At 42.0% G+C, this 142,370-nt stretch overlaps 9 protein-coding genes and 1 pseudogene across 19 annotated transcripts in view; 4 read left to right on the forward strand and 6 right to left on the reverse strand.

The window, feature by feature from the left end:
- Positions 1 to 4,859: 4,859 nt before the first annotated feature.
- On the reverse strand, positions 4,860 to 18,888 carry LOC139423048 (brain mitochondrial carrier protein 1-like). 3 transcript variants are annotated; one of them, XM_071174649.1, is made up of 9 exons: positions 18,732 to 18,888; positions 18,062 to 18,160; positions 12,914 to 13,052; positions 11,229 to 11,323; positions 9,421 to 9,506; positions 9,140 to 9,235; positions 8,763 to 8,887; positions 7,981 to 8,194; positions 4,860 to 6,552 (listed from the first exon to the last, which is right to left on the reverse strand). In XM_071174649.1, exons 2-9 carry the CDS (start codon positions 18,123 to 18,125, stop codon positions 6,511 to 6,513), a joined length of 861 nt encoding a protein of 286 aa, XP_071030750.1. In that variant the 5' UTR covers positions 18,126 to 18,160; positions 18,732 to 18,888; the 3' UTR covers positions 4,860 to 6,510. The 3 variants fall into 3 exon arrangements, with proteins under 3 accessions (XP_071030750.1, XP_071030751.1, XP_071030749.1); XM_071174650.1 differs by having other exon boundaries at positions 18,062 to 18,157; positions 18,732 to 18,845; XM_071174648.1 differs by lacking the exon at positions 18,732 to 18,888 and having other exon boundaries at positions 18,062 to 18,347.
- An 8,453-nt stretch (positions 18,889 to 27,341) lies between these two features.
- LOC139423049 (glucose-dependent insulinotropic receptor-like) lies at positions 27,342 to 28,196 on the forward strand (annotated as a pseudogene).
- A 4,443-nt stretch (positions 28,197 to 32,639) lies between these two features.
- Positions 32,640 to 35,448, forward strand: LOC139423050 (RNA-binding motif protein, X-linked 2-like). Of its 2 annotated transcripts, XM_071174652.1 has the most exons (6): positions 32,640 to 32,857; positions 33,259 to 33,374; positions 33,613 to 33,664; positions 33,878 to 34,007; positions 34,187 to 34,373; positions 34,610 to 35,448. In XM_071174652.1, exons 1-6 carry the CDS (start codon positions 32,853 to 32,855, stop codon positions 35,266 to 35,268), a joined length of 1,149 nt encoding a protein of 382 aa, XP_071030753.1. In that variant the 5' UTR covers positions 32,640 to 32,852; the 3' UTR covers positions 35,269 to 35,448. The 2 variants fall into 2 exon arrangements, with proteins under 2 accessions (XP_071030753.1, XP_071030754.1); XM_071174653.1 differs by lacking the exon at positions 33,613 to 33,664.
- Positions 35,377 to 65,288, reverse strand: LOC139423051 (E3 ubiquitin-protein ligase Siah2). Of its 2 annotated transcripts, XM_071174654.1 has the most exons (3): positions 64,742 to 65,288; positions 43,435 to 44,015; positions 35,377 to 43,135 (listed from the first exon to the last, which is right to left on the reverse strand). In XM_071174654.1, the coding sequence occupies exons 1-2, from the start codon at positions 65,147 to 65,149 to the stop codon at positions 43,464 to 43,466; spliced, it is 960 nt and encodes a 319-aa protein (XP_071030755.1). In that variant the 5' UTR covers positions 65,150 to 65,288; the 3' UTR covers positions 35,377 to 43,135; positions 43,435 to 43,463. The 2 variants fall into 2 exon arrangements, with proteins under 2 accessions (XP_071030755.1, XP_071030756.1); XM_071174655.1 differs by having other exon boundaries at positions 40,616 to 44,015; positions 64,742 to 65,243.
- Positions 65,289 to 66,165: 877 nt separating this feature from the next.
- On the reverse strand, positions 66,166 to 77,408 carry LOC139423052 (transcription initiation factor TFIID subunit 9-like). The gene is made up of 7 exons (XM_071174656.1): positions 77,304 to 77,408; positions 76,428 to 76,509; positions 75,470 to 75,606; positions 75,235 to 75,369; positions 75,056 to 75,137; positions 74,749 to 74,859; positions 66,166 to 66,525 (listed from the first exon to the last, which is right to left on the reverse strand). Exons 1-7 carry the CDS (start codon positions 77,364 to 77,366, stop codon positions 66,371 to 66,373), a joined length of 765 nt encoding a protein of 254 aa, XP_071030757.1. The 5' UTR covers positions 77,367 to 77,408; the 3' UTR covers positions 66,166 to 66,370.
- Positions 77,409 to 95,561: 18,153 nt separating this feature from the next.
- On the forward strand, positions 95,562 to 108,457 carry LOC139423053 (arrestin red cell). Of its 3 annotated transcripts, none has more exons than XR_011635790.1 (15): positions 95,562 to 95,776; positions 100,029 to 100,059; positions 100,166 to 100,226; positions 100,445 to 100,489; positions 100,578 to 100,774; positions 101,539 to 101,598; positions 101,784 to 101,851; positions 102,011 to 102,231; positions 102,358 to 102,430; positions 102,658 to 102,795; positions 103,134 to 103,217; positions 105,710 to 105,924; positions 106,238 to 106,314; positions 106,816 to 106,870; positions 106,995 to 108,457. XR_011635790.1 is itself a non-coding variant. In XM_071174657.1 (15 exons), the coding sequence occupies exons 1-15, from the start codon at positions 95,754 to 95,756 to the stop codon at positions 107,083 to 107,085; spliced, it is 1,248 nt and encodes a 415-aa protein (XP_071030758.1). In that variant the 5' UTR covers positions 95,565 to 95,753; the 3' UTR covers positions 107,086 to 108,457. The 3 variants fall into 3 exon arrangements, 2 of the variants coding, with proteins under 2 accessions (XP_071030758.1, XP_071030759.1); XM_071174657.1 differs by lacking the exon at positions 105,710 to 105,924 and adding an exon at positions 103,653 to 103,676 and having other exon boundaries at positions 95,565 to 95,776; XM_071174658.1 differs by lacking the exon at positions 105,710 to 105,924 and having other exon boundaries at positions 95,565 to 95,776.
- Positions 108,404 to 113,144, reverse strand: LOC139423055 (uncharacterized). 5 transcript variants are annotated; one of them, XR_011635791.1, is made up of 8 exons: positions 112,932 to 113,070; positions 112,444 to 112,544; positions 112,298 to 112,361; positions 112,113 to 112,194; positions 111,757 to 111,830; positions 111,318 to 111,569; positions 110,929 to 111,136; positions 108,404 to 109,209 (listed from the first exon to the last, which is right to left on the reverse strand). XR_011635791.1 is itself a non-coding variant. In XM_071174659.1 (8 exons), the coding sequence occupies exons 1-8, from the start codon at positions 113,048 to 113,050 to the stop codon at positions 109,008 to 109,010; spliced, it is 879 nt and encodes a 292-aa protein (XP_071030760.1). In that variant the 5' UTR covers positions 113,051 to 113,144; the 3' UTR covers positions 108,782 to 109,007. The 5 variants fall into 5 exon arrangements, 4 of the variants coding, with proteins under 4 accessions (XP_071030760.1, XP_071030763.1, XP_071030761.1 ...); XM_071174659.1 differs by having other exon boundaries at positions 108,782 to 109,072; positions 111,015 to 111,136; positions 112,932 to 113,144; XM_071174660.1 differs by having other exon boundaries at positions 108,891 to 109,126; positions 111,015 to 111,136; positions 112,932 to 113,144.
- A 19,237-nt stretch (positions 113,145 to 132,381) lies between these two features.
- Positions 132,382 to 136,418, reverse strand: LOC139423058 (ribonuclease, RNase K b). Its single transcript, XM_071174666.1, has 3 exons — positions 136,199 to 136,418; positions 133,646 to 133,728; positions 132,382 to 133,490 (listed from the first exon to the last, which is right to left on the reverse strand). Exons 1-3 carry the CDS (start codon positions 136,274 to 136,276, stop codon positions 133,346 to 133,348), a joined length of 306 nt encoding a protein of 101 aa, XP_071030767.1. The 5' UTR covers positions 136,277 to 136,418; the 3' UTR covers positions 132,382 to 133,345.
- On the forward strand, positions 136,258 to 139,551 carry LOC139423057 (chromatin complexes subunit BAP18-like). The gene is made up of 6 exons (XM_071174665.1): positions 136,258 to 136,708; positions 137,088 to 137,182; positions 137,264 to 137,365; positions 137,636 to 137,856; positions 138,509 to 138,610; positions 138,744 to 139,551. Exons 1-6 carry the CDS (start codon positions 136,688 to 136,690, stop codon positions 138,806 to 138,808), a joined length of 606 nt encoding a protein of 201 aa, XP_071030766.1. The 5' UTR covers positions 136,258 to 136,687; the 3' UTR covers positions 138,809 to 139,551.
- Positions 139,552 to 139,766: 215 nt separating this feature from the next.
- Positions 139,767 to 142,370, reverse strand: part of LOC139423056 (P2R1A-PPP2R2A-interacting phosphatase regulator 1-like) — a 4,847-nt gene continuing 2,243 nt past the window's right edge. Inside the window, exon 9 of the mRNA XM_071174664.1 lies at positions 139,767 to 142,370. This exon is cut by the window's right edge and continues 47 nt beyond it. Within this exon, the coding sequence (XP_071030765.1) occupies positions 142,294 to 142,370 (77 nt within the window). The 3' untranslated portion in view covers positions 139,767 to 142,293.

Consider the following 142,370-nt stretch of genomic DNA (forward strand, 5'->3'; position numbering starts at 1 on the left):
TACAATTGTAATCTGTAGGATTGTTCCAGGTGTTGACCTGTAGGCTACTACAGCCTGCGGAGGTGCGTTCGATTTTTGGAAATCCTGCTTATATATATATATATATATATATATATATATAATGCATAGTCTATTTTGACCTGTGGTACAGTGAGACAATTATTCTGAGGACATTCTAAAATCAGGTAATTTCCTTCTTACTTGGTTATTCAACTGTCCACCCTTGTGTTCGGTGCTTAAAAATAATGATAAACTGGGTGGTTCGAGCCCTGAATACCGATTGGCTGACAACCACGCTGTTTATTATCTATGCATAGTCACTTCACCCCTACCTACATGTACAAATTACCTCAACTAACCTGTACCCCCTGTATAGCCTCGTTATTATGTTATTGTATTACTTTTTATGATTTTAATTGGTAAATCATTTCTTAACTCTTCTTGAACTGCACTGCTGGTTAAGGGCTTGTAAGTATAAGCATTTCACGGTAAGGTTTACACTTTTTGTATTCGGCACATGTGACAAATAAAGTTTGATTTGATATCAGACCATATAACACGGGTATGACAAAACATGTATTTCTACTGCACTAATTACGTTAGTAACCAGTTTATAATAGGAATAAGGCGCCTCGGGGGTTTGTGATAAATGGCCAATATACCACGGCTAAGGACTGTGTCCAGTCACTCTGTCGTACATAAGAACAGCTCTTAGCCGTGGTATGTTGACCATATACCACACCCCCTCGGGCCTTATTGCTTAAATAGATCACTGATCACTGAAAACCATCAGTGGATATATTTTATTTCGGAAGTATACATACTTGTTATTTATACAACGCAAAATCCAATCTGTAACTGAAAATAGTTTACACATATATAATCAACCATACAATCAATTGACTAAACAAGCAAAACGATTATAAATATGATTGCAAATACAGTTTTATCGACAGACATTTTACCAAAGTGCACATTGACCAGGTAATATGACAGGCTAAAAGATTTGACAGAGACCAAACAGTGTCCCAGCCAGCTGAGTCATACAGCAGTAGAGAATACAACGAATACCACGAAAACAGAAATAAATACAATTTACTGTCATCAAAATATACAATGCCTTCAGAAAGCATTCATACCACTTGACTTCTTCCATATTTTGTTGTGTTACAGCCGGAATTGAAAATGGATTCAAATGTAGATTTTGTGTCACTGGCCTCCACACAATACCACATAATATCAAAGGGATTTATGCTTGACATTTTTTTGTATTAATTAAAAATTAAAAGCTGAAATGTCTTGAGTCAATAAGTATTCAACCCCTTTGTTATGGCAAGCCTAAATAAGTTCAGGAGAAATGTGCTTAACAAGTCACATAATAAGTCACATGGACTCACTGTGTGCAATAATTGTGTTTAACATGATTTTTGAATGACTGCCTCATCTCTGTACCCCACATATACAACACAGATTAAACCAGAAAGACCAGGGAGGTCCAATGCCTCGCAAAAGGTGGCACCTATTGGGTAAAAAAAATAATAATCTGACATTGAATATCCCTTTGAGCACTTTGGATGGTGTATCAATACACCCAGTGATTACAAAGATGCATGTATCCTTCCTAACTCAGTTGCCGGAGAGGAAGGAAACCGCTCAGGTATTTCTCTATGAGGTGATAGGAGAAAACTGAGGATGGATAAACAACATTGGAGTTACTTCACAAAACTAACTTAAATGACAGAGTGAAAAGAAAGACACCTGTACAGAATAAAAAATATTCCAAAACATGCATCCTGTTTGCAATAAGGCACGAATGTACAACATTTAAAAATGTGGCAAAGAAATGTACTTTATGTCCTGAATACAAAGCATTATGTTTGGGACAAATCCAATGCAACGTCACTGAGTACCCCTCTTCATATATGGGAAAACATGAGGTCATATTTTCAAGCATGGTGGTCATGTTAGGGGTATGCTTGTCATAAGGAAGGGTGTTTTTGGGGGGGATAAAAGGAACGGAATGGAACTAAGCACAGGCAAAATTCTAGAGGAAAACCTGGTTCAGTCTGCTTTCCAACAGACACCAATTCACCTTTCAGCAGGACAATAACCTAAAATACAAGGCCAAGTATACACTGGAGTTGCTTACCAAGACGACATTGAATGTTCCTGAGTGGTCTAGTTAGTTTTGTCTCAATTGGCTTGAAAATCTATGGCAAGACTTGAAAATGGCTGTCTTACAATGATCAATCAACTTGACAGAGCTTGAAGAATAGTTTGAATAATAATGTGCAAATATTTTACAATCCAGGTGTGCAAAGTTCTTAGAGACTTACCCAGAAAGATTTACAGCTGTAAATCACTGCCAAAGGTGATTCTAACATGTATTGACTCAGGGGTGTGAATACTTAGCCTTGATGACAGCTCTGCACACACTAAAGGTGGCTACTATGAATAATCTCAAATATATTTTTATTTGTTTAATACTTTTTTTTCTCCTACATGATTCCATGTGTTATTTCATAGTTTTGATGTCTTCACTATTATTCTACAGTGTAGAAAATAGTAAAAAATAAAGAAAAACCCTGGAATAAGTAGGTGTGTCCAAACTCTTGACTGGCACTGTATGTACATGAGATATTTTTGTATTTCATTTTTCAATACAGTTGCAAAAATGTCTAAAAATGTGTTTTCACTGTCATTCTGGGGCATTGGGTGGAGATGGGTGAGAAAATCCATTTTGAATTCAGGCTGTAACAACAATATGTGGAATAAGTCAAAGGGTATGAATACTTTCTGAAGGAACTGAAAAACAATACACTAAGGAGTCAAATGGTCAATTCTGAAATTCCAATACAATGATTGAATCCATTTTCAATTAGGGTTTTTTCTATTCTTAAATTGGAAATTCAAATCACTCCCTGAAGTGAATGAACTGAAAATGTACTGATCACCCAAGTAATAATCAATTTGTGGTTACCAGAATGCAGCTGGAGCCAACTATATGGGTTGTATAAATGCAATAATTGTCCAATAATCATTATAAAAGAACAGCAATTAGAGACAAATAACTACATAACATACTCTGCATTTTTGAGTAAAGGGGAAACAAGTTCAAGACTTCAAAAAAGTGTTCTTTGTTAAGTTCATATGGGAAAACATGAGGTTATTTAAAAAATAGATAAAGCTTTGGAAAGAAATTCGATCCAATAAAAATATAAGTTATTCAATCATATTTTTCAATAAATCTGACTAAATATATTAGCCAATATAATAGTCTCTTCCACACAAACAATGGATGTGTTTAAAAGGAAAGAAACCCACACAATATTCTCTGTGGGAAAAAAAGTATTACATCATCATGGTAAAGACACATCATCATGGTAAAGCTGAAAAAGCTGAAAGGACGGCTGATTAAAACATGACTGCTGAAACAACAACTGAATGCTTATAATTGTCCTATTTTATACATGTACAAGTTTGTATTCATATGCATTTGTGATTGTTTTTTTCATCTCCCAACTCCCCCTCAGACACCCTTGGAGAGTGGAGTCACGGTCAGGGTCTGCCATTATCAACGGCGATCATGGAGCAATTAGGGCTAAGTTCCTTGCTCAAGGGCACAGACACATTTTTCAACTTGTTGGCTCAGGGCTTTGAACTAGCAACCTTTCAGTCACTGACCGAACACTAACCGCTAGGCCATCTGCCGCCCGTAAGCATGAACTGTAAAAATCAAACCTAAAGAAAACAGGATGTTGGTTTCAATTAATTACACAGTACATAACACCCACATCTCTCACACCTAACATCCATATACATGATCTGGAAATGCTACAACAAAACGTGTCATTCTAATAAAAACACAACTCAACATGACCATGGGACATGAGGCAGAGGCACAGAAAGAGGCATCATAGAAATTAGAAACATTATTATGAAAGTAAAGTGTAAGGCTGGAGTAAGTATATAACAGTGCAGTTCAGACCTATTCAGGGACAGAGCTTTACAACAACGGTGCAGTACAGTACATGCACACTTTGGCACTGCGGCCCCCATATCCTAGTACTCCAGGCCATTTCTATTCAGGGCTTTACGCAAACCTCAAAATAGAAACAAAAAGCAAGTACTCTGAAGTAGCTTTATGTACAAGCTAGACATGCCTGTCACAATATGGTGTATCCACCTTCACATGTGTGTCTCTCTGTACATAATGTACTTTTATGGGAATCACCATGACAACCAAGCAGGTCCAAGAAATGTCCTAATTGCTTCCACTGCAATGCCTGTTCTGGACAAGAAAAAACAGAACTCTGTTTCACACAGAGGTCAGGGGACTTGGAGAGGGCAAAGGAAAATAACAATCTAAAACCTTTCAATAGTTCTACTACCTTCTGACAAAAAGTGACATGTTTTTTACAGTAGAATTTGTGCGTGCGCCAACAACTTATCAGGTATTCAGGTATACATGCACAGAAAGCAGTCACTCTTCGGGGAACAACTGGTGGCTTTGGCTCAACAACAGACCGCATTCAAGTAATGACAAAAGAGTCCCCAATCCCATCTTATTGGCCATACAGATACAGTCTCAGCTTTGTCCTGAGTTCCTCTAACAGACTAAACAGAATCTATTGTAACCTTTTATTAAAAAGGTAAGTCATTGAGAATAAATGATTTGACAATAAAAACCCAGTTAACCCATCGTGCATCCTCTGCTAGCTAGTGTTGCCCAAAACAGTGAATAGATTATTCAAATGTCAGATCAGAATGGCAAAACTACAATTCTAAACATTTAAAGAGATTGAACCAGATCTTTACATTTGTAACATATTGTACGAATTGGAATACGTAACATATCATACGAATTGTAGGAAGATTTATTTGTTTTAAATTTCAGGACGGAACATGTACAAAATAGTTGACTTACACAACTGTGCACAATTTTCAGAACCAGTTTTGGCTCGTGAGCACTACTTTCTGGCTGAAATTACACAAAACCTTTGTCTTTTACCTGCATGTCCCATGCAGAGCAGAGATGCGGTTAAAAACTAGGTCAGACACAATCAGAGGCCCATTCCACATCTCTCTAAATAAGCTCAAGTAGATCTCCAGTTCCCATTCCACCCAGGATAGTCCTCCTCCTCACTAAGAAGGTAGCAAGCTGGCAGGCAACGTACCTAGCTAATACCTATTGGCCCAAACAGGCTTCCGTCCTCAGCTACAACCTAATGTTTAGCTGCCAGGAGAGGCCTCAAGGGTGGTTGAGGGGTATGAAGAAGTGTTTTAAAAAACATAATACAACTAATAACTTTAAATGTTTGTTTTTTTATACTATCAATATTATTAAAAGTTCAAATAAAACTAAAATAACACTTAGATGAGCATGCACAGACATATAGATTGTGTGACAGAGGGAGGGATTGTGAATGTAACAAGGACGAAGGGCTGAAGCGTCAAACTCATTCCATGCAGGGCCTAGTGTTTTCAAACTCAACTCTAGACCTCAAAGCCAGTTCCACTGCATTTTTCATAGTTCCCCTCTAATCAGGGACTGATTTAGACCTGAGATACCAGGTGTGTGCAATTAATTATCAGGTAGAACAGAAAACCAGCAGGCTCGTAAGTAAGAGTTGAATAACTCTGGCCTAGTGGTTTTTGTTTTTCCTTTCAAATAAGACCTAGACAACCAGGTGTGAGGAGTTCTTTACTAATTAGTGACCTTAATTCATCAATCAAGTACAAGGGAGAAGTGAAAACCTGGACACTCGGCCCTCCGTGGAATGAGTTTGACACGTGGGCTGGGGTGTTGTGGGGTTTCCCGCTCTCCAACACACTATAGACCAGTAATGGGCAACTCCAGTCCTCGGGGGCCTGATTGTTGTCACACTTAAGCCCAAGCTAACACACTGGACTCCAATAATCAACTAATCATGATCTTCAGTTTAAGGCCAGGCACCACACCGCCAACTTGTTTTTCTCAGCTTCAGAAGCATCCGCTTTTGAATTGTGTGTAGTTATCCTTAGATACATTCTCCAGACTTGCCCAGGGGGAATTGTTGATGTAACTTTTTTAAATTCTAGATAACATTTTTTTTTTATGTTTTACTATAGTCTTTAGTATTTTAAAGATACAAAGTTTATCCAGAATCTGCTCTGGACAAGTCCGGTCCTGGAGTGTCTTAATCTGAAACAAACGTCTAGGCAGAATTCATCCAGCATCTATAAAAAATGAATTTGTATGATATGCAAATATGTATACTTATTACCTCATTTGCATATCTTAATATTTCAAACATTTATACAAAAAACTTTGTCTACATTCAACTAGGAAAAGTTGATTGTTATATGATTAAGATTTATTTTTTAAATCCCCAATAGGGTATGGTGCCTGGCCTTAATCAGTTGTTTTTTCTAGGGATGGGGAAGAAGTGGGACAACACTCCGGCCTCCGAGGACTGGAGTTGCCCATCCCTGCATCTAATCCGACGGAGTGTCCACTTCCTGTTCCAACTACAAGTTGAGTTTCTTCAGCTGCTCGAACGTGATGAAGAACTAAATAGCTCTGGTTAAGGACAACAGATGACGGCAGCCTTGAAGTGTACATATAGTCTTGACATTATCTCTGCCCACACATAAATAATCATAATACATTTAATACTTAACTGAATAAAATTAACATTTGGTATTATTCAATATCACTGTAAATATACTGAACAAAAATGTGTTTATCACATTATTCATGAGCTGAAATTAAAGATCCCAGAAATTGTCAATTTGCACAAAAAGCTTCTCTCCCAAACTTTGTGCAGAAATGTGTTTACATCCCAGTTTGTGCGCATTTCTCCTTTGCCAAGATAATCCAGCCACCTGACAGGTGTGTCATATCAAGAAGCTGATTAAACAGCATGATCATTACACAGGTGCACGTTGTGCTGGGGATAAAAGGCCACTGTAAAATGTGCAGTTGTGTCACAACAATGCCACAGATGTCTCAAGTTGAAAGAGCGTGTAGTTGGCATGCTGACTGCAGGAATGTCCACCAGAGATGTCGCCAGATATTCATTTATCTACCATAAGCCACATTCCAGCATAATTTTAGAGAATTTGGCAGTACGTCCAACTGGCCTCACAACGGCAGACGTGTAACCATGCAAGCCCAGGACCTCCCACATCCGGCTTCTTCTCCTGCAGGATCATCTGAGCCCAGCCACCCAGACAGCTGATGAAACTGAGGAGTATTCTGTCTGTAATAAAGCCCTTTTGTGGGATAAAAATTATTCTGATTGGCTGGGCCTGGCTCCCCACTGGGCCGGCCTGTGCCCACCATGGCTGCGCCCCTGCCCAGTCGTGATATCATAGATTAGGGCCTAATGAATTTCTTCAATTGACCGATTTCCTTATATGAACTGTAACTCAGTAAAACCGTTCATTGTTGCATGTGTTAATATTTTAGTTCAGTATATAACAATGTTCTATCCTTGCATATTGTTCTTCAGTGCATGTATTTGGCGCCTTCTAATGCTAGGAATGGAGCTCTACAATGTCTATAATTAAACAACAAGACACAAGGGGGTGTGGTATATGGCCAATATACCACGGCTAAGGGCTGATCTTATGCGCGATGCGTCGCGGAGTGCCTGGACACAGCCCTTAGCCGTGGTATATTGGCCATATACCACAAACCCCCGAGGTGCCTTATCGCTATTATAAACTGGTTACCAATGTAATTAGAGCAGTAAAAATAAAATGTTTTGTCATACCCGTGGTATACCGTCTGATATACCACGACTGTCAGCCAATTAGAATTCAGGGCTCGAACCAGTTTAAAATACTCAATATGACCTGAAGTAAAACTGAACTGACATAACAGAAATCGATATGTAAATGCAGGGAGTGAGTAAGAGGTGTTCGGATGGTTCAGTGATTTGGATCATAGTGCTGGCAACACAGTGGGTTTGATTTCACTGATGGAAAGGATACAATGATGTTCCATGGCCCCAGACGCAGCCAGTTGGGCCAGAAGCCCTTGTAGAGGGCAAAGAATCCCTCGTTCTTCCATGTCTGCATTACTCCGTCCAGCGTGCCTTTATACATGGGGTTCCCTGACAGCACTCGCTGGTTCATCATACGTGTCCGCACTACGTCCACTGGGTTGGAGGCTAGCGCCCCCGCCAGGCCACACATAAAACTGGAACTGCAGGAAGAGACAGAAGTGGGAGAAGCCAGAGGTTCAGGTGTAATATGCTCACTCACTAATGTGTAATATGCTCACTCACAAATGTGTAATATGCTCACTCACAAATGTGTAATATGCTCACTCACTAATGTGTAATATGCTCACTCACTAATGTGTAATATGCTCACTCACTAATGTGTAATATGCTCACTCACTAATGTGTAATATGCTCACTCACTAATGTGTAATATGCTCACTCACTAATGTGTAATATGCTCACTCACTAATGTGTAATATGCTCACTCACTAATGTGTAATATGCTCACTCACTAATGTGTAATATGCTCACTCACTAATGTGTAATATGCACACTCACTAATGTGAAATATGCTCACTCACTAATGTTTAATATGCTCACTCACTAATGTGTAATATGCTCACTCACTAATGTGTAAAATGCTCACTCACTAATGTGTAAAATGCACACTCAATATAAAACCTTTTTAAAGAGAGCATGTCGGTACATATGGAAAAATAAATAGTATTTTTTATAGATGCATTATCCAATATTGATGTCTAAACTCACATAAAGTGTGTGAGTATGGTGTCTCCCATGGTGCCAGACTTGATGAGGTGCTTCTTAGTGATGTCATAGACAGGAAGCTCCACTCCCACTACGATGGCTGCCCGCTGAGCTGTAGGGATGACGCCCTGAGGATGACAACAATGTAAATAATCTGAGTGTAGCAGTCACTCAACGGTCTTCAGATGGCCTAAAAAAAACAGCTCTCTCACTGGTCACCACCTTACACAACAACAAAGACCACAAAAACGAAATCCTAACAACAGTATGCCTATATAATTCACCTACTACTGCTGTCCCAACCACACATTACATGGGGGTAGTTTAGGACAGATCAGAGCCACTGTTTGATAGGTTGTGACAGAGAGAGGACCACTCACCCTCCACAGGCCACGGGTTCCCTCTGTCTGGTAGATGCTAATGAAGTTGGACATCATACTGCCTTGTAACAGACTGCCCTGTGCCTGCATACGGATCTGAACACAGAACATCAGGGCTTGCGTTCAGCAGGCCAGAACGGTGTGGAACGTTCAGACAGAAATCTATTATAGAACAAACATGCCTCGGACACAAAAAGGAATCACATCAGTTCTATTCATGACATTTCTATCTGCAATGTCCAGTATCTAGACATCTTCTTTAAAAAGCGTTTTTTTTTTACCTTGACGACATCAGTGGGGTTGGCCAGAGAGGAGGACAAGACTCCAGACACCACTCCACAGAACACATTGATCACCATGGTCTCATCTGTCAGGGCAAACAGGACAGCCCGTTACTCCTCCACATAGCACGCACACGCACACACACACACACACACACACACACACACACACACACACACACACACACACACACACACACACACACACACACACACACACACACACACACACACACACAAATAGAGAGAAATGCTAGAAAGACAGAAGTATGTTCCACGTAATAACAAGAGGCTATAATTCTGAGCAAGAAGATTTGCAAATGATCTATTATTTCAAGGTGAACATAAAATCTAAAAGATCAACGCAAACATGCAGTAATTCAACTCCAGACAGAGAATCATGAGAATTAGAAAGCCTACATGTACATAAAGAAAAACAGAGAGCCATTATCCTATTCATTATCACAAGTAAAAAATGACTACCAACTACATCTATCTGCAATTTGGATTTGTCACCATTTCACAACATACCACTACTGTATTATTGATACACTACCGTAATGGGACAGAGTGAGACTGCACCCTGTCTCTCTTACAGTACGAGGTTTGAAATGGAATGGGGCCCTTCATTTATTTACTAGAAGTTATGACAGTTGGGGTTAGGACAAGAGATTATTAGTCACCGGCAAACAAAACAAATCTACAGTGGAAGGAGGTGTGACACAGGCGCAGGAAAAAAATAATGGATCAAGTTAAGAACAATAGTTACAGTGAAACCTTGATCAATGTGACCAATAGTTAGTGTGGTCCTGGCACCGTTCACTATGGCAGGAGAACGGGCACTGGATTCCCTGCCCAACCACCACCACACCAGGCAAACCACAGCCTGTATCAAAATAAGCATTCAAAACACAGTGGCACATCCTGGCAGAGTGAGGCATGCAGAGTGAAGAAGCACAACAGCAGAGAGGTCTTCTGTTTACAACACACACATTTCACAAATGAAACCCAGTCACCACTCCCTACTAACCCCAATCCTTATTAAATCCCTATACTGACTAGGTGAACCCCTGTCAGACTTCGTTTGGTCTGTTTCTCTAATGCAGGGGTTCAAATAATATTGTCATTGTTTGTACAGTAAATACAAATAGTCTCTCAGTGGAAAGTGATTCCTGTGATATGGGGATACATGCTGACGCTGGTTAATGTAATGCAAACCTATTGATAGACAGCGGAGGAGATTTGTTCCCTCTTGTCATGGAGACTCCCAGTCGTCTGTTTAGAATGGGCATTAGTGACAGCAGTTAAGCGTTCTCCATCTGTGTCAATGCAGGTTGTCTAGACAGGTATTTCCCCAGACGTTATTTTTGCTGATGAGGGTATGAGATAGCACCCTGTCAACACTATTGGAAGGCCTAGAAACAAAACACTGATCTTCAGAAAAATCAGCGCAATGGTCTATTTCAAAATTACAGGCTTTGTTTAAATCCCTGTTGTTTCTTTGTGTGTGCAAATTAACAGTATATGGTGAAGTAAAATCAAGTGCTGACTGCTGTCCCCTCTACTGCTGTCCCCTCTACCCTTTCAGGTTGGCTAGCTCCCCCCCCCCCCCCCCCCCCCCCCCCCCCCCCACACACATGGCTGTAAAGTGGTGACTGTCCTGTCCTGGTATGAGTATTTGGAATGTCAGTCCCTAACATGAATTTGGCTGGGAGTTCAGTATTAGATCAAAAGCTATATGGGTGGAGCAAACAAAGAGAATATGATGTGAGATAGAAAGCAGCGGGGACAGAGTCATTGAAACCCACCTTCCGGATGGGTCACAAATAACCTCTTCAGTGTGTTGTATGTCCCAATCTTGATGGTCCCGTAGGAGGCTTGCCTCAGGAGAGCTGGGGAGATGCTGCATGGAAAAAGAGAAAGACAGAAGTAATATCAGGGAATGTCACTTCTATGAACAAGTGAAGAGGCACTCTGCCTCATTTTCACATTACCTTTCCATCAGGACTGTCAAGACTTTGGAAGGAATTTGTATTCTGCCCGTGGAGCTCAGTTCCTTAAATCAACTCTTGTTTAGGTTGCACACTATTGACAATTGTTGTCATCACACTAGTTCTAGACTCCCTGAGAGCAGAATGACCTAACAGGTACTGGATTTCAAAAGCAGTTCCCTGATAAAAACCACAGCCAAGAAGAGCACTTCGCCCCTAGGTTGTGCTAAAGATACTGCCCACTTTCAAAGGTCACCCTCTTACAAACGAGACCAGATTCCATGTCAGTAGCTCAGAGGTCAAATGTTGATATTATCCTTGAGAATGAGAGAAGGTTCTAGTAGAGTTTATTTTGATTAATAGATAGTGGTTTACATGATAATGATCCAACTGTGTTCTAAGAAGAAAAATATTGTGTTTGATTCCATGTTCTAAAATGGTAGAACTGAGAGAGTCTTGGACACTGTGTATACTTACAAATTAAACATTTACTGACAAGTTCACCCACATAGACCTTTGTCAACTTTTTAAAAACAAAAATGTTGAATTTGCAAGTACAATGCAAAGGGGTCACTTGTACCGTTGTTCAGTTGTTCAGTTGTTGCTTCTCCAATGCACCTTTGAGCTAAGATGTTGTTTTCTATTGTGTTAGTCCCTGACCTAAGCCTCTTCTAAGAACTCAGACCTGGACATTGTGTCCTGGATGTTGACATACTCAGGCCAGGAGCTTAAGCTGACCTGACAGTTTATTGCCTCCCTACAGTAGTCCTGTAATGTGTGAATACCATGTATGGATCACATATTTTGTTTAGTTTGTAAAAACGTTTGCCAATTCACTGAAGGGAACAATGCACTGAGACATTTGCAAAAATCTCTCTAGTCACCAGCCTTGACATGATCAATTCTGATAAACTGCAGAAGATTACTACAATTCTGCATACAGTACCAAGTAGGGCCTAGGACTACATTTAGACTGACTGCCACAAATCCAGCATGAGGTTGCATTACACTGTGCATGAACATTAACATATGGTTATGTATGGCATAGCATTTAACATGATCATCTACAACAAAAGTATATTGTAAACATGGCATGACAGCCCGTTATGTCCTCCTCCTAGCCATGATAGCAGGCATCTGGAATACAATAACCACTTAGAATTTTTGCTATGCAGTGTTCATGGTGTTTTCATATTCATACGCACCAGGCAGTCATCTGATCTAAGTTGTGGCCATTACACACAAAATAAATCTTGTATGTGTACCAGTATTGCTTCCGTCCCTCTCCTCGCACCAATTTGGGCTTGAACCAGGGACCCTCAGCACACATCGACAACAGTCACCCTTGAAGAATCATTACATATCGTTTGCAAGGGCAACAACTACTTCAAGGTTTTATAGCGAGTGATGTCACTGATTGAAACACTACTAGCGTGCATCGCTAACTAGCTAGCCATTTCACAAGTGTTTTCTATAGTGTAAACCATATTATTTTTGCTCACCCAGAGTACAGTGCCTTGATGCCTTCCTCCTTGCCGATCTTGAACAGGGCGTGGAACATGCCCCGGTAGCGCACCTCCATGTACTGGGACTGGCCCTGCACCTGCAGCCGCGTCTTAGTCAGGTCTATGGGGAATGTACCTAGGGGGAGAACAGACAACATCATGACAACATTATTTCGTTTAGAGATTACAGGTAATATATCAATGAAGAAAGTTCAGATGACACACAGTGACCCCTCAGTAACTAATGCCACGTTCACATTCTAGTCGGAATTAGAAAACGTGCGACTTGCTGATTCTTTAAAACACGTGTATAATTACAACCAGTTAGCAAGTTGGAAATTTCTGAATTTCCTAGTTCCGACTAGCACGGGAATGCAGCATTAGGTCAGCTAATAATATGCTATGCAAGTTTTCCAGGAAGTAGCCTTGCTTTTTTTTAAAATATACTTTTGTACGCTTTTTGAATGGTATTCAATGGCCAAAAATCACAAATACAATATACAGTGCATTCAGACCACTTGACTTTTTCCACATTTTATAACATTTCAACCTCATTCTAAAATTATATTTTCCCCCCTCAACCTACACACAATACCCAATAATAACAAAGTAAAAACTAGTTTTTAGAAATGTTTGCAAAAAAAAGAGGAAATATTACATTTACGTAAGTATTCAGACCCTTTACTCAGTACTTTGTTGAAGCAACGTTGGTAGTGATTACAGCATCAAGTATTCTTGGGTATGACACTACAAGCTTGGCACACCTGTATTTGGGGAGTTTCTCACATTAATCTCTGCAGATCCTCTCAAGCTCTGTCAGGTTGGATGGGGAGCGTCGCTGCACAGCTATTTTCAGGTCTCTCTCCAGAGATGTTCAATCGGGCTCAAGTCTGGGCTCTGGCTGGGCCATTCAAGAACATTCAGAAACTTGTATCAAAGCCACTCCTGTGTTGACTTGGCTGTGTGCTTAGGGTCGTTGTCCTGTTGGAAGGTGAACCTCCCCCCAGTCTGTGCTGTTAAGCTCTCTGGAGCAGGTTTTCATCAAGGATCTCTCTGTACATCTTTGCCTCAATCCTGACTAGTCTACCAGTCCCTGCCTCTGAAAAACATCCCCACAGCATGATGCTGCCACCACGCTTCACCATAGGGATGATGCCTGGTTTCCTCCAGACCAAAGAGTTCAATCTCGGTTTCATCAGACCAGAGAATCTTGTTTCTTAAGGTCAAAGTCATTTAGGTGCCTTTTGGCAAACTCCAAACTGTCTGGCCATGCGTCTTTTACTGAGGAGTGGCATCCGTCTGGCCACTCTACCATAAATGCCTGATTAGTGGAGTGCTGCAGAGATGGTTTGTCCTTCTTGAAAGTTCTCCCATCTCCGCAGAGGAACACTGGAGCTCTGTCAGAGTGACCATCGGGTTCTTGGTCACCTCCCTGACCAAGGTTGCTCAGTTTGGCGGGGCGGCCAGCTCTAGGAAGAGTCTTGGTGGTTCCAAACGTCTTACATTTAAGAATGATGGAGGCCACTGTGTTCTTGGGGACCTTCAATGCTGCAGACATTTTTTGGTACCCTTCCCCAGATCTGTGCCTCAACACAATCCTGCCACGGAGCTCTATGGACAATTCCTTGACCTCATGGCTTGGTTTTTGCTCTGACATGCACTGTCAACTGTGGGACCTTATATAGACAGACATATAGACAGGTGTGCATTTCCAAATGAATTGAATTTACCACAGGATGACTCCAATTAAGTTGTAGAAACATCTCATGGATGTTCAATGGAATGGAAACAGGATGCACCTGGTCTCAATTTCAAGTCTCATAGGAAAGGGTCTGAATACTTATGTAAATAAGGTATATCTGTTTTCTATTTTTAATTCATTTGCAAACATTTCTAAAAACCTGTTTTCGCTTTGTCATTATGGGGTATTGTGTGTAGATTGAGATGTTTTTTTATTTAAATACATTTTAGAATAAGGTTGTAATGTATTAAAATAAAAAGGGAAGGTGTCTGAATACTTTCCGAATGCACTGGAGGCACACTACCTGTCAAAAGTCTGGCCATACCTACTAATTCACGGGTTTCTCTTTATTTTTTACTATTCTCTACATTGTAGAATAATAGCGAAGATATCAAAACTATGGAATAACTATGGAATAATCATGTAGTAACCAAAAGGTTTTAAACAAAGATTATTCAAAGTAGCCACCCTATGCCTTGATGACAGCTTTGCACACTCTTGGCATTCTCTCAACCAGCATCATGATGTAGTCACCTGGAATGCATTTCAATTAACAGGTGTGCCTTGTTAAAAGTTAATTTGTGGAATTTCTTTCCTTCTTAATGCGTTTGAGCCAATCAGTTGTGTTGTGACAAGGTAGGGGTGGTGTACAGAAGATAGTCCTATTTGGTAAAAGAACAAGTCCATATTATGGCAAGAACAGCTCAAATAAGCAAAGAGAAACGACAGTCCATCATTAATTTAAGACATGAAGGTCAGTCAAGGCGGAAAATTTGCAGTTGCAAAGACCATCAAGCACTATGATGAAACTGGCTCTCATGAGGACAGTTACAGGAAAGGAAGACCCAGAGTTACCTCTGCTGCAGAGAATAAGTTCATTAGAGTTACCAGCCTCAGAAATTGCAGCCCAAATAAATGTTTCACAGAGTTCAAGTAACAGACACATCTCAACATCAACTGTTCAGAGGAGACTGCGTGAATCAGGCCTTCATGGTCAAATTGCTGCAATGAAACCACTACTAAAGGACACCAACAAGAAGAAGAGACTTGGGCCTCCCGGGTGGCGCAGTGGTTAAGGGCCAGCTGTGCCATCAGAGTCCCTGGGTTCGCGCCAAGGCTCTGTCGTAACCGGCCGCGACCGGGAGGTCCGTGGGGCGACGCACAATTGGCCTAGCGTCGTCCGGGTTAGGGAGGGCTTGGTCGGTAGGGGTGTCCTTGTCTCATCGCGCACCAGCGACTCCTGTGGCGGGCCGGGCACAGTGCGCGCTAACCAGGTACACAGTGTTTCCTCCGACGCATTGGTGCGGCTGGCTTCCGGGTTGGATGCACGCTGTGTTAAGAAGCAGTGCGGCTTGGTTGGGTTGTGTATCGGAGGACGCATGACTTTCAACCTTCGTCCCTCCCGAGCCCGTACGGGAGTTGTAGCGATGAGACAAGATAGTAGCTACTACAACAATTGGATACCACGAAATTGGGGAGAAAAAAGGGGTAAAAAAAAAATAAAAAGAAGAAAAAAAAGAAAAAAAAGAAGAAGAGACTTGTTTGGGCCAAGAAACACAAGCAATGGACATTAGACCGGTGGAAATCTGTCCTTTGGTCTGATGAGTCCAAATTTGAGTTTTTGGTTACAACCACTGTCTTTGTGAGAAGCAGAGTAGGTGAACGGATGATCTCCACATGTATGGTTCCCACCGTGAAGCATGGACAAGGAGGTGTGATGATGTGGGGGTGCTTTGCTGGTGACACTGTCAGTGATTTATTTAGAATTCAAGGCACACCAGCATGGCTACCACAGTATTTTGCAGCGATACGCCATCCCATCTGGTTTGCGCGACTATCATTTGTGGGACTATCATTTGTTTATCAACAGGACAATGACCCAACACACCTCCAGGCTGTGTAAGGGCTATTTGACCAAGAATGAGAGTGATGGGAGTGCTGCATCTGATGACCTGGCCTCCACAATCATCCGACCTCAACCCGATTGAGATGGTTTGGGATGAGTTGGACCACAGAGTTTAGGAAAAGCAGCCAACAATTGCTCAGCATATGTGGGAACTCCTTCAAGACTGTTGAAAAAGCATTCCATGTGACTACCTCATGAAGCTGGTTGAGAGAATGCCAAGAGTGTACAAAGCTGTCATCAATGCAAAGGGTGGCTACTTTGAATAATCTAAAATATATTTTGATTTGTTTAACACTTTTGTGGTTACTACATGATTCCATGTGTTATTTCATAGTTTTGATGTCTTCACTATTATTCTACAATGTAGAAAATAGTAAAAATAAAAGAAAACCCTTGAATGAGTAGGTGTGTCCAAACTTTTGACTGGAACGGTATGCATGTGTGTACACACACACACACACGAAGGGGAGACAGGTTAAAGAATAATATTTAAGACTTGACTTGTATGTGTGCCATTCAGAGGGTGAATGGGCAAGACAAAATATTTAAGTGCCTTTGAATGGGGTATGGTAGTTGGTTCTCAGGCTCACCTACTAACAAACATTCCATTCTGGCTTTAAAAGCCTGCCAAAAACTAAATGCATTGTGCCCAACTATTTGAGTGCGTCAAGAACGTTGCTGGGTTTCTTACGCTCAACAGTTTCCTGTATGTGTAAAGAATGTCCACCACCCAAAGGACATCCAGCCAACTTGACACAACGTGGAAAGCATTGGAGTCAACATGGGCCAGTATCCCTGTGGAATGCTTTCGACAACTTGTAGAGTCCCTTGCCAGACTAAATTAGGCTACTCTGAGGGCAAAAGGGGCGCAACTCAATACTAGGAAGGTATTACCTATGTTTTGTACACTCAGTGTGTGTGTGTGTGTGTGTCTGTGTGTGTGTGTGTGTGTGTGTGTGTGTATATATATATATTCACACACACACAATTAATTTTATGACATAATTGTCAAGCCCCTTCAAAAGATTAGGGGACATGATACAAGTAAAGAGGAAGAGGTGATTACTTTCACAGGGTTTACTATCACAGGGTATATTTTCAATACAATGAGGTGGAGTAACAATGCATTGATTGTAATTAAAACCAACATGCTTGCTTTCAGCAAATAGGTGTGTTGCATTGTTTAGCTTTTTTTCTAAGGAGCAGTATCATTTAAGTTGCTTTATCTAAGTAAATCTATAATTGCTTGGGGTTGCACACAATTGCATTACTGTAGATCTACTCCAATGGAGTAGCATCATTAATCATTAGATGCAGCATCCATCATTTAGGGCCTTCGCCATCACTCAAGAAGAGAGACTGATGCACATCTCGCAGTGCTTCTCAATGTGATGGATCTAAACATTTGTCTTAAATGTGTGTGACTATAATAATAATAAAATGAATGCATGACTCAAATAAATTAGATTAGTGTGAAATGGTTTGGTGCATCACTTACCGAATTCTGCGACAATAGAGGCCATCCCTCCGTAGATGAACGGTTTCCAGTTCAGGTTGGTCATTTCGGTGGTGGCCGCTTCTACGTGATGGAGCCCTGCTAAAAACAACAGCAGGCCGCCGAAATACAAATAAAGAAATTGTTGTAATCGTACATCATGTAACATTGTGCTACCTGATTTGATTACTCCCCGAGAGCTCATACAATCAGCATCACAGAATATTGCGCCGGAAAGGAACGCCTCTCTCAAAGAGTCATGAAATTAGCCATCTCAAATATTGAGAATTTCTATTGGCTGCCATTTAAGTCAATCAACATTTAAAGGATTTCAATTGGGTTTGGTTGTTTCATTCCCCGCCCACATCACTGTGTGTAGGATAACGCGAGTGACAGCAATGTCATTCATATTTTCACCACAAGATGATACAATGTAATGTTATCTGATACTACCAGTTCAACTTTTAAAATACAGAGGTGAGTCCCAGTCCTATCTGAAATGTCAATCAAATCAAAGGAATAATCGTTCATTTAGCAGTTGGCCGCCAGGTCCGCATGTTAGCGACAACCAGCTTGCTACTATAGTTACTGTAGATTGTTAGCTAAAGCCAACAGTTCTAGAAATAAATTACGAAACCCGCTACAAACTGCAACACCACATAATGACACCTACCAGTAATGTAAATAAAAGTTGTGCACTGCTATTTTATTTTGGATTCCATATCTTCGACATCAAGTGGGTTTATTCAATAAATAAAACAACACAAAAGTTATCCGGCTACGTAGCTTTCCATTTCTAGTGGATTTGTGCCGAAAGAGGAACAGAGGGCACCGGAAGTTTCCGGAACCATTTGGAAGGGTACGCGATAATGATGCAACGCCCTTTTTTTATGTAGTTTGCCTTTGTTACAATTTCCCTAGGCCTACATATACATTTATCATGTAGTAAATATATTACGTCATATGGCTGTGTATTACACCAGACTTATGTTGTGAGTTAAAGGTATAAGCATATAAAAAATATACTGGCAAACATTTATGAAAACAAATGTAAAGTGTATTATATCAGTTTTGATAGGCCTACAGCATAAATGACAAAAGACTAAACTGTTATAACATTTAGATCAATCAAGTGGTACAAATGTATTTAACATATTATCTTCAATGTTGGGGAAGATACTCAGAAAATATAGTTTACTTAACTAAAGTTACTACTAAAAAGACAATTCTTGCCTAATTCACCTTTTTTAATTTAATTTTAGTCTGTAGTTCCAGTAGTTAGCTACACCGCTACATGGCAAAAAAGTCATTAACTACTGAAAACACTACCTAGATTTGAATTTATTTCAACTACCACCAAGCTAATGCAACGTTGAACTACATGTTGTTCAATACTCCCCAACACTGCCTATTTTCCCATAGTTTGCACAAGGTAAAAGCCTAGTATTATTTTATGAAGACAGCACATACTGCACTATATGCATTCATGGAGCAGATTTAACAAAACTCAATCACATCAATTCCAGCAGGAAATCTTTTCCATGTCCAGTGGTAGCTTTGAAGCTCATTGAAAGCATTCATTTATTGACCATCATGTAGAAATAACTGCTCAGTTTCCCACAAGAGGGCATGAAATGAATGACATCTTTGAATGATCCTGTAATTGGCTTTTCCAGCACTCGCATTACAATGCAGGACATTTCTGCCACTAACACAAAGCTCATGCACTTAAACAAATGCTTCTAACATGCACTGCATTTCTTCATCTATGCAAAAGCATCCTCATAATACTTAATACATGGCAAAGGTATGTTCATACTCATTCATACTCTGCAAAAGTAAAAATGCTCTCTGTGAATGGCATTCTGTGTGCACAACAAATTTACCAGCTACTTAAATCGGTCAGTTCTGTGGCGTCTCCCCTCAAGGCAAGAGCAACTGTAACCGATGTGAAATGGCTAGCCAGTTAGCGTTGGTGCGCGCTAATAGCGTTTCAATCGGTGACGTCACTCGCTCTGAGACCTGAAGTAGTTGTTCCCCTTGCTCTGCAAGGGCTGCGGCTTTTGTGGCGCGATGGGTAACGATGCTTCGTGGGTGACTGTTGATGTGTGCAGAGGGTCCCTGGTTCGAGCGAGGGACGGATGAAAGTTATACTGTTACATTGGTGCCGTGACCCGGATCACTGGTTGCTGCGGAAAAGGAGGAGGTCAAAAGGGGGGTGAGTGTAACCGATGTGAAACGGCTAGCTAGTTAGCAGTGGTGCGCGCTAATAGTGTTTCAATCGGTGACATCACTCGCTCTGAGACCTGAAGTAGTTGTTCCCCTCTGCAAGGGCCGCGGGATTTGTGGCGCGATGGGTAACGATGCTTCGCGGGTGGCTGTTGTTGATGTGTGCAGAGGGTCCCTGGTTCGAGGCGAGGAGAGGGACGGAAGCAATACTGTTACACAACCACACCCTACATCGTTATGCCTACGGAAAGCTGCCAAAATAAAATCCACAGTGTCAATGGCCAGCTCATTGTATCCCATCCATGTATTACAAATGTGTTGCCTCCTGTGCAAACAATGATACTAACATTCAAGTTCTATAACAGAAAGATCAGTCAAGCATATAAAAGGGAACAGCCTGAGCCACAGAATCACAGGTGAAACCTGAAAACATAGTAGACCTACAAGTATGTTTGCGTCCAGGGCCACCCCTAGCCACTAAGCGACATAAGCGGCCACTAGGGGCCCCCAAACCACACAAACAAACTCAGACAGGCAGAGAGTTATAATAGTAGAATATTTGGTTGTACATCACAGTTTTCTCTTGTCATGTCAGTCACTGACAGTCACTCAATTAGCCCATGTCAACAATTTTTGGGATTGGTAAATTAGTCTAACCAGTAATCTAAACTTGTAGTAATCATGGCCGAATTACCAACCAGGCACGCAGGGCACATGCCCAGGGACCCTGAACTCCAGTGGGCCCCCATTGATTGTATTAGTCACTCCCACTCAGATATCATATTATATTAACATGGCATGAGTCATGGCCAAATGTGTAGAATTGCAGGAAATTAGCTTTAAAACTGCACATTTTTATCTCTGCAAAATAAGTAGAATTCCATGAAATGAATTATAAAATTGCAAAATGTTCTCTCCGGCCCATGCAAAATGTGTATTATTGCAGTAACTTAACTTTAAAATATACTTTTTTTTCTCTCTGCTGTCAAGAGGGGGACCACTAAAATGTTTTGCCCGCAAGATGGGGGGCCCCCAACCAAATCTCGCTTAGGGCCCACAAAAGGCTAGGGCCAGCCCTCTTTGCGTCCACCACCTCATTCACATCTCACACAACAAGCCCAGTAGGATCTCAACTAAATCTATCTGAATCAATAACCATTTTTTTTAACTATCTCCCTCTTTATTACAGTGAACTGCAATGGTAAGAGGGATCTCTAAGAATGTTCAGGTGTTCCAAAAAAACAATACATGACTGGGAGAGCACTATTTGTCCTCTTGCTCTGTCTGTGGCAGGTGCACTGCAGGTCATCTCCATTGGATGGAAAGGTTAGGGCAGTAGAGTGACTCAGTCTTGAGGATGATGAGTGTTAACGAGCTCCACAAGATCACAAAGTGGTGTGCATAAGCCTCGTGACTCGTTGGTACAGCTGCTGGACAACTGTCATGAGATTCCTAAAATGGTTTGTCAAAAGAGCACAAAAGACATGATCTGTGAGTGGTGCCAAACACAGCAAACTGTTCGAGGTAAGGTTCTGTTTAACATACTGTATTAAATATATATATATTTATAGTCGAGCAAAGATTACTTCATTATTACTTTGTTAATTACTTTATGAATACTTTATTTATTACCCTTACTGTGAGTATATTAAAACAAAAAAAGTAACTAATTGGCAATCTTGTTTTTACATCCTGTATTGTTATACTGTGTATTTCATTCTCTATCAAGCGAGGAAACATATGCCAACACACACATGTAAAAAACAAACATAAAAAAGAGGACATGCCACTACCTCAGATTGTTGCAAATGACCAACAGATGAACAGATAAGACATTATTAACACACACCATGATTCATGACTAAGACATTTCTGCCCATCACACAAATACAAACACTCGGGCAAACACACTGAAATACACACTCACTCACACCTGTACACACACACACTCACTCATACCTGTACACACACATACTCTCACACACACATGTACACACACATACTCACCGGGTGCTAATGGAGACACAGTTGTTGGGGTTGAAGCAGAAGAGCGAAGCCACGCAGTAGACACAGCCCAACAACATGGACAGCAGCCGTCTCTTTAAAGACATCTTTAATTCACAGTCCAAACGATTCTCAACTTCAGCGTTCAACTTCAGAGTTCAAGCCCAAGACAGGAGGTACTGTAGTCTATTCAAAGAATAACATGGCATGGTGGGGTTGAGAACCCGTAGGTGAGGAGTGGGCACTGCTAGCCGTATACAGGGTGAGAATGCCTACTGGTACAGGGGCAGTGGGCACAATTACTGCTGACCAACAGAAGTTTTGAATGGCACTGAAAGGTCTAGTAGGGATGAATAACATTCCCACATTGCATCTCTGTGGGAGCCAGAGGTTTTTTTACCCTCTGTGATAAAAAGAGGATCTTTGCTCTACATGAAAAGATCACTGTGTACTTGATGTGAACCTGATACTGTTTAGACTGACCTGGTTGGGTTGTTGTGGCTGAGGGTGTGAGAGAGGAGGGAGTTGAGAAATAGTTACAGAAAGAGAGAGAAGACATGTACAGTTGAAATCGGAAGTTTACATACACCTTTGCCAAATATATTTAAACTCAGTTTTTCACAATTCCTGACATTTAATCAGAGTAAAAATTCCCTGTCTTAGGTCAGTTAGGATCACCACTTTATTTTTTAAGAACGTAAAATGTCAGAATAATAGTAGAGAGAGATTTCTTTCAGCTTTTATTTCTTTCATCACATTCCCATTGGGTCAGAAGTTTACATACACTCAATTAGTATTTGGTAGCGTTGCCTTTTAAACTGTTTAACTTGGGTCAAACGTTTCAGGTAGCCTTCCACAAGCTTCCCACAATAAGTTGGGTGAATTTTGGCCAATTCCTCCTGACAGAGCTTGTGTAACTGAGTCAGGTTTGTAGGCCTCCTTGCTCGCAAACACTTTTTCAGTTCTGCCCACACATTTTCCATAGGATTGAGGTCAGGGCTTTGTGATGGCCACTCCAATACCTTGACTTTGTTGTCCTTAAGCCATTTTGCCACAACTTTGGAAGTATGCTTGTGATCATTGTCCATTCGGAAGTCCCATTTGCGACCAAACTTTAACTTCCTGACTGAAGTCTTGAGATGTTGCTTCAATATATCCACATCATTTTCCAGCCTCATGATGCCATCTATTTTGTGAAGTGCACCAGGCCCTCCTGCAGCAATGCACCCCCACAACATGATGCTGCCACCCCCGTGCTCCACGGTTGGGATGGCGTTCTTCGGCCTCCAAACATAATGATGGTCATTATGGCCAAACAGTTCTATTTTTTTTTCATCAGACCAGAGAACGTTTCTCCAAAATGTACGATCTTTGTCCCCATGTGCAGTTGCAAACCGTAGTCTGTTTTTTTATGGCGGTTAAAGAGCAGTGGCTTCTTCCTTGCTGAGCGGCTTGTTTTACTGTGGATATAGATGCTGTTGTACCTGTTTCCTCCAGCATCTTCACAAGGTCCTATGCTGTTGTTCTAGCATTGAATTGCACTTTTCGCACCAAAGTACGTTAATCTCTAGGAAAGAGAGCGCATCTCCTTCCTGAGCGGTATGATGGCTGCGTGATCCCATGGTGTTTATACTTGCGTACTATTGTTTGTATAGATGAATGTGGTACCTTCAGGCTTTTGGAAATTGCTCCCAAGGATGAATCAGACTATTGGAGGTCTACAATTTTTTTTTCTGATTTCTTTTGATTTTCCCATGGTCAAGCAAAGAGGCACTGAGTTTGAAGGTAGGCCTTGAAATATATCCACAGGTACACCTCCAATTGACTCAAATGATGTCAATTAGCCTATCCGAAGCTTCTAAAGTCTTGACATCATTTTCTGGAATTTTCCAAGCTGTTTAAAGATACAGTCAACTTAGTGTATGTAAACTTCTGACCCACTGGAATTGTGATACAGTGAATTTTAGGTGAAATAATCTGTCTGTAAATAATTGTTGGAAAAATTACTTGTGTCATGCACAAAGTAGATGTTCTAACCAACTTGCCAAACTATAGTTTGTTAACAAGAAATTTGTGGAGTGGTTGAAAAATGAGTTTGAATGACTCCAACCTAAGTGTATGTAAACTTCCGACTTCAACTGTAAATGCATACTCTTATGAGGAAGTTGGGTAGTAATTTGTGCAGGGTTATGTCACCCAATGAAATGTTTCCCATACGTAAAACGGAAGTAGTTGACTGATAACAGAGATTCGTGTTATCCTGTCTGGCAAATATAAACTCTCTCTCCCTGTCTATCATTCTCTCCCTATCATGTATTTTGCCTCTGTTTGTTTAGAGCTGTGTAAATACATACAGAAAACCCTTAGCCATAACGTCCAATAAGTACAGTGGTTAGTCACAGCAGATTTTGTACAGCACTGTGATTGTGCAGTGTTGTGTAACAAGATGAAGGGGCTTCTTAAGATAACAATTCCTTCTATAATGCACTGCTCAAAAAAATAAAGGGAACACTTAAACAACACAATGTAACTCCAAGTCAATCACACTTCTGTGAAATCAAACTGTCCACTTAGGAAGCAACACTGATTGACAATACATTTCACATGCTGTTGTGCAAATGGAATAGACAACAGGTGGAAATTATAAGCAATTAGCAAGACCCCCCCCCCCAATAAAGGAGTGGTTCTGCAGGTGATAACCACAGACCACTTCTCAGTTCCTATGCTTCCTGGCTGATGTTTTGGTTACTTTTGAATGCTGGCGGTGCTTTCACTCTAGTGGTAGCATGAGACGGAGTCTACAACCCACACAAGTGGCTCAGGTAGTGCAGCTCATCCAGGATGGCACATCAATGCGAGCTGTGGCAAGAAGGTTTGCTGTGTCTGTCAGCGTAGTGTCCAGAGCATGGAGGCGCTACCAGGAGACAGGCCAGTACATCAGGAGACGAGGAGGCCGTAGGAGGGCAACAACCCAGCAGCAGGACCGCTACCTCTGCCTTTGTGCAAAGAGGAGCAGGAGGAGCACTGCCAGAGCCCTGCAAAATGACCTCCAGCAGGCCACAAATGTGCATGTGTCTGCTCAAACGGTCAGAAACAGACTCCATGAGGGTGGTATGAGGGCCCGATGTCCACAGGTGGGGGTTGGGCTTACAGCCCAACACCGTGCAGGACGTTTGGCATTTGCCAGAGAACACCAAGATTGGCAAATTCGCCACTGGTGCCCTGTGCTCTTCACAGATTAAAGCAGTTTCACACTGAGCACATGTGACAGTCTGGAGACGCCGTGGAGAACGTTCTGCTGCTTGCAACATCCTCCAGCATGACCGGTTTGGCGATGGGTCAGTCATGGTGTGGAGTGGCATTTCTTTGGGGGCCTGACTGCCATTAGGTACCGAGATGAGATCCTCAGACCCCTTGTGAGACCATATGCTGGTGTGGTTGGCCCTGGGTTCCTCCTAATGCAAGACAATGCTAGACCTCATGTGGCTGGAGTGTGTCAGCAGTTCCTGCAAGAGGAAGGCATTGATGCTATGGACTGGCCCGCCCGTTCCCCAGACCTGAATCCAATTGAGCACATCTGGGACATCATGTCTCGCTCCATCCACCAACCAGGAGTTGGCGGATGCTTTAGTCCAGGTCTGGGAGGAGATCCCTCAGGAGACCATCCGCCACCTCATCAAGAGCATGCCCAGGCGTTGTAGGGAGGTCATACAGGCACGTGGAGGCCACACACACTACTGAGTCTCATTTTGACTTGTTTTAAGGACATTACATCAAAGTTGGATCAGCCTGTAGTGTGGTTTTCCACTTTAATTTTGAGTGTGACTCCAAATCCAGACCTCCATGGGTTGATACATTGGATTTCCATTGATAATTATTGTGTGATTTTGTTGTCAGCACATTCAACTATGTAAAGAAAAAGTATTTAATAAGAATATTTCATTCATTCAGATCTAGGATGTGTTATTTTAGTGTTCCCTTTATTTTTTTGAGCAGTGTATTATTTTTGCTAGGACTCACCTTAGACACTAGAGGAGCCAAGAGAGCAGATACTCTTTGTTGATTCTAGTAAGTGGGAGTAGATGGTTGTTTTCTCTTCCGTGTCTCTATCTGGATTTTTTTCTTCTGTGTGTTTTCTAAAGGACTCACATATATGCCTACTGATGGGTCTTCCCAAGAGACACGCCACAGAAAACTCTTCCTCTCTTACCTTACTGCCCTACTTATTGAATTCAATGAACGGGGCTTTAAAAAACACTAATGACTTTATGATGAAGATACAGATGGCATCGAAAGCGGATCTATCTTAGTGTATTGTCAGATTATGTTTATACTGCATACTACTGTAATTAACCCAGATTTGGTGGTGGTGGTGAATCCTTGTGGAAAATGGCCCCATCATCCTGAATGTCTGCACCAGGGACTCTTCGAGGGGACTGGGATGACAGCCAGATAGCAGGCTGGACAAGAGTCAGATGCAGAGGAACCACAGCTGCAGACGAGAGAGGCGGGGAGATACTTTGCCCTCTCAGGAGCAAAGGCACATCAGGAGTGGATGAGTACCCTCTGAATGTTCTACCCTTTTTTCCATAACTTTTTAATTAACAGCACTTTTTATTATTGTTTTACAAGGAGTTTGGCAGAGAAAGATATTAACAAGAAACATTTACAGAAGTCAATACAAATAGGAAAAGGGGTATTTGGATTCAAATGTCAATATACCACAGCAGGAGTGGATGTTGGTGGATATAATTGATTTGTTTTGAGGGGGTGGGGATCTCACAGATATACAAGACTTAGAGCTTGTAAATGACTCAATGGCAGCTTACAATAAGACATGCTGGATAGGAGAGTCGGGTGGCAACCTCACGGCCATGATGCCTGGTGTGAGACCTATACCAACCCCTGTTGTCTGCACCTCAATGACACCAGAAATTATGGGATGGATCCTGAGTGTGGCCTGTCTCCTCATTATCTCAACCAACCTGCTGGTAGCTGCTGCTCTGTTTCAGCTAATGTGCAGGAAGGGCAGTCAGAGCTGGTGCTTCGTTATCAACCTGGCCATGCCAGATACCTTGATGTCCCTAACAACAGGGTTTCATTTCAATTCAGGGGATGAACAGACTCAATTTGTGAATTCTTGATCAACTGGATAAGGAACATGATATATTTTTACACTAATAATCTAAATACAGTATCATATAGTATGTTTGTTATTCTCCTCTGCTCTGCAGGCATGGCGCGGCAGCTACAGCAGAGAAACTTCGACAGCAGCAGCCTTTGCACCTTCTTCTCTGTCATCCGTCCTCGGGGCTTCATTGTGGTGTTCTGTGCTGGCTTCTTCCCCATCCTCTCTGTCTTCAACTACTTCTACCTGGACATCCTGAAGATTGCCTGCGGCCACCAGATGCAGATCCGTCAGGGCAGCTAAAGGCTTCCACAGCGCAGCCACTACTGGGGCCACGCCAAGGCCCTGAGGACTGTGGCTCTGCTGGTGGTCTGTTTCACCATCTGCTGGTGCCGTTTGTGTTGTGTGTGGTGCAAGTGCTGTGTGAGAGCTGTGAGTTGTACATGGTGCTAGAGAACGACCTGTAGCTGCTGGGGCTGTCCAACCCCCTCATCAACCCTCTGGTGTACGCCTGCTGGCAGAGGGAGGTGTTGCTGAAGATCGGGGCACTCATCTCCATTAAGGACAGGTTCAGGAACACAGCCGTGTTAGAGGCTAGTGAGAGATGTCAGACAGAGCTGCGTACACTGTGTACACTTATACTGTTATATCTGTGGACAATGCCCTGAGCCTGGACCCCATCTTCCCCCGGTCACCACTGAACAGGGCCACACTGTATCGCTTTCTGCCTCAACCACCTTGTAAATGACTTAAACATTTTGAGAACAACTCGTTGAGGTTGAATAAACCAATTTGAACACTTACTGTGGCAGCTTAGAGCTTTCTCCATTTCTGGTAGAAACGGTTCACGTCACACGTCTGGCGACAGCAACCAACTGCCAAGAACAGTGAGATGGATGTGGAGACATCATGAAACCTATTTGCTGTTTTTCCTCTGTTTCCTCTACTAACCTAATTGATATTATCTCTGCAAAGAATGGCCCTCTGCATTCCCACCCAGCTAGCACATAATGCTCTGATCGCTATATGTTTATTAGAGCAGGATTGTTCTGGGAATAGTGCAGGATAGTTACTTGGCTTTGGAACATTCTCAGTAAATTGAACTTGACAAAATAATGTTCTTTTTGGGGTATTTCATTACTTTAACAGAAAGTTTCCTAAAAGTTCAAACTTGGTTACATTCAATTAAATTTTTTGTTAATGTTCTAGGAACCTTTTCCAACTGGATTGACATTGGGCATATCCTCAAATTGTTCCGAGAATGTTAAGAAACAATGTTCTCCTGTGGGAATTTCAGTACTGCAGCATAATGTTTTCTGTAGGTTTACACATGGTTCAATTTTCTCAGAACACTACAAATATTTTCCATAAAAACCCAAAACTTGGCCACACCTGATCTTACTAAGTGCTTGTTTCATTTGAAATGGGGTCTGTTTGAATAAACTAAAATTAACAGCTTTGTATGAGTAAAAAAAACATGGCATCATGGTGGATAGAGAACAGAAGATCATAGCTTTAAATCTCATTGACACAGTGCCACAGTGTTTGCATGATTACTACCTAAGCAAATTCAATTCCATGTGTCCTATCTGTGCTTGGAGATCAAAACAGTTAAACTAAGCTAGCAGTGTTATTAAAAGTCTTATTGAAACATTCAGTGAAAGTTTTAAGGAAAATAAAATAACCTAGAATTTCTGTTCTTAGAACGTTAATAAAATCTCCCAGGAACACTTTTAGGGAACCATAGTAAAACGTCCTCAGAACCTCCCTGCAACATTAAAATGTATGTTCCCAGAGCAGCCATCGCCTGTATTGTGGGAGGCAATATTGTCAACCAATCATTAGGATGCTTTTGCTTGACCCACGCGAACGTGACCAATGTCATGACTGAAACAGGAGCCAACTTTGCTGCAATTCATGTATACAGTGGATATGTACAAATTACTGTGATATTTGAGTCTCTCTCTCTCACCAATTGAGTGTACAATGTACAAACATATATATTTTCAGTTTGAGTGTTTTGATATATGATTTATTTTTTATGTTTAGTTCAACATTATAAAGAAAAACTTTTATAAACAATGACAACACCGCCATGTTGCACTGAGCCTTGCTGTTGGAAAACAACATCAGTAGCTAGGTTTCCACCTAATTGGCGACAGATTTCCATGCAAATATTCTAAAATCTGCATTAAAAAAAAGATGCACCTTTTCCCACCAGAGATGTTTCCATCAAATTGACTTGTTGCAGATAAGAAGCTGTGCGTGATGATGTAGTGCACATAAAAATACTTTTGCAGTTAAATTCGAATGTACCGAATAAAAAATTCAAGTTAAATGGGTTTCCATCACATTTTCAACTGTACTGATGGTTTTCTTTTTTGCGTTATATAGCGAATTAGCCCACTCTGGTATTGACACTGCATGTTTTTCCGACTAGTCCTAGTGGGAGGATCACACAACATGTTATCGCGGGACTCCAAGTTTATTTAGATATGATAGTTATTATATCAATATTTGCGCATAAAAGCGTTTCCACCGACATTTCATGCATAATTAATCCCACCTTGTCTAGCTGGACAGTTTACCGACAAATGTTCTGCTTCCATCAGGCCTGTCATTAAATGTTTTTTCCGGCATGTACTTTACTCGCATTAAAAGGTTGGATGGAAACCCGGTTAGTGTCACACTTTAGGCTGTCCCAGATGCACCTCCCCCGAATTCAAAAACTTTTCCTTCGGAAAGTTTTCAAACCCCTTGACTTTTTCCACATTTTGTTAAGTTACAGTCTTATTCTAAAATTGATTAAATTGTTTTTTTCCCTCATCAATCTACACACAATACCCCATAATGACACAGCAAAAATAGGTTTTTTAGAAATGTTTGCAAATAAAAAACTTAAATATGACATTTACGTAAGTATTCAGACCTGGAGGTGAACCTTGTCCCCAGTCTGAGCTGTTGAGCTGGAGCAGGTTTTCATCAAGGATCTCTCTGTACTTTGATCTGTTCATCTTTGCCTCAATCCTGACTAGTCTCCCAGTCGCTGCCTCTGAAAAACATCCCCACAGCATGATGCTGCCACCACCATGCTTCATCGTAGGGATGGTGCCAGGTTTCCTCCAGACGTAACGCTTGGCATTCAAGCGAAAGTGTTCAATCTTGTTTTCATCAGACCAGATAATCTTATTTCTCATCGTGTGCCTTTTGGCAAACTCCAAGCGGGCTGTCATGTGCCTTTTACTGAGGAGTGGCTTCCGTCTGGCCACTCTACCATAAAGGCCTGATTGGTGGAGTGCTGCAGACGGTGGCCCTTCTCGAAGTTTCTCCCATCTCCACCGAGGAACTCCAGAGCTCTGTCAGAGTGATCATCGGATTCTTTGTCACCTTTCTGATCTGGGGCGGCAGGGTAGCCTAGTGGTTAGAGCGTTAGACTAGTAACCGGAAGGTTGCAAGTTCAAATCCCTGTTGTTCTGCCTACTGTTCCTAGGCCGTCATTGAAAATAAGAATTTGTTCTTAACTGACTTGCCTAGTTAAATAAAGGTTAAAAAAAATAAAAAGGCCCTTCTCCCCCGATTGCTCAGTTTGGCAGGGGGGGCAGCTCTAGAAATAGCCTTGGTGATTCAAAACTTCTTCCATTTAAAAATTATGGAGGCCACAGTGTTCTTGGGGACCTTCAATGCTACAGACATTTTTGGTACCCTTCCCAAGATCTGTGCCTCGACACAATCCGACACAATCCTCTACTGACAACTCCTTCGACCTCATGGCTTGGTTTTTGCTCTGACATGCACTGTCAACTGTGGGACCTTATATAGACAGGTGTGTGCCTTCCCAAATCATGTCCAATCAATTAAATTTACCATAGGTGGACTCCAATCAAGTTGTAGAAAAATAATATGGCTGTAACGTAACAAATTGTGGAAAAAGTCAATGGGTCTGAATACTTTCCGAAGGTACTAAGTATTAAAAGTAAAAGTAAAGTATAAAACACTTAAAATTACTTATATTAAGCAAACCAGAGGGCAGAATGTTCTTGCTTTTTATTTATTTACAGATAGCCAGGGGCAATCAAAACTCAGACATAATTTACACATTATTTTTTATGTTTAGTGAGTCCACCAGATCAGAGGCAGTAGGGATGACCAGGGAATGTCTTTTGATACGTGTGTGAATTTGACCATTGTCCTGTCAAAATGTAACGAATACTTTTGGGTGTAACGAGTACTTAAAAAAAAAAGTTTTGAGTAAAAAGTACATTATTTTCTTTGGGAATGTAGTGAAGTAGAAGTATAAGTAGGCAAAAATGTAAACAGTAATGTAAAGGACAGATACCCCAAAAAACTACTTAAGTAGTACTTTAAAGTATTTTTTACTTAAGTACTTTAGTAGGTGTATGTGTTTTGAAGTGGAACAGCTTGTTTTGTGTACAAATGGTTGTTCTCTGATCAGTCAGTGATTATATGAACAACTTTTTTTGACAAAGTAATTTCTTATGAAAGTAGTGTGTATTATTACCTCCATTCAGGAGGTACATGGGAAATGTGTGTTATGTTTTATTGCCCACATTTTGCATCATCTCCAAATGATTTACTCTCTTTGTGTCAATGAAGAATTGCTTTACTGTTGTCACTTACAGTACCATAGTGGCAACATATTGAGAAAACCTTGATATGAGGTATGTATTGTTTGAGTGTTTGTTAGTTCAAATAAATGAGACAATGGTTGAATGATTATTCATTCATGGGCACTTCCTTGTCATATAAGCACTTATTTATAGGATAAATACGTCCATATTTCACAACTAGGCAATATAATTACACTCACTGATATGAGGGATGATGGTGCTATAAAAGTCGATTTCATAAAGAGAAGCGATAAGTGTGGGCCAACGCAGTATCATTGAAGCAAACTTTTCCTGAATAAAAAGATACTCTTGGAATTGAATAACATTATATTAAAATGCATTTTTTCGGCAGGACTCTTTTGGAAGAAAGATTTTGTTCGTACTTACAAGCTTCTCTGAGGTTTGTCTACAGAGAAGGGAACATGCCTTTGAACTACACCTCCCACAATCCCCTCCGCTTAATCTGACGCGTCGAAAACGGAAGTTGTTCGGGTATCTCCGGTCGTAACTAGTTACCCCAGCCAGAAAGTCGTAATTATGGCTAAACCCCGCCTATTTCTACAATTTATCTTCTTAAAATCTGGTTTTAAACCTAACACTAACCGTAACCCCACTGCTAACCTTATGGCTAACCTTATGCCTAACCTTAAATTACGACCAAAAAGCTTTTTATTTTATTTTTTATTAATACGTACGATTAGGCCAATTTTGACTTTGTGACTGTGGTAGCTAACTAAAGTAGTGACAAACGGGATCTCCATTTTAAAGTCAGAATCGCGTTTACGTTCATGAAGATCACTTTATAATGAAGTGAGTATAAGTGACCGATTATGTGCTGTACATTTTCTATCGACTGCACCTATTATATTGTTACTCGCGTAGGTGTAATGTTAATAGTGATCATGTGAAGAGATCTAACTAACTAGCCAGCCAGCCACTAACTTTACTTGGACATCAGTCAACATGGCTAACGTTGTCTTGCTAATAATTTGCTACTGTTACTAATGTTAACGTTATAAATACACCATACTAACCATAATAGCTGCTAGCTAACTAGTCAGATGGTATGTAGTTACTCATGGGGTAAAAAAAAAAAAGAAGCTTGGCCATGGATGGTCAAGAAAAGAGACAGGATCAGCAGAGAGATGATTCTGTATTCTATTGCATGTTAAACACTATTTTTTTGTCCATCTCTCCCTCCCACCCTGCAGTCCCCTGACCAAAGTGAAGTTGATCAATGAGCTGAATGAGAGAGAGGCCTCACTGGGGGTCAAGGAGACTGTGTCATGGCACTCGGAGTACAAGGACAGCGCCTGGATATTCATCGGTAAGAGGCTGTGTCAGAGACACTTTTGGGATTGAGTAGAATTGATCCAACCCCTTGTATTACTAATCCACACCATACTAACAGCCAAGGTTGATGTTTAGAGTGTACTGGCAGCTCACCAGTTGGGGGCTGAAAATGAGTGGCTTGTTTATTCAGTTAATGGCTTGTTCTCCAGTCTCTCACCACCAGAGTTCTAAGACTCTTTTTTTTACCTTAGTGTTTCTGTTGTAACCTGCAGGTGGATTTCCTTATGAGCTGACAGAAGGTGACATCGTCTGTGTTTTCTCTCAGTGAGGCCCATACATATACCCTTTCCTCCCATCTCTCCACTCACTCACATTCCCCTTTCTCTCCCCCGGTTCTTTCTGTCTCTTGTTTATCCAATTGCATGTCTCTTCCCATCCTTATCTTCCACTCTTCCCTCTGAACCTTCTTCCTTTTCATTCTGAATAAAAAAAATTCTGCATTAGATTGAGTTATCCTGGTTAATGTGTGTCTGCCAGGTATGGCGAGATAGCCAACATCAACCTGGTGCGTGATAAGAAGACTGGTAAATCCAAAGGCTTCTGCTTCATCTGCTACGAGGACCAGAGGAGCACAATCCTGGCTGTGGATAACTTAAACGGGATCAAGGTAATGAACAGTAATCAGTCCCAGCTGAGAGAGAACAAGAGAGAAATACATTTGAGACCAAACCAGTAAACATGCAAAAATTAAGGTTAGATGTTCCAAACACTTTTACTGGCAAAATACTTGGAAATTACTGTACCTCATTACATTGTGTTATGATCTGTCTCTCTCTTGACATCTAGATAAAGGGGCGGACCATCCGAGTGGACCATGTGCTCAACTACCGCCCTCCCAAAGACAATGAGGACATGGACGATATCACCAAGCGCCTAAGGGAGGAGGGCTGTGCCCCTAAACTGCCCGACCATTCATCCTCTGAGTCCGAAGAAGAGGAACAGTATGCTGTACCAGTGAAGAAGCCCAAGAAAGGTGAGGAGGGGATACTACTGGAGGCTTAGAGGGTACTTGTCTGCTGCTTGTCATTCCCAGAGCCGTTTTGACTAGTAGATTTGATAAGTAGATTTTAATTGTAAGGCAAGGACACTGAGTACAGCCGAGTAGTGAAGGATAACTTGGCTGTCAGTGTCTCAAATAGGTGTCTGTCATGTTCATATCATCTCCTCTTACCTGACCTCACTCCGTCTTTTCTTTCATTTCCAACCCAGATAAGAAAGAGAAGAAGAAAAAGAAAAAGGAGAAGAAGGCTCTAAAGGCGGAGAGGGAGCAGAGGGAGAGGCTGGCCCAGACTCCACCCAGGCCTGTCCCGACAGTGAGGGTGAAGCAGGAGAAAGAGGACCTGGGTTATGACAAGTACAGCCAGCGGGGGGCGGCAGAGGAGCGGCTGAGGTCCAGGGGAGAGAGACCAGGGCCTGGGGAAGAACTACGGAACCCCCGAGACACACACAGGCAGGAGGACGGAGAGTTCCGAAATCGCTATGGAGACCAACAGGACAGAGAGGGGGATAGGTCCAGGGAGGATGAGAAGAGGAGACATGAGATGGGGGAGAGGAGAGATGGAGGACTGCAGTTGGAGAGCAAGAGGACAGGCAGGGAGGAGGGAGAAAGAACTAGGGAAAGAGAGAGGGACAATGATAGAAATAGGGAGAGCGAGAAAGACAGTGATAGAAATAGGGACAGGGAGCGAGAGAAAGACAGGGACAGTGATAGAAATAGGGACAGGGAGCGAGAGAAAGACAGGGACAGTGATAGAAATAGGGACAGGGAGCGAGAGAAAGACAGGGACAGTGATAGGAATAGAGAGAGAGACCAGTCCAGTAAGCATAGAGAAGAACACAGTCGGGAGAGAGACTACAGGAGAAAGTAACAGGAAATACATGCCATGAGAAGATGTCCTATACTGTTTTCACGATAACAGTTTAGTCAACATCAGCAGCAGAGTAAATGGGAACTGGATTTCCAATGGATTGCCACCTTTAAACTGCTGTACATTGTTTAATTTGACTTACTGATTTACTGTTGTAAATAAAAATGACAATTGCTTTTGTAGAGAAGACTTGAGATTTGCTTTCAAACAAGAGTGAGACAGATGCCATATAAATAACATTTTTATTTTTGTAATTGGATTTCAAGACAACGCAAGATCAGAGCTTCCTCTTGGCTTCAAAAATAGAGGTAATTTTGGGTGAAAAGAAATAGAGAAATAGCCTCCAAAGATAACATTGACTGTCCAAAACAACATTACACAACTTGTAATTCAGTGAAGAACCAACACAATTAGAAAATGAATAATTCTAATCAAACAAAGAGTATTTACATGGTATCACTAGCCCAGGATTTTAACTGTAATTCATCCGTATCACTGAAAGTCACACTAAATTATGTTTAAAAGCCACATCAACATAGTTAATCACCGAGCGAGAGAGAACAAAGCATTGCTACAGAAATATATTCCATGAATAAATTAACTTTGTGAAAACATAAAAGGGGAAAAAGAGGTAAAGCACATTCTGCCTGTGATCATCAGACATTAGAGAAACAATTTCATTCCAACCAAGCGGTTAAGCGTGTGAAGGAGCATGTCGATCGTTGGCATTTGAAACACAGTACATGTAATCAGCTCTTTTAATCTCATCACACAAGGGTTCCAATGAAAATACCAAACTGGGGTACTGAGGACGAGCCACCATTTTGTCCTCAGTAGACAGATATGAGTTCATCTCCCTCTCAAAACTCTCCCAGTGGGGGGCCAGGCAACAGACAGGCCACACTCACTTAATCACTGGTCACCACCGTTGTTGTCTGGCTGCATGAATAGATCCTCAATGCTATGCTATCCTCTAGTCCAGTTGATGCCATCTGTTAGTTGTCTAGGTGGTGATGTACTAGACAGTTTTTATGAATTCCAGGTCTGCGCTTACTGGTCAGACTGGGCTAGAGGTCAGAGGTCAATTTCTTCTTTAACCTGGGCCCCAGATGAGCAGACACTTAGCCAGGCTGGGAAGAAAAGGAGAGGAGACCATTGCGGTGTCCCAAATATATATATTTTTAGTTAGGGACATAATTGCAATTGAAAGGGGAGTTTTGGAGCGTGGAAGTTGGTGCAATTTAGCACTATGTGATGCAATATAGTTGAATATCATGCAAGCATCATATTTAACTGTGTTTTGACTAATTCTCTGTTGAGAGATATAATAATAAAGTTCAGGGAGACAACCCAAATATTGACCTTCTGTCTTGGTTTATAAACTCCTCCACACTATATAGCCTCAAAGGTTTCCTACTGTATAGGAATACATCTCACAAGCAGAACAAATATTTTGCCATTACAATTAACAACACTGACAATATCAACCCCCATCATTTCCTGTTTACAGAAAACAAACTTAAAGAAATACAGAAAACAAGCTCTGATCATAAACTGTAATGATCACATCTCAATCCACAATCTGACACAGATGATGCAGTCCATCCAGAGTTGAAAAGAAGTTGTCAAGAGTATCTATTACAAATAAGAAATTGCACCCATATATATGTTATAGAAACCTCACAGGATCTGGCAAGACTAGGGAAGAGAGAAGTATTGGGCCTGCTGTACAAAATATGTCTTTGACATCATGTTTACTATGAATGTACTCAATCTAAAACACTTGGGTTGTATTTCCCTGAGGTATGTCAAGAACGTGTGTACTTTTCAGGGTTGTAGAATGATTATAATGGATTGACAGGTGGATGAAAATGCCTCTGAATGAGGTATGGTAGTAGGTGCCAGGTGCACTGGTTTGAGTGTGTCAACGCTGCTGGGTTTTTCACGCTCAACAATTTCCTGCGTGCATAAATAATGGTCCACCACCCAAAGGACATCCAGCCAATTTGACACAACTGTGGGAAGCATTAGAGTCAACATGGGCCTGTATCCCTGTGGAACGCTTGACACCTTATAGAGTCCTAACACCGACCAATTGAGTCTGTTCTGAGGGCAAAAGGGGGTCCAACTCATTAGGAATATTGTACACTCAGTGTACAGTGGATATCATAAGTATTCCACCACCTTGGATGTCTTCACATTTTATTGCTTTAGTGGGATTAAAATGGATTTGTAATTTTTTGTCAACGATCTACACAACATACTCTGAAATGCATAAGTGAGATTTTTACTTTTTACATTTCTTAAAATGTAATGAAAAATAATATACAGTACCTTAATTAGATAAGTATTCACCCCGTCAATACATGCTAGAAACACTTTTGGGCAGCGATTACAGCTGTGAGTCTTCTTGTGTTAGTCTCTAAGAGCGCTTCACACTTGGATTGTGCAATATTTGCCCATTACTTTTTTTAAAATGTGTCAAGCTCTGTCAAGGTGTTGGGGGTCATGGCTACAAAGCCATTTTGAAATCTTGCCATATATTTTCAAGCAGATTTAAGTCCAAACTTTCACTTGGTCACTCAGGAACATTATAACGGTCTTCTTGGTAAGCAACTTCAGTATAGATTTGGCTTTGTGTTGTAGTTTATTACCCTGATGAAAGGTGCATTTGTCTCCCAGTGTCTTGTGGAAAGCAACCTGAAGACTGTTTTCCTCTAGGATTTATCCTGAAAAATTCCAGTTTTTGCCAATGTCAAGCTTACCCATACCATGATGCTGCCATGCTTGAAAATAAGGAGGCAGTTACTCAGTGATGTGTTGTGTTGGATTCGCCCCAAACATAAGGCTTTGCAATTAGGCCAAAAAGTGTATTCCTTTGCCGTGTTTTCTCACAGTATAACTTTAGTGCTTTGTTGCACACAGGATGCATGTTTTGGAATATTCTGTATATTTATAGACTTCTTTTCACTCTGTCATTTAGGTCATTATTGTGGAGTAACTAGAATGTTGTTGATCCATCCTTAGTTGCTTTCTCCCATCACAGCCATTTATCTCTGTAGCAGTTTTAAAATCACCAATGGCCTCAAGGTGACATCCCTGAGCAGTTTCCTTCCTGTCCTCCAGCTCAGTTCAGAACGACAACTGTTGTGTCTGGGTGGTTTAATACGTCATCCACAGCATAATTATTCATTTGACCAGGCTTAAAGAGATATTCAATGTCTGATTTGCCCTTCTTTTTGAGGCTTTTTATGTGGCTCCCTGGTCTTTGTAATTGAATCTGTGCTTGAAATTCAATACTTGACTGAGGGACCTTACAGATGTAATTTGGAGGACAGAGGAAGGTGTAGCCATTAAAATAAAAAAAAAATCTATTATTTCACACAGAGTGAGTCCATGTAATTTTTGTAATTTGTTAAGCCAAAATTTACTCCTGAACTAAATTTAGGGGGTGAATACTTATGCAACGACTATATTTGAGTTATAAAATGTTTATTCATTTGTAGAATTATTTTCATTTGACATTGAGTATTTGATGTAGTATAATGACAACAACAAAAATCACAATTACATCCATTTCAATCCCACTTTGTAAATACATAAATATGTATGATACCCACTGTAATGACAGCCTAGGTATTCATTAGCATTTCTAAGACTTGGAGTTCATATGACAGTACCTGCAAAGGATTTCTATATTTCTAACTACCATCGTATGTTTAAAGTAGCTGTCCAGTGTTTCCTGATTTCTATTAAATATTTCTATGATCTATAATTAATTACTATATTAATTAAATAATGTCCATATTTTGGAAGGGAAACTATGTTAAAAATCAGATTATCTGTGTTTGAATGATGTGGGGGTATTAAAAGTATTCATGACAAGTAAACCGCTGATTGGCCAGCTCAGCCAATGAGACGTCTCGGCCAAAAACCTGACGTCCTCCTCTATGATGAAATAGCAAGCATTTTTTAAGCAGTCTGTTTCAGATATGTTTTTTTCCCCCTCAAATGTATGCTTTGGCCACAATTAGTGTAGGACGAGTCAACAACATTATTTGGCTGAGTGAACAGATGCGCTTTTAAAAGTGAGCTTTTCCCTGGACAGTTACTTTAAGTTAGATGATAGAATGCTTATGAATGTTGACAGATGTTTCTGTCAGGTAATGGTGATGTAGACCTAAAGGTGTTTTCAATTTGCAAAGTGGAAACAAATGCGCCATGAAATCCTGAAATCTAATTTTGTGGACGGTGTCTCTGCCTTAGTTTTCACTGATTTGATCTCCTATTGCCCCATTAACAATACATTAATGCAATGTCAAACAGATCATCATTACTATTATTACTGATGTTTGTTTTTATTTCTGCTTGCATTTTGTATTGATATTGATGTGTTTATCTTCTGTAATTCAGGGCTAATCTGTGAATGAGACATTGGTCTCAGTATGACTCCCTGATTAAATAAAGGTTTAAAAAAATTCAGTTCTCGATGACTCATGGCAACTGATCATGATAACTGACGCAGTATTAAAAGCTTAAAGTCCATCTTAGGAAAATATGACCGTCACAGTTAGCATTTTTTGCTGACATTACAGATAAACCATAGTGATTGCAGAGCTGTGCTGCCCAAAGGACTGTGTTGGCAGAAATGTCTGTCCAGGCAGTGGGTAAAGCAGGGACACTGACCACTAGAGCAGAATGGCAGGTAGTTACAACAGCTCAAAATAACCTCAAAACCTCTGTACAGCAGTTGGAGTAACCGTGAACACATAAATAGCGCTCAAATTAACAGAATATCCTCATACTATCTTTTAGAAAATATGGTCATCCAACATCTACATATTTCAAATGTTTATAAGAAAGACGAGAGCAGTGGAGCAGAGGATGTTTCTGGGTATACTGCAGGGGTTTGTGGGCAAGTAGTGGGGATCCCTCCCCCCATGCAGGACATCAGGAGAGCGAGCAGGAGAGGACTGTTGGATTACAGACATATCCGTGGTCGACGTCAGAGGTATTTCATGGAAAGGTGGGTACTTGCTCGGTTACTATGATGCCAGGTGAGGGCGAAGGTACATGGCTACACTACTATGGGATGCCCATTTTTGCCCCGAAGTCCACTCAAACCGAGAGTCTGTTCAAGACACTAAGGGTTGGTCTGAGTCAGTCCTCAGAGATGCCCTCCCAACGCAGGGCATGCTAGTTAGGATACGTACAAAAGTAAGGCTGTGGTGGGTTGACTGACACAAGAGGAACACTACCCCCATATTACAGTATATCAGAGCATAAAATAATTGAAGGTAAACCAGGTTCAACGATTAAGATAATTGTTACACATAGGAACAAATAAGAAAATGTGTGTATTTACAAATGCGTGCCTCCTCCATACTGTTCTCTGTTGGTAAGGAGTGTATACAGAGAAAAACACAGCATAAATAATCCCAACCGTGGTGGTACTGTGGGACTTGCTCCAGAACCTTCTCAGTGCTTTAAACCTTGACAATAACCTCATCTTCAAAGCAAACATTGAAGTATTCACAAACGCACACACACAATAAAATGTGACTTGACTTGTGTCATGAAGTGAACATAATGTCATATTTTAAATAGCATGACACCTCAAGACCTTGGGACAATCTGCGCAAAGCAGTTCTGAGATATTGAGCATAAAAGTCCACACATCTCAGAACTGTTTTGTAGTGAATTATTCTTTCTTAATTAACATTCATCACATTTGTTAAAGCGAAAGTTCCCCAAAATGGCAAATACACTATATCCTACGGAGAACTAGTAACATTGTTAAAGCTTAGCTATGGATGAGTAAACTGATACTGTTCTGGTCTCTGACACAAGGTCAATAAACTACTTGCTATTAAATCGATAAAATCTGGTAAATGTATAATTTCAGTGAAAACCTCCATGGAGGTTTTCGTATTGATATAGAACAAGACAAAAACAGTAATGCCTCTCCTAAGTGCCTAAAATATGCTCTAATGCACCTGTATTTATTCGTTTTTACCTTACATTATTCAAACATTTTGAATTGAAAAAGAGGACCAGAACCTATGATATAATAATCAAGAACTTGGGACTATAAGGTTCTATCTGCAAAATCTATCGTTTTTAGATGGGAGTAATTTTCAAGTCCCAGATCTCAGAACTGTTTTGCGATGTCTTACTCTTTTATGACTCAATAAGTATATCACCTTACATGCAATTCTTTTTGATTGACAACCCAGCATTGTGAATGGATTGCAGATAAAACCTTAAAAGTTAAAAAAGGTGTTTGCGCAAATAGAACTTAGAATTGATTCATTTTCTTTCCATTACAAACCAGACCTCTCTCACATGTAAAGGACCACCAAAAGACCAACTATCTGAATAACTCACTTTTGACCAAAATGTAAGATAGAATCTTATAGTCGCAAGGTCTGGTCTTTCATTCAGGGATTTAAATGAAAAATGACCATACAGAAAGGCGTGGGACTTCATTGTTAGCAAACAAGCTAACCTTCGATCAGTCAGGGTATAAACAACAGAACTTGTGACTTTGGAGAAGTAACATGCTTTTGTTGTTTGAGAATGTAAATATTCAACTTAAGTTTGTTTTACATTTGTTGTTTGTATTGTCATACAGAATCCATGTGAATAACTAGGCACTAGGGTTTTACCGAACAGGGGTTACGACAGGTTTCATACCATCACTACGAAGGCATTATGAAACCTTTATGATACGTTATGATGACCAAAAATCAAATCTTTCTTTATTCTACATGCTGGACAGATATGCTTACAATCTCAGGATCAATCGCCTGAGTTTACAAAACATTAGGAACATCTGCTCTTTCCATGACAGAGTGACCAGGTGAAATCTATGATCCATTATTGATGTTACCTGTTAAATCCACTTCAAATCAGTGTAGATGAAGGGGAGGAGATGGGTTAGCAAAATATTTTTAAGTCTTGAGACAAGGATTGTGTATGTATGCCATTCCGAGGATGAATGGGCAAGACAAAATATTTAAGTGTCTTTGAACGGGGTATGGTAGTAGGTGCCAGGCGCACCGGTCTGAGTGTGTCAAGAACTGCAACACTGCTGAGATTTTCATGCTTACAGTTTCCCGTGTGCATCAAGAATGGTCCACCATCCAAAGGACATCCAGCAAACTTGACAACTGTGGGAAGCATTGGAGTCAACATGGGCCAGCATCCCTGTTGAACACATTCGACACCTTGTAGAGTCCATACCCAGACGAATTGAGACTGTTCTGAGAGCAAAAGGGAGTGCAACTCAATACTAGGAAGGTGTTCCTAATGTTTCGTACACTCAGTGTATATTATACACACACACACAACTTCTCAGTTACAGTGTCATCTTCATTTCATAGACACTCTGGGCATAACATAGGCTTGTTTTAATAAGCATGACATACTTATGGAAATGGTTGCGTTTTGCAGCTTACTGTTTTGAACAGTAAGGAGTTGGTTCGTAGACTGTGTAATCCTTTAGCAGAGCATGAGCAACCCCTCAGCTCACACTAACCCAGACTGGGAGGCAGCGCATTGGTCACCATCAGGCCCCGACTCTGCCCACATGCGTCTCTGAAGCCCCGATTTGTCCACTGTCCAATTTACTGAAACTTGATTCACTGTGAGGATTAGAAAGCTGCATCTGCAGGGGCCACTGGCTGTTGAAGTGGAGCTTCTCTGAATCTGCCAGGTGGAAGCAGATTGACGGACCGCCTCTTCTTACCCTGGGCAGTGCCCTCCTTGCCTGGCACCGGTTGGCTGGGCAGAAGAGGTGGTGGGGGTAAGCGGGGTGGGAGCAGTTGAAGAGGGATGTGGGGTCCTGGGAGCAAGGCAAACTCACCTGGGCACAGGTAGGGAATCAATCATTACAAGCCCACCACATGTAAGCTACTGTACACTGTCTCCAGCACACACAATGAGAGAACAGGCACACACCTTGAAACTACGCTACAGGCCAGTCTCCATTCAAGCATTATGGGGAGCCAACAAGGCTCAAGCAGCAACACACACACACACATATCCTCTCGATCTCCTACCTGTCCTCTCACACACACACTCTACTGCCTCACACAGCAGTCAATAACTGTATACTGGTTTGTGTGTAAGTCTGAGAACGAGAGGTGTGTAACTTCTACGCACGGGTGTGTGTGTTTCCACATCTGTGCAGCTCAGCACATAGAGATGGTGACGTTGATCCCCAGGTTGCCGTTGTCAGCAAACAGGTGAGCAATGGACGTGTCAAACACCAGACAGTCGCTGTTCATGATGGCGGCCGCCACGCCGTCGTGGATGGAGCGGGGCGTGGCCTCCCAGGTGAGGCGCCGCCGGTTCCCGTTGAGCTCCAGGCGGTAGGCAAAGTTCTCGGCCTGCTTCCTCGTTCCGATGAGCAGCACCACGGCAAAGAACTGCTGGTGGCCCTCGTACTTCTCCTGCTTCTCCAGGACCAGCATAAAGTGGTGGCCGAAGCAGGACTGCATCATGACCCAGTCCACAGCCCCCGGCAGGTTGATGTCTGTGGCCAGGAAGACGATGTCCTCTCCCTGCAGGGTGGTGATGGACTTGTGGGCATGCATCAGGTGGGGCATGACAGCCTCCAGGGAGCCCTGCCACTTACAGGAAGCTCCGGGGCACGGGCAGGTGTAGGGACGGAACTCACACACTTCCTCGTGTTCAGGCTTCTCACTGTGGTGGAGGGACAACAGGCAGCCGGCTGATGCGTACTGGAGGGGGGAGAGCGAGAATGACAATTGTTTACAATTTGGTTTTAGGTATGTTGATTGATAACCTATTCTTGTTTATGACAATAAGCTTGAAGTGGAGTGGAGTTGAATGAGCCACAGATGGGAGAGGGAAAAGAAAAGAGATGACAAAAGGAGATGGGGGAGGGGGGGGGGGAAATGAAGGAATGATGGTGGAAAGGGAACGAAAGAAGAACAAATTGAGAGAAAGAAAAATGTGGGGGAGGAGAGAGAAAAGAGAGGCAGGGAAAGAGTGCAAGAGAGAGGGAACAAAGACATGGAGGAGGGAGGGGGTGTGAGGGAGAGCATGTGAAGAGTAGTAGATAAAATGAGGAGTGTAAGGAGTGGGGGAGAAGAACATGATCAAGATAAATGTTCATCAAAAGACCCATGACATTGTAATATCACCAATTACCATTCATGAGACATTACTGTCCAACCAATGTCATGCATAGAAAACTAAGGCTATACAGATGATGGGAGCCAAGGTTGAGTGTAAATGCCAGCTGCATTCCATTTTCGGTGAAAGTGTCAGGGTACGAGTGTGTGATGTGCGTGTTTGACGCCGAAGCAGCTGCCTATAGATGTTTGTGTGTGCATGCTTATGAGCTGGTGTGAGGCATGCATGCATGCTCTTTAAAGGAGGAGAGGCTCAGGTCAATCAAGAAGAGATGAATTGCATGGCTCCAGTACAGGGCTTTCTCCTTGATCATCTTCGACAGGGAATACCAATGAAGGTCATACTGGTATGCTCTCCCTCCCTCTCCTCCTCATACAGCTGCTTAATCTAGTTGAACAGCAGCAGCACCTCTCTAGACAAACCCTCTGGCACTACTACAGCTTCCAAACACATCAGCGGAGATGTTAGGCAGGACAAATCTTAGAAGATTCGATGGTAATGAAACAATGTACGAAAGCAATGCAATACAAGGCCATTCAACTAAATGAGACACATGACATCGTTAGCAGGGATGTTTTTAAAAGAAATGCACAATCTGAATCATCAGCAGACAACAGTAAAGATTGAGTGTAGCAGGAGAGGAGAGACAGTATGGGAAGACATGTCATGTGCGTAGCTCCTCCATTTCTGGGAGTGCTGGGGAGGTATTGAATGGTTGGAGTAATAAATGGATTATCTAATGAGGAGGCGGATCTGGCTGTTTGGCCTTGATTAGACTGGAGGGAGAGGGCTTCTGCTGAACTAGAGCGGGACTCACGCCCTGAAGGGCTACTAACACAAGGCCAGGAGATCTATTTGATGTCATTAAGGTGGATAACCTGGGATAGATTGACAACCTATTGTCTATGATGGAAAGCTTGAATTGGAAGTTCCTTCAGGAAGGAATTGAAGCAAATGTCACTATATACCCACTCAGTTCTGTTAGATCAGTCATTACTCCAAGCAAGGTAGGAAGGAAGAAATTATGCACTTTTCTAAGCATTCCAACAAGGTCTATGTGCTGTGTCCTCCTTTTAACCTGGGATTGAAAGGATGGGAGCGTGTGAAGGAGGAGGACCGAGGGAGGATGTGGGGTGACATGGTGTGAGAGATGCTTGTGTTTTGGCCCCAGTTAACCAAGGTTGTGGTTAATTCAGAATTTAATAGAGAATGACTCAAATTCCAATTGAATTATTGGATTTTAATTTTAAATAGTAAACATGAATTAAAAGGAAATAGAATGCAATGAAATTCAAATGCCTCTTCTATATAAATACACATCTTGTACATAAAACATGTCGTTATACACATGCATATAAAATATGGTTGACATTTTCCAGAATGCATTAGTAACCCTCAAATTATAATGGGCTATTCTAAGCACTAAGGTCCAAAGAGTATGAACATTGTTTCCATAGAAAAGTGATATATTCTTTTGTATCTGGAAGTGTGTCAGATACAATGAAAATCTCATGTTCTATGACGGAGTGGAATTTCTTTGAATTGCACTGAATTAAATTCTACTTCCTGAACCTCAAATTCTACATCCTGTGTGGTGTGGTCAATCAAGTCAAATTTCAACTCATGAGTTGAATGGGAGTCAATTCAAAATTCTGAATTGAGCACTACCCTGCAGTTAACTGCCCTAGGGGACAAGTTTTAATATTTGCTCCATTAAATATTAATCTATGTGGCAGATTAGAGGCTTCCCACTTGGTGTGAACTAACATAGCTATTGGACCCACTGGACCATTTGAGAGAATAGAAGCATGACCGACAAACCGTGCGTTATATTTAGGGTAGCTGGGTATTAAAACCATCAGGGGCCAGACACGCACAACTGCAACTGTTTGGGTTAGAACATGTTGGTTAAAATCAAATACTGATTCCCCTCTCCATTAAAAGTTTCCCAATCATTAACCTAACAATGTGGTTAAACGTCATTCCATTCGGATTTTCACATGGGCCTACTTGCAGTCACGCAAATTCCTCTGTATCTTTTCTCACCCTCCCCCAGACCAAATATTTGTATAGAAGTCAGTCTGTTTCACTGGTTGAGTCCCTGGGGGAAGCTGATCCTCTTATCCACCTTTATTAATGAGTGATTGACAGGATTTGTTGCCGTAATCCTGTCGGCAGGCCGTCTGTGATAAAGCTCGCTCCCTCCTCTCCCCTCCTTGATGAGGGGTGTGTGCGCTCGGGGGTTGGGAGGGAGAAGGGGTAAATGAGGACCTCTGGAAGAGTGCCCCAATGTTGCCAATTAATTTAGGCAAATATAATTGAAAAACCTTGCCCATCAAAAATGGTCACAAGCCACCAAAACATTAACACACGCTAAACAACTGAGCAGCGTTCACATTACATCTCATGGAATGTAGCGTGTCCCTGCTCCATTTGGATCAAACCCCTTGTTCTCCTCTTCATCTCGGAATACAATAACAGTGATTGTACACCTTCTCCTACCTCCATCTACTCCTCCTCCAGTGTGTGTGTGTGTCGGACCAGAGTCATAGCCCGGCCTCTCTCTGTGGGGTGCTACAGAGTCTCAGGGTTTTCATGTCAACTACACTTCTCTACACTGTCAATGACATAGTGCACACACACACACACACAACCCCCTGACACTTATTCACCCACACAATTAAAAAAAAATCTATTTAGCTCTCTAAACCAGGGAGTGAAAAACCAACTGGTTTGTTGGCAATCCCCTGACATTAACAAAAGCTGGTAAATTCGCCCAGTGGTGGTAAATGCTATTTTCTTCCTCGCACTTATTTTAATTAAACCTAATCTAGCCTGGGCCTGGGCTCTGGAGGCCTGCTAAAATCCTAACTAAAGCATTATCTTTCTAGTACTGGCTGGCTTGGGATAACTGCATGGTGGGGGTGATATGGCGGAGGCTGGGGGATAGGGCTAGCAATAGGGATGGGACTGGTGCTGGGCAGATAGAGATGGGGCTGAGGCTGGGGAGATGGGGATGGAGATAGGTCTACTAGGGTACATGGGCTGGAGCGAAGGCCAGCCCACGTGGGGCCAAGGTCTAGAGCAGGGTTTCCCAACTGGCGGGTGGTTTTATTTAAAAAAGGAAATGGCCTGCGGCCGAATCTAGTTGATGATCCCTGGTCTAGAGAGATGGGGCTGGGTTCCTGCCAGGAAACGGGCCAAACCTTTGAAGAGGCACAAAGGTCAGCCCAGCCGCTGGCTGCTGAATTAATGAACTTCCACATTTAAGTTGCAAATCATGTGCAGTGAGCTTGTCCAGCGAGGGGAGTCTGACTAGAGCTGCTGGTGAACGTTTCCTAGATGTGTTCACGTTAAATCAAAACAGAAGTTCGATAAATCGCCTTGGCTTGTATCCCTCTGCTTTGGCATTCTTAAATGTACATATATTTTCTGAAATTCTGTATGCTTCTTTGTTGGTTTGATGACAGCTTTTGACTTGAGGGTATTTCCATCAAAAAGGAACCATGAGCTTCAACATGAAGTTCAAAGGAGCTTGTCGAAAAGCTAAAAGTAAATATATTTTGGGGGAAATTAAGGCATAGATAACATTTTCAACCATTTCCCATTTTTAGAATTTGGCATAATTAAAGGCTTTGATTTCTGGATAAACAGGTGTAAAAAGGGTCTTAGAAAACATCTGCCAGAAAGTCTTAAAAAGGTATCAGAAACACATCAAAACACAATAATGTTGACCCCTGTCAACTAACATCAATACATACTTAGTTTTGGAGAAGCTGTTTACCTTCTATGAGTTAATGAAATACTCTGAATTGTCTCAGGATGGTAAGTTGGTGGTTGAAGATATCCCTCTAGTGGAGTGGGGCTGTGCTTTGGCAAAGTGGGTGGGGTTATATCCTGCCTGTTTGGCCCTGTCCGGGGGTATCATCGGATGGGGACACAGTGTCTCCTGACTCCTCCTGTCTCAGCCTCCAGTATTTATTCTGCAGTAGTTTGTGTGTGTCGGGGGTCTAGGGTCAGTCTGTTATATTAGTATTTCTCCTGTCTTATCCGGTGTCCCGTGTGAATTTAAGTATGCTCTCTCTAATTCTCTCTTTCTTTCTCCCTCTCTCGGAGGACCTGAGCCCTAGGCCCATGCCTCAGGACTACCTGGCATGATGACTCCTTGTTGTCACCAGTCCACCTGGCCGTGCTTCTGCTCCAGTTTCGACTGTTCTGCCTGCAGCTATGGAACCCTGACCTGTTCACTGTGATTACTATTATTTGACCATGCTGGTCATTTATGAACATTTGAACATCTTGGCCATGTTTGTTTATAATCTCCACCCGGCACAGCCAGAAGAGGACTGGCCACCCCTCATAGCCTGGTTCCTCTAGGTTTCTTCCTAGGTTCTGGCCTTTCTAGGGAGTTTTTCCTAGCCACCGTGCTTCTACACCTGCATTGCTTGCTGTTTGGGGTTTCAGGCTGGGTTTCTGTACAGCACTTTGATATATCAGCTGATGTAAGAAGGGCTATATAAATACATTTGATATATTGCCTTGTAATTGCATTAACGAAAACCACCACATATCTTTAAGATATTTTCTAATCTCTCTACCGCATGAGGGAGGATAATGAAAGTTCACAGAATTAACAAGTAATGGTAGACCTACCAATAAATTGGTGATTCTACTGATATACATGGTTTATTAAGTGATTACAACTTCTACCGTCCTTTCACTTGCATACTGTTTTAAAAAAGTGTTTTAATTTTATTTCACCTTTATTTAACCAGGTAGGCTAGTTGAGAACAAGTTCTCATTTGCAACTGTGACCTGGCCAAGATAAAGCACAGCAATTCGATACAACAACACAGAGTTACACATGGAATAAACAAAACATACAGTCAATAATACAGTAGAACAAAACGTCTATACACAGTGTGTGCAAATGAGGTAAGATAAGGGAGTTAAGGAAGTAAATAGGCCATGGTGGCAAAGTAATTACAATATAGCAATTAAACACTGGAATGGTAGGATGTGCGGAAGATGAATGTGCAAGTAGAGATACTGGGGTGCAAAGGAGCAAGATAGATAAATAAATAACAGTATGGCGATGAGGTAGTTGGATGGGCTATTTACAGATGAGATATGTACAGGTGCAGTGATCTGTGAGCTGCTCTGACAGCTGGTGCTTAAAGCTAGTGAGGGAGATATGAGTCTCCAGCTTCAGAGATTTTTGCAGTTCGTTCCAGTCATTGGCAGCAGAGAACTGGAAGGAAAGACGACCAAAAGGAGGAATTGGCTTTGGGGGTGACCAGTGAGATATTCCTGCTGGAGCGCGTGCTACGAGTGAGTGCTGCTATGGTGACCAGTGAGCTGAGATAAGGCGGGGCTTTACCTAGCAGAGACTTGTAGATAACCTGTAGCCAGTGGGTTTGGCGACCCGTATGAAGCGAGGGCCAACCAACGAGAACGTACAGGTCGCAATGGTGGGTAGTGTATGGGGTTTTGGTGACAGCTCATAAATGTCTTTCTGTTGGTCAAACCAAAAGTGTTTAAACAGTCAGTCTCAACAACCCTTCTCTATCACCCCCTCTCTGCCTCTCTCTCCAGTTAATGTCACCTCACCCAGTTCTTACTGACACCTACCCATGAGCCCCCTCTTTCCATTTACTGTAAGCAGCATCCTCACCCACTGAGCACCGACCGACACTGGAAGTCCATTGCCATTGAAAAGTAGTTGAAATTTGGTCAGTCTACCCTGGCCTTGATGTTAATGCATTGTACCAAATCTGAACCCATCATAGACGAATGTTTCACAAGTTTGGATATCACAGTACAGTTAAGTGAGTAGAGCACAGTACTGAGTCCAGTACAGCAACTTACTGTACAGTGAGTAGAGCACAGTAGAGTAAAGTCAAATACAATAAAGTAAAGAAAAATAAAGGTACAGTTATTGTACTGTACTCTACTGTGTTCTGCGATGTCCAATTATGCATTTCTGTGTTGTACACATCAGGGACCCATGATTTAATTCCGTTAGCAGGTGTTAATCCACTTCAAAACACATGGTGCCATGACATAGCCATGACGAATTGCAAACATCGCTGAAGTTTGAGACTTATCTGCTATCTGAGCAGCTAATCGATCGCTGCAGCTGTACATAGTCCATCGGTAAATAGCCCACCCAATTTACCTACCTCATCCCCATACTGTTTTTATTTATTTACTTGTCTGCTCTTTTGCACACCAGTATCTCTACCTGCACATGATCATGTATCACTCCAGTGTTAATCTGCTAAATTGTAACTATTCGCCTACCTCCTCATGCCTTTTGCGCACAATGTATATAGACTTTCTTTTTTTTTCTACTGTGTTATTGACTTGTTTATTGTTTACTCCATGTGTAACTGTGTTGTTGTCTGTTCACACTGCTTTGCTTTATCTTGGCCAGATCGCAGTTGTAAATGAGAACTTGTTCTCAACTAGCCTACCTGGTGAAATAAAAAATAAATAGCAGACACCGTATTCTTTCTGCAGACATCTTTGAATCTTAAGTCGAAGCAGATATTTAAGAGTTTTTTGGAAACCACGTTCGCATATAAAACTGAAGGGAGATTCCGTTACCAAAGTTTACATTTGCACAGTTCAACCACAAAATCATTTTTATCAAATGTTTCAGTGTAAACTATTAAGTAGTCCTTGTGCATGGAGTTGTATGGTTTACTATGAAATCAATGGTGTTTTTTTTTTAATACATTTTAAAGTGAAAAAAACAGAGTCCATGATTCTCGCTCTTAAATTCTGTCCAAAAACCAACACAGCCAACCTCAATTATAAGCTGGTCAGCAATCAATTAACACATGACATGACATGTAACCATCTCAAATTTGAGAAGATGAATATAAACACCCAGTTGTGTGACCATTAACTGTGAGGGCATTGCTAGAAAATTAACTTACAGACAACCTCCTGAAGCAGCAGTAAAACACTGCCAACCCCACCTCAATTCAGCTGAGAGACCCAGCTTCTCTCCCACCACTACCTCTTGAGATGACCAACTCAAAGTACACAAACTACCTCACTGGCTGTGCAGGAGTGGAACAGTCAGGCCTGTTCTAACAGTTAAAAGTTGTTAGCTACACTGAATTATTGAACAGTTTCTCAGACAAAGACAACGTTCACCTGGGCAACTTCCTCACTGCTGTGCCGGGCTGGGTTGGTATCGACTGACTGGCTGAGGCACTTTGGAAGCACTCCTTCTGAGGTAGAGGTGTCTTGTCCTCCCTCCAGGATGTGTTCCATCAGGCCTGTGAAGTTGCAGACTCATCAGTCCTGCTAAGTGGCTACTCTTCACAAGGCAGCAGGGCTGGCTGGGAGACCTGGTCCAGACACTACAAGGTACCTGGGTTAATGGGCCTCAGACTAAGCTGATGGAAGACTTTACAGGTCAGTCAATGAGAGTCTGGGATCACAGCCGTGGAGTAGTGTACATTAGTGCCATTTTAGTCGTTGTGCTTAAAAACAGAACTATAAACTAGAGGATGCCCGATTATAATTTTTCAACCCGATGCCGATTATTGGAGGACCAAAAAAAGACGATATCAATTAAATCAGCCAATTGATTGAGTGAGATATATATATATATATATATATTTGTAATAATGACAATTACAACAATACTGAATTAACACTTATTTTAACTTAATATAAGACACATAAAATCAATTTAGTCTCACATAAATAATGAAACATTCAATTTGATTTAAATAATGCAAAAACAAAAGTGCAATGTGCCATGTAAAAAAGCTAACGTTTAAGTTCCTTGCTCAGAACATGAGAACATATGAATGCTGGTGGTTCCTTTTAACATGAGTCTTCAATATTCCCAGTTAAGAAGATTTAGGTAGTTTTTATAGGAATTATAGGACTATTTCTCTCTATATAATTTGTATTTCATATACCTTTGACTATTGGATGTTCTAATAGGTATTTTAGTATTGCCAGCCTAATCTCGGGAGGTGAATGGCTTCAAGTCATAAACAGTGCTGTGCTTCAAGCATTGTGAAGAGCTGCTGGCAAATGCAGGAAAGTGCTGTTTGAATGAATGCTTATGAGCCTGCTGCTGCCTACCACCGCTCAGTCAAACTGCTCTATCAAATCATAGACTTAATTATAATAAACACACAGAAATATGAGCCTTAGGTCATTAATATGGTCAAATCGGGAAACTATCATTTCGAAAACAAAACGTTTATTCTTTCAGTGAAATACAGAACCATTCCATATTTTATTGAACGGGTTGCAACCCTAAGTGTAAATATTAATGTTACATTGCACAACCTTCAATGTTATGTCATAATTATGTACAATTCTGGCAACTTATTTAGTCTTTGTTAGGAAGAAATGGTCTTCACACAGTTCACAACGAGCCAGGCGGCCCAAACTGCTGCATATACCCTGACTCTCCTTGCACTGAACGCGAGTGAAGTAACACAATTTCCCTAGTTAATATTGCCTGCTAACATTAATATTTTAACTATATATGCAGGTTTTTTTTAAATATACTTGTGCATTGATTTTAAGAAAGGGATTGATGTTTATGGTTAGGTTCATTGGTGCTACGATTGTGCTTTTTTCGCAAATGCGCTTTGTTAAATCATCCCCCGTTTGGCAAAATAGGCTGCGATTCGGTTATAAATTAACAGGCACCGCATTGATTATATGCAACGCAGGACAAGCTAGTTAAACTAGTGATTATGTTAAGATTTATTGTTTTCTTATAAAGGTATGTTTAATGCTAGCTAGCAACTTACCTTGGCTCCTTGCTGCACTTGCGTAATAGGTGGTCAGCCTGCCACGCAGTCTCATCGTGGATTGCAATGTAACCGGCGTACAAAAATGCAGATTACCAATTGTTATGAAAACTTGAAATCGGCCCCAATTAAATCGGCCATGCTGATTAAAATCGGTCGACCTCGACTATAAACGGAACGATTTATTTCATATTGACGTTGACAGAGCAGATTGGAGAAAGTGAGATGGTGGTACGCATACTGTACATTTGTGTGTGTTGTCTAGGCAGATCCTCTGAGACAGAGCCCTGGGGGGGGGAGTGATGGTGGTGCTGAGGGGACTTAACTCCTTGGAGAAGACTGCATCATTAACCGCCATCAGACTCAGAACACAAACCCTGCTAGCTAGCCTCCATCCTGCAGCTCTCTCTCTCTCTCTTCTCCACGGATGGCTGGAATGCCCCACGAGACAGAGAGAGGGAGGGAAAATAATGATCAAAAGGGAGAGAGAAGATGGATGAAGTAAGCAAAAAAAGGAGGGAAGAGCTCAAGAGAAGTGCGAGGAGGGTGGCGAGATCAAGAGAATAACCAAGTGGATGTAGACGTTCCTTAAAAATAAAAAATCCCACTGTGCAAATTTCAGGTCTACTGAGCGCAAACTTGAACTTTGTGAAAATTCTGTGCAACTTCCAGTGCGTGTTCACTGTGAACACTGAGGCTGTACCCGCTTTAAGTTAGTTTTAACAGTGGCCAAGTAGGCTACTGTGGCTATTTGATCATAAATGTAGACCTAACAGAGTGGTCTACCATCATCAATGGAGAAAATGCAATCCCAAATGGAAATAGCTCACAGTAGCAGCCAAAGTGTGGTGTTTATTGTAGGCCTACATTCCATGAGACGTTTGAACAAAACCATGCAGAGCTTGACATGAACCTGTTGACATGAACCTACTTGTCCTTCAGACAAGGTGAGTGAAAATGTTGTTTGATGCAAGAAACCACTTTACAAAATAAAATGCATCATTCCCATACCATTATTATATAGAATCAGACAAATGATGCTTCCCTCTACCTATTTAGCTTATTCAAGTCCGTCTCAAAATACAACACGACCCCTTTACTTGACTTGATTTTCAAAGATGTCTAGAAATGTACACGGTTTGTGCTCTTGTAGGAAGCAATCAGTACAAATGATCTATAACTGGGCTAATATCTCACACATGGCTACATGCAGCTCTTGCTTTGATCTCAAAACAAGCACATCTACTCATGACTGCTCATGCTGTAAACACAGTCCAGTTCAAAGTAAATGGCACAGATTCAATTGCCAGGTCGCAATTGTAAATGAGAACTTGTTCTCAACTTGCCTACCTGGTTAAATAAAGGTGAAATAAAATAAAATAAAATATGGCAATGGACCATTTGCATAGGCCTACTGCAGCTCTGATTGGTTATCCTTTGCCGGTCTGTGTAGAATCCTTCTCCGATGCTTTCTGCCTACAACAAAATCTCTTGCATATTTACTTTTGCATACTCAGTCTGGCATAGTTTGTTTTGGTATGTTGCATTGAAAGTGGATAATATTGCGCTGATTCGATCACAATTCCCACAGTAAAAGGAAACGTTGATAGTGTTAATTAACATGGAAAACTCTAGAAAGTAGAGTGAAGTTCAAGCTCATGTTTCTTTGCGGAAGCTGAGGAAACATTAGATGTAGAGGTAGACAGAGAGAAAAACAAAGGGAAAGGAAAAAACAATGGTGAACTGTAGAAGAAAAGCAAGAAGCTGGTGAGGAATAGAAAGAGAACAGGTGTGGTCCTCTCCTGTAGTTCCAGTGAGAGGCAGTGACCTCATGGTTCTCTGCCTGGGAAGCGTGATGAGGTCATAATGACAGACTACTGAACAGAGTACCCAGAGGCTCATGTGTCCCGAACAGTCATCCAGCTGCCGGACCAGGGGTGTTTGATTACCCTTTTGGCCAGGGAATGGGTCACAGAGGGCCGTCTGCATTCTCTCCATCTCCCCCCACCTCTCCAACCCCAGCCATTACACCCACCACCTCCTCTCCATTCCTCTTCCCACACTAGGATCAATAGCAATCTGGCTAAAAGTTTGGGATGAGATTGGCCGGCAGTGAGAGACTGTCTAGTAATTGGGTTAGAGGCATCAAATTTCCCGGATTGAACACCACACGTTCCATTACCTGTTCTTCTCATCCAATTGTTTTTCCTTCAGTCACACTCTTTCCTTGGCTGCAATAGCAGGCTTCAAAATGAGATACAGCAACATTGTTTTGATGCCATGGTGAGAGGAAAGCGCTTCTAATTTTAGTACAAGACTTTCCTTCATCTGCTGCTAAATATTCAACATCATGCAGAACAGAGGCAAGAATTTCATCAAACGAGTTACATTCTGGTGGTAAAAACGGTTCTGGGCATAACAACCCTCACATCAGCAGCAAGACCCCCAATGACAAACTCTTCTCAAAAGAATACAGAACTCTGAGGGGAGAGACACCTTAAAGACAGGGTTTATAAATTATTCATTGCTCTTTTAGCAGTATCTAGCTGATCTAAAGTGTGGTGTAAAAATACTAGGTTTAAACTGTATGAAAGGTTGCTGAGTAAATTAAGGTACTCACCTTGCGCCCCTGTTGAGGATTGGTGCGGCAGATTGGTCGAGTCGTGTCCCCCACCGCAACCCTGACTTCTGACCCCAGCCCAGCCCCTGCCGTGACCCCCGTGCTGACCCCGTGATGGCGGTGCCACCCCAGCAGGCAGCGCCACTGAGCCATCTCCCTCAGGAGAGGCAGGCAGGATGCAGGGCACAGCATGACGTGTGAGAATGGACACACACACACACACACACACACACACCCCCGTCTGACACACTATCCCTCAACCAATTTCACGCACCACTGAGTCTTTACTATAACCCCCCACGAGACCCATCAATGGCCGCGCTCTTCCTTCACAAGCGGATCCAATCCAAATCTCAATTCCTGTATACCAAAGTCCTGCTGAATTCAAAGTCTCAAGTAGTTTAGGTGCTAAATCCCTTCTGCACTCTAAGGATAGAATACCTCTCCGGCTCCACCATAAGCCAGGTAAGACAGATGAGGGGCTCCACAGCTGGCCTGCTGGCTACATAAAGCAATCTGAGTATCAGTCCCCAAAGCACACTGCTGTAATGTAACGGCAGCCTGAGGTGTAAGGAGAGCTGCCTGCCTAACTGACTGCTCTAATGGTGCAGTAACGGCTGAAAATATACAAAGTCCCTAATATCGGTTCCACACAGTCAATGGCATGCATGTCTCTCTAAGTGTGAATGAATGGGTGTTGTGTCTGTCCGGTCCACAGTCACACTAAGTTACCTCTAGTACTCAGGCACCTGCCAAGCTCAGCTCACACATTTATTGTGCCTCTGACTGAACACACTGAAGTCAGCCCAATGTTTCTCTCCTGCCAGACAGCCTAAACAAAGCCACGAGGAGCTCCGAACCTCTCTGCTGTGGGGGAATTCAGTCTCTTCTCTCTCTCACACAAACACAGTCTGATGCGAAGCACACAGCAGCATGGATCCCAGCTGACTAGCTACCTCGCTGTCTGTCCTCTACCCAGAGAGAACATTCAGTACCGCCATTGTAGGACTTCAGCCTGGCTCAGGCATGTGCTGTATCAGCCACACAGCTAAACACTAGCAAGCAGCATCTCTAGAGAAGATGAACAGACCAATGGACATGGAGGGTAACATCTGTCTCTCTTTCACTCGTTCCAGCGCTCCCCCTTTCCTGCTCCCTCCCTTCCTGGCGGTCTCCTGCTGCAGTCAAATACAAACAGCCCTCAATGACAGCTCCTCCTCGATGGCTTACCGAGCTAAACACACGACCAACAGCAGAATAGTGGCTGTCACACACAGCAAAAGCGCCTACTGAATCACCTGAAGCTGGACAGAGGAATGCCTGCATAACACACAAACACACTCTGCTGTGCTCTCCTTTCAGCTCAGCGCGGTGACAGACAAGGCGCCGCGCAAAAACATTCCCCCATCGAACGACTGCAGCACACACACGAATGGAGGAGGCGGGGAGACACACTGCCTGTGTGTGTGTGTGTGTGTGTGTGGGGGGGGGGGGGGGGGGGGGCACTGTATTCGTCACGGCAGCATCCCTCCCTCTGCATATTGAGATACATCCTCAGTGTAAATCAGTTTATACTCCAGAGTTTGTTTACTGGATTTCCATTGAATGTTCTATATGTTGACTATGTGTCTATTCAGTTTGTACATTGTCTATGTCAACAACCCCTGGCCTTCCTCTCCCATGTTTTTCTTTGTCCTTCTCTTTTTCCCTCTGCATCCATCTGCCCCTGTAGGACAGACTGTTTGGACTCCAGAGCAGACTCACCATCCTCTAGCCTTTTCCTTGCAGATTGTGTGTGTGTGTGTGGGGGGGGGGGGGGGCTGGTTTCATTGATTCTGGCAGGTAGCTGATCGAAGAGCAGCTGGCCTTGGCCGACTGATTTCCCCAGCATATTTTCCATTGTGTCCCCCCTATCCAAGGCCAGCCTCTAATACCTCCCTCAACGGGATGTGGATGAGATGCCGGAGGTACATGTATGCGTGTGCACTTGTGTCTGGAGGCTAGGGACACACCTCAGTCTAAAAACAACAGATTCAGCAGCAGGTCCTGCCAGAGGAGAGGTTCTGCTAATGCAATGCCTTCAGAACACCCACCACCTCCAAGTTTATAAACAAGCGGTATGGCAGTAGGCACACATACATAGTGTGTACACACTCATAAAGACACTGAAATGCATATGGATAGATGTGCAGACAGACAACCACACCCCTACATAAGCTGCATAGCTAACTGTCAGCATCCCTGCAGCGTACATGGCTAAATATTTATAGTGTTAGCTGTGGGTGACAGTATCAGGTGAGGTTACAATTAGGGAAAGGGAGATACCTAGTAAGTTGTACAACTGTATGCCTTGATTGCCTTCAACTGAAATGTGTCTTCCCCACTTAACCCAACCCCTCTGAATCAGACAGCTGGAGTCGTGTGATGTAATGAGTCACACGCATGCACACACACAAACCCATACACTGCAGTGCAACATGGACAAGTGCCATGGACAAGGACAAACAGGATGCCCCTGAAGCCAAAAAGGACCAGGAGCCTCCATTACTGCCAAATAATGGATGATTAAAGAGTGAGAGCAAAGGGAAGGAGATGGGGAGCAAGACTAGAACAGGAAGGGGAAGTTCTCCCTGTATATTAGCTTCATCCTTCTGGATTTTATTTCTCCTGTTGCTATTTCTATAATTTTTTCTTTCACTCCGCATCGTTGGAAGGGCTCGTGAGCAAGCATTTCATGGTCAAGTCTACTCTCGTTGTATTTGACGCGTGTGACAAATAACATTTCATTTGAAAGAGAGAATGAGGCCTTTTGCCAGGTCATTATTGTAAATAAGAATTTGTTCTTAACCGACTTGACTAGTTAAATAAAAGGTTAAATCAATAGATAAATAAATTATAAATGAGTGATAGTGAATGAGGAAATAACAAGAAAAAGCATGAGAGGAAGAGAATGACGAGTGAGAAAAGGCATGATTAAAAGACCCACATCGCGCAGAGACAGACGGGTGCTCAGTGTTCTTAATCACCAGGCAATTCAATTCAGTGCTGACGGGTTTATGGTGCAGTCAGGTGTGAATGACTCCTCACACAGGAGAGAGGGAGGAGGAGGAGTAGAGATAAGGGGAAGGAGAGGAAGGAAGACTAGAGGACACACTGAAGATCTGGTCATTGTGATTCAGCAGTATAATAGAATGGGACCGGTATGGTGGTAGCTGGGCTAGGAGCTCATAAAGCAGATAAATCATGTTCTTTTGTTTTCATGATGACATTCATTCAAGTACATCTCACCCCCACTGAGCCCAGGCTGCTAATACAGCATGATGAAAACAGGTTCCAGTCAAATAAATCCCATTCAGGGGCTTGGTGAACACACACAGCAACCATACACACCCTACCGCAGTGGTCGCCAACCGGTTGATTGCGATCGACAGGTCGATCTCCAAGGCATTTCTAGTCGCCAAACATCGGTAAAAAAAACAACGATAAAGCCTCGAGTTCCCCTCAAAAAAATATTTTTCTTGCGCAGTTGGCGGTAGGGTGCACACGATTCAGCCCTGCGTGTTCTGATTTTTGAACCATTTCATGTGTCTGAAGGTACAAACTCTGCCTTCCCAGCGGGCCCGGAGAACCAATCAAGCGCACTACTGTTCTCTCCCGCGCTGAGACTGACCATCAGATGCAGGCACAATCAGCCCAGTAAAATAAAAAATAAAAAGCAAATTATTTAAAATGTATGTTCACTCAGCTGTGCCTCATAAGTAATACAACTGATCGATTGCCGGTGTGATCAAATAGCCGACCAAACAAATGGTCAGGACAATAATGCATTGGCAGGGCAATTCAAGCAAAGCCAATATGCGGTGATAATGTATTGGGCCTGTGTGTGTTCACCAAGTCCCTGAATGGGATTTATTTGACTGGAACCTACTCCACAAACCTCATTGCTACAGAAATGTTTTTAATAACTTCATGTGGCATAGGATTACATTTTTTAAGTCATGTTTTAAAAAAGTCTAAGCGGAAGATCTCGGTTTGTATTTTGATTCAGAAAGTGATCTTGACTCAGATAAGGTTGGTGACCACTAATCCTACCGCAAACATCAGTAGAATGAGATATTGAGATGGAATGGGATTTTTCAGATATTCAAGACAGTTCTATACATTTATGCAAGGGAAAGCATATCACACTACTGGAACAATCAATACGACAGACAGGTAGACATGTTATCATATGGCTCCGGCTAGAGACTCTCCCCTCAGCTAGAACCCCAAGACCGCAACACAGAAGCACACGTGTCAATCACAACGCTGACACACACACACACACACACACACACACACACACACAGGAGAGCAACACTTCAGAGGGGGAGAGGGGATGGGGTTGGATTGGCAACCTACAGTGTAGGATGATATTTTCAGGTTGACTGAGTGTGAAAATGTGATGATGGCTTTGAGAAGGAGAGCCAAGGAGATGCAGGGGAAGACTGAGGAGGAGAAAGAAGAGAGGAGAGGAGAGCTGAGGAGATAAAATGCCCCAGAGTCTGCTCACGATCCTCTTCATTAAATCACACACTTAACAAGACTGCAGTAGTGCGATCCAGACAGCTAATGCTGGTTTAATCAAATCCCCATTAGAAACCCCCATGGTGAGACATCGCATCAGCTGTAATAGCTAGTAGAGGTCGGATATACTGACTCGCAGGATCTTCTACATCCTCCCTGCATTACAAACTCACATTTTATTGGCAATTCCATTTCATCTCCAAATGATGTCTATCATTTTAAATTGATAGCCTAAAAAATAAACACTGCAGTTCCGTTTCCCTTTAGGAGATAGTGGCACTACAGACATGTTGCTGTACAGAGCAGTTGATACATTCACTGAAAAACAATCACAACAAACATTGCACCGTCCTACTTCCTAACACCTCCCTTGACTTGACATCCTAACAAATGAAAACAAATAATTAATGAATAAAAGGTAACGCAAAAGTATACAACCAACAAGACTGCTAATACAAAAACAACCAAAGTAAGGAAACAGCTCTCACACGAATAATGTAAAACACACCAAATGAACAGCCATTCCATCCACACCACAACTGAGCTGAACTACCATCTGTCATACATCAGCCCTGCTCTCTCTCTAACACACGTCTCAGCAGGCGTCCTGCTTTATCGACTAACCACGCCACAACTTTAACCACACTTCACACACACAGACTGCCTGCTCCCTCCCAGCAGAGGTCTCAGCTCGGAGGCAGAGGAGTATGCAAAGCAGATGTCACATAGCCTGCTTCTAAAAATAACATGGGGCCATAGAGGCAGAACTGAAGTGAAGAATCACATGCTCAGGAGTGACGCGCCAGGCCAGCGCAGCACCACAGGCCATGCAACCGCAAGGGGGATGCTGTAGGGTGGAAGGACCAGACATAGTTAGCATTTCATAAATAGTCCATCAATACAGACCTGACACATCCAATTAAAATCTGTACTTGTATTGGGATAACCAATCATGAAATAAGGGGAAGACGATTCTCGACCTGCTAACAGTTTTACTGCTCCTAAAAAGAGAATGTCCCAACAACACCTGCACCCTGAAATCGAGTTTTAAGCTTAAGGTTTTTTATTGAGTGGAAATGCCAAATATCCTGAGTGGAATTAACCATGTTCGAGTTCCTCTCCATTCAAGTGTGTTTATTCAGTCGTCAACTCATTTCCTGAAAATGAGTAACCAGAATTCCCTAAGAGGATTTTGTTTTCTTCGATAAACAGGAAATAGTGCATCTTTCCTGCTAAGACAATTGTCTCATGGTGTGTGTGTGTGTGTCTGTTCACATGGCCCAATGCCAGATTTCAACAAAAGCTGCAAGGGCACATGGGTCACCCTGCAATCAGCGAAACTGTGAAATTAGCCAGAGGCAGCAGGCTAGGCATCCTCACTCCCTCAGCCATATTATGGAGGGAACACACCTCATAAAGGAGGGGAACAATGTTTGCATGTGTTTGTGTGGGAGAGAAAGAGATAGGCTAATGAGAGAGAGAAAATGAATGAGCAAGAGTGTGTGTGTATGGGCTTTTGATCTGCTTCTAAGCTCAGCTGAAGTTTGAAATGTTGCTGATTTCTCATTAAAATCTCCATTATGAGAGTGGAGGGGAGTGGAGGTAAGTGTGTGTGGGAGGGAATGTGTGTGAGAGGATTTGTGAGTAGGCCTACCTGTTGTGTGTGTGTGTGTGTGTGAGAAAGGGAGAATATGAGACATTACTATTATGATGCATAAGCGACTCCTAGTGTGTATAATGATGTTTGTGTGTGTTGTTCCCCGTCTGCTGCAATGAGGCTCTGCCATTCTAAATGACTCAGAAAAGGGGTGTGATTAGAGGGGTCCAAAAAGGTGTGCGTTTGTCTGTCCGCACCCGAGCGTCTGTTAGAATCAGCTTTCGTAGCCAACAATAAACCGTCAGGAAAGCAGTTGAGTGCCGGCAGTTGGCAGTGTGTGTGTGAACAACCAAAAAAAAAACAGGAACCGGTCCAGAATAGATTGACTCCTACCGAAATAAACTGTCAGCCCATGCAGGCAGGGAGGCAGGCAGGCCTGGGGCTCAGCATATCCGTGTCTAATCCCATTACGCGGTTGCAGGCCAACGCTGAGACAGTTACAACACGAACACCAGGAGAGGACCTGGTTGGGAAAAGTCCAAAATACATCAAAAGTAGCTGCATAAAACAGAGCTCACTGAATAGAGGGAGGATGTCCAGAAAGACCATCAGTGATGTAGCCTAAACATTGAGCTGCTCCTGAGGAAATGGGCATGCATAAAACCACCATATAACACCTCTATGTGCAGTGGAGCAGTGGGCTGAGGCTTTAGAGAAGATAAACACAGACATTCAGAGGAAAAACTACTGGAAGAACAAGAGCTGTCATGTTTGGGTCAAGGGTCTGCTTAGTCCTGTGCTGTTATCGGTCATAGTGATACCGGTCCTCAGTGGAAGTTAGAGAAGGTTAAGGGTACTGTGTTGTTGGTACTACTGAGAGATGAGGGCTGAAGATGGTTTGGCTGACGACTGAGGCAGGGCTGGGAAGGACAAGGAAGGTTAAGGTTACTGTGTTGTTGGTACTACTGAGAGATGAGGGCTGAAGATGGTTCGGCTGACGACTGAGGCAGGGCTGGGAAGGACAAGGAAGGACATGGCAGGGCAGGGCTTCATACAGCTTTCAAATGTTCGTCTCAGCAGGCCTGGGTCTCACAGAGGCCTTAGCACCCCAACGAAAACACTTGAGGACATATGGATATACAGGCAGGTATTAAATACCAAATGACTGACCTTAGTCTCTTTATCCCCGCTTCTCTCTGACACAGCCTTTAGCCTCAGCCAGAGAATGAGAAGATGAAGCAGGGATCCCCTTTCAAAAGATTGTAGCACCACAGAGCGCCGATACATCTTTAATGCAGCCACAATGCAATCACAGCACCATTAAGAGGCAGGAGCTACTGCCCTGACTGACAGAGAGAGGGAATACATGTGTTTCTGTGTTTCACACTACCATGAAGTCAAGCGATGGCTTGACTGAGTGGATCCAAGCAAGCATGAATGAGAGTAGTGAGAGCCAATTTAATGGTACACATTAAGCCTCCTCTGCTCCATTTTGAATGTCGGAATCCAAAGGGATTCATGACCCTCAAGACCCTGGGACATTGAGGGAGTTATTTTACGCTGGCCCAGTTTGAACCGGGCAAAAGCCTGTCATGTCATCAGTTGAAAGCGGGGAGGGAGGAGAGCCCTTCTCAAATCAAACAGTAAGGCATCCTTTTGTCAACAAGGCAGCATGGTGCATCATCCAGAAGCTCTTTTCCATAAAATACATTTTGAATTTTCCAACTAGTTCTCACTGGGAAGGCAGATAAAGCATATTTATCAAAAGCAATTCTCTTTTGCATGGGAAAACACAGAATCTTAAAAATGACAACACATCCTTAATTATGTCACTTTTGTTTTGAACTGACTTTGCAGTTGAACATAGGGGCACCTGGCTCACGCACTGGGAGGGGGGGGGGGGGCAGCCTGGTTCCACATGGAATGCAATCATCTTTCAGCCGGTGCAAGACACACCTACACAGGCAAGATTAATCGAACCCCCTCATTGAGCAGTTAAGAGTGATGATATCAGCACCATCTCAGCAGGTCCAATGAAAGGGTGTGAACTACAAACTGAACCTCTTGATTTGTAAAGGTAATTTGAGCAGTCATAACTGTGTGAATGATTGAGCAGATTTACAGAATGTACTGTTGATGATTCACAAAGACAATGACAACACATCTGGTCCTTATGACAACACCAGATACTTTATCTGACAATGTTAGTTCAGACAAGGGCTTCTTGTACTTTGCCAGGCCAGCATTCTTCAATGTTGTGGTCCATTCAATTATGGTCTTCTCTGACAATTACATGGCAAGTGACTAACCATGACGACACAGTATAGATCATAACTAGCTACTTCCCAGTAGTAAACATTTTTTTTTTTTAAAGCAGAGATGCAATAGTAACCCCTGCGTGGCATCAACGTCCAAACCTTCAATTCGAATACACTTTGTTTGCTTTAGACTCATTTAATGTAACGTTACCAAAGTACAATACACTGGAAGAGATCTGATAGGAAAGATGCAGTATGGAGATTTACAGACCTGGACCTTGTATCATCATCAGAACTCGTTTTGATCTAGTTACCGGAGCGCACGAGGGACTCGCGCACACACTTGTGAAAGTCACTACGAGCTCTCTTAGCTGTCAATCGAGTTATTAATTGGCAATAAGTACAACAAGCTAGTTAAAAATCAGATATCCGCGTATTTCGGATTCCATGCATCTCTGTATTTTCTTACCTTACAAGGAAACGGTAGAGTAGAGGCAACTTTTTCCATAGCCAAGTTCCTGATACTCGGGGTAAGAGGGCCTCGACAAGTTGGACAACAACTCAGCTTTTGACGACATTGGTTGCAAACTAGATGCCCGGCCTGGCATTGCAGAATCGGTGGCAGAACGTAGTCAAAACAAACCGGGCACTCAAACAAGGCTGTAAGTTCAGCAGATTGTCCAGGTAGTGCTGCTGAGGGCAAGGAAACAACAGCGGCAGGTAGAGCCGAGACAGACCCGGCCACAGCTCCTACTCCGGCGGCGGCGACTGCAGCAGCAGCGGCCGCAGCTCCTCCCGAACCTCCGTGCTTTCCTCCTCCTGCTTTCCCGGCACCAAGTCCTCCGCCCCCGCCGCCCGCAGAGGACGGGTGGCTCATAGCGATTAGTTCAGTTCTTTAGGATAAACCCAGCGCGAAGTTTGAAGCCCAGAACACTGTTTACGCACTCCTCGGCGTGGCAGACTCTGCTCCAAGAAATCTACAAGCCCCCGGGGACAGAACATGGCGGCCTGTGTTTGACAGAAAGCAAGTAGTCCATTGGAGAGCATGGTTTGGACTGACAGCTTCTGCGCCAATTAGAAAGTGAGCCTGGGCGGTTATATAACGTGCACTTTCTTCTGCCCAGGCTTTGCTGACGCTTCCCAGATCTTACAACGCCTGGATAGGTATTTTATGTATCAGCTAACCACATATAGCAATCTGTCAGTCGCTGACAGTCTACGTGCCAAGCAACCAATGGTTGATGCATGCAACGCCTGAGCAGGGGACCGCGACCATAGTCATGGGGTATGAACGTTGGGATCAGAGGTTTTGATAAACCATTGATCGTAAAAGAACATATCGTGTAAAACATTTAGAACGCTGCATAATTTATTGGACAGTTTGAAGTCCAAGTTATTCATGTGCAATATGATTGTTGTATCCTAGTAGCTGGGTAAGGTTTGACAGGACAGTCGTTTCTTAATGTTCATCTCAGGACTATATATAAAAATAAAAAAAGAGCACCAGCCTACTGCTTTGATATTCAAGTGTATATTGCCAATAAAATGATAATCAGATTAGGGAGCCAATAGACTGAAGTCTCCCTCTATTGGCCACTAAATGGAATACATCTGAACTATGCCCAAACAACTGGAAAACCCCTATTGTATTCACTCACTTCTTGCTTTCTTCATTTTAAGTCCCATTATAACAGTTATAATGGACTAGACTTGCTATTGGAGGTGGCAGACAGCCTAGCAGTTAAGAGTGTTGGGTCAGTAACTGAAAGGTTGCTGGTTTAAATCCCTGAGCAGACTAAGTGAAACAAATCTGTCAATGTACCCTTTTCAGCAAGGCACTTAACCCCAATTGCTCCTATAAGTCGCTCTTTATAAGAGTGTCTGCTAAATGACAAATTTATTCTCTTCTTGTCACAAATATCTTTATTTGTATGTACAAAAATTTGTGGCAAACAGGCATGACAGTTAATCATTTTACACAATGTGATGGGAGAATTGTAAACTGGCTGGCTAACCTCAAAACTAACTTCTACAATATTTACAGCACACAGCTTTCATCTAGCCGACTCCTCCCTGCTTTATCTACTTATCCATGAGGTCATAATGCATCATAGTCATCATCTTCGTGCTTCCTTTTCAGCGATTCACTGGCCAAGTTCTGTGACACCATGTTGGTGGTGATGAGGATGTTCTTAGAGCCGATCAGGGAGGGATTGATTAGGACGTTTTGAACCGTTGGGGTGGATAGTGTGGCTGTCGGAAAACAAGACAAAAATAATGATTTATTATTAACATTTTGAATTTACAATTTATTCACTGAATAAATGCTAAGACAATCCCCACAAACTACTGAATTGAAGCTTCAGAGACCTGAATTACTCTAACGATGTACAGTGCATTCAGAAAGTATTCATATCCATTGAAGTATTCCAAGGGTTGGAAACTTTCTGGAAATTTTCCATGGGAAGTTAAGCCCAGGAATTTGGGGAATTTTACTTCAATTCATCAAAGAAAAGTTAGCTTATAACCTTTTTGTGTGGGATTCACATGGCAATTCTAGGTCTTGTGGCATATTTTGGTTAAACTATCCCCAATTCAATGGAATTGCAACCCTCGCATGCACAGTGCATTCTTCCATCACATGTACAGCTGATTCTCAAGATCTTGCACACTAATGAGATGCTATCGAGCCCACACTGTCTGAGCAAAGGACTGTCTGAGCAAAGGACTACATGCTTTCTGGTAAGTTGATTACAATACTGGGTGGGGTGAATCTATTTTATATGACATACATTATTTGTTAATTAGTAAATAGTACCCTACAGCAAAGTGTGTTTAAATCATTTCTAACTTGTTAACAATTTCTGCTAGTTAGTTTTTGCTACCATGTGGGTTTTAGCTTGCTTGAGCCTGCTAAGTGAGGAGTGTTAATTCACCTGTTTCCATACATGTTTCATTTTAAAACATTTATCTTACAAAATTAGTTGTTTAACTGCTTAACTATTTACTTTGTATTTGTTTTTTTTTTAACTCTTTTTCTAATCTTTACAGGAAAATGCCATGGGCACTATCTGATTTGTGGAGACATTTCACTGCAGCTAATGTAGAAGGAAAAGCTTGTACAATTGCAAATTGTAGAAAAGGCCCATGGAGTTGGTGGAATACTCCTTTAATTCATTGCCATTTACCCAGCTGGACCAGGGGCGCTCTAATTAGGTCAGGTGGAAATGTCCGACAGATCTCAACTCCATAAAAGGAGGAAATTGCCATCGCCTGATCTCGCTGCTTTCTCTTCCTTAACTCCATCTGATCCAGAAGTTCTGTGCGTCCATGAATCCACGTGAGTCCGCCGACTATGTTACCTTTCATCTGAATTATCTGTGGCGATCGGGAGAGTGGGCCATTCAGTTATTGTTTATAGGTTTTACCGCGGAGCGCGGCTTGGAGCGCACGCTTCAAACATATTGTGTAATGTGAATTGTCAATGATCACGGCCCTACGGATCCTCATAGGCCAATTATGCAATCGATATGGTTCATATGTATTGAAATTAATTATATGTACACATGAAGACAATTGAAAGAGTGAAATGAGAAACGTCATTGTTTACTAACTGATTGACTTTGATGGGGATTATTGATTGTATAACCATTCACTGTTTGTATTCTTTCATGATTTATGATAAATAGTTACGAGCCTAAATGACTCGCGGATGATTACTATTGACTTAATGAACTGAACTGTTGACCTCCCTAACTTGTGTTAATAATGAATGATATGATTTGATCTTTGATTATGAATCTGATTGGATACATGTTATGTTTCCTTTGTGATGCAGCACAGACTACTCAGTAAATATACCACTTTATGGTTAAAGGAATTCCTGCCTCAGTCTCATCCATTCCTCTGTCACCTGACCACCTGTTCACCTTCACTGTCAGTCATCCTACCTGTCCAGCTACTCACACAGATTCCACTAATCTTTCACAAATACTGTGCCAAATCATATGTAAAGAATGCAACAAAGATGCAGAATCATCTGGCCAAGTGCATAAAGTTCCCTCAGCGCCCACGACAAGCAACCTCTGACAAAAGTTACTCTAGGTGAAAATGATAAATCAGACACCGTATTGATAACAGCTCATGGTCCTCCTGGAATCAGAAGTTTTTGACTCAATGGAGGAACGTAGGCAGAGAAATGCTGATGAATGTCTTGCTCAAGCTGTGTATGCAACTGGTTCACCTCTGATGCTCACAGGCAATGTGTATTGGAAGAGATTTCTGAATGTTCTTCCCCCAACATACACCCCTGCAACCAGACATGCTTTATCTACTCATTTGCTGGATGCAGAGTTCAAGTGAAGGTCCAACAAATCATAGAGAAAGCAGACTGTATTGCAATTATCTCTGATGGGTGGTTGAATGGTCGTGGGCAAGGAATAATTAACTACATAATCTCCACCCCCCAACCAGTATTCTACAAGAGCACAGACACAAGGGACAACAGACACACTGATCTCTACATTGCAGATGACAGACAATGCTGCAAACATGAAGGCTGCTTGGTCTAAAGTGGAGGAGTCCTACCCTCACATTACACCCATTGGCTGTGCTGCTCATGCATTGAATCTGCTCCTCAAGAACATCATGGCACTGAAAACAATGGATACACTCTACAAGAGAGCCAAGGAAATGGTTAGGTATGTGAAGGATCATCAAGTTATAGCAGCAATCTACCTCACCAAGCAAAGTAAGAAGAATAAAAGCACCACACTAGCTGCCCAGCAACACCCGTGGGGTTGGTGTTGTCATGTTTGACAGTCTCCTGGAGGGGAAGGAGTCTCTCTAAGAAGTGTCCATATCGCAGTCTGCCGATATGGACAGCCCCATCAAGAGGATCCTCCTGGAGTATGTATTTTGGGAGAGAGTGGTAAGCAGCCTGAAACCTATAGCAGTAGCCATTGCACGGATTGAGGGATGCAATGCCATCCTGTCTGATGTTCAGACTCTGCTTGCAGATGTAAGAGAATAAATCCATACTGCCCTGCCCACTTCAATGTTGCTCCAAGCAGAGGAAACTGCAGTTCTGAAAAACATCAAAAAGCGTGAAGACTTCTGCCTGAAGCCCATACACGCCGCAACGTACATGTTGGATCCCAAGTATGCTGGCAAGAGCATCCTGTCCGGTGTAGAGATCAACAAGGCCTGTGGTATCATCACTACCGTGTCTTGCCACCTTGGCTTGGATGAGGGCAAGGTTCTTGGCAGTCTGCGAAGTACACATCCAAGCAAGGGCTTTGGGATGGAAATGCAATATGGCAGTCGTGGCAACATCTCATCAGCCACCTGGTGGAAGAGACTTGGTGGATCTGAGGCTCTTTCCCTGTTACCTCCATTTTCCAAATCCCACAAAAATCAGCTGACTCAGAGCGCAACTGGTCCTTGTATGGGAATACACACACCAAAGCATGCAACGGGATGACCAGGGTTGAAAAATTGGTGGCCATCTGGGCAAATTTGAGGCTTTTTGAGCCTGACAACGAGCCATCCTCAACAAGGTTGGAAAGTGACAGTGAAGATGAGGCCTCAGAGTCTGATGTTCAAGAGGTGGACATTGAGGTCATCCATGGAGAAGACATGGAAGCCTGAGGGGAAGACAACCAAAGCTTTAGTTTCTAGGCTATCATTTTACAGATGTATGTTGAAAACGTTTTTGGGAGATGCGATGGATCATTGGGGATCATTCAATATTATTTTTATTTTGTTGTTCAGTGAAATCATCCCATGTGAAGAGTCAACTCATTTAATTAAAGTTACATTTGTAACAATTGTTTTGTTTTTTTCTATTGGAAGGATTTAATGATTTGCAATTATGTCTACTTATGATCATGTAAAAGGTCAATGTTTCTGTCGCCATATGATATGGTAAATATATCCAATGGAAAAAAACATACATTTAAATGGTATTAATATTAATTCCCATGGAAAGTTTCCATGACTGAATATTCCCCAAAATGTGCAACCCTAGTTACAGCCCAAATAAAAAATGGATTAAATGGATGATTAGTAACCCATCTACACACAATACCCCATCATGAAAAAGTAAAAACACGTTTAGAAATTTTAGCAAATAAAATGAAATAGACATATCTCATTTACATAAGTATTCACACCCCTGAGTGAATAGACCGCCTGATTACAGCTTTGAGTAGTTCTAGAACTACAGGATTAAGATTGAATCCTACTACACCGGCTTTGACGCTCGTTGGATGTGGCAGGGCTTGAAAACTATTACGGACTACCAGACAAGCTAAATGCCTTTTATGCTCGAGGCAAGCAAGAATGAAGCATGCACGAGAGCACCAGCTGTTCTGGATGACTGTGTGATCACGCTCTCAGAAGCAGATGTGAGAAAGACCTTTAAAAAGGTCAACATTCACAAAGCCGCGGGGCCAGATGGATTACCAGGACGTGTACTCAAAGCATGTGCAGACCAACTGGCAAGTGTCTTCACTGACATTTTCAACCTCTCCCTGACCAAGTCTGTAATACCTACATGTTTCAAGACGACCACAACAGTCCCTGTGCCCAAGGAAGCGAAGGAAACCTGCCTAAATGATTACTGCCACCTGGCACTCATGTCGGTAACCATGAAGTGCTTTGAAAGGCTGGTCATGGCTCACAACAGCATCATCCCGGATACCCTAGACCCACTCCAATTCGCATATCGCCCCAACACATCCACAGATGATGCAATCTCACACTCCAAACTGCCTTTTCCCACCTGGACAAAAGGAACACCTATGTGAGAATGCTGTTCAGTGACTACAGCTAAGCATTCAACACGAAAGTGCCCACAAAGCTCATCACTAAGCTAAGGACCCTGGGACTAAACACCTCCCTCTGCATCTGGATCCTGGACTTCCTGACGGGCCGCCCCCAGGTGGTAAGGGAAGGCAATAACACGTCTGCCACGCTGATCCTCAACACTTTGTCCCCTCCTGTACTCCCGGTTTACCCACGACTGCGTGGTCAAACAACTAACACCATCATTAAGTTAGCTGACGACAGTGGTAGGCCTGATCACCAACAACGAGGCGGCCTTTAGGGAGGAAGTCAGCGTACAACAACCTCTCCCTCAATGTGAGCAAGACAAAGGAGTTGATCGTGGACTACAGGAAAAGGCGGGCCAAACAGGCTCCCATTAACATCAACAGGGACGTAGTGGAGAGGTTTGAGAGTTTCAAGTTCCCTGTTGTCGACATCAACAACGATCTAACATTGTCCCAACACACCAAGACAGTCGTGAAGAGGGCACAACAAAACCAATTCCTCCTCAGGAGACTGAATTGTTTTTTCATGGGTCCCCATCTCCTCAAAAGGTTCTACAGCTGCACCATCGAGAGCATCCTGACCGGTTGCATCACCGCCTGGTATGGCAACTGCTCAGCATCTGACCGTAAGGATCTACAAAGGGTAGTGCGTACAGCCCAGTACATCATTGGGGCTAACCTTCCTAAAATCCAGGACCTGTGTAAATAGGCGGTGTCAGAGGAACGCCCATCCAGTCATAGACTCTTCTCTCTGCTAACGCATAGCAAGCGGTTACAGAGCACCAAATCTAAGACCAAAAGGCTCCTCAACAGCTTCTACCCCCCAAGCCATAAGACTGTTGAACAATTAATTCAAATGGCCACCGGATTACATTGACCCCCCCATTTGTTTTGTACACTGCTGCTACTCGCTGTTTACCATCTATGCATAGTCACGTCACCCCTACCTACATGTACAAATTACCTCAACTAACCTGTACCCCCGCACACTGATTCGGTACCAGTACCCCTGTATCGGTACCAGTACCCCTCGTTATTGTTGTGTTACTTTTTATAATTTATTTGGTAAATATAGGACTTCTAAGTAAGCATTTCATGGTAAGGCTACACTTGTTGTATTCGGCACATGTGAAAAATAAATTATTGAACTTGGACACCTGGATTGTACAATATTTGCAAATCATTTTTTATTCATCTCTGTGAAGTCGGTTGTTGGTCAGCCATTTAAGTCTTGCCAGAGATTTTCAAGCCAATTTCAATCAAAACTAACTGAGCCACTCATGAACATTCAATGTCGTCTTGGTAAGCAACTCCAGTGTAGATTTGGCCTTGTGTTTTAGGTTACTGTCCTGCTGAAAACTGAATCTCTCCCAGTATCTGTTGGAAAGCAGACAACCAGGTTCTCCTTTATTTTTATCCTAAAAATACATTTAAAAAACTCCCTAGTCTTTGCCAAGTACATATCCTTGCCACATTTGTTTGCAGTTTTACTTTAGTGCCTTATTGCAAACAGGATGCAAGTTGTGTAATATTTTTATTCTGTACAGGCTTCCTTATTTTTACTCTGTCATTTAGGTTACTATTGTGGAGTAACTACAATGTCGATCCATCATCAGTTCTCCTATCACAGCCATTAAACCCTGCAACTGTTTTTAAAGTCACCATTGGCCTCACAGTGAAATCCCCGATCGGCTTCCTTCCTCTTCGGCAACAGAGTTAGGAAGGACAACTGTATCTTTGTAGTGACTGGGTGTATTGATACACCATCCAAAGTGTAATTAATAACTTCGGTCAAAAGGGATATTAAATGTCTGCTTTTTAAAATTGTTAACCAATCGACCAATAGGTGCCCTTCTTTGCAAGGCATTGGAAAATCTCCCTGGTCTTTGTGGTTGAATCGGTGTTTGAAATTCACTATTCGACTGAAGGACCTTAGAGTGTGTGGGGTAAAGCGATGAGGTAGTCATTCAAAAATCAGTCCATGCAACTTATGACTTGTTAAACAAATTTGCACTCCTGAACCTTCAGGCTTGCCATAACAATGGAGTTGAATACTTACTGACATTTCAGCTTTTCATTTTTAATCAATTTGTAAAAATTTCTAAACGCATAATTCCATTTGGACATTATGGTATATTGTGTGTAGGCCAGTGACACAATCTCTAAATTCAGGCTGAACAAAAATATAACATTTAAAAAGTGTTAGTCCCATGTTTAATGAGCTCAAATAATAGATGCACAAATTTAATAGGTGCACAAATTTGTTGAAATCCCTGTTAGTGAGCATTTCTCCTTTGCCAAGATAATCCACCTGACAGGTGTGGCATATCAAGAAGCTGATTAAACAGCATGATCATTACACAGGTGCACCCTGTGCTGGGGCCAATAAAAGGCCACTAAAATGTGCAGTGGTGTCACAACAATGCCACCGATGTCTCAAGTTGAGGGAGCGTGCAATTGGCATGCTGACTGCAGGAATATCCACCAGAGCTGTTGCCGGAGAATTTAATGTTCATTTCTCTACTATAAGCCACCTCCAACATAATTTTTGAGAATTTGGCAGTACGTCCAACCTGTCACAACCGCAGACCACATGTAACAAAGCCAGCCCAGGACCTCCACATCCGGCTTCTTCACCTGCGGGATCGTCTGAGACCAGCCACCCGGACAGCTGATGAAACTGAAAAATGTCGGCACAAACTGTCAGAAACCGTCTCAGGGAAGCTCACTTGCGTGCTCTGTGTCCTCACTAGGGTCTTGACCTGACTGCACTTTGACATAATAACTGACTTCAGTGGGCAAATGCTCACCTTCAATGGCCACTGGTATGCTGGAAAAGTGTACTCTTCATGGATGAATCCCGGTTTCACATGTACCGGGCAGATGGCAGACAGAGTGTATGACGCCACGTGAACGAGCGGTTTGCTGATGTCAACGTTGTGAACAGGGTGCCGGTGGGGTTATGGTGTGGCCAGGCATAAGCTACGGACAACGAACACCGTTGCATTTTATCAATGGCAATTTGAATGCACAGACATACTGTGACGAGATCCTGAGGCCCATTGTCGTGCCATTCATCCGACGCCATCACCTCATGTTTCAGCATGATAATGAGACATGGGACCGTACAAGGACCTGTACACAATTCCTGGAAGCTGAAAATGTCCCAGTTCTTCCATGGCCTGTACACTCACCAGACATGTATCAATTGAGCATGTTTGGGATGCTCTGGATTGACAGCATGTTCCAGTTCTCGCCAATATACACAAACTTCGCATAGCCATTGAAGAGAAGTGGGCCAAAATTCCACAGGCCACAATCAGCCTAATCAACTCGATGCGAAGGAGATGTGTCACGCTGCATGAGGCAAATGGTGGTCACACCAGATACTGACTGGTTTTCTGATCCACACCCCTACTTAAGTTATCTGTATTCTCAGTATTGTGAAAACCATAGATTTGGGCCTAATGATTGTATTTCAATTAACCGATTTCCTTATATTAACTAACTCAGTAAAATCATAAATTGTTGCATTGATATTTTTGTTCAGTGTACATAGTATAAACTTAATAGAACTACAGTAGACTCGTTCACCAGCCGTCTGAAACAAGTTAGCAGTGTGAAATGAAGGATAGTCTCTTACAGGACTTGGAGGCTGCAGTCTGTGAGGATGGGATCTGAACGGTGAAGCGCTGCCCCGACAGAGACATTGGCGTCCCCACTTTGGTAGTGACTGACTGAACTGAGGGAGTGCCTGGAAACATGCAAGAAGAAAGGAGTCAATGTTTTTGTAATGAAACAGAAAATACATCAGATATGGTAGCAACAGGGCTGCACACCAAAAGGCCAACCCAAATCCCAATGTACGTGCTTGGGACAATGTGTTCGAAAAATATGTAATACAATGAAGAGATATAACTGAAAAGTTAATGCACTAAAGGGTCCCTCACCAAAGGTAGGTGTGCTGGACCTGCTGGATACAGCTGCTGCACTGAGACGAGGCACTGTAATTCTCCCCGCGGATGAGGACATCTGCACAGGAGAGGAACAATCAGAAAGATTCACAAAATAGAACAGAATGGAATACAATAAAGATGAATTGCAAGTGCAGAGCAGATCATGAGGTTACCTTTTTCTGTATGGATTTGAGCCTGTAGTTAGGAGCTGTTAGACAGTAACGGTCTGGGGGCAGGCGGGGCCCAGTGTATGGCTTAATCAAAGGCAGCGGGGTCTGGTTCTTCTGCCTAGCTACCTCCAGCAGGAACTACACAAAGTCAACATAGTCAGGAGTTAGTCTTGATCATATATGAACACCTGAATAGGCAAATAATGATGTCGGCCTTGACACTGCTACTCAATCTTACATCTCGTGGTGGTGGGGAGGTGAAGGACTGGTCCATGCGACTCTGGATCGCCAGTCTTATATCGTCAGCATCCACATTGTTCTTCTTAGCATGTGTTGCATAGATTTTGGCATCCTCGATAATGGTTGTCACATATCCTGTAAAATCAAATTACTTTATTTTCTTGTAGTGCTCAGTGATCAACCAACATTTTGGTTATTTTGGGGTTTTAAAAATGTATTGACCGACGTCTGTTCAATTATTTAAATTCCATTTCGTTCTTAATTTTTTTTTGTGAGCGCAACGTGCAGTTTTTCTAAAGATGAATCAGGTCAAGTCCGATCTGTGCGATGTAGTACAGAGTTGTAATTTCCAACAGGCCAATATTATAAATAGCTTAGCCCAGAAATCGTGGTAATGAACTACAATGACCATAATCCATTGCACGCCTACTTGTCTGGTCTGAGACGGAGAGAAGAGATAGAAAAACGAGCGATCGAGATGGATAGAGCACTTGCTTCGTGAGGCATCTTCTCTACCTGAAAAAACATTATATAAGAATAATAGTTGGTATTCAGCAGTCATAAAAATATGCCTTATTTACTTTCAAAAACTACTAAAATAGTGATTTCGTCAGACAGCAGCTCTATAGAGATATGAAATAATAAAGTCATCAAATAGGCCTAAAACACATTTTAAAAAATATTTCAGTTGTTTATTTAAAGTAAACTCATGTGAATAAATGATGGTTAATAACTGATAAATAGTAATGGGCAATCAATCACAACCATCATAGTCATTGCTTTTATTAATTGTTTTATTCTGTGTGTAAAAAAAATGAAATCCACCAAAACGACCACAAAAAGCACTAATCCCTCAGCACTATTGTTTTGGTACGTTAACGTTTGTCTTGTAGCTGCTAATATGTAATATTGCACACAGAGCATAACAAACAAGGGAGAGTTGAATGTATACTTACTGTAGGTAAATTCCAGCATTTGATTAATCACTCTGGGCTCATACTCTGTTATCCCCATGTCTTTGAGGATTTGAATCATAACCTTTACAAAGGAAGAATTAGAGGACAAGAAGCTAGAAAAGCAGTATACTGTGTCATCAATTCGTCAATGCAGACATTAGCTTTGAAGTCCCATGGGCAATTCAGACAGCTGACAGGATTTTTATAATAAAGTACGTGTTGGTTTTAATTGACTTTTTGTTCTTAATGTGTTACATTGTGTATATTTATCTATACCTACCTGTTTTATGTGCTTGTTTGTGTATTGTGCAGGGCTCAATTGTGAAAGAAACTTTAGTTTCAATATGACTTCCTTGTTGAAATAAAGATAAATAAACTAGCTAATAGCTAGATACAACAATAAAAATTATGCTAGCTGCTGACGTTAGCCTGTTAGTTATCAGTACAAACTAACGTTAACTAGCTACTATAGCTAGTTAAGTTACTGTTCCCAATACAATAGGCAAGTAGATGCATTTAGTAAATACATCCAAATAGAATGACATGGGGTTATATTTCTGAACAGCACCCTACATAAATGTACTTTGAAAATGAAAGTCTTATGTTCTAGTTCTAACGTTATCTACCTAAAAGATAAATAACTGTCTAGCTACCTAGCTCGCAAGCTACCGTAATTTAGCTAACGTTAGTTAACTTAACTAATGTTAGCCACCTAGCTAACGTTAGCTAGCGAGATAATGTGCTGAAAATACTGCAAAAATCTACTTAAAAACTTAAGACAAAGCCACAATAGATATTTAACTAAACACTCATCATTACTGTGAATGATTGAGACTATGACATTTCACAAATTGTAACTAGGTGGTATACTCCTACCTGTGCATCTTTAGGTACAGTTTTCGGAGTAGCCATTTTCACGTTTGTTCCTTTCCCGCGCATCCACTTCCGCACTAAAATCTATGTTGAAGATGGAATAATAATAATAATAATATTCTTCTGTATCATGCCGGTCCGGAAACAGATGTTGTAGGTGCAAGACGCCACCTATTGTATCAACCTACTATTCTGCAGTATGATTTTATTACACTTTGCGGGGAAAAAATCCCTACCAATTTACCCTACAGCCATTAAAACCTCCCCATTATTCCACTAATTTGGCTCTCTGATGCTACACCAGTCCAGCAGCCTGAGAGGATGTTCAAAACACCTTGTAACTCTTCTGCAGTAAAATCTCATACACCCAAGTACTTCTCTGCAGCTGCCACCACAATATCTATCCTCTGTGATAAACATTCCCTTCCTGAGGTACAGTTGACAACCATGGCCATGAATGTAAAAAATATATATACTTATTGAACCACACGCAATTCCTATCACTTTCTATTGGCCTTGGCCTACTCACAGGGATTCTCTTTGGACCCATCTTCCTCTACTACTCAACTCAATTCAAGGGGCTTTATTGGCATGGGAAACATATGTTAACATTGCCAAAGCAAGTGAAGTAGATAATATACCATATTGAAATGAACAATAAAAATGAACAGTAAACATTACACCAAAAGGATACAGACATTACAAATGCCATGCTATGTATATATACCGTGTTGTAATGATGTGCAAATGATTAAAGTACAAAAGGGAAAATAAATAAACGTAAATATGAGTTGTATTTACAATGGTGTTTGATCTACACAGGTTGCCCTTTTCTTGTGGCAACAGGTCACAAATCTTGCTACTGTGATGGCACACTGTGGAATTTCACCCAGTAGATATGGTTGTTTATCAAAATCGGGATTGTTTTCGAATTCTTTGTGGCTCTGTGTAATCTGAGGGAAATATGTGTCTCTAATATGGTCGTACATTTGGCATTAGGTTAGGAAATGCATCTCAGTTTCCACCTCATTTTGTGGGCAGTGTGCACATAGCCTGACTCTTTTGAGAGCCAGATCTGCCTACGGCGGCTTTTCTCAATAGCAAGGCTATGCTCACTGAGTATGTACGTAGTCACTTTCCTTAAGTTTGGGTCAGTCACAGTGGTCAGGTATTCTGCCACTGTGTACTCTCTGTTTTGGTCAAATAGCATTCTAGTTTGCTCTGTTCTTCTTGTTAATTCTTTCCAATGTGTCAAGTAATTATCTTTTTGTTTTCTCATGATTTGGTTGGGTCTAATTGTGTTGATGACCTGGGGCTCTCTTCAGCATATAACACCGCCTGCCTTTCTCTCACCGGACACCTCTGATCTCCAGCACCATGGGTACCCCTACAGTTTACACACACAACTTTTTCCACGGATACTACACATTCCTTTGTATCATGTCCTCCTGCACGCTTCTCACATCTAGGAATCTCCCTCCCACACATTGCTGCCACATGACCATATGCTTGACACCTAAAACACCATAATGGGTTTGGGACAAAAGCTCTCATGGGAAAACTGACACATTCGAACTTGACTTCATCTGATAAAGACTCTGCATCAAAACTCAGTAGTACAGACAGTGTCTTATCTGATTCACCAAGCTCTTCAGCAGGTCTGTGTTGCACCAAACGACGGGCGTCACAGACACCGGGAATCTTCAACTTCAGTTGACCATCCTCAACACTTAACGCCACTCCAGTTATCACTCCATTCAACAGCGCCCTGCTCCAGAGAGGAAAGCAAGTCACAGTTCTTGTCCCCAGTCACGTGGTCGAAGCACACGCTCCCTCTGGATGACAGAAACACAACAAATCAACACAACTCCACTTGGAGTTACTTTTACCGACCCAACATTCCCCAATCTCTTCTCCACCCAACCTGACAACACATATGGATAAGCCAATAGGCAAGGGTCCATTCTTTTCAAATATCTCACTCCCACTGGGCCAAAAATCACCTTTATCACTATTGGGATGAGGATCAAACTTAGCTTCACTGCACCTGCCACTGCAGTTAATTTACCCTCATTCTCATCATGTTCAATTTCTTTCTGTAGCATTCCATATTTACTCTTAATATGTTCCACTTTATTTTATTTTTTGCCTAACTTCTTCCCAACCTACAGTTGAAGTCAGAAGTTTACATACACCTTAGCAAAATACATTTAAACTCAGTTTTTCACAATTCCTGACATTTAGTCAGAGTAAAAATGACCTGTCTTAGGTCAGTTAGGATCACTACTTTATTTTAAGAATGTGAAATGTCAGAATAATAGTAGAGAGAATTATTTATTTAAGCTTTTATTTATTTCATCACATTCCCAGTGGGTCAGAAGTTTACATACACTCAATTAGTATGTGGTAGCATTTCCTATAAATTGTTTAACTTGGGTCAAACATTTCAGGTAGCCTTCCACAAGCGTCCCACAATAAGCTGGGTGAATTTTGGCCCATTCCTCCTGACAGAGCTGATATAACTAAGTCAGGTTTGTAGGCCTCCTTCCTCACACATGCTTTTTCAGATCTGCTCACACATTTTCTATAGGATTGAGGTCAGGGCTTTGTGATGGCCACTCCAATACCTTGACTTTGATGTCCTTAAGCCATTTTGCCACAACTTTGGACATGTGCTTGAGGTCATTTTCCATGTGGAAGACCCATTTGCGACCAAGCTTTAACTTGCTGACTGATGTCTTGAGATGTTGGTTCAATATATCCACATAATTTTCCTTCCTCATGATGCCATCTATTTTGTGAAGTGCACCAGTCCCTCCTGCAGCAAAGCACACACACAACATGATGCAGCCACCCCCGTGCTTCATGGTTGGGCTGGTGTTTTTTGGCTTGCAAGCCTCCCCCTTTTTCCTCCAAATATAACAATGGTCATTATGGCCAAACAGTTCTATTTTTGTTTCATAAGACCAGAGGACATTTCTCCAAAAAGTACGATCTTTGTCCCCATGTGCAGTTGAAAACCGTAGTCTGGCTTTTTCATGGCGGTTTTGGAGCAGTGGCTTCTTTAAATGAAAACTACACATTTACTGTGAATACATTGCTCTTATAAAATATAAAGCTATTCTATGTTGCAAAAATATGGTGAATTTCCAAGTGCAATGAATTAAATAATCTCACTAGGTGGCGCTGTGAAACTTGAGGTTAATTTAGCTGGCCTTCAACAATCATCAAAGAAGAATTGGTGTGTGTGTGTGTGTGTGTGTGTGTGCAAATGACTTCTACCTATTTACATATTGATTGCCAAAGACTGGACTTAATTGACATATGGAGAGTTAAAAACCCTGGAGAGAAACAATACACATGGAGTAATAGAGATCGTTCACTACAATCAAGAATTGACTTGTAGGTGATAACCTCTAGTCTTGAGCCCAACACTGTAGAGGTAAAAAATACTGCCTGCAGTCCTAACGGATCATAAAGTCATATGGCTGACTTTCAGAATGTGCAGTAATGATGATAAAAAAATACTGTGGTGGTTATTGGAAATTAAACAACTCATTGTTATTGCATGATGATTTAGAAAATGTGATTAAGAATCTAATTTCTGTTTACTGGAATCTATCTACATCTAATGCTGCTTTTGATACCATCGATCACCACATTCTTTTGGAGAGATTGGAAACCCAAATTGGTCTACACGGACAAGTTCTGGCCTGGTTTAGATCTTATCTGTCGGAAAGATATCAGTTTGTCTCTGTGAATAGTTTGTCCTCTGACAAATCAACTGTAAATTTCGGTGTTCCTCAAGGTTCCGTTTTAGGACCACTATTGTTTTCACTATATATTTTACCTCTTGGGGATGTTATTCGAAAACATAATGTTAACTTTCACTGCTATGCGGATGACACACAGCTGTACATTTCAATTAAACATGGTGAAGCCCCAAAATTGCCCTTGCTAGAAGAATGTGTTTCAGACTTAAGGAAGTGGATGGCTGCAAACTTTCTACTTTTAAACTCGGACAAAACAGAGATGCTTGTTCTAGGTCCCAAGAAACAAAGAGATCTTCTGTTGAATCTGACAATTAATCTTAATGGTTGTACAGTCGTCTCAAATAAAACTGTGAAGGACCTCGGCGTTACTCTGGACCCTGATCTGTCTTTTGAAGAACATATCAAGACAATTTCAAGGACAGCTTTTTTCCATCTACGTAACATTGCAAAAATCAGAAACTTTCTGTCCAAAAATGATGCAGAAAAATTAATCCATGCTTTTGTCACTTCTAGGTTAGACTACTGCAATGCTCTACTTTCCGGCTACCCGGATAAAGCACTAAATAAACTTCAGTTAGTGCTAAATACGGCTGCTAGAATCCTGACTAGAACCAAAAAATTTGATCATATTACTCCAGTGCTAGCCTCTCTACATTGGCTTCCTGTCAAAGCAAGGGCTGATTTCAAGGTTTTACTGCTAACCTACAAAGCATTGCATGGGCTTGCTCCTACCTATCTCTCTGATTTGGTCCTGCCGTACATACCTACACGTACGCTACGGTCACAAGACGCAGGCCTCCTAATTGTCCCTAGAATTTCTAAGCAAACAGCTGGAGGCAGGGCTTTCTCCTATAGAGCTCCATTTTTATGGAACGGTCTGCCTACCCATGTCAGAGACGCAAACTCGGTCTCAACCTTTAAGTCTCTACTGAAGACTCATCTCTTCAGTGGGTCATATGATTGAGTGTAGTCTGGCCCAGGAGTGGGAGGGTGAACGGAAAGGCTCTGGAGCAACGAACCGCCCTTGCTGTCTCTGCCTGGCCGGTTCCCCTCTTTCCACTGGGATTCTCTGCCTCTAACCCTATTACAGGGGCTGAGTCACTGGCTTACTGGGGCTCTCTCATGCCGTCCCTGGAGGGGGTGCGTCACCTGAGTGGGTTGAGTCACTGATGTGGTCATCCTGTCTGGGTTGGCGCCCCCCCCCCCTCGGGTTGTGCCGTGGCGGAGGTCTTTGTGGGCTATACTCAGCCTTGTCTCAGGATGGTAAGTTGGTGGTTGAAGATATCCCTCTAGTGGTGTGGGGGCTGTGCTTTGGCAAAGTGGGTGGGGTTATATCCTTCCTGTTTGGCCCTGTCCGGGGGTGTCCTCGGAATGGGCCACAGTGTCTCCTGACCCCTCCTGTCTCAGCCTCCAGTATTTATGCTGCAGTAGTAGTTTGTGTCGGGGGGCTAGGGTCAGTTTGTTATATCTGGAGTACTTCTCCTGTCCTATTCGGTGTCCTGTGTGAATCTAGGTGTGCGTTCTCTAATTCTCTCCTTCTCTCTTTCTCTCTCTCGGAGGACCCGAGCCCTAGGACCATGCCCCAGGACTACCTGACATGATGACTCCTTGCTGTCCCCAGTCCACCTGGCTCTGCTGCTGCTCCAGTTTCAACTGTTCTGCCTTAATATTATTTGACCATGCTGGTCATTTATGAACATTTGAACATCTTGGCCATGTTCTGTGTTACGAATCCCTTTTGGCCCGACAGTCTAGGGGGGATGGTAGTGAGACCCGTAACATAACTCATGTAAATTATAATAGTGACAAAGTAAAAGTGTGAACGTAATAACCACGACAACCGAAATAATACCGTCAAACTCAGGGTTTATTTATAAACACACGGTAATGGAGGGAGCAGAAAAAGGGGCTGAGCTGGACCCAAGGAAAGAAACAATAAGTATTCAAAACACCCCTAAGCTAGACTAGCCTATTTCAACAACAGCTAACTAACCAAAATACAGTGGGTGGTCCGCCCAGTTCTAACTAGTGTATTTAACAAAGTTCACCTACGGGTAGTGTATGCCCATGGGCGACTTGTCTTGGTTTCCCCCTTTTCCCACCAGCAACAAACAAACACCATAACCAAAACAATACTCACAGGAGATGACAAAGTGATTTGGAGGTGCTCAAACAAAAGAAGAGGTTAAGACGCAAAGAGAGAGATCTACATAAATGGCATTTACAAAGAGATTGAGCTACTGAAATCTATAACGAACAGAGATCTACCAACATGGCATTACAAAGAGATTAAGCTCCTGAGCAAACAAATGATGGGGTTTTTAAACCATGGGGAAGGAACTGTGATAGGGTAGGAAACAGGAGGAGGTGTGTCTTCTGATTGATGGGTTGATTGTTGACTGATTGGGGAGTGATGATTTTCACCTGTGAGGGGAGAAGGAGAGAAAAGATACACACACACACACAGGATGCACACACAGGATAATGGTATCCGTAACATTCTGTTATAATCTCCACCCGGCACAGCCAGAAGAGGACTGGCCATCCCACATATGCTCTCTCTAATTCTCTCTTTCTTTCTCTCTCTCGGAGGACCTGAGCCCTAGGACCATGCCCCAGGAATACCTGACATGATGACTCCTTGCTGTCCCCAGTCCACCTGACTGTGCTGCTGCTCCAGTTTCAACTGTTCTGCCTTATTATTATTCGACCATGCTGGTCATTTATGAACATTTGAACATCTTGACCATGTTTTGTTATAATCTCCACCCGGCACAGCCAGAAGAGGACTGGCCACCCCACATAGCCTGGTTCCTCTCTAGGTTTCTTCCTAGGTTTTGGCCTTTCTAGGGAGTTTTTCCTAGCCACCGTGCTTCTACGCCTGCATTGCTTGCTGTTTGGGGTTTTAGGCTGGGTTTCTGTACAGCACTTTGAGATATCAGCTGATGTATGAAGGGCTATATAAATACATTTGATTTGATTTGATTTGATCTAATGTAGAATATGGGAAATATTGGGAACTGCTGAAATTTCAAATCTGCTCAGCCTGTATTACTTGTGGAAAACGGCTTGCTTTAAGAAGGAAATGTGAGGTAGCTGAACTCTCTAAGACAGTTGCGGATATCACAGAGATTGGGCATCTTGATCTTAATGAGAAAGCTAAATTGAAGGATTCACAGAATCAACTAGATACATTTTATGAGGAAAAGGCTAGAGGAGCCTTCATAAGATCCAGAAAACAATGATTTGAAAAAGGCGAAAAGAACAGTAGATACTTTTTTACCACTGAGAATGGAGAGTTGTAATCAGACTTTAACACTAAGTTTTATGAGAATCTTTACTCCTTAGATAACTATTTTAGTGACTCTAAGGATTGCCTTGATTCTATAGAGAATGTTAACTGGTTAGTGAAGAATTAAATTCTCTATTTGGTTAGGTCAGGGTGTGATGTGGGGTGGATAATTGGCGTCCAATCCCACTCCTAAATAACGAATACAAAATTATAGCCTTAATTATTCCATTCAAGTCTTGCTTGAAGTCTTGCTTGAATGGAATATTATACATCATTTTGTTCTTCAGAAGCTCGTAGGGCTAAATTTTTTAGTACAATGTCCCTATATTGCGGGTTAACTTCCTGTGAAATTGTTGGCTTTTGACAAGCAGGCTTTAATATGCTGGGCTTTGCTGTTTAATAAACAACTTTTTACCTCAAATGTTTGATATAGAATAATGGGACGATATTACATAGAAACAAGATGTTATTTTACCGTAACTGGTTCTCGAAAAACAATGTCCTTGTCAGCCAATCAGGTAGTATTAGTGGGAATCTTTTTACGCTGAGAGAATTTATGGAAAGATACAACTTTGAGGTTTCAAGCATGAAATATGACACTGTTATAAAAGCTATACCTAGTGGGATAAAATCTTTACTCCAGAATAATGCATATTTTGGAATATCTCCTATTGTAAGCAATATCCAGGTGAATGGCATGGGTTTACTAGATAAGAAATTCAACAATCGTTTAAGGAATATTTTCTTCAGGAAGTCTATTCCCACTGCAAAATTTTGTTGGGCTTTATCGTTTGATGTAAACTGATGCTGTGCTTGGCTCACTCCACACACATTTATGGTGACCAATAAAGGAAAGAAGATCTCCTTTAAGATTATCCATAGATTCTATCTGTGTAAGAGCTTGATTTCTAAATATAAAGCTGAAGTGACCAGTGAATGCAGTTTTTCTGAACGAGAAACTGAATCTATTGAACACTTATTCTGTCATTGTTCACATATTGAAGTGTTCTGGACTGATGTAAAACTATATCTTGGCAAAAGAAAATCTAAGTTTGACATTATTTCACTACACTGATTCCACAATTGAACTTGAGTACGTCAAATCTCTTTATTTCATTATGATACACAAATCAACATTTATGAAGAAAAGGTCCCTTCATTAAAACGTATACAAAAAAATGTCCCAAAAAATTATTCACTACATGTCTGTATTTGAATTGATATAATGTTAATTTGTATTATTATTTTTTTCTTTCTATTTCTTTGTGGAATCCCTCTGGCTGTTCTGTTTTTGTGTTTTGCATGTTACTGTTTAATTTAAAAAAAATATATATATAAAGGGATTTTGTTTTGTATTATTAAGTAAGCAAGTATCCTGTAGGAAAGCAAAGTTCCACTCCATACTAAATCATGACATTTTAATTTACAGTTAGCTACTGTAATGTGGTAACGTCAAAGACTAGGAGTCACATTCTAGCCAAGTCAAGTGAGTAGGTTGTTCTTTGGCTGCTGGTACATTCATCTCAATAATTGTGAATCACAACCATTGGAAATGCTGATCTTTGACAGTCTGAGCACACAGTAGTTTAGTTGATGTCAAGCTCTTTATACTATTGGACCTTGCTGCATTTAGCAACGCTAGTATTTACACTAGCGTTGATAGGAAATAGCTTACAAAACAATAATGTCCTACGGAAGCCAGAAGTTAAATACAATTCAATTTCAATTTACTCGTAAGGTTGGTCCTTATGCAGGGAGTAAATTGAAGAAAGAAAAAATTGTAATAGAAAATAAATTAAAGACTTTCCAAACGGGTGTCTGTTGTAGACCCAATTCCTCTCCATTTACCTCATGTCAAAATAAAAGTCCCAGTTGAAATTGTATTTGATGTAACTTCCGGCGGACTATTCAGTTTTTTTTTCAAGCTTATTCCCAGCAATGCTAGTGTGTAAATAAATCAAATCAAATCAATCAAATCAAATTTTATTTGTCACATACACATGGTTAGCAGATGTTAATGCGAGTGTAGCGAAATGCTTGTGCTTCTAGTTCCGACAATGCAGTAATAACAAGTAATCTAACTAACAATTCCAAAACTACTGTCTTGTACACAGTGTAAGGGGATAAAGAATATGTACATAAGGATATATGAATGAGTGATGGTACAGAGCAGCATAGGCAAGATACAGTAGATGGTATCGGGTACAGTATGTACAAATGAGATGAGTATGTAAACAAAGTGGCATAGTATAGTATAAAGTGGCTAGTGATACATGTATTACATAAGGATACCGTCGATGATATAGAGTACAGTATATACGTATGCGTATGAGATGAATAATGTAGGGTAAGTAACATTTATATAAGGTAGCATTGTTTAAAGTGGCTAGTGATATATTTACATCATTTCCCATCAATTCCCATTATTAAAGTGGCTGGAGTTGAGTCAGTGTCAGTGTGTTGGCAGCAGCCACTCAGTGTTAGTGGTGGCTGTTTAACAGTCTGATGGCCTTGAGATAGAAGCTGTTTTTCAGTCTCTCGGTCCCAGCTTTGATGCACCTGTACTGACCTCGCCTTCTGGATGATAGCGGGGTGAACAGGCAGTGGCTCGGGTGGTTGATGTCCTTGATGATCTTTATGGCCTTCCTGTGACATCGGGTGGTGTAGGTGTCCTGGAGGGCAGGTAGTTTGCCCCCGGTGATGCGTTGTGCAGACCTCACTACCCTCTGGAGAGCCTTACGGTTGAGGGCGGTGCAGTTGCCATACCAGGCGGTGATACAGCCCGCCAGGATGCTCTCGATTGTGCATCTGTAGAAGTTTGTGAGTGCTTTTGGTGACAAGCCGAATTTCTTCAGCCTCCTGAGGTTGAAGAGGCGCTGCTGCGCCTTCTTCACGATGCTGTCTGTGTGAGTGGACCAATTCAGTTTGTCTGTGATGTGTATGCCGAGGAACTTAAAACTTGCTACCCTCTCCACTACTGTTCCATCGATGTGGATAGGGGGGTGTTCCCTCTGCTGTTTCCTGAAGTCCACAATCATCTCCTTAGTTTTGTTGACGTTGAGTGTGAGGTTGTTTTCCTGACACCACACTCCGAGGGCCCTCACCTCCTCCCTGTAGGCCGTCTCATCGTTGTTGGTAATCAAGCCTACCACTGTTGTGTCGTCCGCAAACTTGATGATTGAGTTGGAGGCGTGCGTGGCCACGCAGTCGTGGGTGAACAGGGAGTACAGGAGAGGGCTCAGAACGCAACCTTGTGGGGCCCCAGTGTTGAGGATCAGCGGGGAGGAGATGTTGTTGCCTACCCTCACCACCTGGGGGCGGCCCGTCAGGAAGTCCAGTACCCAGTTGCACAGGGCGGGGTCGAGACCCAGGGTCTCGAGCTTGATGACGAGCTTGGAGGGTACTATGGTGTTGAATGCCGAGCTGTAGTCGATGAACAGCATTCTCACATAGGTATTCCTCTTGTCCAGATGGGTTAGGGCAGTGTGCAGTGTGGTTGAGATTGCATCGTCTGTGGACCTATTTGGGCGGTAAGCAAATTGGAGTGGGTCTAGGGTGTCAGGTAGGGTGGAGGTGATATGGTCCTTGACTAGTCTCTCAAAGCACTTCATGATGACGGATGTGAGTGCTACGGGGCGGTAGTCATTTAGCTCAGTTACCTTAGCTTTCTTGGGAACAGGAACAATGGTGGCCCTCTTGAAGCATGTGGGAACAGCAGACTGGTATAGGGATTGATTGAATATGTCCGTAAACACACCGGCCAGCTGGTCTGCGCATGCTCTGAGGGCGCGGCTGGGGATGCCATCTGGGCCTGCAGCCTTGCGAGGGTTAACACGTTTAAATGTCTTACTCACCTCGGCTGCAGTGAAGGAGAGACCGCATGTTTTCGTTGCAGGCCGTGTCAGTGGCACTGTATTGTCCTCAAAGCGGGCAAAAAAGTTATTTAGTCTGCCTGGGAGCAAGACATCCTGGTCCGTGACTGGGCTGGGTTTCTTCCTGTAGTCCGTGATTGACTGTAGACCCTGCCACATGCCTCTTGTGTCTGAGCCGTTGAATTGAGATTCTACTTTGTCTCTGTACTGGCGCTTAGCTTGTTTGATAGCCTTGCGGAGGGAATAGCTGCACTGTTTGTATTCGGTCATGTTACCAGACACCTTGCCCTGATTAAAAGCAGTGGTTCGCGCTTTCAGTTTCACACGAATGCTGCCATCAATCCACGGTTTCTGGTTAGGGAATGTTTTAATCGTTGCTATGGGAACGACATCTTCAACGCACGTTCTAATGAACTCGCACACCGAATCAGCGTATTCGTCAATGTTGTTATCTGACGCAATACGAAACATCTCCCAGTCCACGTGATGGAAGCAGTCTTGGAGTGTGGAGTCAGCTTGGTCGGACCAGCGTTGGACAGACCTCAGCGTGGGAGCCTCTTGTTTTAGTTTCTGTCTGTAGGCAGGGATCAACAAAATGGAGTCGTGGTCAGCTTTTCCGAAAGGGGGGCGGGGCAGGGCCTTATATGCGTCGCGGAAGTTAGAGTAACAATGGTCCAAGGTCTTTCCTCCCCTGGTTGCGCAATCGATATGCTGATAAAATTTGGGGAGTCTTGTTTTCAGATTAGCCTTGTTAAAATCCCCAGCTACAATGAATGCAGCCTCCGGATAAATTGTTTCCAGTTTGCAGAGAGTTAAATAAAGTTCGTTCAGAGCCATCGATGTGTCTGCTTGGGGGGGGATATATACGGCTGTGATTATAATCGAAGAGAATTCTCTTGGTAGATAATGCGGTCTACATTTGATTGTGAGGAATTCTAAATCAGGTGAACAGAAGGATTTGAGTTCCTGTATGTTTCTTTCATCGCACCATGTCACGTTAGTCATAAGGCATACGCCCCCGCCCCTCTTTTTACCAGAAAGATGTTTTTTCCTGTCTGCGCGATGCGTGGAGAAACCTGTTGGCTGCACCGCTTCGGATTGCGTCTCTCCAGTAAGCCACGTTTCCGTGAAGCAAAGAACGTTACAGTCTCTGATGTCCCTCTGGAATGCTACCCTTGCTCGGATTTCATCAACCTTGTTGTCAAGAGACTGGACATTGGCAAGAAGAATGCTAGGGAGTGGTGCGCGCTGTGCCCGTCTCCGGAGTCTGACCAGAAGACCGCCTCGTTTCCCTCTCTTTCGGAGTCGTTTTTTTGGGTCGCTGCATAGGATCCACTCCGTTGTCCTGTTTGTAAGGCAGAACACAGGATCCGCGTCGCGAAAAACATATTCTTGGTCGTACTGATGGTGAGTTGATGCTGATCTTATATTCAGTAGTTCTTCTCGACTGTATGTAATGAAACCTAAGATGACCTGGGGTACTAATGTAAGAAATAACACGTAAAAAAACAAAAAACTGCATAGTTTCCTAGGAACGCGAAGCGGCATTTCAAAAAGCAGCTAAATTGGATCTAGGTTGATGTTACCCATTAAAGTTAACAAGCATTGTTTTCTTATTATTGTTCTCCAGGAAGATGAAATCCCAGGTGTTCATCTTTTCCTCCGAAGGAGATGACCTCATCTACAAAGACTGTATCCTCCTCCTACAGGCCTGTGTCACTCCTCAGCACCTTATCTAAAGTTGTTGAGACTGAGATTAGTGTTTTATCAACTTGGAGTATACCTTCTTAAGCATAAACTACGGAGACTGATACTTACATTATACACCTTTTTGAGCACATCAAGCAGGAAAGTGAGAAGGGGAACTATACAGGTATGGTCATGTTAGACTTGCAAAAAGCGTTTGACACTGGACAATGACATTCTTCTGATGACACTGAAATGCATAGGTCTAAATGATATAACAATGGATTGGTTTAGGTCTTACCTGACTAACAGAACACAAGGATGTAATGTTATTAATGTTCTAATAAAGATCCTGTGGCGTACCGCATGGATCAATCTTAGGGCCACTCTTATTCCTTATATACTGTATGTCAATGATATGCCATCTGCAATAAAGTGCAAACTCATGCTTTATGCTGATGACTCTATCAGGGAAGGGTACTGCTTATATAGAGGAGACCTCGAGTAAAGAATTGCATTCTGTTAGAGATTGGTTGGTTGACAGCAAAGTGTTGCTATACAGTGCCTTGCGAAAGTATTCGGCCCCCTTGAACTTTGCGACCTTTTGCCACATTTCAGGCTTCAAACATAAAGATATAAAACTGTATTTTTTTTGTGAAGAATCAACAACAAGTGGGACACAATCATGAAGTGGAACGACATTTATTGGATATTTCAAACTTTTTTAACAAATCAAAAATTGAAGAATTGGGCGTGCAAAATTATTCAGCCCCTTTACTTTCAGTGCAGCAAACTCTCTCCAGAAGTTCAGTGAGGATCTCTGAATGATCCAATGTTGACCTAAATGACTAATGATGATAAATACAATCCACCTGTGTGTAATCAAGTCTCCGTATAAATGCACCTGCACTGTGATAGTCTCAGAGGTCCGTTAAAAGCGCAGAGAGCATCATGAAGAACAAGGAACACACCAGGCAGGTCCGAGATACTGTTGTGAAGAAGTTTAAAGCCGGATTTGGATACAAAAAGATTTTCCAAGCTTTAAACATCCCAAGGAGCACTGTGCAAGTGATAATATTGAAATGAAAGGAGTATCAGACCACCGCAAATCTACCAAGACCTGGCCGTCCCTCTAAACTTTCAGCTCATACAAGGAGAAGACTGATCAGAGATGCAGCCAAGAGGCCCATGATCACTCTGTATGAACTGCAGAGATCTACAGCTGAGGTGGGAGACTCTGTCCATAGGACAACAATCAGTCATATATTCCACAAATCTGGCCTTTATGGAAGAGTGGCAAGAAGAAAGCCATTTCTTAAAGATATCCATAAAAAGTGTTGTTTAAAGTTTGCCACAAGCCACCTGGGAGACACACCAAACATGTGGAAGAAGGTGCTCTGGTCAGATGAAACCAAAGTTGAACTTTTTGGCAACAATGCAAAACGTTATGTTTGGCGTAAAAGCAACACAGCTGAACACACCATCCCCACTGTCAAACATGGTGGTGGCAGCATCATGGTTTGGGCCTGCTTTTCTTCAGCAGTAACAGGGAAGATGGTTAAAATTGATGGGAAGATGGATGGAGCCAAATACAGGACCATTCTGGAAGAAAACCTGATGGAGTCTGCAAAAGACCTGAGACTGGGACTGAGATTTGTCTTCCAACAAGACAATGATGCAAAACATAGAGCAAAATCTACAATGGAATGGTTCAAAAATAAACATATCCAGGTGTTAGAATGGCCAAGTCAAAGTCCAGACCTGAATCCAATCGAGAATCTGTGGAAAGAACTGAAAACTGCTGTTCACAAATGCTCTCCATCCAACCTCACTGAGCTCGAGCTGTTTTGCAAGGAGGAATGGGAAAAGAATTTCAGTCTCTCGATGTGCAAAACTGATAGCGACATACAGCTGTAATCGCAGCAAAAGGTGGCGCTACAAAGTATTAACTTAAGGGGGCTGAATAATTTTGCATGCCCAATTTTTCAGTTTTTGATTTGTTAAAAAAGTTTGAAATATCCAATAAATGTCGTTCCACTTCATGATTGTGTCCCACTTGTTGTTGATTCTTCACAAAAAAATACAGTTTTATATCTTTATGTTTGAAGCCTGAAATGTGGCAAAAGGTTGCAAAGTTCAAGGGGGCCGAATACTTTCGCAAGGCACTGTATATGAATAAACATACTTCAGTGAAAACTTAGCAAGTACAAAATAATCCTGTAGTTCAAGGTACACTATTTGAACGTAATAGACATGTAATAGATAGACAACTATGCATATCATTGACCAACATGCTGTGCACTTCCTCTCTCCCTGTACATTCAGCTGGAGATCCCTGGCCTTAGCTCTGCCTCATTACAGGATGTAGGACCGGTCAGTCTGAGCTTTGAGCTATCGAAGTACACCTGCCCAGGACTGCAAATTAGATTCCTCTGCCTGTCCCTTTCAGACTCGTGTACCATCCGTATCTGATGCGGACATGCAGTGCACACAGACACACCATTGATCACTCAGAATCTCGTCTACTCTCAATATGGATGTGAACCCTGATCTTGACTGCCTGATAAAGTCAAGGGACTTTTGTTTGACATGTTCAGCTACACCTACATTATATTATGTCATATGGGAAACTATTCAGGAAAATCTATGAATGTGCATAGAAACTCTCAGCACCCTTCCTGTTTTTTTTAATTTTTTAATTTCACCTTTATTTAACCAGGTAGGCCAGTTGAGAACAAGTTCTCATTTACAACTGCGACCTGGCCAGGATAAAGCAAAGCAGTGGAACACAAACAACAACACAGAGTTACACATGGAATAAACAAACATACAGTCAATAATACAATAGAAAAAATCTATATACAGTGTGTGCAAATGAGGTAGGATAACGGAGGTAAGGCAATAAATAGGCCATAGTGGCAAAATAATTACGATATAGCAATTAAACACTGGAGTGATAGATGTGCAGAAGATGAGTGTGCAAGTAGAGATGCTGGGGTGCAAAGGAGCAAAATAAATCAAATAAATAACAGTATGGGGATGGGGTAGTTGGATGGGCTATTTATAGATGGGCTATGTACAGGTGCAGTGATCTGTGAGCTGCTCTGACAGATGTGCTTAAAGTTAGTGAGTGAGATATGGGTCTCCAGCTTCAGTGATTTTTGCAGTTCGTTCCAGTCATTGGCAGCAGAGAACTGGAAGGAAAGGCGGCAAAGGAGGAATTGGCTTTGGGGGTGACCAGTGAAATATACCTGCTGGAGCGCATACTATGAGTGGGTGCTGCTATCGTGACCAGTGAGCTTGGTGGGCTTTACCTAGCAAAGACTTATAGATGACCTGGAGCCAGTGGGTTTGGCGACGGATATGAAGTGAGGGCCAGCCAACGAGAGCATACAGTGGTGGGTAGTATGGGGCTATGGTGTCAAAACGGATGGCACTGTGATAGACTGCATGCAATTTTCTGAGTAGAGTGTTGGAGGCTATTTTGTAAATGACATCCCCGAAGTCAAGGATCGGTAGGATAGTCAGTTTTACAGGGGTATGTTTGGCAGCATGAGTGAAGGATGCTTTGTTGTGAAATAGGAAGCCGATTCTAGATTTAATTTTGGATTGGAGATGCTTAATGTGAGTTTGGAAGGATAGTTTACAGTCTAACCAGACACCTAGGCATTTGTAGTTGTCCACATATTCTAAGTCAGAACCGTCCAGAGTAGTGACAGGCAGGCAGGTGTGGGCAGCGATCGGTTGAAGAGCATGCATTTAGTTTTACTTGCATTTAAGAGCAGTTGGAGGCCACAGAAGGAGAGTTGTATGGCATTGAAGCTCGTCTGGAGGTTAGTTAACACAGTGTCCAAAGAAGGGCCAGAAGTATACCGAATGGTGTTGTCTGCGTGGAGGTGGATCAGGGAATCACCAGCAGCAAGAGCGACATCGCTGTTGTATACAGAGAAAAGAGTCGGCCCGAGGATTGAACCCTGTGGCACCCTCATAGAGACTGCCAGAGGTCCGGACAACAGGCCCTCCGATTTGACACACTGAACTCTGTCTGAGAAGTAGTTGGTGAACCAGGCGATACAGTCACTTGAGAAACCAAGGTTGTTGAGTCTGCCGATAAGAATGTGGTGATTGACAGAGTGGAAAGCCTTGGCCAGGTCGATGAATACAGCTGCACAGTCTTGTCTCTTATTGATGGCGGTTATGATATCATTTAGGACCGTGAGCGTGGCTGAAGTGCACCCATGACCAGCTCGGAAACCAGATTGCATAGCGGAGAAGGTACAGTGGGATTCGAAATGGTCTGTGATCTGTTTGTTAACTTGGCTTTTGAAGACCTTAGAAAGGCAGGGTAGGATAGATATAGGTCTGTAGCAGTTTGGGTCTAGAGTGTCTCCCCTTTGAAGAGGGGGATGACCGTGGCAGCTTTCCAATCTTTGGGGATCTCAGACGATACGAAAGAGAGGTTGAATAGGCTAGTAATAGGGGTTGCAACAATTTTGGCTGATAATTTTAGAAAGAGAGGGTCCAGATTGTCTATCCCGGCTGATTTGTAGGGGTCCAGATTTTGCAGCTCTTTCAGAACATCAACTATCTGGATTTGGGTGAAGGAAAAATGGGGGCGACATGTGCAAGTTGCTGTGGGGGTGCAGGGCTCTTGACCGGGATACGGGTAGGCAGGTGGAAAGCATGGCCAGCCGTAGAAAAATTCTTATTGAAATTCTCAGTAATCGTGGATTTATTGGTGGTGACAGTGTTTCCTAGCCTCAGTGCAGTGGGCAGCTGGGAGGAGGTGTTCTTATTCTCCATGGACTTTAGTGTCCCAGAACTTTTTAGAGTGTGTGCTACAGGATGCAAATTTCTGTTTGAAAAAGCTAGCCTTTGCTTTCTTAACTGCCTGTGTATATTAGTTCCTAACTTCCCTGAAAGTTGCATATCGCGGGGGATATTCGATGCTAATGCAGTACGCCACAGGATGTTTTTGTACTGGTCAAGGGCAGTCAGGTCTGGAGTGAACCAAGGGCTATATCTGTTCCTGGTTCTAAATTTTTTGAATAGGGCATGCTTATTTAAGATGGTGAGGAAAGCACTTTTAAAGAATAACAAGGCATCCTCTACTGATGGAATGAGGTCGATATCCTTCCAGGATACCCTGGCCAGGTCGATTAGAAAGGCCTGCTCGCTGAAGTGTTTTAGGGAGCATTTGACAGTGATGAGGGGTGGTCGTTTGACCGCAGACCCATTACGGACGCAGGCAATGAGGCAATGATCGCTGAGATCCTGGTTGAAGACAGCAGAGGTGTATTTGGAGGGCAGGTTGGTTAGGATGATATCTATGAGGGTGCCCGTGTTTACGGTTTTGGGGTTGTACCTGGTAGGTTAATTGATAATTTGTGTGAGATTGAGGGCATCAAATTTAGAATGTAGGATGTAATAGTTGTCATCTACATTTAACTTATTTCCAGAATGTTCATATGTAATAGTGTAGAACAGACATGTTTCACTATATTGTTTTTTTTTTAAAGGGGGGGGAAAGAGCTCTGTTCTACACATTGCAATTCTGTTTGCAATGCTCTGAACGTTGCATCCCCAAAAGCACCACCATTTGGGCGTATCGCCTTCTGATAGTGCGTAGGTATTGCGCAATGCTACAGTACTCTTCCCCAAAAGCGCATCTTTATTGCTGCACGGATCGGATGAGTTCCTGCTTTTGCGGAAGCGAAATTGCTAGCGCTAGAGAGCAAATAAGCTTGCAAGGGTGGAAGAAAAGACACCATAAAATTAAGTGAAAAAAAATAAGAAAAATACATCCATCTACCGAAAGCCCGTCGAGGAGATGGGGGATAAGGCCGGCACCAGGTAAGGATTAATTCCCCCGCAATCTCTTATTTGCTGGTGCCTTGTGTGGAGGCGAGGGTACAGCGAGCTAGTTACACTAGCATTTGAGCTAACTAGCGAGACGTTGGACTACTCAGCCTTCTCCACATGCATCAACATCATATTGGTATTTACTAAGGCAAAGAGAGGACCTAGCTGTTTAATGAAACATTGGAGAGTAGCTAGATTATTAAGACAAAACTCCTATACTCGTAACATTTCGTTGACCGTGTTTTTATTACAGTATACAAAACAGAAACAGGTAGACCCGTGTGTTCCCTAGCTAGTTAGCAGCGGTAACTAGCTAGAATTGTTCGCGCGGGAGACTTCGCTTTCCTCTTGAATGCCTTGTACATACTAATGGCGATATGATCTTTGTAGTTTTAACAAACCTGTTCTAACAGCTAGCTGCAGGGTGGGGTCAGCCGTGATGGCCAGCGTGGTGTGTGGGTTAAGTTATCTCACACCAACAACAAGCTAGCTCAAAATGAATAAATGAGCTGACCATATGATTGATAGCTATGCTGTTTTGAGTAAACGAGCGTATAATTAGCCGTCGTTTCTCTTGCTTGACTCAAGTGTTGAATGTTGATGATTATTTGGCCCTCATCAGTGACGTATATTTGACGTAGTTTTTACGCATAATCGCCCACATTGTTATTTTATAAATATCCTGCATGGAAATGTAAACAAACAAGCACACACGTCTGTCCAGCTATTGATGATATGTGGCATACACGTGATGGTTACTGTATATAGCATGATGTTGTAAAGCCGCTGCTGTGCACTGTCCATATCAAGCCAGGGCAATTTACCATGCAACTATTCATACACTTGCCTGCCTGACACATTTGATCACTTCAAAGTATTTTGCTCTTGGTAATCAGCTGCTTGCATCTGCCTCAGTATGTACAGTCTGACTCTGAGCAGCTGAACTTCCCCATTAGGTTATTTTGGATCAGTGTCTTCTGCAAGTGACTAAATAATGTGGAATAGAGTTGGTGGTTGTGCAGCATGATTCACTACTGACATTAATTGATTTGATGTTGAAATTCCTTGGTTATTCTGCTGTGGGCAGAGTCCCTTTATTCACAATAGTTTGAAATAAATGGTCAGGTTGTGTTTAGGGTCAAGGTCCTGTGGTTGAGTAAGTCCAGGTTAATAGATGATTTTTGTGTTGTGGTCTCTGAAGCGTCAGCAGCACTGGCAAAAGGTAGTGGGCCTGTGGCGTGTTTGAGGGGTCGGGTTTGGCTGATATCTGGTGGTGAGGTATGAAATATACCACTGGCTCGTAAATGAAGAGACGGCAGAGCTCTAGGCCAAGGAGATCCAAACTGAGTGTTTGCAGAGAAGACACATTCACCCTGGACCTGTGCTAAGGGGATATGCACCATGTAGTCTCAGAAACCCAGACCCTAGCTTGCTAGCTACTATTTGTATCCGGGGGATGTGGGCAATGAGCGGATAAGGCAGTGAAGTACACTGAACAAACCTATAAACGCAACATTTAAAGTCTTTGTCCCATGTTTCATGAGCTGAAATAAAAGATCCCTGAAATTTTCCAAATGCACAAAATACTTATTTCTTTCAAATTCTGTGCCCAAATTTGTTAACATCCCTGTTAGTGAGCATTTCTCCTTTGCCAAGATAAACCGTCCACTTGACAGGTGTGGCAAATCAAGGAGCTGATTAAATAGCATGATCATTAAACAGGTGTACCTTGTGCTGGGGACAATAAAAGGCTACTTTAAAATGTGCAGTTTTGTCACACAGATGTCTCAAGTTTTGAGGGAGTGTGCAATTGGCATGCTAACTAAAGGAATGTCCACCATAGCTGTTGCCAGAAATTGAATGTGCATTTCTCTACTATAAGCCGCCTCCAACGTCATTTTAGAGAATTTGGCAGTGCAGACCACGTGTATGGCGTCGTGTGGGCGAGCGATTTGCTGATGTCAACCAGTGCTTCATTTGTAAATCGGGAGGTGCCGGAAACAAAAAGTGAGCGCACGATGGGGGTGACCTGGGGAGCTCTGAGGTACCGGAACGCATGAGGGGAGGCGGGGTTGAGGAATTAACGAAGAGGCAACTCGATTGAACTTAGATTGCATTTATTTTAATTTTTACATTGCAAAAAGTGACAATTATTTTTAATTCCACGAGAAGTACCGGATCCGGCCAAATATGTTCTGTAACGAAACAGTCCAAAACAGAGAGGTGCCGGATCCTGTTCCGGCAGGATATGGCTCAAATTAATCACTGATGTCAAAATGATGAACAGAGTGCCCCATGGTGGGGTTATGGTGTGGGCAGGCATAAGCTACCGACAACAAACACAATTGCATTTTATCGTTGGCAATTTGAATGCACAGGAATACCCCTGAGGTGGGCCGGGCACATGCACGCTGACATTGGTCGCAAGTTATAAGGCGTTTCCTCCACCACATTGGTGTGGCTGGCTTCTGGGTTAAGCGAACAGGCCATTTTTTTTAGGTGTCTGTGAACAACATATGCATATCTATATTCCCAGTCATGTAAAATCCATTGATTTAGGGCCTAATGAATTTATTTCAATTTACTGATTTCCTCATATGAACTGTAACTCAGTAAAATCTCTGACATTTTTAAAAGCATGTTTATATTTTTGTTCAGTATAGTTCCACTATTTCAAACTGACATTTTATCATACAGATTTATAAGCCAGAACATCAAGCACATTGTGGGAGGCAACCTTGCTGTCTATATAGAGAATGCACCATGCTCTGTGTCCACTACACACTCACTAAGGTTAAATAATATACAAGTCAAACTTAGTACCCTATGCTGCTAGTGTGCTTATGTTCTCCATCACTGGTGGGAAAGAGTGGAGTATTCACCTTCCTCCCCTAGTCTTGCTCAGAAATAGACTAGTCAGTGGTCCCCCTTCATTCCCATATTGTCAATGAGTTGTTGACTTGTCCTTATCAGACAGTGGCAGTAACTGGGAGGTTAGATGCAAAGATATTCTATCTAGATATTTTCATTTATGACAGAGACAATAGTTGTTCAATGCTTGCCGGTTAATATCCTCTTTCCTCTTACACCCACACTGTGTTACACCTCGCCACATTCCCAATGGTTAGAACATGGTGCCTGGGACTCCTGAGTGGCACGGTGGTCTAAGGCACTGCATCGCAGTCACTACAGACCTGGGTTCAATCCCAGGCTATGTCGGAACCGGCCGCTACTGGGAGACCCATGAGGCGGCACACAATTGGCCCAGCGTCATCCGGGTTAGGAGAGGGTTTGGCTGGCCGGGATGTCCTTGTCCCATCGCGCTCTAGTGACTCCTTATGGTGGGCATGCACGCTGACATTGGTCGCAAGTTATAAGGCGTTTCCTCCACCACATTGGTGTGGCTGGTCGCAAGTTATAAGGCGTTTCCTCCACCACATTGGTGTGGCTGGCTTCTGGGTTAAGCGAGCAGCTTGGCAGGGTCATGTTTCGGAGGACGCATGACTCTCGCCCTTCGCCTCTCCCGAGTCCATAAGGCAGTTACAGCGATGGGACAAGACTGTAACTAGAGATAAGGGGTAAAAAGTAAAAACTTTCAAACATCTGAAAGCCAAAGGTTAATTTTGTTAAATTGGCCGCAGTGTAGGTTTGTGGTCAGTTGTTATATTGAAGTGTCAAACGCATTTACTTACTGCAGGCTCTATTTTAATCAACGTACCTTTATTCACGTAGTTTACTCATCTCTGTTTCCTTATGACAGCGTGAAGTAGTGAAGTAGTAGATGGAAATGTGTAGGACTGTTCAAAGCATTGAAAATCAAATCCGGATTCTGTTATCTTGATGTTGTGGTATATGGATCAGAATGGAAAAACCTTCTCAACAGCCAGATCGATCTGATCCTGAATAGCAAAAAAGAGGATTAGAGTCCGGATCATTCTGATCCAGATAAAGAGTTTGGAAAAACTGGGCCCAGAGGTGTAAAAATCACACCCTGTACTTTATAGGGGCCTCAAACTCAACTCTGGACCTCAAAGCCAGTTCCACTGCTTTGTTTCATTGTTCCCCTCTAATCAGGGACTGATTTAGAGCTGGGACACCAGGTGGGTGCAATTAGTTATCAGGTAGAACAGACCCAGCAGGCTCCGGACCTCTTAGGTTAAGAGTTGAATACCCCCTGTTATAAACTAGATCTTCCTGCTTGATAATCTCTTTCTCGCTTTCTATCTTCCTTATCTTTTCCCAGAGTCTTTAAGAAGTCAAGCCCCAACTGCAAGGTAAAGGACATGAGTATTGCATTTTTAGTTGTATCCTTTGATGCTTGACTTTGTTATTCATTGTGATATATTTGTCTAAGTACCTCTACTTCCCTCCTGTCTGCAGGTCACAGTATACCTGGGAAAGAGAGACTTTGTGGATCATCTTGACCAGGTGGACCCAGTCGGTAGGTGTAGGATGATCAATTAATTTACTGGTTAGAGCAGTGGTTCCCAAACTGGGGGCGCGCCCCCTAGTCGGGGTCACGAGGGGTCGGCAATGGGGGAGCGAGGAATCTGATGATCACTCCTAAAACGGCCAAATTCTTGTGTTTGTAAATAGTGTTTCAAACAATTAATATTGTCTCATCAAAACCTCACCTCTTTACATTTTCCTTTCTTACAGATGGTGTGATCCTAGTGGACCCTGAGTATCTGAAAGACAGGAAAGGTATGGCGTCTTCCTCGTTCTCTACACTGTTTTGTCTCCTCAATTGTTTGACATTTGATATCACCCTCTTCAAATCCCTCCTCCCCAGTGTTTGTGACCCTGACGTGTGCGTTCCGCTACGGCCGTGAGGACCTGGATGTGCTGGGCCTGTCTTTCCGGAAAGATCTGTACATCTCCACCTTCCAGGCCTTCCCCCCCATCGCAGAGGAACGCAAAGCCAACAGCCGCCTGCAGGAGAGACTACTGAAGAAACTGGGCCAGCAGGCACACCCCTTCTACTTCACTGTGAGTCAAGAAGACACCCACACGCACCAGACCTGGGTTCAAATACTATTTAGTGCAGGGATGGGCAATGTTGATAGGGGTGGGGGCCACATACACTTTGCCATAGGGTGGAGGCTATACACTTTGCCATAGGGTGGAGGCAAATGTTTGCAGTTTTTAAATGATAACTGATGATCAATGGGCCTCACGCTGGTCAGTAATTAGATCATGCTTACTACAAGTTTAGATAGCTGGCCGCTAGACTAACTTACAAATCCCCCCAAAATTAGTGACTGATGATGCACAACCAAATTTCGAAAATTGCACATTGTGTATTCTATTATTCTAACTATCAATGTTTTTATTATTATTTATTTTTAAAGTATTTTATTTTTAATTGGTCTGCGGCCTGCGTGCAGCCAGTTGCCCATCCATGATTTCGGTATTTAAATAGTGTTGAATATTGGAATTTATTTGGAAATACACTTGGAAAGTATTTTAAAATACACTCCCATGCATTTAATCTAGGTATTTGAAAATAGTATTTGAAATGGGTATTTGAAAATACTTTCAAATAGTAGGCCGTTTATAGCAGAGTATTTGAAAATACTTCGAATAGAAGTAGTTGTTTCTAGCCACATTATTTGAAAATACTCAAATACACAGAGAAAAGTATTTAAATGATCAAATACACGTGTGTATGAACCCAGGTCTGACTGACACACACATATACTTTGAGCCTGTAAAATAATACCAACAATATGGCAACTGTGTGTCTGTCTCAGATTCCCCAGAACCTGCCGTGCTCAGTCACCTTACAGCCAGGACCAGAGGACACAGGGAAGGTACAGAAGCTTCAGCATCACTTTATGCAAACTTACACATTATAATATATGACTCCTATCTAAACGTAGGAATTTTCATGCCTGTGGAGTCAACAATTCAGACCCACATCTCACTAATAATGCCTATTCTATAATTGATGTCCCTGTCTCTCTCCTTTTCCTGTCCTCCACCTTTCCCTCTTTAGGCATGTGGGGTTGACTTTGAGATCAGAGCGTTCTGTGCCAAATCGATAGAGGAGAAGATTCACAAACGGTACGAAAACCATTTTACTTTGTGTGTGTGTGTCTTCTGCAGGAGCTGTTTAGGGTCTGCGGTCCTTGAAAGTGTGTGATATGCATGTCTATTCTCTGTGTGTTTTTAGTTAGTCAGCAAAGGTGGTGATCTGTAAAGAATAACGTGTGTGTTGTGTAGGAACTCTGTGCGGCTGGTGATCCGTAAGGTGCAGTATGCCCCAGAGAAGCCTGGACCTCAGCCCATGGTGGAGACCACACGGAGCTTCCTCATGTCGGACCGCTCACTACACCTGGAGGCCTCTCTGGATAAAGATCTCTACTACCATGGAGAACCCATCAGCGTGAACGTTCATGTCACCAACAACTCCACCAAGACTGTCAAAAGACTCAAAATCTCAGGTACCTGTTTACCTGTCTTTAATCAAAGTTTCATCAATTATGTTTTTTTATGACTCTAGGCTCTATTCACTCTTCATTCCGTTTTTGTGTGTGTGTGGTTAACTCTTTCTATCCCTCGCTCTCTAGTGCGACAGTATGCTGATATCTGTCTGTTCAGTACGGCTCAGTACAAGTGTCCAGTGGCTCAGGTGGAGGCAGAGTGAGTATTTTACCTGACTATTATGCCAACATCTCTTGTTACTTTATTTCTCCTTTGCCTTTCCTTTTATACATGATTCCATTGATCATTTTTCAGGCTTCCAAGACATCTCTCTTAATAATGTCTAGCTTGTGATCTTATGTTTTCCCATACCTTATTGTCCAGATCTATTGAAATTCCAGTTATGGCCCAGGTGTGCTGATAAGTGTGTGTGTTCCTCTCCCCAGTGACCAGGTGTCGTCTAGCTCTACGTTCTGTAAGGTGTACACCCTCACACCCACGCTAGACAAGAACCGAGAGAAGAGAGGCCTAGCCCTGGACGGAAAGCTCAAACACGAGGACACCAACCTGGCCTCCAGCACCATGTATGTTGACCCGCACGTACACATGTACACACACACCTGTCCTCCAGCACTGTGTTGACGATGACTGACGCACACTCGCACAAACGCTGTAGTCTGGCATCTAGGACCGTGTTAGATAGCAAGAACACTCACTAGCCCTCACTATGCGAGATATCACACACCACACACACACTCTAACTTGGCCACCCTACAAGTTTACATACACATGCTAGGGTAGAGGTTGAGCTCGTAAATGCATTGTGATTTATGTTTGAGCACAGCACCCTAGAAGATGCAAGAACCCATTCCTTACTGAGAACCTTTTTCATCATTCTTTCTTTCGCTTTTGTGTGTTTCAGTGTTAAGGATGTGACTAACAAGGAGGTTCTTGGAATCCTGGTGTCCTACAGGGTCAAAGTCAAACTGGTAATATCTCGTGGAGGGTGAGTTCTACAGGAGTCAGTGGTCAATATTAATATGCATGGTGTATGGGGGAGGATTATGTGCAGGTCCTCACACACCCACACTCACAAACTTTTACTGACCAAAGACAGGCTGTATTCTACAAGCACATACTCAAAAACACATTTACACTCCCTCCTGTCTCATACACACGAACACTCCTGATACTCTGCCACTCCAACGCGTGTATAAACTCTGTAACCACGTCTGCCAGACCCTCACTAGTCGCCATGCTTTCTCGTCTCCCCTCTCGGTTGCGGTTGCCTTGGTTTTGAGTTCTCGCCTCATTTCGTCTCTCCCCTCCTGTGGCTCGTCTCTCCCCTCCTGTGGCTCGTCTCTCCGCTCCTGTGTTTGTCCGCCCGTCTGTGCATCTCTCTCTCCATCCGTGCGTCTGCTCCTGCGTTGGGTCGTGTCAGGCTGCTGAGTGGCGTGTTAGAAAGGTAATATGATATCCCAGTCGCCACCTGCGTGTATGTGGTGATCTTACACCCTATAGCCATCTGTGTGTGTGGTGATCTTACACCCTATAGCCATCTGCGTATGTGGTGATCTTACACCCTATAGCCATCTGCGTATGTGGTGATCTTACACCCTATAGCCATCTGCGTGTGTGGTGATCTTACGCCCTATAGCCATCTGTGTGTGTGGTGATCTTACACCCTATAGCCATCTGTGTGTGTGTGGTGATCTTACGCCCCACCGCCATCTGTGTGTGTGTGTGTGGTGATCTTACGCCCCACCGCCATCTGTGTGTGTGTGGTGATCTTACGCCCCACCGCCATCTGTGTGTGTGTGGTGATCTTACGCCCTATAGCCATCTGTGTGTTTGGTGATCTTACTCCCCACCGCCATCTGTGTGTGTGGTGATCTTACACCCTATAGCCATCTGCGTATGTGGTGATCTTATGCCCCACCGCCATCTGTGTGTGTGTGGTGATCTTACTCCCCACCGCCATGTGTGTGTGTGTGTGGTGATCTTACGCCCTATCGCCATCTGTGCCTCTTAAGTGTGTGTGAGTGTGATGATTTTACATACCAGCTATTGTATGCAGCTGCTAAGATCCTTTATAACTGCAGCCGTCCCATTCTTCTACCTTTCTGAGTCACGGGGTCCTAACCCTGAGGATGGTGCGAGGTTTCATAAGGCTGTTGCGCAAAGCCACACTCATAATTCCATGCTGAGTTATCAATGCAGTGTTGAGGGTAATGAAGCTTGAATATAATAACACTGCACATCTTGGTGTTTAGGCTTTGATTTACAGCAATTCATTGGTTATTACTAAAAAAATAACTTATGTAAAATAAAGTGCAACCCAGCACGGAAGAGTTCCAATTGGGTAAGAAAAACAATTGACAGCAAAGGAGGGTTGATGTGCTTTATTTCCCCCTTCACTGATCAAACATGTCACGAATCACTATTTCCTATGGGTTGTTTCCTGTCAGATATTGGATTATTCATGGTGCAATATTATATCATCATATGTACAGTACCAGTCAAAAGTTTGGACACCTACTCATTCCATTTTTTTATATATATTTTTTTACGATTTTCTACATTGTAGAATAATAGTATAAGACATCAAAACTATGAAATAACACATATGGAATCATGTAGTAACCAAAAAAGTGGTAAACAAATCAATATATATTTGAGATTCTTCAAAGTAGTCACTCTTCGCATTCTCTCAATGAGCTTCATGAGGTCACCTGGAATGCATTTCAATTAACAGGTGTGCCTTGTTCATTTGTGGAATTTCTTTCCTTCTTAATGCATTTGAGCCAATCAGTTGGGTTGTGACTAGGTAGGGGTGGTATACAGAAGATGGCCCTATTTGGTAAAAGACCAAGTCCATTTTATGGCAAGAACAGCTCAAACAAGCAAAGAGAAACAACAGTCCATCATTATTTTAAGACATGAAGGTCAGTCATTTCGGAAAATTAAGAACTTTGAACGTTTCTTCAAGGGGAAAACAAAAACCATCCAGCGCTATGATGATACTGGCTCTCATGAGGACCGCCACAGGAAAGAAAGGATAAGTTCATTAGTTACCAGCCTCAGAAATTGCAGCCCAAATAAATGCTTCACAGGGTTCAAGTAACAGACATCTCAACATCAATTCAGAGGAGACTGCTTGAATCAGGCTTTCATGGTCGAATTGCTGCAAAGAAACCACTACTAAAGGACACCAATAAGAAGAAGAGACTTGCTTGGGCCAAGAAACATGAGCAATAGACATTAGACTGGTGGAAATCTGTTCTTTGGTCTGATGAGTCCAAATGTGAGATTTTTGGTTCCATGTGTGGTTTCCCACCGTGAAGCATGGAGGTGTGGGGGTGCTTTGCTGGTGACACTATCAGTGATTTATTTAGAATTCAAGGCACACTTAACCAGCAAGGCTACCACAGCATTCTGCAGCAATACGCCATCCCATTTGGTTTGCGCTTAGTGTGACTATAATTTGTTTTTCAACAGGACAATGACCCAACACACCTCCAGGCTGTGGAAGGTCTATTTGACCAAGGAGAGTGATGGAGTGCTGCATCAGATGACCTGGTCTCCACAATCACCCGACATCAACCCAATTGAGATGGTTTGGGATGAGTCGGACCGCAGAGAGAAGGAAAAGCAGCCAACAATTGCTCAGCATATGTGGGTTCTCCTTCGAGACTGTTGGAAAAGCATTCCAGGTGAAGCTGGTTGAGAGAATGCAAAGCTGTCAAGGAAAAGGGTGGCTACTTTGAAGAATCTCATATCAAATATATTTTGATTTAACACTTGTTTTGGTTACTACAAGATTCCATATGGGTAATTTAATAGCTTCGATGTCTTCTACAATGTAGAAAACAGTAAACATCTTGAAAAGCTCTTGAATGAGTAGGTGTCCAAACTTTTGACTGGTACTGTACATATGGATGTGTCCATAGAATAACAATCAAATTGTTATTGATTGACATGCATATTATTGATCATGGATCTTATTTATATTCTGTGCGTTTCCAGAGATGTGTCGGTGGAGCTGCCCTTCGTCTTAATGCACCCTAAACCCACAGAACTGCCCATATCCCGCCCACAGTCAGGTACCTACAGACTTCTACCACCTCTCCAGAAGTCCACTATCAAGGCTTTATCTTAGTACTTTGGATGCATCTCAGTTCCTCTCTTCTCCTTCCCTTCATTTGCACTGAATTGAGAGTTGAACAAATCCTCTCTGACAAGCTTCCGCCATATTCTTCCATATTACATTCACATAGCCAAACATTTAGATCAGTTCAAATTAAGAGCGGAAGATGGGTACTTTCGAAGCTTGCTTTTTTTAGACTGATTGGGAAGCAGTGAATTGTGTAGTGGAAACTTCTACTAGGCCTATGCAGTGTCTGAAAAGGGTTTGAAAATGGACAGTCTTGTGAAATATTTGTCAGTAGTTTAGTTCAGCCCTGGACAACAGTCCCTCACATACACAAGCCCCTCAAATACATCATCTCACTCTGGTATTTCCTGCCTGTAAGTTGCCATGGAGACACTAAGCTGTTCCCATGGTGACGTCACGCTGACATTTCATTATTTGTGTGTTCTAACAGCTGTGCCGGATTCGGACCCTCCCATCGACACCAACCTGATAGAATTTGAAACAAAGTGAGTATTCTTCTGGTCTGTCTGGCCATTGTAAGCACTGCTGCTTTACTATGATCAGAGACCCTAAGACTATTCCGTCAGATATAAAACACTCCATGTTTCCTTGTTGCTTCTCGTCCTGCAGTAGTTTCTCCCAAGACGACGACTTTGTGTTCGAGGACTTTGCTCGCCTGCGGCTCAAAGGAATGGCTGACGACAAGGACGACGACTGCTAGAGCTCACGTGTGTATGTATGTATGTATGTATGTGTGTATATATATATATATATATATATATATATATACACACACACACACACACACACACACACACAGTGGAATGAAGGCATGTGGTGGTCTGCTGAAAAGATCCTGATGTCACTCAGTGTTCATTTGGGGGGTGGCAAACACAGCACCATGTAAATGGGGACTTAATGTTGTGCCATGGCGATGCTGACTGATTGAAATGTCATGGCTGTTCACACCAAGGAAGAAATAGTGCCATTAAAAAGGAAGCGGGCTTTATATCATTTTTCCACCAATAATGATTTAAATAAGTATTTGTACAAATATTGATCACCTTGGTCAAGTATTGATATAAAACAAAGTTGAGTACCTGCTTAAGAGGGGAGAGAAGGGAAAACAGACTGACACCTTTCATCTGCCCAATCTTTTCATTCCTCTGAAATTCTACCATGTCATCCATTCTGTAAAAAAAACCTGTTTTAGAGGAAGTTTGATTCACCCTCTTCTGCAATATGAGGACACTACCACTTAAGTAAATGTGCACAATCTGGACCCTCACTGTAAAGCCTAGGGCACGCGTATTCAACTCTTACCCCTACGAGGTCTGTAGCCTGCTGGTTTTCTGATCTACCTGATAATTAATTGCACCTGCCTGGTGTACCAGGTCTAAATCAGTCCCTGATTAAAAGGGAACAATGAAAACAAGCAGTGGCACTGGCTTCGGGGTCCATAGTTGAGTTTGAAGGGCCTAGGGATACTCCTTATAGTCCGCCTCAATGCAGCAGCATGACATTCACTTCCCCATGGTCTAAGAGCATGAGTATTTTAGAATAATTTCTTGATCAGATTTCACTCCTGTGCTAAATTCCAAATCATCATCTCCTCCATTGGCACTGAAAGGACTGGATAGGTGTATGTAATGTAGGAAAATTCAAACTAACCAATCAGAAGGCAGGGTGACGCAATTACCATAATAGCCATACCTATCTGATCCGAGAAGTGCGTAGTGACAGGGCTAGCTATGGGTCAGTTTGAGATTCAGCATCACATTGGCAGTGCAACAGCAGTACCAATGGAGCATATTTTTCAGCAGTGCTATGAACTGTTGTTTTGCTTCTATGGGGTACCTGTTCACAGCTCTGCTAAGTGTGAATATTTAAAAGTGTTGCCACTGAGCTGAGTGACATAATGTCTACAGGAAGGATGCTGATATGATTTTGGTGGAACATGACAGGAAACAATGAATATTATTACTACTGTGTCATTACCATGATTATTCTCAATCATTTAAGGAAAAAATTGTTTGCCATTTGTTTTTCAGAATTTTAATTTTTTTATTAAAGGCAAAATGAATTAACCTAAATTCTGTTGTAGATCGTTTGTACTTTCTACTAAGTCTCACATCCACAGACAGAAGTGAAGTTATTCGAGCAATTGACAAGATACAGTATCCAAAAATGGTCATGACTTCCTTGTCAGAAGCTCAAAGTACAATTTCTTTATCAACAATGTTAGAGTTCAATTTGATTTGCACAGTATGCAGTCAATGTTTTAATCAAGATCACATGATTCACCATTTGGGTCTTAGTGCCACTGACACGTACCTACTTTGCTCCTCTGAGACAGCAAGTGACTTTTGAAAAAGACAGTCACACAAAAGCAGGAAGCATTGCAATCACAGGACAGAGGTGTTTTAGTGAAAAATATGACTGAACAGTTACTTTATTCTCATGGTATTTGAAAACATTGAGTAAGGTCTTGGGTACTAATTTACAAGCCTATACATACCGTATCGTATCTGAAATTCACAACAGTATTGATTAAAAGCCCACATTCAAATATCCTTCAATATATACACACAAAGTCACATTCAAGGTCTAGTTTTTTTGGTGTGTCTTACAGGAAGGAGTGTTTCAGTACAGGAGGCTTTTGGGATAAAAGGTCAAGGTCCATCCTGGGCAGTGTGCACCACCCTCCTCTGATCAAAGCAGACATTGACATTAGTTGGGACACAAGAGTGTGCCTGCCACTGCTGTGTGTTTCAGGAGAATGGACAGTGGGACAGTTAAGCACACGTCACAACATACAATGCTTTCGAGAAAGTATTCAGAACCCCTGACTTAAACAAAAGGTTCTGTTTTAGCCTTATTCTAAAATGGATTAAATAAATAAATCTCAGCAATCTACACACAATACCCCATTTTTTTAAAATTTAACCTTTGTTTAACTAGGCAAGTCAGTTAAGAACAAATTCTTATTTTACAATGACGGCCTAGGAACAGTGCCTTGTTCAGGGGCAGAATGACAGATTTATACCTTGTCAGCTCTGGGATTCAATCTAGCAACCTTTCAGTTACTGGCACAACGCTCTAACCACTAGGCTACCTGCAGTCCATAAAGACAAAGCAAAAACAGGTTTAGTAATTTAACCAAATGTATAAAAAAATAACTTATTTACATAACTATTCAGACCCATTGCTATGAAACTCAAATTGAGCTCAGGTGCACCCTGTTTCTATTGATCATCCTTGATGTTTCTACAACTTGTTTGGAGTCCAACTGTGGTAAATTCAATTGATTGGCCATGATTTGGAAAGGCACACAACTGTCTGTAAAAGGTCCCACAGTTGACAGTGAATGTCACAGCAAAAACAAAGCCATGAGGTCGAAGGAATTGTCCGTAGAGCTCAGGGACATGATTTTGTCGAGGCACAGATCTGGGAAAGGGTACTAAAATATGTCTGCAGCATTGAAGGTCCCCAAGAACAGTGGCCACCATCATTCTTAAATCGAATACGTTTGGAACCACCAAGACTCTTCCTAGAGCTGGCCGCCCAGCCAAACTGAGTAATCGGGGGAGAAGGGCCTTGGTCAGGGAGGTGACCAAGAACCCAATGGTCACTGACAGAGCTTTAGAGTTCCTCTGTAGAGATGGGAGAACCTTCCAGAAGGACAACCATCGCCGCAGCACTCCACCAATCAGGCCTTTATGGTGAGTGGCCAGACGGAAGCCACTCCTCAGTAAAAGGCACATGACAGCCCGCTTGGAGTCTGCCAAAAGGCACCTAAAGACAGACCATGAGAAACAAGATTCTCTGGTCTGATGAAACCAAGATTGAAATATTTGGCCTGAATGCCAAGCATCACGTCCGGAGGAAACCTGGCACCATCCCTACAGTGAAGCATTGTGGTGGCAACATCATTCTGTGGGGATGTTTTTCAGCAGCAGGGACTGGGAGACTAGTCAGGATCAAGGCAAAGATGAACAAAGCAAAGTAGAGAGATCCTTGATGAAGTCCTGAGCACTCTGGAGCAGGTTCTCAGACTGGGATGAAGGTTCACCTTCCAACAGGACAACGACCCTAAGCACACAGCCAAGGAGGAGTGGCTTCGGGACAAGTCTCTGAATGTCCTTGAGTGGCCCAACCAGAGCCTGGACTTGAACCCGATCTAGACCTGAAAATAACTGTGCAGCAACGCTCCCCATCCAACCTGACAAATCTTGAGAGGATCTGTAGAGAAGAATGGGAGAAACTCCCTAAATACAGGTGTGCCAAGCCTGTAGCATCATACCGAAGAAGACTCGAGGCTGTAGAAGCTGCTAAAAGGTACTTCAACAAAGTACTGAGTAAAGGGTCTGAATACTTAAATGTGAGATTTCAGGGTTTTTTATTATTATAAATTAGCAAAAATGCATAAAAAAACTGTTTTTGCTTTGTCATTATGGGGTATTGTGTGGAGATTGAAAAAAGCTATTTAAATCAATTGTAAAATAAGGCCAACGTAACAAAAACATTTAAAAAGTCAAGGGGTCTGAATACTTTCAGAAGGCACTGTATATCACTGTGATTAGAGTATGCATAAAGATCTACAATAGCTACCACCCAATGAGGATCATTTGAGGCCATTGGAAGTCTTACTCTGTATGGTGGTTGCTGGTTCAGTTGTAGGCCTACCAGTCGTCCAGGAGTTGGTCTGCTCACCTGGTCGCAGCATCTCTCTACGGTGATGCTTGTTGAGTCGCCGGGTGAAACGATGCCACCTGGTGAGTAAAAGCATTCAAATACTGTACCTATGTCTAAGTCCAGTACTGAACACCACCACTTATCTTAGCCCCAACCCTTTATACATATTAGTTTATATGATAGGGGTTGAATTTAGATGGGAAAATACATTTTCAAAATAAAATATTCAAACTAAGTCCAGAACCATTGGTCTATCACCTTTCCTGTGTGTCATTGTGCCTGTTCACCCTCTCCGCCTCCTCCTTCTTCTCATCCATCCATCGCTCCAGAAGCTCTTCTTTCTCTCTCCAGGCCGCTGCAAGCCCCTCCTTCAGCTCCCGCTGCTCCAACCGCAGGGCTGCCAACTCCTCTGATTGGCTCGCCAATGCAAACTCAAACTCTGATAGGCTGGCCTGCAGAAGGTTGGCCTCCCTGGCTTGAGTGACAGCTTCCTTCCGATAGCGGGAGACTCTAATAGAAGATGGTGACAGGAGTCTATGTAAGCTTATATCAGACAAGACATTAGACAACCTCACAACTTATGCCTCAGTTTCATGCCTCATCTTTGTAGAACATTTCATGGATGCATTATTAAACCATATAGACTACTGTACCATAACATTAATGTATAAACAGATCTTATTGGTTGATCACTTACTGTGAGTGGCAGTATTGGAGCTCAGCATCTTTCAGGTACATGACAGTGGTCAGGTCAGAGACTGTCTGAGAGAGCTGGGGAGGAATAAGAGGAGAAGAAGATTGGACTAGTAAGAGCAGGTCAAAAATATGATAAACAATCACTCACCTGTGTACAAGGCTATTATGTGAGTAATCTATGTGAGGGCTGGGGTTGCCAGAAGCAGCACAAGACATCAGAGAATCCAACTGATCGGATGACGTAGAACCTTAATGTAGCACTATCATACATACACACCTCCCTTTCCACAACCTGTGAAAAAGTGCACAATAATCTTGAAAATTGTGACTGAATCCAGTAAGATAATTTTAAGTCACCTTTTCTGTTATATGTTCACTCTCTCTGAGCTGGAGGTATAGTTCTCTGTGGTCAACCGTCAGCCCAACATCTCCTTCAGAACTGTGGAAAATATTGACATATCATTAGAGAATAGTCTTCAAATAATTGTTTGCAACACATTTGTAAAACTCAGCATTTTCCCTAGGTGTTGCCATTGTCCTACCTGGGTCTCTGTACCTCATCCCAAAGTGTATCCCGTAAATCAAGCTGGTCCGCTAGCTCGGACACTGAAAAGAGACAATCACAATATGTTGTCAAAGAATTAATGATTCAAATGTCATCAATACACAGATATCTCCGACAACTTACAGGTGTTAAAGATACCACTGAAGGGGTCCTTTTGTGTACAATCTCTCTGGAACAGTCTAGCGCGCACGTGACTCTTCCACCCTTCCATTGCTGTCTTTTCTCTGAAAATGTAAACGCCTTGTTCGAGGTTGCGATTGTTGATACAATTGAAAAACTTTAAATTGGCAAGAAACCTTGAATCAACACTGCGTCTGCCACGACATAAAACTTTCTGTGAGCAGTCCAGTCTATCACTTAACTTTGTGATATTTTAATCCCTCCACACTTCACATTCAATTCAGTGGCAGTCAAACCCAAGAGTGCCTGTGGTAAAACATGCACTGACAAAACAAACAAGCTATTTGCCTGGGCGTCAGTTTATACAACAGTACAATTGATCCAGTGGATAAATTAATTAGCTAATGTTGCCGTTGTACCAGGTCATTCTGTCTTTGTCTTACCAGCAATATACTTTTATCTGAAATTCACACACGAATGTATGCGCTAACCTTAGCTGCGCTGATGAATGATTAGTTGCAGGGCTGTGCTCACAAACTTCAACAGGACTGAGGATGCGGAGAAAAAGACTGCACAGTATGCAGATCAAAGCAAAAGCACTGCTAGTCATGGCTGCCTGGGCTCAGCTGCAACAAGATGTCTTCTTCCCGCAGTATTATGGCGGTCCGCAAACAATCCTAGAGGTGCATGCCGCCACCTACTGTAGGGGTGGTACACTATAGAAAAATATCCAATGTAGGAAGGGGAAAAACGACAACGAAATCATACAAAATACAAAAATAGACACATAAAATTACATACAAAACGGTCACTTCCTTCAGTCACATGCCTACACAGGCACCTGTGAGGGCGGAACATCATTTGTCAGGATTTCTTGCAATGTATCGGATGTTAACACATTGAGTTCCAATGTGTTCTGCTGCACTCACAATGACTTCAATTTCTCAGATTTAAACTTCGTTTGTGCTATGTAGTTTATCAGCATTGCAAAAATATACTACAAAATCCACATGTAATATATTTCACATGTAATATATCAGGATTCCTTAGTAGCCGAGAAACGTTCACTTGTGTAGGCTCAGTTATCACTGTCTTCTCACGCTCCTTCAAATCTTCTCACTGCCTCCAGATAGGAGACACGCTGGAAAGCCCTTACTCTTGCCCTTACTCTTGCCACCTGTCTCCTTCACCCTAACAGGGCAATCCGGGAAATCAGGAATATGTTTGCCACCAATGTTGCAGTATATAATCTCAGCTGGCACAGAATATTATTCCCTTCTGCATACACTTGATCATGTCCAAATATTTTGCATTTACTGTCTAGCCAAAAATATTTGCACCCTTGCACTTTTTGGAAATAATGGAAAAAAAATTCCCTGAAAACTTTTGAAATTAAAACATATTTTGGTACCAGCATATTTATGTATTTGGTTTGCAGTTGAAAAAAAATCGGAATTATTTACTAAATGTTAGTTTATTCCACAAAGAAATTCTAAAATGACCCGGACAATTAGATTTCAAGCAGGTGATTCTCCGTTGCTTTGGAATTGAACATACCTGTGGTGAGTTGCAGGTGCCTGCAATATAAAAATCCCTCATTCAACCAGTTTTAATATAGGAAAGGACTCATTCTCCTGTTTTGTGCCACAATGAGGATGGAGAAAAGAAAGAAAACCAGAGAATTATCTGAGGAGGTCAGACACAAGATTGTAGCCAAGCATGGACAATCTCAAGGTTACAAGTCCATCTCCAGGGAACTTGATGTTCCTGTTTCCACCATATGTAATGTTATCAAGAAGTTTAAGGCCCATGCCACAGTAGCCAACATCCCTGGACGCTTGATGGAAGCTTGATGGAAATTTGCAGCGAAGGATTGTTTGAATGATGGAGAAAGTACCTTGATCAATTGCCACACAGATTCAAGCTGACCTTCAGACACAATATGTCGCCAACTCAATGAAAGGGGGATATGGTAGGAGACCCAGGAGGACCACACTGCCAAGAGAGACATAAGAAAGCCCGACTGCTATTTGCCAAAACACACCTGAACATGCCAAAATCCTTCTGGGAGAATGTCCTGTGGACAGATGAGACCAAATTAGAGCTTTTTGGTGAAGCACACCATCTATGTTTACAGAAAACACAATGAAACCTTCAAAGAAAATAACAGAGATTCAGTGAGGTTATCGGGTTGCAATGTCAGACCCAGTGTCAGAGAGCTGGGTCTCCGTCGAAGGTCATGGGTCTTCAAGCAGGACAATGACACCAAACACACTTCAAAAATCACCCAGGAATGGTTCAAGACAAACCACTGGACTGTTCTGAAGTGGCCAGCAATGAGACCAGATCTAAATCCCATTCAAAACTTGTGGAGAGATCTGAAAACAAGAGTTGGGAGAAGGCACCCTTCAAATCTGGGAGAACTGGAGACGTTTGCACAAGAGAAGTGGGCCAAACTGCCAGTACAGAGGTACAGGAAGCTCATCGATGGCTATAGGAAGTGCTGGATTGCAGTTATTTTGACCAAAGGCTGTGCTACCAAATTTTAAGTCTAGGGTGTCAATAACTTTGTCAATGTCATTTCTGTTCATTTTTTAATAATTGTTTTGTTTGTTGATATGTTAAGTTCTGAATCAAAAACAGGTTCTGTAATATTAACAGTAAAATAAAGAATTGTAGAGAACAAATACTTGGGTCAATTTCAATGTATTTTTAGGTAATAATTGTGAGTTACTTGAAAAAAGTGCAAGAGTGCCAAAATGTTGCCCACTGTTGTATAACACTGAAGTGGCTTGTGCAAAAACTCTAAAAGGATATCTCATAAAGAAGGGAGGGACTCATCAAAAAACAATAACACGCAAGAAGTGGGTTTCCTGTGGTAGCATATTTCTGCTTTACCAAATGAGGAGAGTTACAAACTACACACCAGTCAGAGTTATACTTAAACTACATCTTTAATAATAAGCTTTTCAATAGCATTTGACTTTCAACAATTCACTATTTCTAATGAACCGTTGAGAAGTGACTATAGAAAAATAAAAATATATTTTATAACCAAGATACACCCCTCTCAACTTACATGACGAACCACAGATCTTAGGAACTGTTCACAAAGAAATACTTTTTCTTGAGAAATGAGTATCCCTTAGCCAGATAACATTCGCTATAAATTATTGTTCAGTTTGGTCCCTCAGACGAGGTTCTAATCTCGTTCCTGGTACTTCATAGTACAAAAACACCAACTCATCCAATGGCATATATCAATTATCAACTCTAGATACTCCCATCTCAAGTAAACCCCCTCTTGACCCCACTCCTGGACAAGCTCACTGAGGGGAGTGAGCCTCTAGGTCATACACTATCCCAGGATAAGTGTAAGATCAGAGAGGACATACAATGTTTCCAGACACTGCCATACACCTCCCCCCAATGGGAAAAGGAGGGAGTGACTGGCGCACAGACATTGTGGAGACAAGTAATTGGTTCCCCATTAATCACGCCATCCCTTCACATGGTTTAAGAATAGGTCATGTGGAAGGACCACCAGAGTCTGGTAGTAGCCCACTGATACTGATAGTAGCCCAACAAGGCATGGGAGACAAGGTAACCAGAGGCAATTAAGCACAGCTGACAGTACTAATGACATATTCTCCTTCCCCTATAAGAGAGAGTATGGAACCAGCAGAGAAGGAGGGAAAACTATCTCTGGAAGATGGCCACCGAGACAGAGGAGCTGTCCATGAAGAACCACTAAGACGGTGACAATCCCGTGACTTTTGTTGTAGTTTAAAGATAATCATATTGTGTTCCTGTTTCATCTGGAGAAGAAGATGTATGCTTTTCCTTGGGAGATTTTCATTGATTATGTTGGAGTGTTTGTGTTGACCAAATGCCCTCAATAGAGAGAACCTACTTCTGACTCGTTTATTCCACCTTCCCTCTTTAGAGTGACGCCCAATTACTTGGTCCGCTCACAGTAAAGACACATTCACATATGAAGACAATGTTCCATTCTGTCTTCTTCCCTTTCTGATATTCTGCATAGCACCAGGGACATGTGAAAGACAAGCCTGACCTCTCCCCTCTCTGGGCCCCAAGTGACTGAGCCCCAGCTTAGGGAAAAGTGAAAGTGCCAACACTATAGTCCAAAAGGATACATTCTAATGACAAGAATCTCACATAAGCATATTATGCAAATAAAACATCTTAATTATCTATGTTACCCAACTAATTCTGATTCATCAGCCACATTCCTTACTCCATACTGGACAGTCGACGCCCATCAATCATTTCACCTACTTCCTCAGGTACACTATATATACACAAAAGTATGTGGACACCATTAACATTAGTGGACTCGGCTATTTCAACCACACCAGTTACTGACAGGTGTATAAAATTCAAGCACACAACCATGCATTCTCCACAGACAAACATTGGTAGTAGAATGGCCTTACTGAAGTGCTCAATGACTTTCAACGTGGCACCGTCACAGGATGCCACCTTTCCAACAAGTCAGTTCGTCAAATTTCTGCCCTGCTAGAGCCGACACTGTCAATTGTAAGTGCTGTTATTGTGAAATGAAAATGTCTAGGAGCAACAATTGCTCAGCCGCGAAGTGGTAGGCCACACAAACTCACAGAATGGGACCGCCGACTGCTGAAGCGCATAAAAATCATCTGCCCTCGGTTGCAACACTCACTACCTAGTTCCAAACTGCCTCTGGAAGCAACATCAGCACAATAATTGTTTGTCTGTTTGAGCAGGGCTTTTGAGTAGGCTAAAATAGCTATCTACAGTGAGTGAAACTGAAAGTGAAAAAAATTATCTCTCTCGCTTCATTTTGGAAGAAATTAATTTGTTCAAAACTGTTCAACTATTGTCTTTCTCTTTGAGTCAACTATTCACCATATTTTATGCACTGCAGTGCTAGCTAGCTGTATCTTATGCTTTCAGTACTAGATTAATTGTCTGATCTTTGTTTGGATGGACAATATGTCAGTTCATGCTGCAAGAGCTCTGATTTGTCATAATTACTATGGAAGGGGGTGAGAACCATGAGTCTCCTAGGTATTTTATTGAAGTCAATGTACCCAAAGGAGAACGGAAGCTAGCTGTCGTCCGGCTACACCATGGTGATGTCCTACAGATTGCTGTTGAGGATACTGTAGCTCTTCATTACAAAACAGTGTGTTTTAATCAATTATTTGGTGACACACAGTACCAGTCAAAAATTTGGACACACCTACTCATTCAAGGGTTTTTCTTTACTTTGACTATTTTCTACATTGTATAATAATAGTGAAGACATCAAAACTATGAAATAACACTTATGTGAATATATAGTAACCAAAAATGTGTTAAACAAATCAAAATATCTTATACATTTGAGATTCTTCAAAGTAGCCACCATTTGCCTTGATGACAGCTTTGCACATTCTTGGCATTCTCTCAACCACCTTCAGGATTTAGTCTCCTGGAATGCATTTCAATTAACATGTGTACCTTGTAAAAAGTACATTTGTGGATTTTCTTTCCATCTTAATGCATTTGAGCCAATCAGTTGTCTTGTGACAAGGTAGGGGTGGTATACAGAAGACAGCCCTATTTGGTAAAATACCAAATCCATATTATGGCAAGAACAGCTTAAATAAGCAAAGAGAAATTACAGTCCATCATTACTTTAAGACATGAAGGTCAGTCAATGCGGACCATTTCTAAAACTTTGAAAGTTTCTTCAAGTGCAGTCGTTAAAACCATCAAGCGCTACGATGAAACTGGCTCTCATGAGGACCGCCACAGGAAAGGAAGACCCAGAGTTACCTCTGCTGCAGAAGATACGTTCATTAGAGTTACCAACCTCAGAAATTGCAGCCCAAATAAATGCTTCACAGAGTTCAAGTAAGACATCTCAACATAAACTGTTCAGAGGAGACTGCGTGGATCAGACCTTCATGGTCGAATTGCTGCAAAGAAACCACTACTAAAGGACACCAATGAGAAGAAGAGACTTGCTGGGGCCGAGAAATACGAGCAATGGACATTAGACCAGCAGAAATCTGTCCTGGGTCTGATTAGATTTTTGGTTCTTTGTGAGATGCAGAGTAGGTGAACTGGGGATCTCCGCAAATGTGGTTCTCACAGTGAAGCATGGAGGAGGAGGTGTGATGGTGAGGGGGTGCTTTGCTGGTGACACTGTCTGTGATTTATTTAGAATTCAAGGCCCACTTAACCAGCATGACTACCACAGCATTATGATTATGATATGCCATCACATCTGGTTTGCGCTTAGTGGGACTATCATTTGTTTTTCAACAGGACAATAACCCAACACATCTCCAGGCTGTGTAAGGGCTATTTGACCAAGGAGAGTGATGGAGTGCTACATCAGATGACCTGGCCTCCACAATCAAAGGACGTCAACCCAATTGAGATGGTTTGGGATGAATTGGATGGCAGAGTGAAGGGAAAGCAGCCAACAAATGCTCAGCATATGTGGGACCTCCTTCCAGACTGTTGGAAAATCATTGCAGGTGAAGCTGGTTGAGAGAATGTCAGGAGTGTGCAAAGCTGTCATCAAGGAAAAGGGTGGCTACTTTGAAGAATATATAATCTATTTTGATTTGTTTAACACTTTTTGGGTTACTACATGATTCCATGTGTTATTTCATAGTTCTGATGTCTTCACTATTATTCTACAATGTAGAAAATAATACAAATAAAGAAAAACTCTTAAATTAGTAGGTGTGTCCAAACTTTTGACTGGTACTGCACATATTTTGTATAGTTTTATCAAAAAAGTATAACTTTTATTTTTATGAAATTCAATGAGGAGGAGGGTCCTCCCCTTCCTCCGAGGAGGAGCCTCCACTGGTGGAAAGCCTTCCCTTAAGAGTGGAGGCTGTTATAGCAGCACAGGGGGGACCAACTCCACATTAATGCCCATGATTTTTTATTTTTTTTATTTATTTCACCTTTATTTAACCAGGTAGGCTAGTTGAGAACAAGTTCTCATTTGCAACTGCGACCTGGCCAAGATAAAGCATAGCAGTGTGAACAGACAACACAGAGTTACACATGGAGTAAACAATTAACAAGTCAATAACACAGTAGAAAAAAAAGAGAGTATATACATTGTGTGCAAAAGGCATGATGAGGTAGGCGAATAATTACAATTTTGCAGATTAACACTGGAGTAATAAATGATCAGATGGTCCTGTACAGGTAGAGATATTGGTGTGCAAAAGAGCAGAAAAGTAAATAAATAAAAACAGTATGGGGATGAGGTAGGTAAAATTGGGAGGGCTATTTACCGATAGACTATGTACAGCTGCAGCGATCGGTTAGCTGCTCAGATAGCAGATGTTTGAAGTTGGTGAGGGAGATAAAAGTCTCCAACTTCAGCGATTTTTGCAATTCGTTCCAGTCACAGGCAGCAGAGAACTGGAACGAAATGTTTGACAAGTGTACGTAGAACTCCATATTAATGCCCATGATTTTGGAATGTTCGACAAGTGTACGTAGAATTGCAGGAAATGAGCTTTAAAACAGTATAATTTTCCTGGGGGAGGTCAGTCCCCCATCCCCCGTCATTTGGTTGTGGCAGGGGGCAATGCAATTCACATAGCAAATCTCACTCCAAGCTTTCTTCAAAAGTTGTTAGCCGTGGATAACACCCTTGACAGACGCCCTGCTTCGGAAATCCCATTCAAAACATCCCATTCAAAAAGCACGCTTCTTCTGTTCCACGGACAAACAAAATTCAGAATAAGACCAGCTCTTGCGACTCTCACCGACGGCAAACTCACCCAATGCATATATAACACTCCTCGTGACTTCAAATGAATCCCCCAGGTAACACATCTAGTGATTTCTTAGTTTCCATCAAAACTTTACTTATTCTGCTTCCTTTGTTTTTCACTTACTGTAGCCCACTCCCTGTACTCTCATTTTCACCCGAGCTGTCATCAGTTTCGAACACATCCAATTCCACCATCTTCTGTCGATCTTCATCATGTGTCCTCTTTCTAAAGGAGGTATAGGTCAGGCATCATGTGCACTGCTGCATAACAAATATACATATATACAGTGCCTTGCGAAAGTATTCGGCCCCCTTGAACTTTGCGACCTTTTGCCACATTTCAGGCTTCAAACATAAAGATATAAAACTGTATTTTTTTGTGAAGAATCAACAACAAGTGGGACACAATCATGAAGTGGAACGACATTTATTGGATATTTCAAACTTTTTTAACAAATCAAAAACTGAAAAATTGGGCGTGCAAAATTATTCAGCCCCTTTACTTTCAGTGCAGCAAACTCTCTCCAGAAGTTCAGTGAGGATCTCTGAATGATCCAATGTTGACCTAAATGACTAATGATGATAAATACAATCCACCTGTGTGTAATCAAGTCTCCGTATAAATGCACCTGCACTGTGATAGTCTCAGAGGTCCGTCAAAAGCGCAGAGAGCATCATGAAGAACAAGGAACACACCAGGCAGGTCCGAGATACTGTTGTGAAGAAGTTTAAAGCCGGATTTGGATACAAAAAGATTTCCCAAGCTTTAAACATCCCAAGGAGCACTGTGCAAGCGATAATATTGAAATGGAAGGAGTATCAGACCACTGCAAATCTACCAAGACCTGGCCGTCCCTCTAAACTTTCAGCTCATACAAGGAGAAGACTGATCAGAGATGCAGCCAAGAGGCCCATGATCACTCTGGATGAACTGCAGAGATCTACAGCTAAGGTGGGAGACTCTGTCCATAGGACAACAATCAGTCGTATATTGCACAAATCTGGCCTTTTTGGAAGAGTGGCAAGAAGAAAGCCATTTCTTAAAGATATCCATAAAAAGTGTTGTTTAAAGTTTGCCACAAGCCACCTGGGAGACACACCAAACATGTGGAAGAAGGTGCTCTGGTCAGATGAAACCAAAATTGAACTTTTTGGCAACAATGCAAAACGTTATGTTTGGCGTAAAAGCAACACAGCTCATCACCCTGAACACACTATCCCCACTGTCAAACATGGTGGTGGCAGCATCATGGTTTGGGCCTGCTTTTCTTCAGCAGGGACAGGGAAGATGGTTAAAATTGATGGGAAGATGGATGGAGCCAAATACAGGACCATTCTGGAAGAAAACCTGATGGAGTCTGCAAAAGACCTGAGACTGGGACGGAGATTTGTCTTCCAACAAGACAATGATCCAAAACATAAAGCAAAATCTACAATGGAATGGTTCAAAAATAAACATATCCAGGTGTTAGAATGGCCAAGTCAAAGTCCAGACCTGAATCCAATCGAGAATCTGTGGAAAGAACTGAAAACTGCTGTTCACAAATGCTCTCCATCCAACCTCACTGAGCTCAAGCTGTTTTGCAAGGAGGAATGGGAAAAAATGTCAGTCTCTCCATGTGCAAAATTGATAGACATACCCCAAGCGACTTACAGCTGTAATCGCAGCAAAAGGTGGCGCAACAAAGTATTAACTTAAGGGGGCTGAATAATTTTGCACACCCAATTTTTCAGTTTTTGATTTGTTAAAAAAGTTTGAAATATCTAATAAATGTCGTTCCACTTCATGATTGTGTCCCACTTGTTGTTGATTCTTCACAAAAAAATACAGTTTTATATCTTTATGTTTGAAGCCTGAAATGTGTCAAAAGGTCGCAAAGTTCAAGGGGGCCGAATACTTTCGCAAGGCACTGTATATACTATATTGATCTTCAAGGGGGGGAAAAAACAGAATTTCCCCGCAGAGATTAATATTGATTTATCTACCTATTCTAACTCATTGTCCATATACCTCTGATGTGTGTTAATGGTCTCTCCTCCAGGAACTTAGTGCTGGAGCTTTCCAAGGAGATGCACAATGCCAGCTCAACAAGAGATTAAGCTCAGCTCTCAGAACTCCCTCACACACACCTGTCTCAGTCTCCAGTATTTATGCTACAATAGTTTGTGTCGGGGGGCTAGGGTCAGTCTGTTATATCTGGAGTATTTCTCCTGTCTTATCCAGTGTCCTGTGTGAATTTAAGTATGCTCCCTCTAATTCTCTCTCTCTTTCTCACTTTCTCCTTCTCTCTCTCCCTCTCTCTCTTTCTCTCTCTTTTCTCTCGGAGGACCTGAGCCCTAGGACCATGCCTCAGGACTACCTGGCCTGATGACTCCTTGCTGTCCCCAGTCCACCTGGTCATGCTGCTGCTCCAGTTTCAACTGTTCTGCCTGTGGCTATGGAACCCTGACCTGTTCACTGGATGTGCTACCCTTGTCCTGGACCTGCTGTTTTGGACTCTCTCTCTAACGCACCTACTGTCTCTAACTCTGAATGACCGGCTATGAAAAGCCTACTGACATTTACTCCTGAGGTGCTGACCTGTTGCACCCTCTACAACCACTGTGATTATTATTATTATTTGACCCTGGTGGTCATCTCTGAACGTTTGAACATCTTGGCAATGTTCTGTTATAATCTCCACTCGGCACAGCCAGAGGAGGACTGGCCACCCCTCAGAGCCTGGTTCCTCTCTAGGTTTCTTCCTAGGTTCCGACCTTTCTAGGGAGTTTTTCCTAGCCACCGTGCTTCTACATCTGCATTGCTTGCTGTTTGGGGTTTTAGGCTGGGTTTCTGTACAGCACTTTGTGACATCGGCTGAGGTAAAAAGGGCTTTATAAATACATTTGATTGATTGATTGATCTTGCCTTTAAATCTTCAGGTTGCAACAGGACAACTGCACAAGGGTTCCACATACTCTGGCCACAAAGACTGCCAGATGGCCCTAAACCGGGAAGAATACACCCAGGTCAAGCTGGGACGAAGCTCTGAGGTCATGCTGGATCTTCATAAGCTAAATGTTCTCATTCAGCAGATTCTTAATCTCCTCCCTGCAGGGTTACTATATCTTTAGTAACATACAGGTAGGGCAATTGCCATTTTGCTATGTAGAAATGTGTCTGTCATTAGCCTACTACCCCGTTTTTGTTACAGGAAATGTTAATGGCAATGTTGGCTTGGTTTGTTTCCTGTCACAGAATAACGCATTTTCATTTCTTTGCATTGTTTTTGACTGTCAATATCAACAAATGTTTTAAATACAAATACATTTCTTTATGTAAAATGGATATTTTAATATATTGCACACTGAAGCAGGGATTGCGTCATTTCCGGCTACATGCAAGAAAGTGGCACATTTAATTTTCACATTTGTCTGATACCACTGGCGATTATTTAAAGGTTGAATTTCTGGATCTACACTCCAATTTTCGGTATTTGGTGGTCTCTTTTGATCCATGTTTCGTAATGTTGAGCTTTCCTTTATATTACTTTTTGACTTCTGACACCATGGAATATATTGCACACTTGAAGCGTCAGATAAACAACCTTCATGGGTCAAGTACAAGCAGATGATCACATGTAGTAATCAGTAACAGTGCCATCCTCAGACACTCCAGGTAAGTACATGTACATACATGACATATAGTGCATTCGGAAAGAATTCAGACCTTTTTGTTATGTTACTTACAGCTATATTCAAAAATGGATTCAATTGTTTTTTTCCCTCAGCAATCTACACACAATATCCCATAATGACAAAGTAAAAACAGATTTTTTTTTCTTCTCACATTTACATAAGTATTCAGACCTTATCTCAGTACTGTGTTGAAACACCTTTGGCAGCGATTACAGCCTAGAGTCTTCTTTGGTATGACGCTACAAGCTTGGCACACCTGTATTTGGGGAGTTTCTCCCATTATTCTCTGCATATCCTCTCAAGCTCTGTCAGGTTGGATGGGGAGCATTGCTGCACAGCTATTTTCAGGTCTCTCCAGATATGTTCGATCGGGTTTAAGTCAGAGCTCTGGCTGGGCCACTCAAGGACATTCAGAGACTTGTCCCGAAGGATCTCATCAAGGATCTCTCTGTACTTTGCTCCGTTCATCTTTGCATCGATCCTGACTAGTCTCCCAGTTCCTGCCGCTGAAAAAGATCCCCACAGCATGATGCTGCCACAACCATGCTTCACTGTAGTGATGGTGACAGGTTTCCTCTAGACGTGACGCCTGGCATTCAGGCCAAAGAGAATCTTGTTTCTCATGGTCTGAGAGTCTTTAGGTGCATTTTCGCAAACTTCAAGCTGGCTTTCATGCAGTGGTGTAAAGTACTTAAGTAAAAATGCTTTAAAGTACTACTTAAGTTGTTTTTGGGGGTATCTGTACTCTACTTTACTATTTATATTTTTGCCAACTTCTACTTTAACTTCACTACATTCCTAAACAAAATAATATACTTTTTACTCAATACATTTTCCTTGACACCCAAAAATACTCATTACATTTTTTCAGGAAAATTGTCCAATTCACACACTTATCAAGAGAACATCCCTGGTCATCCCTACTGCCTCTGATCTGAAGGACTTACTAAACAAATAATTTTCTTGTAAATTATGTCTGAGTGTTGGAGTGTGCCCCTGGCTATCCGTCAAAAAATAAAAAATAAAACAATTATGACAAGTATGGTTTGCTTAATATAAAGAATTTTAAATGGTTTAAATTGTACTTTTACTTTTGATACTTAAGTACATTTTAGCAATTCCATTTACTTTTTATACTTAAGTATATTTAAAACCAAATACTTTTAGACTTTCACAAGTAGTATTTTACTGGGTGACTTTCACTTTTGCTTGAGTCATTTTCTATTAAGGTATCTTTACTTTTACTCAAGTATGACAATTGAGTACTTTATCCACCACTGCTTTCATGTGCCTTTTACTGAGGAGCAGCTTTTGTCTGGCCACTGTACCATAAAGGCCTGATTGGTGGATTGCTACAGAGATGGTTGTCCTTCTGGAAGGTTCTCCCATCTCCACAGAGGAACCCTGGAGCTCTGTCAGATTGACCATCAGGTTCTTGGTCACCTCCCTGACGAAGGCCTTTCTCCCCTGATTGCTCAGTTTGGCCGGGCGGCCAGCTCTAGGAAGAGTCTTGGTGGTTCCAAACGTCATCCATTTAAGAATGATGGAGGCCATAGTGTTCTTGGGGACCTTCAATGCTGCAGAAATGTTTTGGCACTCTTCCCCAGATCTGTGCCTCGAGACAATCCTGTCTCAGAGCTCTATGGACAATTACTTTGATACTTAAATAAGGTATTTATTTTATTATTATTTTTGAAAAACTTGTTTTCACTTAGTCATTATGGGGTATTGTGTGTAGATTGATGAGGATTTTATTTTAATTTTATCCATTTTAGAATAAGGCTGTGACTTAACAAAATGTGGAAAAAGTCAAGGGGTCAGAATACTTTCCGAATGCACTGTATATTATATTATACTATACTGTATTTCCCAGTATTACTATCCATAGAATGTAATCATAACAGAAAGGATTCCATTTTAGATTTGTTTGGTCTCAGAATTTCAATCATCCAAGTCTCATCGAATATTTGGTCAAACCAGTTTTTCAAACTTTGTGTGTGTCAATTATTTACAAAATTACGTCTACAGGACTTCATGAATGAAAAACGAAACTAGATGAAACATGTTTTCGCAGGCATTATTTTGAAACGCCTGTACGCTGTACACAAGGGAGGAGAGTGAATAATCTTTTTATTTTTAGCTATGTCATGTGATTTATTGGTCAATTTTGTTGTAAATGTTTGAATTTAGTTGACCCTGTGATTATGTTAAATGTTGATTCAATACATGAGATTTATTGTAGGCCTATAGTATGAGCGTGAAAAACGTATTGCCTATATGGGTAACGTTAGAATAAAATGAAAAGAAAATGATATGCAGTGAGGGAAAAAAGCATTTGATCCCCTGCTGATTTTGTACATTTGCCCACAAGCAAAGAAATTATCAGTCTATAATTTAATGGTAGGTTTATTTGAACAGTGAGAGACAGAATAACAACAAAAAAATCCTGAAAAACGCATGACAAAAATTGATTTGCATTTTTATTTTTTATTTTTTTTATTTTTTAATTTTACCCCTTTTTCTCTCCAATTTCGTAGTATCCAATTGTTGTAGTAGCTACTATCTTGTCTCATCGCTACAACTCCTGTACGGGCTCGGGAGAGACGAAGGTTGAAAGTCATGCGTCCTCCGATACACAACCAACCAAGCCGCTGCTTCTTTAACACAGCGCACATCCAACCCGGAAGCCAGCCGCACCAATGCGCCGGAGGAAACACTGTGCACCTGGCCACCTTGGTTAGCGCACACTGCGCCCAGCCCGCCACAGGAGTCGCTGGTGCGCGATGAGACAAGGACACCCCTACCGACCAAGCCCTCCCTAACCCGGGCTAGGCCAATTGTGCGTCGCCCCACGGACCTCCCGGTCGCGGCCGGTTACGACAGAGCCTGGGCGCGAACCCAGGGACTCTGATGGCACCACTGCGCCACCCGGGAGGCCCAATTGATTTGCATTTTAATGAGGGAAATAAGTATTTGATCCCTCTGCAAAACATGACTTAGTACTTGGTGGCAAAACCCTTGTTGGAAATCACAGAGGTCAGCCGTTTCTTGTAGTTGGCCACCAGGTTTGCACACATCTCAGGAGGGATTTTGTCCCACTCCTCTTTGCAGATCTTCTCCAAGTCATTAAGGTTTCGAGGCTGACGTTTGGCAACTCGAACCTTCAGCTCCCTCCACAGATTTTCTATGGGATAAAGGTCTGGGCACTGGCTAGGCCACTCCAGGACCTTAATGTGCTTCTTCTTGAGCCACTCCGTTGTTGCCTTGGCGTTGTGTTTTGGGTCATTGTCATGCTGGAATACCTATCCATGACCCATTTTCAATGCTCTGGCTGAGGTAAGGAGGTTCTCACCCAAGATTTGACGGTACATGGCCCCGTCCATCGTCCCTTTGATGCGGTGAAGTTGTCCTGTCCCCTTAGCAGAAAAACACCCCCAAAGCATAATGTTTCCACCTCCATGTTTGACGGTGGGGATGGTGTTCTTGGGGTCATAGGCAGCATTCTTCCTCTTCCAAACACGGCGAGCTGAGTTGATGCCAAAGAGCTCCATTTTGGTCTCATCTGACCACAACACTTTCACCCAGTTGTCCTCTGAATCATTCAGATGTGCATTGGAAAACTTCAGACGGGCATGTATATGTGCTTTCTTGAGCAGGGGGACTTTGCGGGCGCTGCAGGATTTCAGTCCTTCACAGCGTAATGTGTTACCAATTGTTTTCTTGGTGACTATGGTCCCAGCTGCCTTCATATCATTGACAAGATCCTCCCGTGTAGTTCTGGGCTGATTCCTCACTGTTCTCATGATCATTGCAACTCCACGAGGTGAGATCTTGCATGGAGCCCAGGCCGAGAGAGATTGACAGTTCTTTTGTGTTTCTTCCATTTGCGAATAATAGCACCAACTGTTGTCACCTTCTCACCAAGCTGCTTGGCGATGGTCTTGTAGCCCATTCCAGCCTTGTGTAGGTCTACAATCTTTCACTGACATCATTGGAGAGCTCTTTGGTCTTGGCCATGGTGGAGAGTTTGGAATCTGATTGATTGATTGCTTCTGTGGACAGGTGTCTTTTATACAGGTAACAAGCTGAGATTAGGAGCACTCCCTTTAAGAGTGTGCTCCTAATCTCAGCTCGTTAACAGTATAAAAGACACCTGTCCACAGAAGCAATCAACCATTCCAGCAAATGAATTACTTAAAATGCAAATTAATTACTTAAAAATCATACCATGTGATTTTCTGGATTTTTGTTTTAGATTCCGTCTCTCACAGTTGAAGTGTACCTATGATAAAAATGACAGACCTCTACATGCTTTGTAAGTAGGAAAACCTGCAAAATCGGCAGTGTATCAAATACTTGTTCTCCCCACTGTATGCATAATATTGCAAATATAATAGAGGACTTTTATATATGGGGGATTGTCTCGTCTGACTACCCGATTGATATAATCTAGTTTATTGTAGCCTACATCTTTTCAAATTAATAGCAAGTTAGCCAAGGGTGCCACAGTAGCTTGATCAATCTGCTTAAAATGTGCATTTGTAAGTTATATTTTTAAGATGTATTTTCCTTTTTCCAGAGATGACTTTAAGCGATGCAGATAAGTGACATGCAGCGCCTAATAGCATTATAGAGCACCTGCATGATAGTGATTACAAAAAGATGCTCAACTGTTTAAAACAAATTCTAGAAAGTGTACAGAAGGTCACCGCAAGAGAAGACATGGCTAGAATCATTATCAAACACTATGGATTGGTTGAGTCTATGCTTGAGGTGAAGAGAGTGATGGAAGAGATCCTAAGAAAGGACCCTACTGTTCAGAACCTACTGCTCCCCATTGTTAAGGACCAGAATAGGAAAATGCAGAAAGAAAATAAAGATATTACAATTTCACAGAAAGTGTAGCATTAATGACTTTACATTCCCATTCCCATCTCACTTTCCATCTCTAGTCAGCAGAAATTGTTGAGTGCAACACGTTTGTTGATAATGTAGTTGTTGATTATTTTTCCATCCCTGTAGGTAGGCATAAGAATCGCACCACATATTTGATTCGGAGTCCGAGACATCTAGCCACTGTTATACATTTTAAATATAACAAGTTTTGATAGCATTACAGACTTCTTTTTATGTTTGATTCATTCATATATTCATTCATATATTTTGTTTTAAAGGGTAAAAGAAGAAGGGGCAAGGGACAAGCAACAAGTTAGGCCCTGAGTTAGGGATCTTTTCACAAGTAGAATACAAATTAGCGTATTAGCCTTGTCTGAAATGAAGAAAAAAACAGATCAGACAGGTGGCCTCTGGTAGACAAATTGTTTGATGGAAATACACCATAGAATTTTAATAAAATGTCAGCTCTACCCATGTTATATGAAAGAACCACTTATAGTTTAATTTTCTACTTGACTTGACATCAGGGTCATCCTCCTCCCTCTTCCAAGCGCACTCTCAAATCCTGGGTAAGTGTTTGTATCTTTTATTTATTTAAAATGTGGAGGACCAACATGACCACCATTACATGATGAGTAACATTGTCTGAGCCCTGAAGACTCATGTTAGCTCCCAAAGTTTGAGTCAAACAGATGTCTTGGGTTTAATACCTGGTTGGTCACATAGGCTGCGTTTACACAGGCAGCCCAATTCTAATTATTTTTTTGTGTGAAAAGATCTGACGTGATAGGTCAAAAGACCAATTAGTGCAAAAAAGATCAGAATTGGTCTGCCTGTGTAAACGCAGCCATTGACTGATCCTCTTTCCCCCTCTTTGGTCAGATGATAACTATCGCAAAGCGGAAAACCTTGGAATAACTCATGATAAAGTGATATTTGGGAAGATGATCACAAAGTCTGATTTGATACCTAACAAAAATAAAAAAAGGTTTTTATTTCAAGATGGGTCTGGTTGATGACACAGATTGTATCGAAGTCATTGTATTTGGAAAGGAGAGACACGACTTCTTCAAAAAGGGAATCTACTACCTGTTAAGGAATCTAATCATGAGCGACAACACAGTGAAGGTCACATGCAGAATCAATGTTTCCAAAACAAGCCCTTTCGAAGTTCCTAACTGGCTTGTTGAGGAGGCCTGGATGCTCATTCATCAGACAGTCCTCTCCATAGCTGATGCCAACGAATCTGATTCCGGCACCAAGATGAGCATTCAGGGAACTGTAATTAAAGATGTGTCCTCATAACTTTTTACAGACATATGACCTTCAATAAACCTTTTCTTGGTGAGTTTTGTGAATTGCCCCCTCTGTTCTAACTTAGGGGACTGGGAAAGAGAAAAAGCAGAGAAAGCTGACTGCACAGCGCTTCCTGGCCTTGCAGGACGAGACCAAACAAAACTCCATTGAGATCTGTTTCTGGGGGACCAAGTGAGCTGCGCTGCAATGGTTGGCATTGGAGACACTATCAGGGTGACCAATGTGTACTCCAGTGAGTATGAAGACAGTATTTCTCTCAACTCAACAAAAGAAACCAGGGTTGATATGGAAGGTCCCTGTTATCTAAACCATATGCACTATCTTCCAATCTTTCTCCTTCTAGATATGGTTATGATATCCATTCACGATTTTCAAAACACTTTTATTACCCGCTGTTTGTATGCAGATCCAGGCTGCTAAATCGAAGACTGTAATGTTGTCCATTCAACCAATTGCGTGCAATGACGAGGTGACCCTGGAGGCAGAGAGGATGGAACACTAAACACATTCATTGTGGCATTAGAACTCCAAAGACCTATGGGATTAAACATGATGAAAGTGTTGAGAAGATACTTGTTGATATGTTTCTACTCTCTGTGGAGGAAGAAATACACGGGAATAAGATTACAGCTCTAAAAAAAGGTGAAAGTCCAACCTGAATGATAAAATGTTTCCAGGTTGGAAAGTTTGATCATAGGCTGTGCAAATTCGGCAACCTAACCATTAACCAATGGTTTGAAAAGTCATGCTTGTGATAGTATATAATTCTAACATGTATTTCGACATTAACTTCTTCATTGTGTAATGACTTGTGTAAAATATGTATCTGGGAAAAGGTTATTACCTTGCTGGGATGTGGCAAACTGAAGTGATACACCACATTTGCTCATGAATACTTTCCATTTCTGTCTGATTTCTAGTGTATAATTTTGGATGTAAACTATTTGTATTTCACCAGTGGCAAGGGTAGTGTCACGAGGTGTAAGGGGTTTCTATCGGTCTTTTAAGTAATAATAATACTGTGTAATTATGGTGCTTTTAGTAGATGCTGAAAGAGACATGGCTGATAATTACTGTTTATAATCAATACAAATTACTAAGAACTGATTCACTGTAATCTTAAAAATAATTCTTAGAATTGTCAACTTGATAAATAGAATGGACAAACACTTAAGAGACAGCATGATTGTGTTTAGTTACATATACGTGAAGCTTGTTAAAGAGCAGTGATACTATCAAGAGCAGTGTACGGGCTTCTTATTTTATTCAACTGTTACCACGCACCAGCAAAAAATATAGCTCAGATGTGCTAGTGCCTTTTGATGTTTAATTTTTAAATTAAACTGCCTTGGCAATATGTCTTGTTTTGTTTCATGTTGCTTTGGAATTTTATTTTTTACATTTTTTATCATCATATTCAATGAAGCGATTTAATTTAATTTATACTTCCAGTTTATTGCAGGGAACATCTACAAGAGACTGAAATCCTTCACATAAAGTACCATTTATACCTTTCACACCATTACACTCCGGAGAATAGCGAGGCCAGGGAAAATACAATAAACACATTAAATAAATGCATATTTAATTTGAACATTTTATACACCATCCTTTTCTGAGGAATTACTATAGCAGATTTAACTAATACAAGAACTATTAGTTAGGGCTGGAGTCAATCCGTATTGCGGCAGTTCCACGTTATAGCTCGATTGAAATGTTTGGGACGTCCCTACCCTAAACCCTAACAATTTAAAATGTTAACTTCAATGGGGTGACGTCCCAAGGATCCCAGCAAGCAAGGACTGTTCGCGGAGACTATTCACAGCTGCCTGAGATATTAGAGAAAGGAGGAGATAGGAATCCCATTGGGCAATGAATTGAGAAACGATACAGCCAGCGGTTGCTAAACTAATGGTCACGCAATCCCTTCTCAAAGTCAGGGTATGTAGGTGCTTTCAAGACAACTGGGAACTCGGTCAAATCAAGACATCAGTGATTTTCAGGTCGGAAATTCGGTGATCAAGAAAGATGCCTGTGTTTCCGACTTGGAATTCCAGTTGGATGACCAATCAAAAGCATTTTTCACTGTCGGAGCTTATTTTTTCCCCTAGTTCCCAGTTGTCTTGAAGTCTGAGATTTCTGAGTTCCCAGTTGTTTTGAATGCGGCATGAGTTGAGAAACTTGACTTTTTTCCTAGAAAGTATGTAATGGCACGATTCCAAAGCTATAAGATATTACAGAGAATGTATTTTTATTTAACTAGTTAAGAACAAATTCTCATTTACAATGACGGACAACGCTGGGCCAATTGTGCCCAGCTATGGTACTCCCAATCATCGCCAGCTGTTATACAGCCTGGATCCGAACCAGGGACTGTAGTGACACCTCTTGCACTGAGATACAGTGCCTTAGACCGCTACGCCACTCGGGAGCCTAGAACAAGTTAATTATCTCACATCTCTGAAAGATGTGTAATATTGTACTTCTTGTTCACAACATTTATGCAAATTTTGGGATGAGCTAGCACCCAATTGACTCCCATTCACATCTTAGAGAATAGGGCCTATTGTGCCAAAATTGCATAGAATGCACTGCACAGCCCACAATGGCCGTTAATACGATTCAAATGGAGTTTCCCATCTCCTCAAAAGTATCTCTGACGCTGCATGTCGGCTCAATCGGAAATTGCTGTTACATTTTAACATGAATCTTCCGCGATATGGACTGATCCCAGACCCTATATTTTTACAGCATACAATTCACAACAGCACATAAATAAACACAAACACAAAATGTATTTAGCCATTTTTTACATATCTCTTGATTTGCCTGACAGACACTGACCATCTATCAATTTGCTGTCAATTCAGACCGATAATTACATATTTCTGTAACTGTAGTGGTCTGTTGAGTTGCATCTAGGAATTTGTGGTGAGTTATCTAGCATAAATGTAATGTTTGGTCCATGAGGGGAACAAGACTTACATTTTTATTGATCATTATCAATATTGTCAGTTAGCATTGATGGGTTACAGTTTAGGTCAATTCAATAAATAGTTGTATGCAAATACAAAGAATGATAACATTTCAATCAATAACATAACAGAAAGGACTTATGTTCAATGTTTTACTATACAAATAGCTTTTTATAAGGTTGCTTCCCTTGAGAACTTAAATTAGTGTGTTTATGATCTTCTGATGCTTCAGGGGAATTTATGTCACCATGTACTCCTGCCTCTTGTTGAGTCTGACCTGGCAGAGTGACACCGCCCCCACTGCAACATAGATGGCTGCTGCAATGAAGCAGTTGATGCCAACCTGGTTATAGAGTCCATAGATGGTTCCCGGTGGGTTCTTACTGTGGGGCAGAGAGAGATGAGCCAAACAGATGAGTTTGGGGAAAACAACCCAAGCGAGGCAACATGGGATGGTTTACAAAGAGTGAATTCAAAGGGCATCTACACTAGTAGTCAAACTAAGCACCTAATGGTCCCTTTTCTTCACACCACTTACTCATTGCGGATGTCCTCCTCAGTGAAGGGCACATCCTCAATCAGCACAGCAGACTTTGCACTGAAGAAGATCCCCAACATCACCTGCAATACAAAAAGATGATACATATGTAGGGATGCACGATATATCGGTGAACATATCGGAATCGGACGATATTAGCTAAAAATGCGAATATTGGTATCGGCCGATGTCTAGTTTAACGCCCAATGTGCAAAACCGATGTCAAAGCTGACGTGCATACCTATATAACGAAGGTACATGACGTAATGACACCACGTAAAATTTAGCTCTGTACGTGCAACACAGCATTCCTAAACTAGCCCACAATGTATGCTGTGTGGATCGAGCAGTCAACAAGTCAAGCAGTCATTTGAAAGAGTACCAACATTTCAGTGAGACAACTCAAAGGCAAAACCAATTAAAGCCAAAAGAATGGAATTAATTGCGCTTGACAATCAACCTTTCTCTGTCATGGGTCATGTTGGCTTTCGCCGACTGGTCGAGCACTGGTTAACACTACCAGTAATAGTGTCACTGCTATTAGCTTCATGACATACATACTATGGAACGTCGTTTGGGTCTTTGCGTGTCAAAAAAGATACAGTGGCATTGTCAAAGCTGTACAAAAAAATCAGCAAACAAGCAACACCAGCCATGAACAATGTGTTTACAATACCGGGTTGATAATAAAGCATCATTTGTTCGACCGCAACTTCTGGGGTGGCTAGCTTTAGCTTGGTACCTAGCTAGCACCAATACAACAAGCCTGAAAACAATGACCAGTAGAAACTGCAGTCATTTTCATTTATTCTAAATATTAGCTAGGTTGCCACTTGTTGTTCACCTATTGAAATTGAACTTCAGTTCATGAAAATAAAAAGCTAGCCAGCTACTTAACCCTGTTTCCCAAAGCTTCATCTGGCTAGTGAGGCTTGACCGGACAGGGTTATGTGTTGTGAAGCCAGTCACAATAAGGATTAGGCACAATTGTGGAATTTGCAGTGTGCCTTCAAATTAAAAATATGTCATTGACTGATGGAAATGAATACAAATAGTATAATTATGCCATACGTTTATTTTGAAGGCTAACCGCAAAGTCCACTATTGTGGCTAATCCTTATTGTGGCTAGCTTTACAGATGGGTCCGAACACCATTAATCAAATAAGAACTGTCTTAGAAATTAGGGTTATTTTAGGTGATGACACCTAGCTATATAGTTAGCTAGCTAACTATTGCTACTGAAACAGATGATGACGTTTTGCTATGTTTTTTTGGGAAGAACATGGTTTGCATCCATGAGCTAGCTAGCTTTTTTTTATGACCAGCACTGTAGGTGCGTGAGACAACTTTTCCAGTATCATAGCATAGGTATCGATGAATCGTTGTGACATATGAAATACGAGTGATAGTGTAATCAATGTGTAATAACTACATAAAACATTTATGAACGCGTTGAATTATTATGTGATGTGCAGTCAAATTCAGGTCCTGATTGGTCAAATAGTATAATAGTTATTTGATGCGTCAAATAGTGTTAAATAGTATCTTTTTTGATACGCAAATAGCCAAACGGCGTTCCATAGAAATCCTGATTGAGAATGAAACGACTGAACAAATGAACAAAGAAACAGCACAGCAAGTAAGTGAAAGAAATACGTTTTGATTATGAATTACTGGTAATGGGGCATACGTAAATGCGAACAAAATAATGTTTTGGGTCAGTGTGGTGTGTATAACATTTATTTAACTAGGCAAGTCAGTTAAGAACAAATTCTTATTTACAATGGCCTACCCGGCCAAACCGCTGGGCAAATTGTGCGCCGCCCTATGGGACTCCAAATCACGGCCGTATGTGATACAGCTTGGATTCGAAACAGGGACTGTAGTGACGCCTCTTGCACTGAGATGCACTGCCTTAGACCGCTGCGTCCATGTGTTAACTATTTAACTGTACTAAAATGCTTAAAAGCCCGCTAACATGTTAAATATCGGTATAGTTTTTTGGTTGGGTAGGAAAATAAAGGATATCGGTATTGGACAAAAATGTAATATCGGTGCATCACTATACATATGTATTGCATTATCCACATTCAGTCTGGTCAAGAGTGTTTACAGGGTCAATTAGGGCCGAGTCAGTAGAGACATCCTGTGCATACAGGGTCGATTGACAAACTCAGTCACACAATCTGTCATGAAACATCAGCCAATTCATTCCACTGCTATATCTAGCATACCCGTACAGTTAGTCAAGAAGAGAGGTTCTAGCAACACCAGACTGTTATTTTATTTGGTTAGCTATAATGACCAGATTCTGGAAAATGCAAGTTATCGTTACTTAAGCCCACAATCAAGGTGTCTTATCAAATATGCTGATTGTTGACTGATATTGAAACGTGGAACATCTTGACACCTAGCTAGCGTTAGCAGATACTTTACTTGCAAGCGTGCGGGTGGGACATACTGACTACAGTACTACTGTCTGTAAAAAAAAATATATATTTTTAAAAGTACTAGTCTGTAACGCTAACATTAGCTAGCTAGCTAATCCTTACCAACATGATGACTCCCCATATGCTGATCACTATTCCACAGGCGGCCATTTTCGGACCGCAGAATAAAAGAGATGGCATTCTTCTAGTTGATATTTTCTACCAAAATATATAATTTCGATACACTAATCTAAAACAGTCGTTTTCTTTTCTCAATGGACGAGCGTCAACCTAACCTCCATCAGCTGACACTCGATTCATTCCGTAGTAGCCCTCAGTTACGCCTTCTCGACTCTCGCGCGACGACAATCAGCAACTATAACTAGCAAATATTTTTTGAAATAGCTAAATGTAGTTTGCGAACGAAAAAGTTACACTTTGCTAAGTCATTAGTCTATGTGACTCTGTCTGCCGTGTTAATTGTTGAAACGCTAAATCTTCTATGGTAGATAGATACCTCCTAACGTTAGCTTTCTAAGATATTGTTGTTGAGTGGGATAGGAATCTAGCTAAGTTAGCTGGCTATCCAGGTGGAGTCAGCAGCAGCACAAAATGACTTCAGCCTCTACTAAGGTAAGAACTGTCTAAAAGAGATCTTAAACAGTGCTGCTCAAATGTACTACTACTGATAATAATTATAATTTGGTGAGTGCTTATATTTGTCCTATTTCACACATGTATAAATGTATTTTACGCATGTGTGGAATTGAAATATATATTTTTTCTCGCATATCTCAACTCTACCCAAGTTACCCTCGGAGAGTGGGTGGCTAGGTTTAGTCACAACGGCGACCCTGGAACAATTAGGGTTCAGTGCCTTGCTCATGGGCACATCGACAGATTTACTAGTTAACCATGGGCACCATGATGGTGTGCATTAGTCATACGACCCTAAGCTAATGCAGTACTATTGATATAAAGTAAAAATTGTCCATGCCTCTTTCTGTGACAGGTGGGAGAGATCTTCTCAGCTGCAGGAGCTGCCTTCACCAAGCTGGGTGAGCTTACCATGCAGCTGCATCCAGTAGCTGACTCCAGCCCTGCAGGGTGAGTGTGTACACTCACACACACACACACACACATGACAATATGGGGATTAAGGTGTATTCTCTGTACTTCTCTCCCCAGAGCCAAATGGACAGAGACGGAGATCGAGATATTGCATTCAGCTGTGCAGCGTTTTGGTGATGATCTGAACAGCATCAGCTCTGTGATTAAGGAGCGCACTGTGTGAGGACCCTTCCTTTTTCTTGCCATCCACATTTTTTTCCTATCCTGCCACACTTTTGCTCTCTTTCTCCCTCTATCTTTTATCATACTGCACCCACTCTTACCTGTCTTTTCCCACACTTTCATCCATTGATCTTTCATCTTTACTGCCTTCTTTCTAAAGAAGATGTCAGGTGGGGTTAATAAATCTGTTGGCAAATTATCTAGTTTACAATTGTATACATCCTGTATGAAAATCACATTACCAATCTGTTGCCTGTTTTAATGCAGAGCCCAGATAAAGACAACAGTGAAGAGGAAACTGTATGAGGACAGCAGGATGCCCCTCTCCTCAGACTCTCCCAAAAAGACCACCAAGAAGACCATGGCAGCCGCACCAGCACCCTTGGCCCCCACAGTAATTGCTGTGCCCACCTCACAGGTTGTCCTGACAACAGGGCTTCAGAGCGCCTCCCCTATGCCCCCTGCCATCAAGAAACAGAAAACCGCAGGTGAGTGGAATGATATAGGCCTTTACCTCAAGGGGCAGGGATTGTGTGATGAGTATGGCGTATGGAATTTAGTAGACTAGATTTTCATCCATAGTCAAAAGACCAAGACATTTTTGGGGGGAATTTTACCCCTTTTTCTCTCCAATTTCGTGGTATCCAATTGTTTAGTAGCGACTATCTTGTCTCATCCCTACAACTCCCGTACGGGCTCGGGAGAGATGAAGGTTGAAAGTCATGCGTCCTCCGATGCACAACCCAACCAAGCCGCACTACTTCTTAACACAGCGCCAGCCGCACCAATGTGTCGGAGGAAACACCGTGCACCTAGCAACCTTGGTTAGCGCGCACTGCGCCCGGCCCGCCACAGGTGTCGCTGGTGCGCAATGAGACAAGGATTTCCCTACCGGCAAAACCCTCCCTAACCCGGACGACGCTAGACCAATTGTGCGTCGCCCCACGGACCTCCCGGTCGCGGCCGGTTACGACAGAGCCTGTGCGCCACCCGGGAGTCCCTACCAAGACATTTTTTGTAGAAATTACTTGAACCTTTTATCAAATCGATATTTCTGATGCATTTACTCCAAGCATTGGCTACTTTGAATGTGCAAGTTTATTAACATATTACATGTTTTCCCTGTCTGTCCGTGTGTAGATGTGACGCTCAGTGCTCTGAATGACTTGGATGTGAACAGCGACCTGGTGGACATTGAGGGACTGGGAGATGGATCCAACACCAAGCTCAATTTCGATCAAGGTGAATAATATCAGCTCCATCACTAGCTCTCAATCAATATGGTTCACATTGTGTCATTATGCTGAGGTCACAGGTATTTAGCTCAAAATATAGTTGTCTTCATTTGTTCTGTTTTTAAATCTTGTTTTCTCAGAGAGCCTCAACCTGGACTCCAGCCTCATCATGAACTCCAGTGACTTACCCCTCCTGTCTCGCTGACCTCTAACCCCACTGTACCCGTGGGTTGGAAAACCTGGGTCCCTCTATCACCAGAAAGCAGATTAGTTGGTATCCTTGTTAAAGCTATTTTGGACAGATTTTAGCAGATGCATTTTTATATCAATCAAGTGCTTCTCTATTCAGTCTGTGGCATTTCTACAGAGAAAACCTTCCATTTCACTCTGAGTTAAAAAAATGTTGCAGTGCAGGGGTGCGTTCAGTTTGATTATACATTTGTTACGTTGCAGAATGGTTTGTACTGAACGACATGTTTCCCCAACACGTTCTTGAACAGACTTTGAAGTACGTTTTCTCTGTTTGGTAGGTGTGGCTTGAAGCAATGAGTGAATATTTAAAGGGCAGCAGGGTGTTCCACAACCCAGTTCCCTCCCTGTTTTTTTCAACTGGTTGTTCAGAACACTACCGTTTCTGTTGCTTTAATTATTTTCTTGTACTGAATGCAGCCATCGGGCAAATTCTGTTGAAAAAAAAAATCTTGAAAGCAAACAAAATGAAACCGGGAGGGACTTACCAGAATCAGTCCAATACAAACTCTTATTTAGTTCTGTTTACTTCCGCTGGGTTATTATTTGGTTTCCGTAGTGTACATGTTGTGTACCACGGGTTGATATATTTATAAAGACAAGATATAGGCTAGCCAAGTATTATTTAATGTTGTTCAAACAATGGTTGTGCATGACATGATTCCTTTTTATGCTGTTTAGTAAAATGTTAATATATTATTTTGTCTGTTTCACTGTGCTTGTAGAATTGTGACACAGAGTGTAGCAGTTCGACTGCCATCTAAGGTGGTTATAAAGAAAGCTTGCAGAAATGGACAGGTAACCATATACAATTATCTACGGAGACAAAGGAAAGTCCACAGGTTTTCTGATATAATACAGTGACTTTTATTATCATGATTTTATTTATATATTTAAAAGTTGTACATTATCCCCCCCCCCTAAAACTAGACACATTTTGTGTCAACTTTACAGGCATGAGAAAGGTTACTCGGAGGGAATTAATATAGTTTCTCTCACTCTCTATTAAAAGTTCCATTAAAAAATACAATCTTCTTTTTATGTAGACTTTTCTCAAAGCTATTTACAGTTTGAAAATACTTGAATGGTCTGGCAGATGTGCTTTAGTTCCTTTTCACCTCTTCTTTCCTTTCTCACCTCTTCTTTCCTTTCTCACCTCTCTCTCTCATTCTAATGTCAGTTTGAAAATCAGAAGGAAAAAGGAGCCCTCTAACACTGACATGTCATTTTTGGAGAACAAAATTTAAGATTGTGGCTGATTTTTGTAAAATTACACAATGAAAAGGAATACTAAAAGAATCAAAGAACATCTGTAAATTATTATACAAATGTAGTGTTTTAACTGACCACAGCACCAGTCAGATGGTCTCCTGGTTTGAGGTTTGCAATTGAGATGGCCAGATGAGTTGGGGGGGGGGGGGGGTGTTGCTGATAAAGCATGCCAATCCTGTGGGTCTGCAATGAACATCAACAGGAGATTAAAATATTTTATATTTGGCTTCACATCATCTCCAACTCAATATATTTCCCTCCCTATATAGTTCTTCTTCTGCAACAGGATGGGATTGGTCAAACTACCACTGATTATTATTGCCATTTGATTGCAAGTTAACCTCTGGCTAACTGCAGATACAATTGAGTTAGTTATGAGATAAGAGATCTTCTATTGATGTTCATGTAATTTAACCTAAGTATGCATTTACAGGATCTTCCCATACTCAGGAAATAGTATAAAATACATGTCGAAAGCCACCTTATATTTCTGTACATGGTGTATGAAAGATAATAATTTGGGGTTGGCAATGTGAGTTGATTGATGATCTACATTAAGTGTCTCAATCATACAGCTTTTGAGAGAAATTAAACTGACGCTGGTTGTCAATTTAAACAATGTATGCTAGCGTCATAGAATATTTTGGGCCAAAGGAACCAAACTACATTATTGAGAACAAGTTAACGTGAATAGAACTTAAAACAACTGGAGTTTTTATTTCCCTCCAAATTCACTGATTGTCACTGAGGAAAAACAAACTAAGTTTCTAAATCTGGGGTTAAGATCAGAAGATGACCCTCAACCCTTGCTGACCTAAGCACTTCTTTGAGACAGGACAGAGACCTGATGAGAAATTAACAAATTAAGCAACAAATACAACGCAACAGCATGTCTTAATCAGGATCCCATTTGTGTAACAGCAATATTGATTAATAATGTGAAACTAATACTGTGCAAAATCTTAATTGGAAGTAGAATGTTCCGTCCACAAAAAGGGAGACAAAATATAGATAAAAAAAATCTGTCTGTTGCTGTGAAACTTAGCTCTGGAAAGGGCATTTGAAGAGTATTAAACATAGTTACTATCAATAACAATATATTTTTTGTTGTTGTATAAGACACTTCTCTAAGCAGCTTGTACTCTATTTCACAAGTCAAAAGGTCTGGAGGTCACAGACTCATGCATGGGATTAAAAAACAGAACTTTCCCATAGATTACATCAACCCAAACAACATGATATACCCATGATGTCACTTATGATATTTCACAATATCTATGAGGGTCCTGAGCATGTACAACCATACCAAATGACAGAAGTCAAATAATAACATTCATGTAATCAATGGGAAAATGTGATAACACTCCAAGGGCTACCCTTTTTAAAGTAGTATGCATGTAGAGAAAGGGTAATATCACGCACTACCCAGAGGACTGAGATCACCAGTCGGGGTCCCTTCTATCAAACTAAAGTTTACACACACCTGTCAAGAGGTGAGTATCCACGCCAATCTCTCATTAGGTTTAGGCCATAAAGGACCAGGACTTGGTGGGTCCTCTGGGCAGAGCTTTGCCTAGGGATTCTATATCTACAGAACAATCCCCCTCAGCCAGAGAACCCACTCCCAGTCCTGCCTTAAAGGCAGCCCTACTTATATCAGCATTCACATATTAATACACTATTCACATAGACAAACTGAGCCACCGCTGGCTTGACAGTCTGCTGTGACACCTCATCTTCATGTCTCATTGTTGAGCGCTTACTTCTGGACTATCAAAGAATACTGGATTATTGGGTCACGTTCAGTGGGATTACAACATGCCCTCACCATTACCCATGAACACAACACAAAAGGCCTTTTAACACCTCTAACTTTGATATAAACAAAAGCCCAACAAGGAAAAGTATAGTCTCTTCACTCCTGACTTCCTTTGGCAGGGCATTTCATGCAACCTTCTGATTAACAAAGCACAGGTGCCAGTCTTTGTGTAACATCTATATATTATCTTGATTACAACTCAAGACATGATTACTTCAGGAGCCAAGGAATATGATGAGTTTCCCCAAGGCTCTGATGGTTTGAGGGAGAGGAGCGCTCTGATAGGCTGTGAGTAGAATCTAGGACTGACTGTAGTCCTGGTCTGTGATAGGCTGCTGGTGTTGTGGTTTCTAGATATTGGGCTGGTGAGAGGTGAATGAGGGGGGAGGAGACAGGTACAGGGTACTACCCTGGGGACTAGCACCAC

Source organism: Oncorhynchus clarkii, chromosome 12, assembly GCF_045791955.1.
Source record: "Oncorhynchus clarkii lewisi isolate Uvic-CL-2024 chromosome 12, UVic_Ocla_1.0, whole genome shotgun sequence".
In the NCBI taxonomy this organism is placed as follows: Eukaryota; Metazoa; Chordata; class Actinopteri; order Salmoniformes; family Salmonidae; genus Oncorhynchus; species Oncorhynchus clarkii.

What these genes read in the sequence shown, in the direction of transcription:
- LOC139423048 (XM_071174648.1), bottom strand. Translation starts at nt 18,263, where the DNA reads ATGAGCTCTCGGGGAGTAATCAAATCAGGTAGCACAATGTTACATGAT. An exon ending in ACCCCACTGATGTCGTCAAG is followed by an intron (nt 9,236 to 9,420) that starts GTAAAAAAAAAA and finishes TTCTGTGTTCAG; the next exon opens with ATCCGTATGCAGGCACAGGG. An exon ending in TGGGGCCATGGAACATCATT is followed by an intron (nt 6,553 to 7,980) that starts GTATCCTTTCCA and finishes AGAGCTATTTAG; the next exon opens with TTCTTCATCACGTTCGAGCA.
- LOC139423050 (XM_071174652.1), top strand. An exon ending in CAGCGCCTGGATATTCATCG is followed by an intron (nt 33,375 to 33,612) that starts GTAAGAGGCTGT and finishes TGTAACCTGCAG; the next exon opens with GTGGATTTCCTTATGAGCTG. An exon ending in ATAACTTAAACGGGATCAAG is followed by an intron (nt 34,008 to 34,186) that starts GTAATGAACAGT and finishes CTTGACATCTAG; the next exon opens with ATAAAGGGGCGGACCATCCG.
- LOC139423051 (XM_071174654.1), bottom strand. Translation starts at nt 65,149, where the DNA reads ATGAGCCACCCGTCCTCTGCGGGCGGCGGGGGCGGAGGACTTGGTGCC. An exon ending in CTCTACCGTTTCCTTGTAAG is followed by an intron (nt 44,016 to 64,741) that starts GTAAGAAAATAC and finishes TCCCCCCTCCAG; the next exon opens with TACGCATCAGCCGGCTGCCT.
- LOC139423052 (XM_071174656.1), bottom strand. Translation starts at nt 77,366, where the DNA reads ATGCGCGGGAAAGGAACAAACGTGAAAATGGCTACTCCGAAAACTGTA. An exon ending in TCAAATCCATACAGAAAAAG is followed by an intron (nt 75,138 to 75,234) that starts GTAACCTCATGA and finishes TCTCCTGTGCAG; the next exon opens with ATGTCCTCATCCGCGGGGAG. An exon ending in GACTGCAGCCTCCAAGTCCT is followed by an intron (nt 66,526 to 74,748) that starts GTAAGAGACTAT and finishes GTTTTCCGACAG; the next exon opens with CCACACTATCCACCCCAACG.
- LOC139423053 (XM_071174657.1), top strand. Translation starts at nt 95,754, where the DNA reads ATGGGGGATAAGGCCGGCACCAG. An exon ending in GAGGAGAAGATTCACAAACG is followed by an intron (nt 101,852 to 102,010) that starts GTACGAAAACCA and finishes TGTGTTGTGTAG; the next exon opens with GAACTCTGTGCGGCTGGTGA. An exon ending in AACCTGGCCTCCAGCACCAT is followed by an intron (nt 102,796 to 103,133) that starts GTATGTTGACCC and finishes TGTGTGTTTCAG; the next exon opens with TGTTAAGGATGTGACTAACA.
- LOC139423055 (XM_071174659.1), bottom strand. Translation starts at nt 113,050, where the DNA reads ATGACTAGCAGTGCTTTTGCTTTGATCTGCATACTGTGCAGTCTTTTT. An exon ending in GATGAGGTACAGAGACCCAG is followed by an intron (nt 112,195 to 112,297) that starts GTAGGACAATGG and finishes TATTTTCCACAG; the next exon opens with TTCTGAAGGAGATGTTGGGC. An exon ending in CTCCAATACTGCCACTCACA is followed by an intron (nt 111,570 to 111,756) that starts GTAAGTGATCAA and finishes ATCTTCTATTAG; the next exon opens with AGTCTCCCGCTATCGGAAGG.
- LOC139423058 (XM_071174666.1), bottom strand. Translation starts at nt 136,276, where the DNA reads ATGCCATCTCTTTTATTCTGCGGTCCGAAAATGGCCGCCTGTGGAATA. An exon ending in TATGGGGAGTCATCATGTTG is followed by an intron (nt 133,729 to 136,198) that starts GTAAGGATTAGC and finishes TTTGTATTGCAG; the next exon opens with GTGATGTTGGGGATCTTCTT. An exon ending in GAGGAGGACATCCGCAATGA is followed by an intron (nt 133,491 to 133,645) that starts GTAAGTGGTGTG and finishes TCTGCCCCACAG; the next exon opens with TAAGAACCCACCGGGAACCA.
- LOC139423057 (XM_071174665.1), top strand. Translation starts at nt 136,688, where the DNA reads ATGACTTCAGCCTCTACTAAG. An exon ending in GCTGACTCCAGCCCTGCAGG is followed by an intron (nt 137,183 to 137,263) that starts GTGAGTGTGTAC and finishes TTCTCTCCCCAG; the next exon opens with AGCCAAATGGACAGAGACGG. An exon ending in CAAGCTCAATTTCGATCAAG is followed by an intron (nt 138,611 to 138,743) that starts GTGAATAATATC and finishes TTGTTTTCTCAG; the next exon opens with AGAGCCTCAACCTGGACTCC.